This window comes from Nannobrachium achirus, assembly GCF_963921795.1.
Source record: "Nannobrachium achirus genome assembly, chromosome: 20".
In the NCBI taxonomy this organism is placed as follows: Eukaryota; Metazoa; Chordata; class Actinopteri; order Myctophiformes; family Myctophidae; genus Nannobrachium; species Nannobrachium achirus.
The window spans coordinates 18,728,969-18,873,147 of NC_137827.1; the positions used below are offsets into that span (position 1 = coordinate 18,728,969).

A 144,179-nucleotide genomic window follows, 5' to 3' on the forward strand; every position below is an offset into this window, starting at 1 on the left:
TACAGGGTCTAAGTGGTGAATGCAGTCATGCAGCTCATGTTAAAATATTATTCAATCATCATTATTAATAGTCCGCCTCCATTATGTCCTATTATGGTGATTTATTATTCCATTTTCTTCTGGTGCTTGAGCATGGCAAACATGCACGGTGAAAACCATCAGTGTTCATTTAAATGGAACCAAATGGACCGTGAGAGGGTCCGTCTGGTTCCATTTGTTAGCCCCAGGATTTTACTCTCTGTGCAAACGAACAGTGGTGCTAAAAGCACTCACATTTTTTTAATTAAGTAGAAGAATCAACACTGCAATGCAGAAATACTCTGTTAAAGTAGTCGTTGTGCAGAATGTCCCAATTCTCACACACACACACACACACACACACACACACACACACACACACACACACACACACACACACACACACACACACACACACACACACACACACACACACACACACACACACACACACACACACACACACACACACACACACACACACCTTTTGAAAATAGTCGCCCTACAAGCTCACAATGCGTCGCATCACAACACATTGTGAGCTTGTAGATCGGCTGTAACTAGAGTTTTCAAATAATTGTAGCGGAGTAAAAGTAAAAATGTTGCCTCTGAGATGTAGTGGAGCAGAAGTAAAAGTATTGGAAATTGAAAATACTCAAGTAAAGTACAAAACACCTCGGGCGCCCACTGGCCTACTGGTCCAGGCGCATATACCACTTAGGCATTGCCACATAGGTATGGATGCCTGGTGGCGGCGCCGGTTCGATTCCCGATACGGACGACCTTTGCCTCATGTCACTCCCCGTCTCTCCCCCCCTTTCCTGTCAGTCTACTGTCCTATCAATAAAGGCACAAAAGCCCCAAAAAACACATCTATAAAGTACAAAACACCTCAAACTTGTGCTTAAAGTGTTAGTTCACCTATTTTTGACATAAAGCTGTGTGAAATACTTGCCATTAAAACAGTGGTTAAAAATGTATTGATTGATTACCAGAGTCCTGTGGTCAGAGTTCTGGTCAGTTTCTAATGAATATTAAGTAGTTCCAATGGGATGGGGGCCATTTGGCGTGGCCCAATCATTGAAAATAGATTAATCCACAAAACTAGCCTCATTTGTATTGTTGGCCTATTTCTACCATTTAGAGCGAGGTTTCGTTCTGATCAGCTGACTGAATAGCACCTTGTTTTGGGGAAATACGTTGCAGCGGCGTAGTGATACTGGACACAAAAAATAGTACCATGTGACAGAGGTGTCAAAGTTGAACGAAAGTTGGTCTATTTGGTAGAAATATGTCAACAATACAAATGACGCTAGTTTTGTGGATTCATCTATTTTGAATGATTGGGCCATGAGCCCCTGCCAAATCACCGGAACTACTTTATATTCATCTAAAACTGACCAGAACTCTGACCACAGGACTCTGGTAATGAATTAATACATTTGTAACCACTATTTTAATGGCAAGTATTTCACACAGCTTTATGTCAAAAATAGGTGAACTAACCTTCGTTACATTCCACCACTGCAAACCAAACGTTTCTCCCTTTTGTCATTTCTGTCTCTTTCTCCTCACCCTGTAAGGGAACTCTGGAGTCATTCAAGCTTAAATGGCAAACCCCAATGAATGGAGCCTTTTTTTCTCCCTGTGATAAATGAGATCCCAAATTCCCCCTGAGGAAATACTGTACATGGCATGGCCAATTTGTGACTGCATGCATGTACTGTAGCGTGACACACAGGCACGCACGCAAGCATGCGCGTCGCACGCAGGGGCGTCACAAGGGGTAGGAAAGTGGGACTGAGTTACCAGGGCCCATGGTGGAGGAGGGGCCCTAGTAACTTAAGCTATTGAAAAATAGCAGATATACAAGCTCACAGCGCGGCACCGAGAGCCGCGCTGCGAGCTTGTAGATCTTGATTTTTGAAAAGTTGTGAAAATGTGCACACATCTTTGAATATATGTATTTTTTAAGTGAACATTTGTAACTCAAATGTTGCTTCTGGGGGGCTCCCTGGAACTAAATATTTTGAGATGGGGGTCCGTGGCCAAATACATATCATCTTGGGGGTCCTTGACATCTGTTTCTTGCACACATTTTCACGATTTTTCAAAAATAGCAGATATACAAGCTCGCAGCCGCGCTGTGAGCTTGTATATCTGCTATTTTTCAATAGTTAACATTCATGGGGGGCCCGCAGTGAATCCTTGTACCCAGGGCCCAGAATTTGGTGTGACGCCCCTGGTCGCACGCACACATTTTCTTCTTCTTTTTTTTTTACAGAACCAGCTAACCAGTTATTGTTAACCACTTACTCCCTATAGATGGATGAGCGGAGCGCCTCAGGGCTCTATACTAGTGTGTTTTCTGTTTGTCTGTTATTGCGTGAAAAGCTTCCGCCGTAAATAGCCGGGCGACCCGTTGTGAGCTCTTCGATCTGCTATTTTGTGCGAAAGCTTTCGCCACAATATGGATGTTTTTTTTTCTTCAGAATTCTCACCTACTCCAAATCAGCTAGAGCAGGGGTCTTCAACAGGGGGTCCAGGACCCCCAGGGGGTCCTCAGAGTTACTACAGGGGGGTCACCAAATTCTTGTGTGATAGGATAATTATTTTCAACTAGAAAGACTGTTCCTTCGAAACAGTGTGGGCTCGCTTCCAACCCAAAACAATAATAGTAAAAGTGTCAAGTTCCCAGGCAATGCTCTCTTTCATTTTACTGACGTAAAATGGTAATGCAAATACAATGTAGACAAGCAGTGTTATTACATGAACTTAAAGGACCAGGTCACCTTTGGGACAACCAGATCTTATTTTATTGTTGTGTGGGGACACGATCAACACAATGTTGAGTTATTTTTTGTGTTCAATCTGTGTTTTTAGATATTTTAGTATTTCAGTATGCTACAACTGGTCATATGATGCATTTTGCATCATATGATGCATGAGATGATGCAATATCATGCTACAAAGCATCATATGACCAGTTGTAGCATGCTGAAATACTAAAATATCTAAAAACACAGATTGAACACAAGAAATTACAGGATTGTGTTGATCGTGTCCCACACAACAATAAAATAAGATCTGGTTGTTGTCCCAGAGGTGACCTGGTCCTTTAACGGTATGGGGGGGGGGGGGGGGGGGTACGTTTTAGCATGAAAATATCCACCTGTTTCCGCGAGAATTTACTGTAGCATTATGTGTGGGACACATCCGGAGAACAGCAGACATACAACCTCACACCACCTGCACAATGCACGATGGGACGTTGGAAACGTGTGGATACTACCATGTTAAGTGCCAAGCAGGAGGCACATGCTCAGCAAGGTTTACTTAACTTACCGAATAAAATTTATTCTCATTTTCTGAAAATAGCACATCTACAAGCTCATAACGTGTCACATTGTATGTCAGATGCACAGTGTGTGGTTACTGTATGTTTTGTATTAATACAATCTGCAGGAGATACTACTATGATAGATAAATAAAGAAATAATTAAGATAACAATAAAAACAATGTGGACGGGTAAACAAACAAGTTCGAGACCAGTAGCATGTTGAGAACTGAAGTTATGGCTCTTTAAAGCCCGGCCATTTGGGAATTTGCAATGCTCCCCCTGGAAACAGCTCAGGGACCCACCAGAGGTCCCCGAACCACACTTTGGCAACCAGCCATGGACCCCCTGGAAACCTTTCAGGGACCCTCGGGGGTAACCGAACCACACTTTGGGAACCAGCAATGGACCCTCAAGGACCTCCAGGTTTCCCTATGTTTTGTATTAATTCTAAAATCTGCAAAGTAACAAGTAACTGAAGCAGTCAAATACTGTAATTGTAGTGGAGTATAAGTAACAAAAATGGAAAGTAAGATATGATGAAAACATAATAAAAATGGTGTCATTCTTTAGTGCTGAATTGTGCCGTAAATTTTATAATTTGTGCTGCTATCATTATTGAGATATTCTACACGACACCACTGTTCTGCTGCTATCTTCTACAATGAAATACTGCTGCACCGGCAATCAGTATACTGCTGCTAAATCTGCTAATTCATAACCATATAAATATTTATATATATAAATATATATAAAAGCACAATTGATGATTTCAACTGCACAAATTAGAGCACATCCAGCACAAAAAATGTAGACCATTTTTCCCGATTTGTAGCCAAACAATTGGGGTGCAAGCCTAAGCAAAACTATAACTTAGAATAATCCCTTATTCTTTTTAAGTAAAATTTCTAAAACACTACAAAACATGTCTCAAAGACAAATACAAGCAAACGTCTCCACAGTAACAGTTGTTTGTGTGTGTGTGTGTGTGTGTGTGTGTGTGTGTGTGTGTGTGCGTGCGTGCGTGCGTGCGTGCGTGCGTGCGTGTGCGTGCACATTGTAGATCAACTTCATAGCAGTATTAAGTGGTCCATCTATGTTTTTTTATTAATAATAAAATCTGCAAAATAACAAGTAACTGAAGCTGTCAAATGCTGTATTTATAGTAGAGTATATGTAACAAAAATGGAAAGTAGAATAAAAGTACCTCAAAATTGTACTGTAGGTACAAGTACTTGTATATACTTGAGTAAATGTACTTGGTTACTTTGCAGCACCACTAGCCTTACATTAAGACGTCTCTGCCGAGACTTTCGCATTGTCACTGCAGGGCCGACTTATGTAAGGCTACATCACCACAGAACAGCCAATGACAGCCAAGCCTTTAATCACAGCTGTGTCAATCAGTAGAGTGTAGAGGGACATTTATTTATAGTTTTAACTATAACTATAGTTTTATACATCACACAGCTTAGACATTTGGATCAAATCAGACAGCAGACCTGTGTGAACACATTGATATGAATAGCATATCTGAAGTGTGAATATTGCAGCCACAGCGACTTAATATAAACATGGGTCCCTTTCCCCTGTCTCACTCTCTCCCCACTCACTAAACCCATTGAAAATGCATTGGGTGCTTAAAGTTAAACATTTTTATTTTTTTATAATTAAACTACAAAACATTTCAAAACCAAAAGTACAAGCACACGTGTCCTCAGTAAGCTGAACACATAAAAATTTGAATGGTGTTTAAAGGTGTAAGCGTTTAGGAGATGAATCGCGCCAAAGTTTTGAGGAGATACTGACTGACTGACTGACTGACTGACTGACTGACTATAAATAATGAAGATAACATACGTGTGCTCGCCTTCCAGGCGAGCCCACAATTAAAAACTTTAAACCTCGCATCCCTATTAGCCAAAAATAGTAGATCTACAAGCAGATCTAATAGCAGATCTACAAGCTCTCAACGTCTCGCGCTGTAAGGCGTTGAGCGCTTGTAGATCGGCTATTTTCAGCTAATAGGTTTGGTGTAGAGGTAAAAGAGAGCAGATCAAGTACACAGTGAAAGGACAAGTTTAATAGGCTATCGATAACGCATTTATACAATATGTAGAAAGGGTCCCTGTTTCATCTCTCTCTCAGTCGAGGGGTCCTTGGCCTGAAAACGTTGAAGACCCCTGAGCTAGAGACCTCAGCTAGAAACACTGTCCGTGGTTGCTGAAAGGGAGACGAAAATAGCAGATCTACAAGCTTACAATGCATCAAAAGGTGACGTGGTTTGTATTTTTGGACAAATGTTCAATCGACATGTTATGCATGATGTCGTCCCCCTTCCAGCACCATGGACAGCGTTTCTGGCTGAGATCTTTGCTCCACCATGCCTCAAAAGGACGCTCTGCATTCGAGTGCTTCTCAAACTTTTAAAAATGTCAAATACCCCCAGCTTGGTATGCATTAGGACCACAGAACGCCCATAAACTCTGAGAGTGTACAAATGGAAACAAATGGACCTCTGAGGGTCCATTTGGTTCCTAACTATCAACAGTTTAGCTAGGAACACCCCCCCCCCCCCCCTCAGTGATTCTATTTTTGCCACTAATGAGTACACAAACACAGAGAGCTAGCCCTATATGACCATTACAGGTCTGTAACTCTGAGAGTGTACAGATGGAACCAAATGGACCCGTTATGGGGGTCCTTGAAAATAATAATACATTTGATACGGCTGTCCTAGTGGACTCCTAATGTGCCATAGTGTCACACATATTCTGAAGACAGCCTGGACACTGACATTCAGTAATTGGGTCTTAGGATCAAAATAAGAACATTATAATAACGGTGTGTAAAAACTATAGAATTTGCCACGGACAAGGACGAGTCTTGCCACAGACACAGTTGTCTGTGTACGGACATACTGATCACCCCTGCCCCTCAAGGACCCCTGTGGGTCCCCCCCCCCCCCCCCCAGACCCCACTTTGAGAGCACCACCACCACTAGGGCTGTCACAATTATTACATAATCGTCTACAATTATTTGACATAATCGCAAATAGTTTGTCATAATCGTCATAATCGTGAATGTTGGAAAAATGTTCAGACATTTACAATCATTTTCAGAAATAGTGGAAATAGCAGATCTACAAGCTCACAACGCGTCGCATCACAACGCGTTGTGAACTTGTAGATCGGCTATTTCCACTATCAATGTTATTTTTTAAGTAGAAAGTTGTCAAATATGTCAGTAATTTCTTTGTATATTTAGGTTATGTGTCACATCTGCCATGTGCAACTTCAAAGCCTAAAGCCAAACAGAAATGTAATTATCAACGATAAAAACACAATTAAATCGTTAATCGCAATTATTTGAGTGACAATTAATCGTCATGTAAAATGTCATATCGTGACAGCCCTAACCACCACACAGTTACAGACAAGCCCTCCAGTCTGGGATAAAGGCCATTTTCATTGCAGTTTGTGTAGGAGTGTTTTCTTCAGGGGGGGAAAAAACTAAAACATCAACCCCCCCACCCCCCCAAAACAGCAGATCAGCAGATCTACGAGCACACAACGCCTCGCACCGCGAGGCGTTGCGTGCTTGTAGATCGGCTGTTTTCACTATTTTAAAATCATTTCTAAAATGATGACTGCAAAAAGAACGCGGGTTTGGACGTACAAGGTTTCCACCCGACAACAACGAAATGCTGCATTGGAGGGAAGCTGATGAGACCACACACCTGGTTGAGCGGCATGCCGATTAAGGCCAGCGTTGGCTCCCCGTCCCCGGTGCCACTGCTGCTGCTGCAGCACATTTCTACAATAGACCTTTTAGTGAACTGCCTAGCTAGCACAAACCACCCTCAGCCAATAATATCCAATGTTTAGTACCATCACTGTGTTCGTAAATATGTATATTGCAACACGGTGTCAGCTTATACCAGGGGTGCCCAAAACGTAGATCGTGATCTACCAGTAGATCACCAAGGGTGTGCAGGTAGACCACATGACATGCCTCTAAAAATATATAATTAAAATATAAAAAGAATGTGTCAATATGACATCCAGAAGTGCCTGTCAGCTCCCTTCATGGCTTCTAAAGTAGTCAAACCTCCAATGCAATACTTTGTTCAAGAGTCAGTAGCATTACAAAGAACCCCACAACCTACCACTTCCATACAGAATGGGATGAAGACATTTCCCCCAGTATTTCCCATTTATTTCCCTCTTACAAGTGTGTTTGTCTAAAATGTAACGCCAGTGCTGCAATTCCAAAGCCTCCCTCAGGCCCTCAGCTAACACCTTTTGAATGGGTAGATCATGTTGAGCTAGTCATTTTAAAAGTATATCTCACGTCAAAAAAGTGCACCCCATAAATATTTTTTTTAATCCGAGGCACCCCTACATTATGATTTTCACTCCCAGCACCTTATATTTATAGCATATCGTCATTGTCGGGTGGAAACCTTGTATGTCCAAAACCGTTTGTTTTGTATTTATCATCTATAAAATGTACTAAACTAGTGAAAACAGCAGATCTACAAGCACACAACACCTCGTGATGTGTGCTTGTAGATCGGCTGTTTTCACTAGTTTTGTGCGACAGTCTTGTATGATGAAGCAAGGCTTTGCTTTGCCAAAAGACGTACACATTTGAAACTTGGAGATACGAGGTTTCTGCCCGACGGTGACGATATTTTAGTGATTATGTTGCAAGGAAAACGTTGAGATAATAGCCATTTTGGTTAGAACTGACTGAAAATAACTGTACTTTTTGTTTAAAATGATACTAAATATTTTTTCAAGTGTCCAAATAAATTCCAAATATTATCAAATCATCTCGCGGCACCCCTGGACTGCCGTCGCGGCACCCCAGGGTGCCCCGTCACCCACTTTGAAAACCCCTGGCTTATACTGTATCTGTCTATTTCCATTATTATTTGCCAGTGCTAGAGGCTTAAAGGAGTAGATTCCGGATGGATCACAACGTGACGCGTTGTGAGCTTGTAGATCTGCTATTTTTTGGCAAATGTTCCGCCCCCAGGATAATGGATTTTCATTATCGTGATAATAATATCGTAAATAGCGATTTCTTTTGTCACAATAATCGAAATTTTCATATGGTCCCATCCCTACAACACACTTCCTCTCCGCTCTGCATCCACCAGCAGCATGTACTGTAGGTAGGTAGAGTAGTAGGATGCATTTGCCCATCCCCCCATGCATGCATGCATGGATTGCATGCACGACTGGAAATGCTATACTACACACCAGTGGTGTAGAGTAACTGAGTACGTTTACTTAAAGGGGAAGACCACCCATTTTCAATATTGAAATATGTCATTAATATAACTTAGAAGAGTTGTGTGGAAATAGAAAAAAAGTCCCCCCCCCTTCTGTGTTGCCTAGAACTGGAGGATTGATTTTGGGGTTTGTATTGTAAAGTACAATGTGTGATGTCATCAAGTTGTACTTTACAATACAAACCCCAAAATCAATCCTCCAGTTCTAGGCAACACAGAAGAGGGGGAACTTTTTTTCTATTTCCACATAACTCCTCTAAGGTATATTAATGACATAGTTCAATATTGAAAATGGGTGGTCTTCCCCTTTAAGTACTGTACTTAAATACAATTTTGAGGTATTTGTACCTTATTTGAGTATTTTAAATTTTCAGTAATTTTCCGGACGTAAATATTGTACTTTTACTCCACTATATTTATTTGAAAACTTTAGTTACTAGTTATTTTGCAGATATACAGTATTATTATATTATAAAACATACATGAATCCACTTTAGCCCTAGCCCTATTTTATACCTAGGCTATTTGAAAACAGCCGATCTACAAGCTCACAACACGATGAGCGACGCCTTGTGAGCTTGTAGATCTGCTATTTTCAAGCATTTTGTACTTTCACTTTTGGTACTTTAAGTATTTTGATGCCAATACTTTTGCACTTTCACTCAAGTACATTTTGAATTTCCGGACTTTCACTTGTAAGGGTGCCCTCACACCAAAATACCTAAGAGAGTGGAATCCGCGTTCCACCAATGCATTTCAATGAGTGTGAAGCGGTTTCATGCCAGCAGAGGATTTCTGCAAAAAACGCTCCCTTATCATTGAAATGCATTTGGTGGAACACGGATTCCACTCTCATAGGTATTTTGGTGTGAGGGCACCCTAAGGGTGCCGGTGCCCACACACCAAAATACCTAGAGTGGAATCCGCCAATGCATTTCAATGAGAATGGAGCGTTTTTTTGCAGAAATTCTCCACTGTCATGAAACCGCTCCATTCTCATTGAAATGCATTGGCGGATTCCACTCTAGGTATTTTGGTGTGAGGGCACCCTAACAGAGCATTTCTACACCACAGCATTGATACTTTTACTTACAAAGAAAATTTGAGTACTTTTCCCACCACTGCACGTATATAGTCACTGACCTGCTACCAGCAGTGTGTCCCCGGTCTCGCAGGCTGGCTCCGAAGGGGGCCGACATGTCATGTTATATCCTACATACCATCGACAAGGTGACAGACACACCGACGGAGAGACAGACACACAGGCAGACAGAAAGGCATCGCAGACAGACAGACAGACAGAGGATCTGTAAGCTGCTTTAAGGGGGTCAACCCCGCTGTAATCTGCATTACAGACTGAATTATTAAGCAGGCCGCTCACAGCCAGGCAGCCACACAGCAGTATACTCATGAGGATGTGTTGTTGCTCACTCTCAGCCTAAACACCGCACACAACTGGCACCACAGCAAGCCTGCTCGGCTGGTATAGCCCAGTGGTTCTCAACCTTTTCAAGCTGTGACCCCCCAAAATAAATATAATTTAACTGGGAACCCCCCACCCTGATAAGCACTAAGAAATGAGGCTTTACATTTTATATAACATGGTTCTATTGTGAAAATAGCAGATCTACATGCTCACAACCAGGCGTTGTGAGTGCCTCGCAAATTAATTAATGTAATTAATTAATCAAAATTATATTTTTAATCGTGTATAAATATTTGAAAAGCCTTTATTTTAAATTAAAACGCATTTTGGTATACGAGTGAATCAATGAGTGAGTTTTGTTGTCTGTTGAGTGGCGCGATTAAAAGCGTGATTAAAAGGCGTAATTCTTTTAATTGTGTTCTTTTTCTGTAATTAATTAATCAATCAATCCCATATTTAACCATTCAACACAAATCCTCTCTTCTGTGCATCCCTGGCAAAAAACGCTTTCAGATGGGCGTCCACGGCTAAAAGCATATCAATTTGGGGGTCCTCGACATTAAAAGGTTTGAGAACCACTGCTGCCAGGGTCCATTTGGATCCTCTGGTGGTCCCCGGACCCCCACATTGAGAACCAGGGTACTATACTGCAGGGGTTCCCATACATTTTTGTCTCAGGGCACCCCATGAATATTTGTTTTCATCCGAGGCACCCCTACATTAAATCGTCGTTGTTGGGTGGAAACCTTGTATGTCCAAAACCTTCTATTTTTGAGTTATGCAATGCGAGGCGGTGTGTGCTTATAGATCTGCTTATAGATCTGCTATCTGCTATTTTCACTACTCGTGTGACACTTTTGTATGATGAAGTAGGGCTTTTATTTTTACCAAAATACATACACATTTGAAACTTATATACAAGGTTTTTGCCTGACAGCGACGATATTGATCATTTTCACTCCCAGCACCTTATATTTATAGCATATTTTAGCGATTATGTTGTGAGGAAAACATTGAGATAACAGCCATTTTACTTAGAACTGACTGAAAATAACTTTGTACTTCAAGTTTAAAATGATACTAAATATTTTGTGTCCAAATAAATTCAAAATATTATCAAATTACCTCGCGGCACCCCTGGACTGCCATCACGGATGGCACCCCAGGGTGCCCCGGCCGTCACCCACTTTGAAAACCCCTGCTATACTGCATACTGGGAACCAACCATGACGGGGGATGACGAGTGATGGACGTCCGATCGGCTGCAAGGGAGCGAGGGGAACGGCGTCAGCCACTTCAGTCGCATCTGGGAACGATCATCCCTGCTTAATCCTCAGTATCTGTCAGAGGAGGATACGATAAGCATATGAAATGGTGGCACACGTATATAAAGCACATGTTTTAATCTCATTGGGTAAATGTCAAGACCAGGCCTTCAGGGTGTGGCGCCGGATGAAACTCGAAATGAGTCCTCCTGTCTGTCTGTCCGTCTACACCAGTGTTTCTCAACCTTTTCAGGCCACAACCCCCAAAATAATCATATTTTAACTGGGGACCCCCCCACCCTGACAAGCTCCAAGAGTTACATTTTGTATAACACGGTTGTGAAAATAGCAGATCTACCTGCTCACAACGCCTCGCTTTATTTCTGCCTCTAATGTTTGACAATTTGGCCAATGTTTAACTTGTCATTTTAGAGGTATTAAACAGTCCTTAAATTGTCACTTTAGAAATGTGCAGATACCCTCTATACACTTAAACTTTATGTTGTTTTGTTTAATGTTTGAGTGAGAAAACAATGTTGCACATTAAGTTAATCATCTGGGGACCCCCCAAAATAATTTGGGGTCCCGACCCACAGGTTGAGAACCACTGGTCTACACCACTGATTCTCAAAGTGGGGTCTCTCGGGTTCCTTGAGGAGGGGTTCTAAATTAACCCTTAGGGCCGAGGCATCCTCCACTTTTAGAGCCCAGTTGAAATCGGTTCGGCTCTGTCCAAATTACAATATGACATCATTCAGAGGTTCGGGGTTCACATGCTACTTAAAGCAGATTTTTGGGTGTATTCTTTTCCTTTATAGTATAGTGTATAGTAAGTGAATGGGCCCCACACTTTTACCCCCATAAAATAAATTGCTCAATGCTGACAGGCGGTCAGCAGGTTATTCATGACTGTATGTATATAGGCCTAGACAATATTTTAGGCCAATAAAAAAACTATATACCAAATCTCATACGTACCCCATGTCCCACCTCAGGGGCAGCCGGACTATAAATCCTTCTTTTGAGTGGTCTATTGTAATATTGTAATTTGTAATAGGCCTATTTTGAGATATGGATTTTTTTCCCCATGAGCTGTATGCCATAAAAAAAGCTTTTGAATATTGCACTGCTTGCACAATGAATCTAGAATATATGAAAGTTTAATTTTTAATTATTTGAATTATATTACAGAAGAAAATGAACGTTTACACAATATTCAAATGTTTTGACATGGCTCTGTACATCTCTCTCTCTCTCTCTCTCTCACACACACACACACACACACACACACACACACACACACAAATTATCTTTGCTATTAAATGTTTTCAAATCTAATATATGTTCTAATATCACACGACTCAAAGTTGGCACCGTGTCCAACTCCCACCCGCTCCGCCCCCTTTAGTGTAGTGTGGACTGAACAGTCAACAAACCATTACACATTAAACATATAACATGCTTATATGAGCTTTAGCTTACATCTAAAAGATTTATGGAAAAAAAAATGTTTTCTTACTGTGAATTGCTTTGCTTTTTCTTTGTCATTCTTACACTGTGTTATTGTATGTTTACACATCGCCAATGCTTACACGTGGACGCTAACATGTGCTTTATCTGCTGATGTTGTTGCCAAGCTGCTGAGCTCAGCTGCTGTGATTGGTGTTGGTCTGTCTGTAGCAGCATCAGCTGTGTAGCTCGCTTTTGTGATTGGGGGACTGTGATTGGTGTAGCAGTGTCAGCTGAGCTGTGCAGTTTGCTTTGATTGGTGTACTTTGGGGACATAGAAATTATCTACTGATTATATCCATGATTATATCAAATGGGCTCTTAAAACATGTAACTCTCTAAAAAGTATTGTTTTTTTTACTTAAGTAAAAGTATCAATACTGCAATGTAGATGTACTCCATTACAAGTAAAGGTTCAGAATTAAATATGTACTTAAAGTACCAAAACTAAAAGTACAAAATGTTTGAAAATAGCAGATCTACAAGCTCACAACGTGAGCTTGTAGATCGGCTATTTTCAAATAGCCAAGGTATAAAATAGGGCTAGTGGGTTAATGTGTGTTTCATAATATTATACTCTACACCTGCAAAGTAACTAGTAACTAAAGTTTTCAAATAAATTTAGTGGAGTAAAAGTACAATATTTCAATCCGAGATGTAGTGGAGTAGAAGTAAAGTACAAATACCGCAACATTGTACTTAAGTAAATGTACTTAGTTACTTTCCGCCACTGACAGATAGTAATCATTTTAACCACATCATCCTTATTGGCTATTAAGAAATAGCAGACATAAAAGCTCACTTTGTGCCGCATAGCGAGCTTGATGTAGTCTACATCTGCTATTTTTTTAAATATTATTTGAAAAGTTTGGATTTTTTTTTTGCATAAATAACCTCATCTGGGGGTCCCTGGTACAAAACCTTTTCAGATACCTTTTCATATATTTGGTTCGCGGCCAAATATATATCAATTGTAGCCGGGGACCCAGTCACTAAAATGGGAGGGGACATGTGATTTTCTGCCATACTTTTTATTTCTGTTTTATCTATTAGTTTGGTCATAAGGTCCACAGAATGAGAGGCCTGCTCTGCCGGAAACATCGCGAAAAAAAGTTATGGCCATTTGTATATACAAATGGCCATAACTTTTTTTCTAAAAAGTACGGCAGAAAATCACATGTCCTACCCTATTCCTTGAGCTTTTGGGTCCCCGGCTATTGGGGGTCCTTGGCATGAAAAGGTTTGAGAACCACTGTGCTACAGTATGTGGGCACAGACACAAGCTCCACAGAACACCAACACCAACAGGAAGTTCCATCTTCCCAGCGGTGTAAGTAGTCGGGGGATATCTTAAAAAGTCCTGGAATAAATAAATGTGTTTGTAAAGGTGTCTAGTAACACATCCCACAAAGACTGAAATTCAACGTGAAATTGGGGTGAAGGCGGCTCCTACAAAACTGTGAAAAGTGATGACTCATCACTAAACCATAGTGTTCTCTTTTTTAGCTCAAGGAATGTTTTTTTTTTCTTCTTTTTTTGCAAAGTAAATGATTGCAATGGATTCAGAATCATGAAAAACCCCTAGTTTGACCCCTCACATGCTACTTAAAGCATATTTATTTTGGTGTGTTTTATCCTGTGTAGTTAATTTAATGGGACCCCAACTTTCAGCAGCTGGTGAAGACATTTTTTGGTATTAGTCAGGATATGACACTATTTCTGAAGATATCCCCCGACTAAAGGCAGTGGTTCTCAAAGGGGCCTTTTCCACCGGCAAAGAACCGGTTCCAGAACCAGTGCCGGTTCAACTTTCTTGGAACCTTGTTTTTTTGTTTGTGTCAAGGACCCCCAAATTGAGGTGTGTGTGTGTGTGTGTGTGTGTGTGTGTGTGTGTGTGTGTGTGTGTGTGTGTGTGTGTGTGTAAAATGTTTTGTGCCAGGGACACCCGGAAGATATTTTCGATATTCTTTAAAAAAATGTTAAAACATTTTGAATATACATCTGGTCTGGAGGTATATATACGTCTCTCACCAAGGTAATAAATCCCATCACAAAACGTATAATCATAAGTCTGTAGCTCAAAAGACCAAAAGTCAAATTGAACAAAATATCTTTAATAGATATAAACATTTTTTTTTCTTCTTTTTTTTGTACACATTACATCTCAAAGGAAACAGAAACACATGCCGTCACACTCACACATGTCGAGAAATGAAGGTGTTATGCGTAAGGCTTATTTTATACGCTCCATCGTACGAGGGGAGTATAGCTTGTAGATCTTTTTTTTTTCTTCTTTTTTTGGCAAGCGACACCTTAGTACTACTAGAGTATAAAGTAGGCATAACGGGCTGGGGGGTTGGGGCATGCTGTGTGCTCATATTTTGTCTGGAGTTTGAGCCTGCGACTCACTTTTTACTCATGTCATCATGATCCTCCCCCCCTGCCTTGTCTTGTCTGTCTGTCTCCCCTGGTGATGTCTGATGTAAAAACAGTAAAGCTAGGGTCCTTGTCCACAGAAAACATTTTGGAGTACGCTCAAGTAGTTCTTTCATAAATGAATGCCCTACTTGATCACACTACAGCGTCGCACAAACGCATCAAAAGTTGCAGATCCGCAAGCTCGAAACGCAGCGCAAAGCGACGCGCTTTGAGATTGTCGATCTGCTACTTTTGCTACTTTTGAATTTGAATCCTAAAAAGCAGGGGTGTCGCACCAAATTCTGGGCCCTGGGTACAAGGATTCACTGCGGGGCCCCCATGAATGTTCTTCATAGGGGGAGGGGGTTATTACGCATTATTTTGTGCTTTAACTATTGAAAAATAGCAGATGTACAAGCTCACAGTGCGGCACCGAGTGCCGCGCTGCGAGCTTGTAGATCTGCCATTTTTGAAAAATCGTGAAAGTCTTTGAATATTTAAAATCCTTCTGATGTTTTTATGTCAGTGGTGCTCTAATTTTTTCATGTGAAGGACCCCCAAAATCATATGTATTAGGCCACGGACCCCCATCTCAAAATATTTCGTTCCAGGGACCCCCCAGAAGCAAGATTTGAGTTACAAATGTTCGCTTAAAAAATACAAGTATTTAAAGATTTGCAAACATTTTCACGACAAGCTCGCAGCGCGGCTGTGAGCTTGTATATTTTCAATAGCTAAAGTATAAAATAATTAAGGCCCCCTCCACCTTGGGCCCTAGTAACTCAGTCCCACTTTTCCCCCCATTGTGACACCCCTGGTTTTGGACAGGAGGTTCCTACCCGACAGAGACCAGAGGGCCCCATCTTACCCCTTATGACCAAACTTTCGTAGGCATTTTTGAGTGGTGCCTGCCGCTCCAACATTTGACTGTGTGTGTACAGTATGTCTGTCCTGTAAATCTGTCCGTATGAGTACAGCAACACCAGCTGCAGCCACCCAGAGGTCAAACTGGGTTTGATTGTCTTTTTTACCATTTAGAAAAACATTTAAGAAAAGTTAAAATAGATCAACACGTTGTAAGCTTGTAGATCGGTTATTTGAACAATTTTAAAATGTTTTTCAAAATAGAAAAATTAAAAGCCTAAAAGGTTTATGCATAAGGGGTAAGGCAGTAGGGATAGGGCCCTAGGAGAGCACTTTAACCACGATACGGATACTCTGTGCTGGTAAGAAGAAAAAAAAAAGGCTTTCTGTGGACATGGACCTCTTATACTTTCGCCACACGATCGGCAACACATGTTGAACAGAGCCGATCTGCAAGCCTACACGTCGTCACGGATGCTGCGCGTCGTGGGCTTGTAGATTGGCAACACAGTATGTTCGCCACGCGACAGCGTCGTGTGACGACGCACAGGTCAGGCCTAAAAAAAAAATCTAAACTGAACTGCATGAAGAATAGCCAAGTCTTAAAAACAAAAAGGAAAATATAAAATGAAGAAGGTGCAAACTCAGATGAGCATCATCAGACGTCTCTCTCTTATATATATATACAGGTTGTACAGTATCATCAGGGTATAAAAGGAAATAGTATTGAAGGTTTAAATATGGATCATATCTCATAATATTCCCGCCGTCTCTGATCTAAAAAAGGAAAGAAAAAAAAAAGGACTGGGCTTATAGGAGCAGACTTAAGCCTGATGTTTACTTTGTCGTTCGACGGTGCCGCCGCGACGCCACTAGTCGATCGACAAGTTCACAAGATGCGTGTGAGCTTGTTAGAGCGGCTATTTACGGCACGAGGCACCGTCATATGGCGGGCTATTAAGTTAAGCCTACACAATACGCAACTCTCGAGAGCTGTAATATCGGGGAAGTTTGTCAAAAATGTCTTTACGCATCGTCATATTATTGTATATAGTACCGATTCAACCTACAGGGAGCGTTAAGGGGTCACACGTCTCTGGTCTTTTACCATGCTATGGTTCACTGCAGTGGTTCTCAAAGTGGGGTTCGGGGACGCGCTGGGTTCCTTGAGCGAGCTCCAAATGGACCTCTACAGGGTTGCGACTCGGAGAGCGCACAAATGGAACCAAATTGACCCTTGTAGGCTTGTACGCTCTCAGAGATATGGGGTCCTTGAAATAAAATTAAAAAAAAGTTTGAGAACCGCTGCTACAGTACATGGATGAAGAGGGGACATTGGTTCCATGTATCGTTTTACATGTTGTCAACACTAGGTGGCACTGTCCAGTGAGTCAGTGCAGTTAGTTCTAGCAATGACAGGGACCACACTCATTTTACTCTCAGGACAAGAACACATAATTAGAATTGTTAAATTAATTTTAGAAGCTTTCTTTCTTTTCTTTTTTTCTTCCAGTCAAATCGGTTTCCAGTTACAGTGTCTCCACACACACAGCCATCCCCTCATACAGAAGACTGTATTTGACATTATGTATTTGGCATAATGGCATAATTACTTTTCTCTCTCCCATCCGCATAGTCGTCAAAAAAATACTCTGTAATAGAGTGTCCAGGTCATAGGTAACAAAATACACCTTAATTATATGTATATTTACAAAATAAACGTCAGAACCTTTTTTGACGGACCGTTGACAGCCTTTTATCATCATCATGGCACCTACATAGTATTCGTTTTCATAATTATATAATTCTCACCGGCTCGCGACCAATGTAGTCCTTTGTGAGTTTTACAGTATTTGCATTGGATACTGGCTCTAGACATTATACATCTTTGATACACAAAGTACAACTCTTTTTAATTTGAACAACACCTAGGCACTTTCACCTCACAGTTATAATAGTAAATTCTTTTTATCATTGTCTTTTCCAAGGCCCACAACGAGGCCGCCCGTGTTTACCCGTCTTCTCCGGGGTACAAATAAACATCTTCTGTACCCATTTACCCTACCCACACTGCTTCTCAACGTGGCCCGCGGGGGGGGCTACTGTCTGGCCCACACCAACCCCAGTAATAATGGTGGTATAAGAGCATCAACAACACTGGTATATCGTCGTTGTCGGGTGGAAATCTCGTATCTCCAAATGTGTACGTTCTTTCGCAAATCATACAAGGCCGTCACACAAAAAGGCCCTTGGGGAAAACTAATTGGGGAACCCTGACGTAGGGTCTGGGGGTGACCAAAATGGACTCTTATTAAGTTAAATTACCGCTGAGAATTGTACTGTCGATTGGGGGGGTTCGCAAAGATTAACAATAGTTCCATCTCAGACCCGTAAGGGTCCTCAGACCCGTAAGGGTCCCTTGTTTGGACCCCCTCGGACCAGACGCTGAGAAACAGTCCAGTATCTCCCATACTCTCCGTTGTGTCTCCAATCTGTTCATTAGTTCCAAAATAGATTGTTTTTTCTGATTGAAGGGGACAAAAAGGAAGCACATGGGAGGATATAACATATTCTTACCTCTGTTCCTATACAAAAAACTGTTCTGCTACAGCCAGGTGTCGTACCAAGACCTCTGTTATATATTTAAAGCAGTGGTTCCACAAACTTAAAAATGTTTTAATTCAAGCCATAACTCCGAGCGTGCCAAGTACACATGGTCCATTTGGTTCCACTTGTACACACGCAGAGTTACAGGGTCCATTTGGGACCCCTTCGCCTTTACCCCATTTTGAGCACCACCGATTTGATGTAAAGCAGTGGTTCCCAAACTCTTTATCTCAAGACCCAAAAGAGAGCTTAGACGTTTGCCTGGGACCCAAACTAGTGAAAACAGCAGATCTACAACTGAATGAATGAATGAGTTTATTTCGAAGATTAAAAAAAAAAAGAAAAAAGAAAAGAAGAGGAAAAACAAAACAAGAAAAATATAAAAAATGTCCGAAAAGGAGTAGGATGAAATGTAAAACTTACGAACCAAATTGACCCTTACAGGTCTGTAACTCAAGAGAGTCTACAAATGTACACAGATGAGTGTACACTCTCAGAGTTATGGTGGGTCCGTGGCCCTAATGCATCCGAAACCGGGAATCCTTGAAATAAAATACAAAAGTTTGAGAACCACTGGTTTAAGTAAAACCTAAAAAAACTTAAATCTTTCTGTCGGTCATGCAGAGACACCTTACTATCCATCAGAATGGACACAAAGGAGCATCAAATCTGAGCAAATCCCAAGGGAAGTGACCTCATGCTCATCACATCTTTCAGAACCACTTCTGTCCAAACTCTCTCTCTCGATTCCTCAGTTTCCATTCAACATCTTTTTTTCCCACAAAATATCCACTGTACATAAACAACAATCCCTCTGTGTCGTCAGAAGGATGGAGAGTTCGTCTTGGCGTCGGTGTTGAAGATACAAAGTCATGTGGTCCGCGTCAATGACCGCGTCTTCTTTTTCCCCACAGGCGGCTTGCCTTCTGCGCCGAGGCGGTTTATTTGCGACGGGTTTTGGGAGGGTGTCGTGTTATTATGTCGTCAGGCAGTGTCTAATGAGGACTCCCAACATCGAGACCCGGTCGCGTCGTCTGTGTTCTCCTGTCGGGAGGCGTTGTGGTCAGGTTCAAGGTTCAGGTCTCGGTTCATGTCTATGGCGTCCGAGAGCCACTCAGTTCATGTCGATGGTGTTGAAGACCCACTCGGTGAACTTCTTGAGTTTGGCCGAGGCGCTGTAGGACTCCTCCTGCAGCCGCTGGTTGTCCTCGCGCAGACTCTGCACCTGCACCTGCAGCGAGGTCTTTGCATCCTTCTCCTGGTGGAGACAAAACGCACACAAATAACGTTTGCTTTTTTATGTACCACACACGGATTAAAGCAAACATGTAATCTCACAACCAGGGCAGGAACATCCCTAACCTAATCAACAAATTCTTCCAATGGACTAAAATCTTGTTTTATTTGATGGCTCTCAAAAAAATGGACAACACCAAAGGCCATGCCCCTAAAATCACTAATTTCCAGGCCTGCTCACGACTGATGAAAGTCACAGATTGAGACTTTAACCTTTGTTTTTATGAAATAACCGAGACTTGGGTTATATGGAAGATGCAGTCTGACCACTTCAAATGCTCTAATCTTAAAACACATTGAGATTGTAGATAAGCTATTTTCGCTGCACAAATTTGACATAAAAAAAAAAAAACATACACAAAAACATGAAGACTGAGCAATGTCCACCTCTCAGCCTACCCCCTGGCCAGACTCTAGTTAAGTCGACTTTGAAGTAATCAAAGTTAACTGACTGAAGAAAAGACTTCTTCAGTCTGACCTTCTTGTATATTGGAACGGCGTGTCTCCCTCCTGAAGGCAGCCACCTGAACACTACTAAACACCAAAAAACAGCGCTTCTACAAGGTCCCAACACGTCGAGTTGTGACGCGCCGTGAGCTTGTACATTTGCTATTTCTTTTGTTGAAAAATAGCAGCTGTCTACTGGCTCTAGTCCCTGCTGACATACAATGGAATGAAGGTACAAAGGCAGGTCTTGGAAAGACCCCTCACCTTCTTCAAGTCATCTTGTAGCAGCTTCACCATGGACTCCAGTTGGCTCACCTTCCCCATCAGACTGGCAGGGCTCTCGCTGTGTAGAGGAACACACCAGAACACTGAACTAAAACAACATACCACATTAACACTTTGCCAGCCGAAATAGAATAGCTTGTTGTAGATTAGCCGTGAAATTTCTATTATTATATTATGATCTGAACCGCATTCATTTTACAAGACATTCAGCGCTATATCACGTGGTCTTCATCCCCCATTACCATACCGCAATCCCCGTTGTATACTCACCACAGTTCCCAGTGAAATTCTTCAATCTGCATTGGCTTAGAGTGGGGGTTTCGGCCGACGCATCTTATCCCCGTGCGTTTTGCGTGTGTGATCCGTTCACGTAAATGTCGGCTCAAATAATCCACGCATGACTCAAGAGTAGATATGAGCATTTTCGCTCGCATAGCCCCCAGCACTCCTGCTATACTAGCACTAACGTATAAACAGAAAATGGACGGCTTCTGGGAAGGAATGGACCTGACTTCACTTCTGCTTCATGTCAGACGAGCCATGCGCTATCGATGGACGAGTGGTGACTAGGGGAGGTTAGACGATCGCCGATTTTCGGATAAAAATCATTTATTTCGTTTTTAATGACCCAGTACGGTAAAAGACAGCGCGGCTGAGACTCCTTGCTCAGATGTCCGGTATATTCCGGTTTTAATATTAAAGGGCTCCCCGTGGCTTGCAAACCACTTGAACCCTAGATTCGCTATTCTGAGGGGAACATTAGACGAAAAAAATAGCTGATCTACATCTTGTACATGAGCTATTTTCGGCAAAGAAGTTTGGTGTAGAGGGGAAAAAAAGGGCAGGCCAAGAACCGAGCCAAACGTCAAGTTGACTACATGTACGTTTTGAGGGTAGGTGGTTAAATGTATGAAATTAATTAATTTAAACAACACTGATAATAATCTATGGAATGTATGAAAAAGTTTAATCTCAATGTTATACAATATGTAGTAGGGCCCCTCTCTCAGCTAAGGGGTCCTTGACCAGAAACACGCTGAAGATGTTAAGTGCCCCAAAGACACAGGATCTGCATTTTTGGGGGCATGCAGGACAAAAAGGGTGGATCTTAAATTACCTTTTTTAGATTTTCTTGAGTCTCACCCCCCAATTATGTTCCAATGTACAAAAAAATGCTTTGGTTAAAATTTGGTTGAATTTCAAGCATATTTAGAGGTAGCTCAATCAAGTCAAAGATTGTACATTTTATTGGTCAAAATCGAATTGCACTGCAGGCACATTTAAGTTATACATTACACATTATTCTTATACTAAGCACAGAAATTATATTTTTTAAGCTTACAAATCTAAACACAAATCTGATTACATGTTTGTCATATGTCAAACCAGAATTAATGTATTGTAGGAAATAGCAAAGCAAAGAATGACAATTGCTATTTTTCATTTAACGTGCACAATGACATGTCTTTATTGCACACTCTTCAATCATACTCACAACACACAACAAGTACACAGCCCCACTTCCTTGTTTACCCCCAAAAACCCCGAAAGTCACTGCAGTATAGCAATTCAGTAGTTACTGATCAATTAAAGTTTGTTTACGGCTATCGGGATACTTGTGCCGATGGTTCTGCACAATTTGCAGCAAGTATTGGAGTTGGGACTCATCTTTAGTAATGAGACCACAATATTCTTGTATTAGGTCAACCCCACGCTCTGCATGATCATTGACAACATTCATTGCCTTCACTACAGCCAGAGCTTCTTGGTAGTCTACCCTGGGCTCCCACTCATCGGGATCAACGTCAAGGAAGTCATCTGGGAGATCCATCATTTTGAAAAGCACTTCAATGTTCTTCCTTGCAATTGTTCCAAGGTCAACAGTAATTCTCAGTTCATGATCTTCATTTCCATCTTTCATGGCTCTCACCATCAGCCTCTTCGTTTGCGCGCTCACTTGACTGTCAAACAATGCAAGTCCGACAATCTCTGGAGCAAAATACCATAAGTGATTGGAACACTTTTGAGAAGCAGCTTTAGACACCTCAGCATTTATTGATGAATATTCCAGCAACGATTTTAACAGCTGCCAAGTAATTTAGTGGAGCGCTGACAGCAACAGGTGCCATCATCCATGCCTTCACATAATTGCAAACTGCAAAAATGCACAAATCCATGCATGCTTTTTCTTCCCTGAAGGTCAGTTTGAATTGGCCATGAAACATCCAGATCTTCATACAATAAATAACCTTTGCCATCCAACGGGCATGATGGGTAGCTCCTGGAGCTCTGAACCGGATACCTCGAGCAGCGAGGTATCCGGTTCATCAATAAATGCTGAGGTGTCTAAAGCTGCTTCTCAAAAGTTTTCCAATCACTTATGGTGAACAGGGGCATATGAAGAGAATTACTGTTGACCTTGGAACAATTGCAAGGAAGAACATTGAAGATTTTTTTCCAAGGTGCTTTGAGTGGGAGCCCAGGGAGGACTACCAAGAAGCTCTGGCTGTAGTGAAGGCGATGAATGTTGTTAATGATCATGCAGAGTGTGGGGTTGACCTAATACAAGAATATTGTGGTCTCATTACTAAAGATGAGTCCCAACTCCAATACTTGCTGCAAATTGTGCAGGACTATCGGCACAAGTATCCCGATAGCCGTAAACAAACTTTAATTGATCAGTAACTACTGAATTGCTATACTGCAGTGACTTTCGGGGGTTTTGGGGGTAAACAAGGAAGTGGGGCTGTGTACTTGTTGTGTGTTGTGAGTATGATTGAAGAGTGTGCAATAAAGACATGTCATTGTGCACGTTAAATGAAAAATTGCAAATTGTCATTCTTTGCTTTGCTATTACCTACAATACATTAATTCTGGTTTGACATATGACAAACATGTAATCAGATTTGTGTTTAGATTTGTAAGCTTAAAAAATATCATTTCTGTGCTTAGTATAAGAATAATGTGTAATGTATAACTTAAATGTGCCTGCAGTGCAATTCGATTTTGACCAATAAAATGTACAATCTTTGACTTGATTGAGCTACCTCTAAATATGCTTGAAATTCAACCAAATTTTAACCAAAGCAGTTTTTTGTACATTGGAACATAATTGGGGGGTGAGACTCAAGAAAATCAGAAAAAGGTAATTTAAGATCCACCCTAGACAACACGTTTCTCTGTGACCACTTTCTGCTGCGTTTACTTCCTTGTTACTCATCACTGCTGCTAGCTCAGCAACGCTAGCATGGATTAACATGGAGTCTTTTGTAATCGCGGATGGACCACGTCGCACACGCGGATCGTGCACGATCCATGCACCATTGTGCACGATGGACACGCACTCGCCCACGTTAAAAGGCAAGAAAACCGTGGCAGTAAAATGAGTTGAACTAAACCAAGGAATAGCACACGTCACCTGTGAGTCAAAGAGAGGTGACCTACCCAGGCGAGGGCTGTCTGTGGGGGGCCGTCTGGGGCTCGGCCTGCTGGGTGCAAGAGGAGGCAGAGGTGGAGGAGGAGGAGGGGGGGGCCGCGCTGTCAGCCCTGAGGTTCTCCTCCTCCTGGGCTGCTAGGATCACCAGTCTCTGCTCTGAACACACGGAGGACAAAACACTTACATTTAACACCACACAACCAATCAATACAATCTACAGTATTGTAAAAAAAAAAAGAAAAAGAAGAAAACGATAATCAATATTTTATCTAATTTGCAGATCTACAGCACAAAACATGCTTTTACATTTTTCGATTAATCAAAGTAGTTGATGGCATGATGTTGCAGCCCTATTTAGGCACAAGCCATAGGTGGAGTGAGGTAATGGAAGAACAATAGTGCCCTCTTCTGGTTATGATAAAGATGACAAACAATAATGTTCCTCAGTTGAACTGTTTGTCACATTAAAACACAGCAGGGGCGTCAATTGGTTATAATGGTTATTATGTTGTTAAATTACAGTAAAATAACTACAAATGCAAAATGTTACAAAATGGTCACTTTAACAAGGCATTATAATTATATTCTCCACACTTCTGCAGGTCAGTTGAACAGGTGCAATGCACTTGAACAACCGTTCCAGGCTGCCATATCCAGCCCAAGAAACCGTAGAAACAGGGAAAAAAATAAAATGTACGTCTTAAATGTATCATGCCTGTTGCTAAGGTATGGCAACATGACTGGTGTCTTGCACGTGCGCGAAGGCGCGCATGCAAGACACCAGTCATGTTGCCATACCTTAGCTTTTTCTGAACTGACCCTTACCCATATGGAGATACTTGTGATGCCAGGGGCAACCAAATCCCTTTTATGCCCATATATGGAGATATGGAGATCCTTGTGATGCCAGGGGAACCAAATCCCCTTTATGCCCATATATGGAGAATCCCTGATGTCCACATCTGTCACACTGTGACTCTGTGCCACATCACTGTGACTCAAGAGGTCAAGAGGTGACGGTTCTGATAGTAAACTACGACCTACGGTCGCAACTAATAAGTAGTGCAGGTAAATAACGTGGCTCTCATTTCCTGTACATTTTCCCGCCCCCAAAACCCAAACATGAATGAATGGATCAGGACCAGTGATCAATAAGGATCATTGACATCCTGCAGGTCCAGTGATGTTGGCGAGATCACAAAGAGTCTCAGTTAAACCAGGGGTTTTCAAAGTGGGTGCCGGGGCACCCCGGGGTGCCGTGACGGCAGTCCAGGGGTGCCGCGAGATAATTTGATAACATTTGGAATTTATTTGGACACATGAAAAAATATTTAGTATAATTTTAAACTTGAAGTACAACGTTATTTTCAGTCAGTTCTAACCAAAATGGCTATTATCTCAATGTTTTCCTCACAACATAATCACTCAAATATCGTCACTGTCGGGCAGAAACCTTGTATCTCCAAGTTTCAAATGTGTACGTCTTTTGGTAAAGCAAAGCCCTGCTTCATCATACAAGAAAACTAGTGAAAACTAGTGAAAACAGCCGATCTACAAGCACACAACGTCTCGCGATGCGAGGCGTTGTGTGCTTGTAGATCAGCTGTTTTCACTAGTTTAGTACATTTTATAGATGATAAATACAAAACGAACGGTTTTGGACATACAAGGTTTCCACCCGACAACGACGATATGCTATAAATATAAGGTGCTGGGAGTGAAAATTATAATGTAGGGTTGCCTCGGATTAAACAAATATTGATGGGGTGCCCTGAGACAAAAAAGTTAAACCAATCTTAGCGTCCCTATTCTGGGGACGAACATTCAGTGAAAATAGACGATCTACAACCATACAGATTTGATGCGGAGGAAACACTACTAGACCCTGGCCCAAGGCTGGACAATGTACAGTATAGATGTTATTTTAAAGACATGAAAATTAAAATGTGCTTTGCACTTGTTTGTGTATTTATGGTGGTTCCTTGGTGTATCTTTGTGTTGTACTTCTGCTTTAACCAGTGTTATTATTTAGAAAGACCGCCAGGTCGCATGTATAGAGTTGCGAGATAGTGTGTACCACTTTGCGTGACTTTTAGGCAAGATCTGTAGGGAGCAGTGTCCATTAATGTTGTCTGCAGAAAGCAACCTCATGGTGGCGCTAGAAGAGGGGAATGTAAGAAATCAGGGGCAGAGGTTGTGGTTTGCTAGCCAAGGAGTGTGTGTGCAAAGTTTGGCATGGGCAACGGTGCCGGAGATAAGAGTAGGGGCCAAAAGTGTGGTGTGACGTGACGTGACGTGACGGACGGACGGACGGACGGACGGACGGACGGACGGACGGACGGACGGACGGACGGACGGACGGACGGACGGACGGACGGACGGACGGACGGACGGACGGACGGACGGACGGACGGACGGACAGACAGACAGACAGACAGACAGACAGACAGACAGACAGACAGACAGACAGACAGACAGACAGACAGACAGACAGACAGACAGACAGACAGACAGACAGACAGCCGGTGGAGCTTTTCATAGTAACGCGACGGTTGTTTAGTGTTGCAATGGCAAATATTAATTTCATCTACAACTGATATGCCCAAAATAAGTATTGATTAAATGATCAATTATCGACCAGTTAAATTGATTAGTTCGGTTAACTGTTGCAGCAATACATGCATGCACCCATCACACGACTGTTTTGGTTCAGGTGCTGTTAGTTAGTATAGAGAGCCCAAAAAGCTAGCACCTTCAAACGTTACTATTCTGCAGCTGTCAACAACAGTGCATCCTTACTGTCGGGGGAAAAACCTCTTATCCCCATATTCTAACTCATTGTGTTTTTTCCTAAATTATGATCACACTACTACAGTGTCACACAAAACCATCAAAAGTAGAAGATCCGCAAGCTCGAAGCCTGGCGTGAAGCAACGCAACGCATTTCAAGCTTATCGATCTGCTACTTTTTTTTTTTTTTATCCTGAAAAGTAACAGTATTGGACATATGAGGTTTCCACCCGACAGTGACATAGTTCAAGAAAACCAAGAAGAAATACAAAAATAACAAACACAGAAAAACAGAGCGGTACAGGATCAATCAATCAATAAAACAGCGTGAACACAGACGGAGAGCTGAGGGATTATAAAAAATAAGACAGACAAGACTCGGCTTGCTCCATTTCTTCTGGACATATAACGAGCTGTTATTTTGGCATACACAGTAGAATCTAGCAACAGTTTGGCTGGGTTCACTGACTGAAGCCCCTTAGTGCTTTAGCGGATTCAGAACAATGCACAGGGATTGTTTTGTGGTTTAATTCTGGACAAACTCTATTGTTGTGTTGTGTGCATGACCTGCAGTGTGATTGTATTTAGTCAGTTTGTGTTTTCAGATATTTAACCACTTGAACCGCCAATACTAAATAAACTTGACCTTTCACTCTGTACTTAGTATGCTCTTTTTCCCCCTCTACACCAAAGCTCTTGCCGAAAATAGTCAATCTACAAGCTCACAGCGCCTCGCAGCGCGAGGCGTTGTGAGCTTGTAGATCTGCTATTTTTGGCTAAAGTTCTCAGAATATGGACACTAGGTTTCATGTGGTTAATATAAAAAAAAAGGAGAAAAAAAAATTTCTATCACTCAAAGATTTGGAGGACCCCCTGTAGAAACTCTGAGGACCCCCTAGGGGCCCTGGACCCCCTGTTGAAGACCCTTGTAGTAGACTAAACTCCCTGTCGCACTTAGAACAACGGACTCACTCGCTAGCTTTCGCCGTGGACTGAAGACTCACCTTTTCAGACTCCACTTAACCCTTAGCACTACTGGAAAAATCAATGTCCATACATGAAGCTAGTTAGCATTTGTTATTAAGTTTTTTAGAAACCTTTTTTTTTTCTTTACGGATTATAGTTTTTTCTTGATAGATATTCATTTGCATTTGTTATATTGCTGTTACTGACATTTAACCTTGTTTATTATTGTGATGTTTTATCTACTTATTGTAAGTCGCTTTGGATTAAATGCGTCTGCTAAATGCCAAAACTGTAAACTGTAAACTGTAAACTAACCTGTGTCTTGCTCAAGGACACTTCAATACTAAACTCTGGGGAAGCCCAGGATCGACTTGGAACCTTCAGTTTCCCAATGGTGCTGCAGTGGCTCAGGAGTCAAGAGTGGGTTCCCAGTTCGATCCTCATCCTGGCTCCCACCGAGTTAGTGTTAGTGCCATGGAATGGCAGCGCTCAACTAGACTAGGGTTAGGGGGGTTATGGGGGTTAGGGGGTTATGGTGGTACAGTACAGTGCTTACCCTCGAAGGCCTTGGCGGCATCCACCAGGTGAGCCCAGTCCAGTGGGCCGTCGGATCCGGTGCCGGGCAGGGGCATGAGACCCGGGTCCTGCAGCTGCTGCTGCCTCCTCCTCTCCTGCTCCAGCAAAGAGCTGTCTGGGGCCGACAGGTCTCCTGCATGGTGGACACACAACAATAGGGCTGTCACGATATGACATTTTACATGACAATTAATTGTCATGTAAAATATAATTGCGATTAACGATTTAATTGTGTTTTTGTTGATGACAATTACATTTCTGTTTGGCTTGTAGGCTTTGAAGTTGCACATGGCAGCTATGACACATAACCTATATATACAAAGAAATGAAGGACATATTTGACAACTTTACACTATAAAAAGAACATTGATATTGCGATGCGATCCGATCCATTTGTTACAAAAATACCGAAAGGCCAAAAGGGGAGGTAATTGTAATTTTCCCATTTCTTTTGTACATAGTGTTTGTATTTGTTGATGACATGTACATTGTTGTGTTAATTTTTGTATGCTATGTTGATAAATTGAATAGACCACAAAAGAAAAAGTCCTAGGACTTTTTTTTTGTTATTCTTTTAGCCTTAATGTCTACATTTCTGACTAATAAAGTATCCAATCAATCAATCAGTTAAGTATCGGGGCCTCTCTAGGATAACATCTATTGTGATAAAAACACTCATAATACTTGTATTGTGGAGATTTAAAGGAGGCATACAGACCAAAATAGGACCCCCCCTGAATGAGAATGTTTCCCCAGACCTTCTTACCTGGTTAGGTTGATATGCCTCAATTCTGCCCCTGTTCTGAGATCTGTAGAATAGTCCCCACTGCTAAAACGGGCGTATCACCTCTATCCAAAAGCGCACATTTCGGCCGCTTCAAAAGATTTTTTTTTTTTATGAATCGTCCAGACATGCTTCCTAGACATACCAGACACGCTGTTGTAGCCTGTGAAGGGTTAATAGCCTGTTTACCAGGGCTAAGGAAAGCAATGCTGCCTCGAGCTCTCGCGAGATTTCGCGAGACTTCCGCTCTAGCTCTCAGAGCTGAGGCAGGAAGTGGCCGTGCTCATTGCTTTGTTTACATCAATGCACGGAGCGTCTCGCTAAAACACTGTGTGTGGTGACTGTAGGAAGCATGTCTGGACGATTCCTAAAATATTTTTTTGTTTGGAAGCGGCCGAAATGTGCGCTTTTGGATAGAGGTGATACGCCCGTTTTAGCAGTGGGGACTATTCTACAGATCTCAGAAAGGGGCAGAAATGAGACATATCAACCGAACCAGGTAAGAACGTCTGTGGAAACATTCTCATTCAGGGGGGGTCCTATTTTGGTCTGTATGCCTCCTTTAAGTTTAGTCAAATCGTCCTCCGTCATGCACTGGGATCAATTCACCTTTTATTTGCCGAGCTGCATATCCAGTACCCTCATTGGTAAAACACGCTTAATAGTCTTTTTTCACTCTCTACCAAATCTCTTAGACAAAAAAAATTGCACAACGCTTCGCAACATGACGCGTCGTGAGCTTGTATATCTGCAATTTTGGGGCAAATGTTGCCCAGGATAATGTATTTTGGGTATATTTTATCTCCAAACTGGCTGCCTCGGTATACTCCCTGAGGGAGTGGAGAAAGTTGCTCGGGATAAGGAAATCCGGAGGTCTCAGTTGGAACTGTTACGATTGCGGATAAGCGGTTGAAGATGGATGGATGGATGGATTTGATTATCGCAATAATATCGTAAAAATCACAATTTCTTTGGTCACAGTAATCGTGATATGACATGTCCATATCGTCCCATCCCATCCCTATCTCTCAGACCTTGTCCAAAGCCATGTTCCCTCCCGCAACCTCAGGTCTGTAAATGAGAACCTTCTGAAGTTCACTCATAAGGCCAAGAAACGCACTTGGGGTGACAGGGCCTTCTCAGTTGCAGCCCCCACCCTCTGGAACCCACTCCCACCTCATATAAAAGAAGCCCCCACCCTTGCCGTGTTCTAAGCCTCCCTCAAAACCCACCTTTTCAGACTTGCTTTCCCAACCTAACTTTTCTCCACCCGGCTTTCAATTTTTATTTTTATTCCTTGTGTGAATGTTAATGTACATCTTAGATTTTATCCTTTTAACTTTGTCCTAATAAAGTTGTTTTTATTTTATTATGTTTGTAAAGCGACTTTGAGTACCTTGAAAAGCGCTATATAAGTTCGATGTATTATTATTATTATTATCCCCAGGTCTCTCACCCAGGGACTTGTGCGAGGGTCTGCGGCCGGGCCCCTTGCGGGCGGTGGGGGAGCGAGGCATGGTGGAGCAGCTGAACAGCAGGTCTCCGGGGGCCTGGTGGTCCCCCCGCGCCGCCATGCAGAAAGAGGGTTCCCTCTGGCCGCTGTAGATGCTCTCATCGGACAGCGTCCTCTGGATGGAGCGCCGGCTGGACGCTGATGTGGGGAACACAGGCTGTGTGGAGACCAGAGACAAGTTACTGAACCCATTTAGGCCTGGGATTATTGAATGCTTTAAAGGTGATACACCATGCATTTAAAAAGTATTTATGTCATATTGTTTATGTCCCAAAAACGTTTTTCAAAAGGTTTGAGGCTAAATTACCACTCCTGAATAGAGAGACTCTCTCATTTTCGAATGGCTCTCAGAGCATTTTCTGCTGCAGTACCACCTTTGGCCTGAACTGTGCCACCCCCCCCCCCCCCCCCCCCCAAAAACGGCCGTCGCTGACATCAGCGACGGCAGCAAATCTGGACAGCCTGTTTTGATGCTTTTAACATCCACCTTCCCAAAACCAGAGAAAGACACAATGGTCAGAAATGGGACTTTGTGAGGATAGAAGGTGCTGGTGGGACCACAAAAAAAGGTTTTAAAATAGGAAAAGTGAAATTTCATGGTGTATCACCTTTAACTATTGAAAAATAGCAGATCTACAAGCTACAGCGCTGCACCGAGTGCCGCGCTGCGAGCTTGTAGATCTGCTATTTTTGAAAAAGAACACGTGTATTTTTAAAGCGAACGTTTGTAACTCAAATTTTGCTTCTGGGTGGTCCCTGGAACTAAATATTTTGAGATGCGGGTCCGTGGCCAAATAAATATCATTTTGGGGGTCCTTCACATGAAAAGGTTTGAGAACCACTGACATAGTAGTCTCTCAAGAACAGACTAACTGAGCTCCAGTTAAGTGAAAAGGACCTTTTCTTTGACGATGGCTGGCCAGATTGCTGACATAGAAACATAGGTTTTTAAAAAAAACTTGGAAGGATTCACTTATCAGGTCAAAATTCAAATTTTCATGATTTTTCAAAAATAGCAGATCTACAAGCTCACAGCGCGGCACTCGGTGCCGCGCTGTGAGCTTGTATATCTACTATTTTTCAATAGTTAAAGCATAAAATAATAATACACAATAATGTGTACCCGTTCTAAATGGGTTAAAGACCAAAAAAACACCATCACCATGTGCAATCTATCATTTCATTGCTGTTGTGCAGAAACCTCTTGCCATCCACATAGACACAATGTGACATAGCTCTGTTTACACAATGCTGTACGCCCTCCAACTGTATATACAGTATGTTCCCAATTTTTATCCCAGTTTTTGAGCGGTGGTAGACCGCTCCATAGCATGGCTGTGTGTGTATCCGTGTATGTATCCGTGTATCCGTGTATGTATGTATGTATGTATGTATGTGTGTATGTAGCCTGAACTACCACTCAGTGACCAGAGAGGGTGCTCTTGAGTCTAGTCTGAGCATCAACTGCAATATTCTCTCTCTCTCTCGCTCGCACGCACGCACGCGCGCGCGCACACACACACACACACACACACACACACACACACACACACACACACACACACACACACACACACACACACACACACACACACACACACACACACACACACACACACACAACCACCGCTCAGTTCACACGGGTGTGATTTTTTATTATATTTTGACACTTGCTTTGGCAATGTAAACGTATGCTTTCTCATGCCAATAAAGCTCCTTTGAATCTAAATTGAGTACCTTGTCTTCCTTGGCAGTGGGTGGAGGGCTGTCCAGCGTGATGAGCTTCTTCAGGTCCTCCTCCAGGCTGGACTTGGGGGCCTGGCGCTGGGGGGACTGGGAGCCCCTCAGGTTGGCCCTGAGCTGGGGCTGCCCGCCCAGCAGACCATCACTCTGGTGACGCCTGGCGAGGAGAGAAAGAGGCAACAACTGCTATGTTAACACAACGTACGCCAAACCCGTTCAGTAACGAGACAAGGCCACTGGAGGTCGCTGTGCCAAAACTCAGTTGTCTTGTCCAGAGACGAGTAAAGGGTTAACATTGTTACGTGCATACTGCATGCATGCTGCGTGCCCTGTGAAAGACCCTGGTGCATATGTCATAACGCGACGCGCACAGAAGGAAAATGGAGCGTCTATGCTGCATTGACTCCTATTCTATGCTGAAACATAAAAACGGCTTTATCTCTGAATAAGGTGCAAAGAACGCCAGGGAAGCAGAGATCTGCTTGTTTTCACAGCGACACTATACCGCGATGGTCGGCCCCGGTTTGGATTTTAGTTTCGCGAGCATTTGTAAACAAACGGATCTTCTTCCTCAATCGTCAGTGGACTGGACACTCACGTGCACACACTCGAAGCTTCCGAGGCTCTTCAAAATAAAGCGTAAGTGAACGGCGGCACCAGCAACAGCTAGAAATGTTAGAAACCTTGGCGGCCGTTGTGTTAAGACAAGACTTAAGCACCCTACAGACGGAGCACGGTTGCCGCGTCCTAGTAGTTAATTTTCAATGAGAGGCGGGTGTTTATTTTGGCCTGCAGACACCCTCGCTCCATCTGAAGGGCCCATTAGTTTGATCTATGAAAACAAGCCCAAAAGAAGTGAACTAGGCCGCATGAGCATCCGATATTTGAAAATAGCTCATCTACAAACTCTCAACGCGTTGGGAGCTTGTAGATTTGCGATTTTCTAAAAATTAAAATAAAGAAAATAAAAAAAAAGGTAATCATTTGAATATTTTTTTAACATTGTAACTGCACAAATTCAGTAGGCCTACATGGCTCACAAAATACTTTGATGAAAACTGGTTTAAACAATATTAGAAAAGAAAAACGCACACATAAGTGTGACTGTAAGCAACTACACTTTATAAACGAGCCCCTGCCCCCGAAAACTTGACTGTAAGTGACTTTACAGAAAAACAAGCCCAAAGTGGCTTTATAAGTGGAAAATGTCAACACTGCATTGCAGTCAATACCACAGGGTGGCAGTGTTGTCCAACTTAAATACCAGTAAGTGCAGGAAGAGGTCAGTCTCTCTGCTGCTGCTCAATATTCATTCTGGCTCAATATTCATTCTGGCTCTTTCCTCCACTCTGTTCAAACATCAACACCTGACCCAGCAGGGAGCATTTTTATACAGAGTCACAACTCTTCTCACAACACCTGAGCCCAGCAGTAAGCATTTTTCTACATAGTCACAACTCTTCTCAAAACACCCAGCACAGCGGGACGCGCGGTTTAAACATTCACCAATGCTGTATGTTAAATAAAAGCCCTCACACTCAGTGGTGGAAGTTGCTTGCAGTACTTTTCTTTACAGATTCTTCAATACTAAAACGAATAACTACACTAAAACTATGTGGCAAATATTGTACTTTTTTACTCCACTAGCATCTGTGTAATTTTAGATTTATATCTGTAAACTGCAAAATAAGTTTTTTTCTGATAACTAAGGATTTAGAACATTGGTTTAGAACAGTGGTTTTCAAAAATAGCACATACATAAGCTTGTACATCTACGTTTTTTTATTTCTTTTTTAACACAAATATTCTCTTCAAGGGGGTCCCTCGCAAAACACATTTTCAGATGGGGGTCCGCAGCCAAATACATATAATTTTGGTGCTCCTTGGCACAAAAAGATTTTACTGATTTAGAAGGCTGATTTAGAAGGCAGCGCGGCACTCGCGAGCTTGTAGATCTGCTATTTTTGAAAAAGTCGTAAAGAATGTGTGCAAATCTTTGAATATATGTATTTTCAAAGCGAACGTTTGTAACTCAAATTTTGCTTCTGGGTGGTCCCTGGAACTAAATATGTTGAATGGGGGTCCGTGGCCAAATTGCTGACATATTAGAAACATAGTTTTTTAAAAAAAATCTTAGAAGGATTCAAAAGACACTTAGAGAATCGGGTCAAAATTCTAATTTTCAAGATTTTTCCAAAATAGCAGATCTACAAGCTCGCAGCGCGGCACTGTGAGCTTGTCTATCTGCTACTTTTCAATAGTTAAAGCATAAAATAATGATACACAATAATGTGTACCCGTTCTAAATGGGAAAACAAAGCGGTGCGCCCCCTCGTAGGGTTTCAAAGCGTCGCCCTCCCAGACCCCTCTCTCCTCTCTTGGCTGGTGACTTACTTGCGCGTGTTGCCAAAGTCCACGGAGTTGACGGTGCCGCCGGGCTTCCTCCAGCCTATCAGGAACTTGGAGGTGGCGCCCTGGCGCGGGTAGAAGCTCTTCTGTCCCCCCGGGGACAGTGAGCCCTGGGACGTCTGGGACGTGGTGGGGGAGGTGGCGGACGCCCCCGCGCCCACGGGCTCCTCCTGAGGCGAACTGGAGCTGCAGCACCCCTGCTGGTGACCCATGGGACTGCCGGAGTGACCCGAGCTCAGGGTGCTGGGGACAGGCATACATAGACAGGGCTTATTTACTTTCTGGGGCTATGCAATAAAAAAAAAAATCATACCTCAATACCTCAAAATCCAAATACCTACATTGCTATGATTGAATATGTCTATGGTTTCACACTTGTTATTCTATATTTTTAAATGTAGCAACAGTAAAAACAGCACATTATAGGTTAACAGTGCTCTTATTTTACATTCCACAGACCAGAAGACAGAGCACGCTGGCCATGTTCAGGTGTTTAGACAGATATCTCGTGTTGTGTTTTAAACGGTTGTGTCCCCTCTCAAATGAGCACTTGCCCGGTCGGGCAACCTGAATGCAAACAGTTTCATTTACCTGCCGGGGGCAGGTGCGCAAGCCTTAGTGTCAATGCCTGCATAGAGCAGTGTTTCTCAACCTTTTTTCTGCATGGGCCCACTTTTCATGTCCCAAGAATCCAGGGGCACACCAACATAATACGGGGGTGTAAATATCGTCGGGAAGAAACCTTGTATCTCCAAGTTTCAAATTTGTAAGTTTCTTCGCAAAGTAAAGCCCTGCTTCATCGTACGAGGCTGTCGCACAACAGTAGTGAAAACAGCAGATCTACAAGCACACAACGCCTCGCGGTGCGAGGCGTTGTGTGCTTGTAGATCGGCTGTTTTCACTAGTTTAAATCATTTTTAAAATGATAAATACAACCCCTTTTTTTTGGTGTGCCCCTTCTCAGGGGCACACCAAAGATCCCCAGGCACAGTGGTTGAGAAACACTGACACAGAGGGACGAACCAAGGTTAAAATGAAATGAGTAACGAAAACTAACAAAATAACCAAAACTAAAATTGAAAAATCTAATACAAATAAATGAAATAATCTGTAACTGAACTAAATCAAAACTAGAATACTGCATTGTGTGTTTACAAAACCAACTAAAAAACAAACCACTATTTACACTGCATGGAATCACCTCTATGTTTGTGTGCATACGAGTTCAACACGTGAATTCATAAATGAAAGATAAGACGACGTGTCCTGGGACTTTTTCCTTCAATTCTCAACTCTTCCAAACAATATTTTCCCACAGCTTGGACATGAAAGCCGCTACCTTCCCAAACAGCAAACACAGCAAAGAGCGTGTGTGTGTGTGTGTGTGTGTGTGTGTGTGCGCGCGTGTGTGTGTGTGTGTGTGTGTGTGTGTGTGTGTGTGTGTGTGTGTGTGTGTGTGTGTGTGTGCGTGTGTGTGTGTGTGCACGCCATAAACAGAGTTTCCAGTGTACAGGTTTGGAGCGTTATTTATTTCTGGCCCAGTGAAGTGGAGAAGGAGAAAGGCTGATTCTGCATTCCCACCAACTTCAAGAGTTGCTTCACACAGATGCATGCGCACACGCACGCACGCGCACGCACGCACGCACGCACGCACGCACGCACGCACGCACGCACGCACGCACGCACGCACGCACGCACGCACGCACGCACGCACGCACGCACGCACGCACGCACGCACGCACGCACACACGCACGCACATCTCTCCCCTTTCTAGAGTCCAAACCGCAGTGCTTCGGACTCTTCCCACCTGGGGAACGGGTGCGGGATATATGTGGACCACAATGCATCACTGTCCATTTAACGAAACATTGATACGCCAGCACAAAGTCCTTGGCTGCTATAAGCACCTGGAATCTAATAGAGCGGTGCTTCTGAAACTTTCTAATTCCATAGGAAAGAAAAACACATATAGTTCAAACGCTCTAATCTTAACTCTTTTACTGCTTCGGACGTTCCCGTTCGCCCCAATTTTCAACCCAGCTTGTTGCCAATACGGCTCGTTCTTTTTACCTTGTCTGATGACTGTAAGCTGACGAGGGGTCGTGCCGCCGTGTACAGTAAAAACATCTCCCGTGACGCTGCTCTCAAAAATCCACCGCACGTTAGCAATAATGGAGTCCCAAATCACTTCCTGGCTGTTTTCTGTGGATCTGATCTAGAAAATGCATTTCTATGCTCTGAATGGATGGCAAGCGAAGCGGCCCAATTCACATTCATTTTTTGCATAAGGCTGCCCTCTGCCGCCAGTTTGGCTAAAGTACACATATGAGCGTTGTATTGTAGAAAGAATTAGTTTGAAAATAATCAATAGATAATTTTCTATAACATCGCAAAGGTAAGCTGCTTTTTGCTGGCACCAGCCCCAATAAATAAATAATAAATCTGACATTAGAACTGTTAAAATAATAACCGAAAATAGCCTATTTACAAGCTCTCAAAGCGCTGCAGCTTGTAGACTGGCTGTTTTCGCTGCACAACATGCTTCCGTACAGGACATGCTGGCTTCTGTGGAATCAAAATGACTCAAATCAGTCGTGGCGACCGAGAACTTTGATGCCATGCGAAACAACGGTTGACGGGGTCTCTAACCTGGAGTGGGAGGCCGCGTCGCTGAGGGTGTAGGAGCCGCTGTCGGAGGCCCCCAGGGGGAAGACGGAGGAAGAGGGGCTCTTGGCCAGGCCCTCGCCGCCGCCGCCCCCCAGGGGGACCAGGGAGTCTGGCGCCCCCGGAGGAGGCGGGGAGGAGGTGTCCAAGGACCTGTGGTGGTGGTGGTGTTGGTGGTGGTGGTCCCCCGCCGGCTCGTCCTTATTGGCCCTGCTGAAGGCGCCGGTGGACGAGGCCGTGCTGCTCTGGGTGGCGGTGAAGGAGCTGGCGTCGATGCCGCTGTCGGCCGACGTGCCCTGCAGGGTAGAGGGTAGGAGGGTTATTATTGACCGCTTTAACAATTGAAAAATAGCAGATATACAAGCTCACAGCGCGGCACCGAGTGCCGCGCCGCGAGCTTGTAGATCTGCTATTTTTGAAAAATCACGATTTGTCTTGCAAGTCTTTGAATATATCTACTTAAAAGCGAACATTTGTAACTCAAATATCTACTTCTGGGTGGTCCCTGGAACAACATATTTTGAGATGGGGGTCCGTGGCCAAAAACCTGTAATTTTGGGGGTCCTTGACATGAAAAAGTTGGAGAAGCACTGATTCAGAGGAAGGATTTAGAAGTCGGGTCAAAGATCGGGTCAAAGATATTCAAAGACTTGCACTCGTTTTCACGACTTTTCAAAAATAGCAGATATACAAGCTCGCAGTGCGGCACTCGGTGCCGCGCTGTGAGCTTGTATATCTGCTATTTTTCTAAAGTTAAAGCATAAAATAGCGGTTAAAGTGGTTAAAATCTAACGCGACTCAGGCGCGTTCCAGGTATTTGAGAGTTAAGCCAGTTCGCCACCGCGCCGATTTCGGCCCGACTCGGCGGCGGAAGAGGTCTCTTTCCGAGCAGACGCTTGCCTTCGATATCGCCGTACCGACGGGTCGGAGAACCCACTGATGAAGAACTGAACATGTGCAGTCGTTTGCCGTCCTGGCTACACAGGGAGAGCGCTGTGCATTCCAAGGTCTAGAAGTCTTTTTTTAAATCATCATGATATGCGTTTAGTAAATCATGGTCACATCACATTAACTGATAATTTCATGAGAAAGAACTTCTGCACACCCAGTTTAAAAGCAGGAGCGTATAGGCGACAAACGGTAGATAAAATATATATACCGTATATACTGTACCCATACAGGCGCACAATGTCTGCTACTTCGTTCAAGAGAAGGCATTTAGTATAGGAGGAATGTTTTGGTCATGTAGACCTTCCTCAGTACATGTATACCTGAGCAGGGTACCAGCAAAACGTTGCTCCTATATACCTTCTCTTGAATGGGCAAGTGACAGATAATGTGCAGGTCTTATATTGTTGATTTCTTCAAAAGACATCATTTAATAAAATAATAAATTCCATAATTGATCCCTATTGGGAGCATGTCATTGTAGGTAAAAATGTTCAAAAAAAAAGGAAAAACAATTAAAAAAATTGCAAAGATCTACAAGCTCACAACATGTCGCAGCAAGTGTAAAAAATTATGAAGTGGTTAATCGACTTGTTGATATGGGGCTGTTAAGTATGACATCATTTTGTAGGCAGAGGAGAATTTCTGCCCCCAGTTTCCGTGAATCTTTTTACTATTTTTACTATTTACTCATTTTTCTTCTCTTTGTTGTTGAAAGGAAAGTGTTAGAATTATACTTTAGTCGTTATTTTTTAGTCGTCGTTTTTTGAAATAGCGAGGGACAGAAAATGCTCTGGGGGCAGATTCTCCTCTGCCTACAAAATGATGTCACGGCTTAAAAGCCCCTACTCTTTATTTTCATATTCACATTCACATACCAAAGGCAGAAGCACCAACCTGCTCATCGGGGGCAGTTAGCGGTTCAGCGTCCTGCTCAAGGACACATAAAGCTGCGTCCAAACCTGACGCTATTTCTTCTATTCCTGTCGCTTCTATGGCTTCACTTTGGTCGCGCAGGTCCACGTTGGTAAAAAAAGAGTTTTTTTCCAAACACCAAAATCATTTCCGTGTCTCCGGACAACAACGCTGATTGGCTGTCAGGACGCGATGGGTGGAGTGTGGGGGTGAAGCGAAGGTCGATTCAGTAGGATTTTTCCAAGTGGGGCGAAGATACCGAAGCGACCGTTCGCGCCGCCCCGTTCAGATCGTTCGCGCCGCGCCCGGTTCGCATCGTGCCTGGTCGCGGCGTTCTCTCGTCTTTGCATTGACTTTGTATTTAAACGCGCCGCTCGAACCATCCAGGTTTGCACCCAGTTAAGACAGTACATAGGGGGAGCCCGGGTACGAACCAGAAACCTTCTGATTCCCAAGCAGCCACACTACCGCCTGAGCCACTGCTAGATTAGTAGATTAAGAAGATAAAGGATAACAGCAGTCCTACCTGCAGGTATCCATTGAGCTCAGCGTCCAGTCGCACCCGGGAGCGCGAGCCCACCTCGTACCACTTGTCATCGCTGTGGGTGGAGCTAGAGGCGTTGCTGGACAGAGTGTTGCTGCTGGATTGGCTGGATGAATACGGCGCGTCCACCTATTGGAAGAGATTGACTGAATTACTTTATGAACAATGATGTTTTCAACTGGTCCGTGGAACACTGATGGTCCCTGGAGATACAAGCGTTGTGTGCTTGTAGATCGGCTGTTTTCACTAGTTTTGTGCGATGAAGCAGGGCTTTGCTTTACCAAAAGACGTACACATTTGAAACTTGGAGATACAAGGTTTCTGCCCGACAGTGATGATATTTTAGTGATTAGCTAAAATATTATCAAATTATCTTGCGGCACCCCTGGACTGCCGTCACGGCACCCCAGGGTGCCCCGTCACCCACTTTGAAAACCCCTGGCCAAGAAGAGACAAACATGGACAACTTGTGATCACATCATGGATCACTAGTTCACAGTTCACTCAATGACCTGGTGACTTAGATGACGCGTCAATGTCGTTGACAGCGGTTACTGGCAAGTAGGAGGACAAGAACTTCCGCAGAAAAAGGGAGTTTTAGAATTTTATTAAGAAGGGGAAGTCTACCGGAATGCCGTAGTCATCATTCATCAGGAAATATGACCATTTAATAGCATGTGTCTGCTCACTCATACGTAAGTTACAAATCAGTATTTCTGAAGGCTGGATGAAGTAAGAGAAATTCTCAAAAACACTCTGCTCACTAAAGCATAACATGTCAGTCCATTGACACTTGGTTGAGAAACAGTTAAGCAAATTTTTGTTTTTATAATAATCACACAGTGTTGGTTCAGCCTCAGGAGCAACATTTGCTGTCGATATATTTGTAGCTATGAAAGGTCTTTATTTCATAAAGTGAATGGTGTATCATTTACAATACCTTCATACACTGAAAACACAAAACCCAAGCCATAGCGAGGACCCAGTCCAACCCAGTGGTGCCCGGAGACTAAACTGATGAGGATGTAAAATAATCTATCTATAAATGCGAGAAGTCTCTGCGTGTGTGTTTGTAATCCGCGTATCTCGAGAACCGTTCGTCCCACCGGCTTCAGATTCGGCACGCGCACTCCCCGCCGCGGCACGGAGTGCAGTGCCGGGCCTCGACCCGACCCGACGCGCGGTTTTCCCTAACCGGCGCGAAACGTTCGGAATCTCCTTATGCGGGGCTGATTGTTGACATCAGGCTGTTCCGGAGGAAATCGGCGCAAAATCGGTCATTGTGACATCACTGCAGTGCCGGGCGCAAGCGCTGACTCATTGTGACATCACTGCAGTGCCGGGCCTTGCCTCGACAGATATCTCCGTATATGGGCATAAGACTGAGAACTCCATATATGGGCATATGGGCAGATACAGAGATCTCCATACAGTATATGGGCATATATAGACAGATATCTCCGTATATAGGAATAAAAGGGACACAGACCCTAGACCCGACAGATATCTCCGTATACTGAGAACTCCATATATGTGTCCCAATCTCACTGAGAGCCAGTCATCTCGGAAAGTACAGCTTTAGACAGGGACTGAAAATACCTTTTTTTTTTTTTTCACTAAAATGTGATAAAGCCACTAAAGCATTTCATAAATTTCAGGCTACATTTCACTTAAACGCCAGAGCTTAACTCTGCATGTAAATAAGACTTTTTTTAATTAATGTGAGAGATCGTCAGGTCATTTGCAGGTTAGAAATTTATTTAGAAATTGAATATCTCAAAAGTAGTATTTCAGCTTGGCATCATTCTATAAGCCATATCTTCAAAACTGTTGGGTCAATCTCCACAACCAATATATCATTTTGTAGCTATGATCACCAAAAAATGAAAATGAATAAAAATCCAATGACTGGCTCCCAGCCAAATTGGGACACATATGTGCATCTTGCCTCGACCCGACAGATATCTCCGTATATGGGCATAAGACTGAGAACTGAAATCGGTGCAAGCGCTGACTCTTTGTGAGATTTGTGACATCACCTCATAAAAGGCTCTGACATCACGTACGCCACATGAGTCAACAAAAAATCTCTGTGAGTGTGTATGTATGTATGTAATCCGCGTATCTCGAGAACCATTCGTCCCACCGGCACGCGCGTTCTCCATATATGGGAATAAAATGAATGCCCGTATGCGGAGCTGATGTCTGACATCAGAGTTTTCCGCAACCGGTACAGTGTGTGCAGAGATCTCCATATATGGGCATAAGTGGACAAAGACAAACAGATGGTCAAAACGGGTCCTATGACAACAGGTATATTGGGGTTTGCATTAAAGGGTGGGGACAAAGGCTAACAGAAGGCAAACAGATGGTCCAAACGGGTCCTATGACAACAGGTATATTGGGGTTTGCATTAAAGGGTGGGGACAAAGGCTAACAGATGGTCAAAACGGGTCCTATGACAACAGGTATATTGGGGTTTGCATTAAAGGGTGGGGCAGGCATAAAATGGACGCAAATAGACAGATATCTCCATATATGGGCATATGGGCATAAAATGGACCCAGAACTATATCTGCAGTGATCTCCATATATGGACATAAAATGGACACCGACAGACAGACAGATACAGATATCTCCATATATGGGGAACTGATGTCTGACATCAGAGTTTTCCGCAACCAGTACTGTGTGTGCAGAGATCTCCATATATGGGCATAAGGGATATGGGCATAAAATGAATCCCCGAATGCGGAGCTGATGTCTGACATCAGAGTTTTCCGCAACCGGTACTGTGTGTGCAGAGATCTCCATATATGGGCATAAGGGGACAATGGCAAACAGATGGTCAAAACGGGTCCTATGACAACAGGTATATTGGGGTTTGCATTAAAGGGTGGGGACAAAGGCTAACAGAAGGCAAACAGAGGGTCCAAACGGGTCCTATGACAACAGGTATATTGGGGTTTGCATTAAAGGGTGGGGACAAAGGCTAACAGATGGTCAAAACGGGTCCTACGACAACAGGTATATTGGGGTTTGCATTAAAGGGTGGGGCAGGCATAAAATGGACGCAAATAGACAGATATCTCCATATATGGGCATATGGGCATAAAATGGACCCAGAACTATATCTGCAGTGATCTCCATATATGGACATAAAATGGACGCCGACAGACAGACAGATACAGATATCTCCATATATGGGCATAAATGGACACAGGCAAACAGATGGTCAAAACGGGTCCTATGACAACAGGTATAATGTGGTTTGCATTAAAGGGCGGGGCATTCATTCTCTATTTACATCGTTCCCGAGTTGGCCAGGTCGCCGACTAGACGCTGGGCCGCCCGAAGGGCGGCCCAGCTTCTAGTAATAATAAATGCACAAGCAAACATAAAATGACTTGTCTTTTGGTTCTACTGGACCTCTTCTCCACTCCACTAACATTTTAGTCTAGTCTTTATTTGTTGGCGAAATTGTCAATATATTTAGTCTTAGTCATCATAGCTTAGTTTTTATTTCGTTTTCGTCAGAGGTAGTTGATGAACAAATCGACAAAATTAACACTGGTGTGAAATCCCATTGAGATAAAAGTAAGCAATTTACCCCGAGTGAGAGGACATTATGCTCTCATAATGTCCTGAGTGCGGGTGTTATCGGACGAGGCGCAGCCGAGTCCGATAACACCCGCACTCAGGACATTATGAGAGCATAATGTCCGACCCCGAGTGGTAAATAGCTTTTCTACCACTTTTTCCCGTATACATGAAAGAAAACACATAGTTGTAACTTGCAAGGATCTTAAGTTACAATCATTATTGCCTATAAAACTTCCGCGACGACAGCAAATAGTTCCACAAACAACATCTTCTACTCACCACCAGATGACGCCAACTCCATGCAGAGAAAGATGTCTAGCATACAGCTAAGCTAACGTCAGTTAGAAGGACCGTTCCGGCCGTAAATAGAGGCTGTTCGCTTCCAGAAAGGCATAGGTTCAGAGAAAAGGGGCTTTAAAGTTGGCGGATTGCATTGGATCCAAATAAATCGGCGACGATAGTACGCACGTTAGTAAACATAGGACCGCTGCGACCTTCATTTGTTGGTTGGGGGAAAGTCCCCGGATGTACACTGAGGCGCATTGATCTCGGACACACAACTTTGCGGCAGTGGTCCTCTCATAACCTCCGGAATTTAGCCAATCAGAATCCAGTATTTGAACACGTGACTCGAAAAAGTGGTAGAAGATCTCTTTTATGAGAGAGCCATGTTCAGGGCCAGGCTCGGAGCAGCACAAAACATTACAACCTACAAATTTACATTTACATAAAAAAAAAACTGTGAATTAAAATCATTTAAAAGTGCAACAGCAATATTATAGTAGATTATAAGCCTATCTTGATACACAGGCTCCATTACAAATTTTGTTTTGACACTATTATCATAACCTTGGAATAAAAAACGTTGTGGGAGAAGCTGTATAAGGCTATGTCACTGTCTTCTGTCCTCAACCTAACAACCATATTTAATGAATCAAAACGAGTGGCATTTTTGAGGCTGCAGTGAGGAAAGCTTGAATGAGACGCTAGCAAGCTGTGATGACATTACTGAAAATGTGTTGATTTGATGTTTACAACTCTGTGATTGGTGTCACCAGTCTGTCATAAAAAAAAAAAAAAAAAAAAAAAAGAAGCTGACAGGCAAACAGGCAGCATTGAATGTCTCAAAAATAAAAGCGCAGTGTTGGAAATTCTGTGAACTTCAGAATAGAGTTTGAAAAAGTTGTGAAAATGTGTGCAAATCTTTGAATATATGTATTTTCAAAGCGAACGTTTGTAACTCAAATTTTGCTTCTGGGGGTCCCTGGAACTAGATATTTTTAGATGGGTTAGCTGATAGATCCGTGGCCAAATACATATCATTTTGGGGGTCCTTCACATGAAAAAGTATGAGAACCACTGACATAGTAGTCTCTCAAGAACAGACTAACTGAGCTCCATTTAAATGAAAAGGACCCTTTCTTTGACGATGGCTAGCCAGATTGCTGACATAGAAACACAGATTTTAGAAGGATTGAAAAGACACTTATAGAATCGGGTCAAAATTCTAATTTTCACGAATTTTCAAAAATAGCAGATCTACAAGCTCGCAGTGCCGCGCTGTGAGCTTGTATATCTGCTATTTTTCAATAGTTAAATCATAAAATAATGAAGTGCAGTGTTGGAAATTCTGTGAACTTCAGAATAGAGCACACATCCCACGGCCCAACTCGGATTGGACTCGTCATGACCGTCTCGATCCTGACTCTCCCCAGTTGAGAAACTCTGCTTTAACCACATGAGCCCTGACATCCCTGTTCTCAGAGGGACATTCAGCAAAAAAGTAGCAGATCTACAAGCACAGCAACAGTATTGTCAGTTAAGACACAGGGGAAAAAGGAGCGGATCTGGTATAGAGCTCTACTGTAGGCCACTACGGTCATTTAACTGCTTAAATCCCATATGGTTGAGCAGAGTCCCTCATGGCTCTATACTAGTGTGTTTTCTGTTTATACAATATACGGATGCCTGGGTTTAAGTGGTTTAAGTATAAAGGCGTTTAAGTGCTTAAATCATGTACTGTATTACTTGTATTTTGGGAAACCCTAAAAGGCCTTCTACAACCTGTCCTCTTTACTATTTCAAGGCCACAGCAATAGTACACATCGGAAGCAAGTCCTTATTCTGTTTGTTAGTTTTTTTTATTCTGTGAATTTTAGCTGATAAATCTCATGGCTATGTACGGTACAAAAGCCTCACTGTTGTGTCGAGACCTTGTATATTCAAAAGTGTTTTATTTTTATACAGAGGTGCCATCTTTTTCTGTTCAAAATGAGTTGATAGCACAGCAAGTAAAAGTACCTCAACACTAAAAGTACAGTACTTAGGTAAATCTACTTGGTTACTTTACACCACTGCTCACACATCAGTGAGTAGCAGCAGGGTTGGGACTGCTGCGGATCCCAGCTAGCGGCCCAGTCCCTGGAGACCACTAGGGGCCCGCGCTAATCAAGCTGTCAGCTGTCAGCCGTGCAGCAACACAGAGGTTAGTTAGGCTGTTTGCGCTTTGTACTCCTGGCTCACCTTGGTGTTCTTGTTGGGGGACAGGTGGCCACTCTGCTCCTGCTGCTGCAGCCGAGGAACAACCGCCTTGGACAGCACCGCACAGTCTGTGCACACACACAAACGCACACACACGCCACAATGGAAGTCAAATAGCTGCAGTGGCCACGTGTGGAACAGCCTACCAGAGCATGTCGTTGATTCCATCGATGGACAATGGTCTTCTTCCAAGCGTTTAAACACAGAGTTTCATCTACTAAACAGCCTAAAAGGAGTGTCAATCCCTACTCTCCTTCAATACCGCTCTAAAAGAGCACCTACGGGTGGCGGGGACTGCCCCATAAGTCGAACTCCCGTTGGGTCGAACAGCGTCGGCAGGTTACATAATCACCCGCGAGCATCGGCAGGTTAGATAATCACTCGCGTCACGGTTACTGAGGTTAGGTTTAGGGTTAGGGTTAGGCATAGTTTTACTGAGGTTAGGATTAGGGTTTGGGTTAGAGTTTGGTGGTCGATCCAAAGGGTGTTCAACCTAATGACATGTTACCACGGGTGGCTGCAACTTGGAACTGGCACCTTTTATTAGAGCCATAGCCAACGCGATAATATCGTAAATCGCAATTTCTTTGGTCGCAATAACCGTGAAATCTTCATATCGTCCCATCCCTACTCAGTCAGTACCTGGGTTAGTCCGGTCGGCCGAGCCTCTCCCTGCGTCCCCGGGGTCCCCGGGTCTGGTGGTCCACGCCACGGCCGCTCCTCCCCCTCCTCCTCCTCCTCCCATGGACTTGGTGCCGTTGAGGAGGGCCTCGCTGAGAGCCAGCCGCTCAGACGACACCGGGGACTGCCGGTTGTTGTTGAAGCTGTTAGGTTGGGAGCAGAGGGAAGAGGCCATTAGTGTGCACTGTGTTGTCAAAGCGCTGCACTCAGGGAAAAGGGGGGTGTGGTTGTGTACAGGGGCGTCACAAGGGGTAGGAAAGTGGGACTGAGTTACTGGGGCCCAAGGTGGTGGAGGGGCCCTAATAACTTTATCTATTGAAAAATAGCAGATATACAAGCTCACAGCTGCGAGCTTGTAGATCTGCTATTTTTGAAAAGTTGTGAAAATGTGTGAAAATCTTTGAATATATGTATTTTTTAAGCGAACATTTCTAACTTAAATTTTGCTTCTGGGGGGTCCCTGGAACTAAATATTTTGAGATCGGGGTCCGTGGCCAAATACACATCATCTTGGGGGTCCTTGACATAGGTTTCTTGCACACATTTTCACGATTTTTCAAAAATAGCAGATCTACAAGCTCATGTGAGCTTGTATATCTGCTATTTTTCAATAGTTAACATTCATGGGGGGCCCGCAGTGAATCCTTGTACCCAGGGCCCAGAATTTGGTGTGACGCCCCTGGTTGTGTATATCCTTGCTGTCGGGCAGATATCTCTCATATCTCTATTATCCTTGTTGTCGGTTGGAAGGAAAAAAATAAATCGTTTTGTATTTATCATTTTACAAAGGATTTAGAAGAGTGAAAATAGCCAAGCACACAACGCCTTGTGTGTTGTAGATTTCACAATTTTGTGCGCCAGTCTTGTATGATGAAGCAGGGCTTTACTTTACGATAAAAACATACACACTTGAAACTTGGAGATACAAGGTTTCTGCCCGACAGTGACGATATTCTAACCTTCTTTTTTGTCGTTCACTTCCGCCGCATTTCCTTTTCCTCCTTTGTACATAATACTGTTTATATATTTATATACCATGTTGATGAATTGAATACATAGGACCGCGATGGCAACAAGTTCCCAGGACATTTTTGTGTGTTATCCTTTTAGCTTTAATGTCTGACTGAACCACGTGCCATTTACAATTCTGACTAATAAAGTATTCAATAAATCCAAAAAAGCTGAAAGAGCTCACCCATCAGGCATGGATTTCTGCCTCCACTGGTTGGAGGAGGCCACGGTAGCAGTGTCTGTGTAGGACAGCCCAGGGGAGGAGTTGGCGTTGTGTGGAGAGCGGCCCATCACAATGGAACAGGACAGAGCATAGTTCTCATTCCCTGGGGAGTACCTGGGGAGGTCAACAACACAATGGTGGTATTAACACATTTAGGGCCTAGAATTATTGAATGCTTTAACCAGTGAAAAATAGCAGATATACAAGCTCACAGCGCGGCACCGAGTGCCGCGCTGCGAGCATGTAGATCTGCTATTTTTGAAAAATCATGATCATGAAGTCTTTGAATATATCTATTTAAAAGCAAACATTTGTAACTCAAATATTTGCTTCTGGGGGGTCCCTGGAACAACATATTTTGAGATGGGGTCTGTGGCCAAATACCTGTAATTTTGGGGGTCCTTGAGATGAAAAAGTTTGAGAACCACTGATTTAGAAGAAGGATTTAGAAGTCGGGTCAAAGATCGGGTCAAAGATATTCAAAGACTTGCACACATTTTCAAGATTTTTCAAAAATAGCAGATCTACAAGCTCGCAGCGCTGTGAGCTTGTATATCTGCTATTTTTCTAAAGTTAAAGCATAAAAATAATGGTTAAAGTGGTTCAAATCTAACGCGACTCGGGCGTGTTCCAGGTATTTCAGAGTTAACACATTTTCGAGCAGAAAAACTGAGATTGATTCCGGATGAAGACCCAAATGCATGTGTGTCCCCATCCGGAATCAATGGGGGTAAATTTACTATATATATATATATTTTGTCTTGAATATTGAGCTCAAGTCTCCATGGCATGAGTAATCATGGAAAAAAGTCAATCAGGAAAAAAGTCATTTCGGGGGTGAACTACTCCTTTAAAGGTTGTCTTAAAGCAGGGGTCTTCAACGTTTTTAAGGCTAAGGACCCCTAGTGTACTGTATATGTATTTGGCCACGGACTCCCATCTGAAAACCATCTTGTGCCAGGGACCCTCAGAAAATGTAAAGATTATTACAAATTATCCAATTATCCTTTATTTGGTGGGGAGATTGCTCAAATATTTTCAAAAATAGCAGATGTACAAGCTTGCGGCGTGTCACTTCGTGCTGCACTGTGAGCTTGTACATCTGCCATTTCTGAATAGCCAACGTGTAAATGGATAAAATGGTTAAAATGATTATGATGCTATGTCAACTACTTTTGCTGGGGACCCCCTGGAAGCACCCCCCCCCAAGCACTCCTGGGGTCGGTGGTCCCCTGACCCCACTTTGAGGACCACTAGTGTATTCTCCTCTGCAGACCCAAGGTGTTTGGGTGTTTGGGGCCTGAGGGGTTGAGTGGAGGGATTTCAGTACTTGTTCTGCATTCTAGAGTGTCTGGGGCATGCAGGCGTGAAGGTGATGGATGGATGGTGCAGGGTCTATTTTGGAACAGATTATCATTAGACTCCTCCCATGCACTCCAATCACTGTCTGACCTGCTGCCTTCAGCCCCAAGCAGCAGGGGTCCACTTCAAACATTACATCATCGCTGGCGGCCAGAAACCTTGTATCTCCATTATTATTTCTACTTATTATGTTTTTCTTTTGAGTGGTGGGAAAACCGTCTCCAATGGTTGACTGCGTGTGTATGTAACTACCCGTAATTGCCGGACTATAAGCCGCGCCTTTTTTCCTATGTTTTGAAACCTGCGGCTTATACAACGGTGCGGCTTATATAGAGATTTTTACAGCTAACGGCCAGTTAGTTAGTTTTACAATGGTCTTTAACAAGGATTTACATATAGATTTTTACAGCTAACGGCCACCAGGGGCGCTCTAGCAGGAAGCAGGAAGGACCCCTGCGGCTTATAGTCAGGTGCGGCTTATATATGTAAACTTTTGTTTTTTGTTCTAAATTTAGCTGGTGCAGCTTATATTCAGGTGCGGCTTATAGTCCAGCAATTACGGTATGTATGTAGCATGAGCTGCAATACCGCTGGGTGACCAGTAGGCAGGCCTGGGTGACCAAGTGGCGCTGTTGAGCAGCCCAGGCGCACACACTCACACACATACACAATCAGGGTTCCCACACATTTTTACCAATTAATTTCCAAAACTTTTCCAGAATATTTAACCCGATTTCCAGGACTATATAACAATAATTCAGCTCAATAACGAGTCACTTACTCCTATCCGCAATTCCCAAAGACAGGTAGTGTATGCCAGTGGTTCTCAACCTTTTCAGGCCGTGACCCCCGAAATAATCATAATTTGAAGAGAGTTGAGGAATTTTGGATAACAGGGTTTTATTGTGAAAATAGCCAATCTACATGCTCACAACGCCGTTGTGAGCATGTAGATCGGCTATTTTCACAATTTCTGCCCTGGCCAATGTTTAATTTGTCATTTCAGAGGTATTAACAAAATCAATAACCAAAGACAATGCATAGATATCTTTTCCAGAACGCTTGATCAATTCGAAAAATGTTCCAGTACTGGAAAAATATTTTTCTAATTTCAAAATATTTCCAGGAATTTCATGACCGTGGGAACCCTGCACATTTTTAGTCCCCGCGGAGGGGGGGGGGTTACACTTCACTTTGATTTTTAATCAATGCCCTGCTTCGTCACGCTCGAGTAGAGTCACACCAACGTAGCGAACATAGCAGTCCTACAAGCTCACAAGACGTCACACCGTGATTTCCAGTGTCTGTGGGTTATATAAATGTTGAACCAATGAAAAGTACGAACTAAATGATAAATACATTGGCTCCATTCAAACACAGGTTTATAATTTTCCTGAAAAATAACAGTTTTGGACATAAGGTTTCCACCAGACAGTGATGATGATAAAAAAGAGAACACTCCTTCCTACACTGTGAGTGAAACGACTGAATTCAGGCAGATAGAACAAATCATAAAAAGCAATAAGTGTCAATCTTGTGTACACAAGACTGACATTATTGCATTTTATGATGGACTGTTTTGAATGGTAATGTGTTTATCCACTGTCTGTCATGCTCTCTCTGTCTTCTGCACGTCGTAGCCTGCACGTCTCACTGGGACAATAAAGTTCATCCAATCCAATCTAATGCAATGATTCTGAAAGTGGGGTCTTGTGTCAACTAGGGGGTTCCCAGCAAAAGTAGTTAAAGGTAGGGTAAGTGATTTCATTTATTTCAAATAATATGGTCTATGTTCTGAGAGTACTAGTTACTATAGAGTGTTTGGTCCATATTTGGACTTCAGCCTTATCTTCTGTGAGGACAAAAAGCAGTTTCTGACAGTTTCTTCAGTTGGCTTTTCCTCCAATCAGGATAGAGTGGGGCCTTCCTCCAATCATGGTCGAGTGGGGGCGGGCCTTATGCGCACCTCACTTGATCATGACTGGAGGAAGGAAACTTAAAGGAGGACTTTTCAACCGGTCTTCATATAATAGGTCCTCACTAATGTTCATGATAAAATAGCACCATTTCTTTCTACTCAGTCTGGCTTGAATTGTGGGCGGGTCAAATCCATCCACCAGTGACATCATCGTTTGACAGCTTTTTTTTTTTAAACAATATTTTTTGAAAAAAATATTTAGATTTTTATTATCGCGAGAACAATGGCTTCCACTTTAACATTGCAACTTTTCAGGAATAGAAAGCCTCCAGTTTCTATTAGCTTGGATTCCCCATTGATGATGTCACTGGTGGATGGATTTGACCCGCCCACAGCTCTCCTATGAGACCCAGACTGAGTATTTTTATCTTATCATGAACATTAGTGAGGACCTATTATATGAAGATAGGTTGAAAAGTGGTGAAGTCCTCCTTTAAGTGAAATCACTTACCCTACCTTTAACATAGCGTCCCGATCGTTTTAACCACTTTATCCTTTTATATGTTGGGTATTCAAAACATAACAGATATACAAGCTCACGGCACATCACTTCGTGCGGCACTGCGTGCTTGTAAATCTGCTATTTTTTGGAAAATATTTGAAAAAAACATAGAAATGTAAAAAATATATAATAATAATTTAAGAGTACCTTTTGGGGTTGAGGGGTCGCCCGTCGCTGGACACGCTGCGGGGCATGGCGGCAGACGCCCGCTCGCCGCTGAAGTCGGTCGCGGGCGGGGCCTTGATCAGCGTGCCCCCCATGCCGCCCGGGGCCCGCCCCTGGGGGCTGGAGGTGGTCCGCGGCCACTTGGCGTTGTTGTTGCTGCTGGCGGAGGAGCGGAAGGGGAACTTGAGCTCGTAGGGCATGCCCTCCTTGTGGTTCTTGTAGTCCACCAGGGGCATGTGGTAGATCTCTGAGCAGCCTCTGTGAGATGTGAGAGATTAGGAAAATCTTTTGTACCGGCTGCCCTTAACCCTTTCCAAGCCACGGGGAGCCCCTTAATGTTAAAACCGTAGTATATCGCACATCCCAGCAAGGAGTCTCAGCCGCGCCGTACTTTCCCGGACTTTGTCATTAAAACCGGAATAAATGATTTTGATCCGAAAATCGGCGATCGTCTAACCTTCCCTAGTCACCGCTCGTCCATCGGTGGCTCGTGGCTGCTCTGACATGAAACAGAAGTGACTCTCATGGCGTTTCCTTCTTCAGCCTTCCTTCCTCCCACCCACTTGTTGTTTGGACGTTAGCACTAGCAGAGCTGGAGTGCTAGGTGCTAGGTTATCCAAAGTGGACACATCGACTGTTCAGTCACTCCTGGACTATATGCATGGATCGTTATGCGCGCGGATCGCGCACGCGAAACGCACGGGAGATCGATGCTCGGCCAAAACCACCACTCTATCCCAACGGAGATCGAGAAAATCACGGTGAGGTCATGACCTGGGGGAAAAAAAAGAAAGAAAAAACAACGGCCAAGAAGGAGGGGCGGCGGGCTCATGTTTATAAACATAATATTATGTCTCAGATCACAATACAATAATAGAAATTTCACGGCTAATCTACCAACCACCATTCTATTTTGGCTGGCAAACTGTTAAGCTGTACAACGAGACACATAACGGATGCTTGAAAAGGTCTCCCTTCCTAACTTAGACTGACGAAACCATTGCTGAGAATCTTATTTAGATACAGGTTTCCCACACATCTTTACCAATTAATTTCCAAAACGTTTCCAGAATTTTCTCAACCTTTTCAGACAGTGACCCCTGAAATAATTATATATATTATATATGAACTGGGGACCCCGGCACGATGACGAGCACTAAGAGTTGAGGAATTTTGTATAAGACGGTTTTATTGTGAAAATAGCCGATCTACATGCTCACAACGCCTCGCAACGCGAGGCGTTGTGAGCATGCAGATCTGCTATTTTCACAATTTCTGCCTCTAATATTTGACAATTTGGCCAATGTTTAATTTGTCATTTCAGAGGTATTAACAAAATCAATAACCAAAGACAACGCATAGCCATTTTTTCCAGGACCTTCCTGGACCCTTGATCAATTCCATAACTTTTCCAGTACTGGAAAAAGGTTTTTCTAATTTAAAAATATTTCCAGGAATGTCATGACCGTGGGAACCCTGTAGATAACATGTTGTTCATCAGACAGATGATGGGATCACGACGTCCACTACCGTTACCTTCTCGGGGTGGAGTCCTCGTGCGGCGGGATGATGACCACCTTGACGGTGACGGAGGTGCGGAGCAGGTCGATCATCTGCTCGTGGGACAGCGAGGCCACCGACACCTTGCAGATCTCCACCAGCCTGCTGCCCTGCCGCAGGCCTGCCTGCCAGGCGTAGCCGTAGGGCTCCACCTCCGCCACGATGCCCTCGAAGTTGACGTGGAAGCCCAGCTGGCCCAGAGCGTTGCGCCGCAGCGTCATCTCCGTCGTCTGGCTGCCTTTGGTCAGCAGCTAGACACACACAGAGACAACCAGAAACGGAGCAATGGATTGATTAAAAAAAAAACATTTAGGCCTAGAATTATTATTTATTATTGCTTTGATTGTTGAAAAATAGCAGACATACAAGCTCATGAGTGCCGCGCTGCGAGCTTGTAGATCTACTGTTTTTGAAAAAAAAAATCATGATTTTGAATATATCCTTTTTAAAAGCGAACATTTGTAACACAAATATTTGCTTCTGGGGGTGGGGGGGTCCCTGGAACAACATATTTTGAGATGGGAGTCCGCAGGCCAAATACATGTCATTTTGGGGGTCCTTGACATGAAAAACCATTGATTTAGAAGAAGGATTTAGAAGATATAGAATCGGGTCAAAAATATTCAAAGACTTGTTCACGATTTTTCAATAGTTATTTTTTTTATAGTTAAAGCATAAAATAATGGTTAAAGTGGTTCAAACCTAACACGACACAGATTTGCGTTAAGTCAGTGGTTCTCAAACTTTGAGGCGGAACCACAACTTTCCAGAACCTGAACCAATTTTTGGGGTTCTGGTTTAGTTTCCATAGCTCACGGCCCCGGTTTCAGACAAGGTTCTGGGAACCTTTTTTTTAGGTCCTGCTCTTGATGTAGTACTAAACTTGAGTTCTGGGAATCTATTGACAGGTGCTTGTGATTGACGTGGGGTGACTAATCTTGAAAATAGATATTTAAATATTCTTAAAGCAAACATTTTTAACTCAACAATTTTGAACTATTTGTTCAATAGCTCTGTAACAAGGCAAGCAAACAAGTCTATATCTTTGTTCTGAGTGTCAGACAAAGTGATTAAGGCATTTTTAATGAAACAAGTGCTAAGTCTGCTCCTAAATATGCAAATTAGTGATGACCATTACAGAGAACGGTACCCAGTAAACACTAGCCGTCATTTAGCCCAATGGTTATGGTTAGCCCTCATTTGAACCGTCTATCGTCAGTCTGTCTATAGACCGATTGTAGCTGATTACATTTAATCCATTATTCCATACTTGTTGATTAAAAAAACAGCTTTAATATCCACACCTGGTTTTCAAATATTGGACTAAAGTAATTTTAAGAGCCAATTTCACTATATAGTCTAGTTTAGTTGTAGCCGTCATCTGAACGCTTCCATTTAACGATAGATCACCGTTCGTGTGTTAGACCATCTTTTTTTTTAAATACATTTTTATCAAGTTGTTCATTATCAGATGCTAACAGTATCTCATCCCGGTTCTACCTTAATAGTTGTAGTTTAATTGCATCCACTGAGCATTGCACATCTTTTAGGCATCTAAAAGACGTGCTGGCAATACCTTTGAAAAATTCTAAAAGTGTAATAAATAATGGCATAATATGCCGTGGTACTGCATGCTCATGACAGCATACTATTACTTCTCTGAGTTACATAATTAATTCGGACACCAACAGACAAACACACAAGACTGCAGCCACATCCCAACCCCCAGCATACGATAATGATTAAATAAAATCGTTTTATAGCTATCCATCAATATAAAGTTAGTTTGTGTTGTCAAACAAAATGCACCGACGTTAAACGAACAGCGGGAGGCGATATGTCAACTACTAATAGCTGCTGGACACACGTAAGTTACAACGTGTTGCCGTGGACCAGCGGTAGCGCGCAGGTCTCATTGTCAGAAGGTCCTGAGTTCGAACCCCGTCGACTCCCTGTGTCAAATAATAACAGTGCAAGAATCCATTACAAATACGATCAGCTGCGGTGGTTCAGGTAGCATACGGCTCTCAGAACAAAGGAATAGTGATTTTAAACCCTGCTGGCTGCTATCATTTTCACTACATTTTCACTACTTTCGGCGGCCGCTAGGGGCCGCTAAAGGCGTTTAAATGACGGTGATGTATAGCCGTTGAAAAAACTTTAAAATTTAAACTCGTCACAGACCGGATCTAGCTAGACGCCCGGTTACGGCGAAGACGTCATTTGAACGTGTTTTAACCCCCAAATTGCTTAGTGGGTATAGTACTCAAAGGGGACCACACACAGCACACACCTCTTATTACTTGTGCCAACAGTTTGCAAGTAGAGTCATGAGTGCTGTCTGTATGTGACAACAATTAGCCAATGAGGGAGCAGCGTTGGCACCAATTAGCCAATGAGGGAGCAGCGTTGGCACCAATTAGCCAATGAGGGAGCAGGGCCTTTGAACTCAACCTGCGTGTATGTAGCATCAATTAGCCAATGAGGGAGCAGTGTTGGCAACAGTTAGCCAATGAGGGAGCAGGGCTTTGAACTCAACCTGCGTGTATGTGGCACCAATTAGCCAATGAGGGAGCAGCGTTGGCAACAATTGGCACATGCAGACAGCCCTCATCAACCTACTTGTGTGCTCTGCTGGCGCACAAGTAGACCATATTTGGCTGTGAGTGCACAATATGTAAGTTGGCACCTCGACAGAGTGCAGTCTAGTTTTTTGAGCGGTGCCACCACTCCTACATCTGGCTTTGTCCGTTTGTACAAACTTCAGCTTAATGAAATGAAATCATAAAAAAATAAAAATGTAATAGCCCACTTCACACTGGGCTGCACTGGCTGCACTAAGCAGGCGGCCGTGCACAACCTGGCTGCATTTATCAGCCTATACAGACACATATTGGTGTGACCACATTGGGTTTTTTCTCCATTGTGCAGATGGAGGTTTTCATTGTTTACACTGAAAAGGTTCTCCAGTGTGGATACGCTGGTGTGTCTTCAGGTTAGTTGACTGACTGAAACTCTTGCCACACTGTTTACAATAGAAAGGTTTTTCCCCTGTGTGGATACACTGGTGTGTCTTAAGGTAAGTTAACTGACTGAAACCCTTGTCACACTGTTTACAGATGAAAGGTTTTTCTCCTGTGTGGATACGCAGGTGTCTCTTCAGCTTACCTAACTCACTAAAACCTTTGTCACACTCTTTACAGATGAAAGGTTTATTTCCAGTGTGGATACGCTGGTGTATCTTCAGATTACCCAAGTTGTTGAAATTCTTGTTACATAGTTTACAGTGGAAAGGTTTTTCTCCTGTGTGGATACGCTGGTGTGTCTTAAGGTGACCTAACTGACTGAAGCTCTTGTCACACTGTTTACAGATGAAAGGTTTTTCTCCAGTGTGGATACGCTGGTGTCTCCACACAGCTCACATAACTTACTGAAACTCTTGTCACACTGTTTACAGATATGAGTTTTCTTATAAGTCAGCTGATGTGTCTTGTCGTCTTCTTCTTCTGGTTGAGTTACAGTCTTGGTAAACATTTGATGACTGTAATATTTCGGTTCGTCTGTGTCTCCTTGTTCCTGGCTGGTTACAATACTGGTGATCTGCTGGAAGGATTCTGAGGGGATCTGTCCATTTATGGGCATTTGGCAGTAAAGGTCGTCAGAACAGCAAACCTTAGTCTGAGAAGATTGAGAGCACACTCCTTCCTGGAGTTGCGGTTCATCATCAAATCTGCATCTATACATGGACGGTGATAGGGACAGAGTTTTAGGTTCTGTTGGGTAATGGACAAATTATGTCTCCTCTTTCTGACTCCCTATGTTTTCTATCTCCTTCTCTCACAGCACTGAGTAAGAATACTGCATCCTCACCATCTGGTCTCTGTGGAATGAAGTTAATTAAAAAAGATATCTTCAACTCTTATAGCCTACATGCTGAGCAGAGCACTGGTCTGACCTCTCAACACAAACGGTTGCTGTGCATGCTTGACAACACCGATGTGCTCAGGCTGCCGTCCCTCCATATTTGGGCAAGAGTGATATCATCAATATGACATCACCACCATGATTGAAGAGCTCCACGTAGATGCCACGCCGTAATTAGATCTTGATGATCACATGACTATAGAGATTTGCATGATTTTTGGATAAAATCTCAAGGAATAATAGGAAAAAAATTGTTTTACATAAGTCGGCCTCCTGGTGGCGCTATAAAAGGCAGATATGAAAAATGCAGGGCAAAGGTTTTTCCTAGGGAGTGCACATACAAAGCTGTACACTGATCAGTGGAGTTATACCGTAGGTGAAAACACAAATCGGCCTGTTATAGCGCCAACATGAGGCTGATTTGAAGTTTTTAAGTGGCATTTATTTCTCGGCCTATTGGGAATGTGCATGCACAATTTCACCAAAATCGCACACTGCGTTCATGATTTCAGGCATTTTATTCAAAACGGACCAATCCTGCAAACTTTAGAAGACAGTTTTAGCCAATCAGGATGGAATATGGAAAATCGGACAGATCCATGTCGATCACAAGAGTGTAGAGATACTGTCTACTGATTTGCATGATTTTTGGACAAAATCTGTACGAGTACTGGCCAAAAGTTAGTTTAGCAAAAATCTGCCTGCTGGTGGCGCTTAAACAGGCCCATGCATAAAAATGCACTTTTCCCTGTACCCCCCTTCCGTCTCTGATCTCCATGAGTGGTTAACTAAGCGTTGCCGCTGTTATGCGCCGAGCCTGTATAGATGTCTCGCGTCCGCTGTCAACTTAACGTGACAACCCCCACTGTCAAGTCCCGCTCCGGGAACTCACGATCTCAGCGACATTAAAGGGCGTCGCCTTTACTAGCCTCAAATTATAACCGTCAAAAGAAGGAAACCACAGTTGTTTCGGAGATGCCTGTGTGATTATAAGCCACGGCTAAGCACGAAACACAGTGATTTGGTGAGACATGATATCATTACTCTGGTTTCAAAGTGATGCAGGTCATGGTGACAGGGGCGCCGCGTCACAAGGGGGGGAAAAGTGGGACTGAGTTACTAGGGCCCAAGGTGGAGTGGCCTTAAATATTTTATACTTTTTTTTTAGCTATTGAAAAATAGCAGATATACAAGCTCACAGCGCTGCACCGAGTGCCCCGCTGCGAGCTTGTAGATCTGCTCTTTCTGAAAAGTCGTGAAAATGTGTGCAAATCTTTGAACATACAGTATGTATTTTTTTAAGCGAACATTTGTAACTCAAATTTTGCTTCTGGGGGGTCCCTGGAACGAAATATTTTGAGATTGGGGGTCTGTGGCCAAATAAATATAATTTTGGGGGTCCTTCACATGAAAAATGTTTGAGCACCACTGACATAGAAACATAGGTTTTTTTTTTTTTAAACTAGAAGGATTTGAAATATTCAAAGACTGCTATTTTTCAATAGTTAAAGCACAAAATAATGCGTAACAATGCGTTCCAATGCTAAATGGGTTAAACCCCCCTCCCCTATGAAGAACATTAATGGGGCCCGCAGTGAATCCTTGTACCCAGGGCCCAGGATTAGGCGTGACACCCCTGCATGGTGATGTTAGAGCATAGGTATATCATTCTTCTGACAGAACACCTCATCTTGTTGACCGTAAACAGGGTTAAATGGCGAGCATAATATCGTCTCTGTCGGGCTGGAAACCTCGTATGTCCAAAAACACTACTTACTTTTCAAGAATCAAATTCAAAACCATCAAAAGTAGCAGATCCACAAGCGCATTTCGATCTTCTGGCAGATCTGCAACCTTTGCTGTTCTTGTGTGTAGTGTGTTCAAGTATGGCGTTAATTTACTGGAAACAAAAAGTATATGGAGATAAGAGGTTTCTGCCCGACAACAGCGGTATCCTGCTACCAGTGGTGGCACGTGTGTGTGTTTTTGTACTATCAGTGTGTGTGTGTGTGTGTGTGTGTGTGTGTGTGTGTGTGTGTGCGTGCCCTGGCTTTATTGTGGTCACACTGGGCAGGCATGCGTCACAGATGTAGCCTGATATGGCTGCTGCTGTGGTTAATTCCAGGGCTACTGTGCTAACTGCTGTTTACCCCTGCCTCCGTCTCCTTCAGACAGGTGGTGGTGGTGGAGGTGGTGGAGGTGGAGCAGGGACGGGGCTTAACTCTCTTAGTCATTTCATCAGAAAGTGTAGCTGAACACCCACCATTAAAGGATTTGGGATATACGCTCTCTGTCGGGGTTGAAACCTCATTATGTCCAAAACGTCGTACTTTTTCAGGATTCAAATTCAAAAACAGCAAAAGTAGCCTGGTATCGCTTCGCTTCCAATTTGGGCTTTTGATCCGGTCAGGAGCGGATAGCGTCCTACGTCATTGTGCAGTCAAAACGGACTATACTTTGGCCGGAAATAACAAACCAGAATCAGTGTTAACCCAAAACAATTCCCCGCACTTAATGACATAATTTTAGTACCTACCTATCCAAAAAAAACCTTGATGCGGCTTAGTTTTGCTTATTTTTTGAAAAGTTTGTTTGGTATGTCCATCTTTTAGTCCAACTCACAGCGACTGGCAAGACTACACTCCTCTAGCATTTAAATAGGGATTGGGGAAACAAACAAGGAACCAAAACCGGTCTAGACCGGATCAAACAACCTGTTTTGAGCACCGGGCTTTCCCCCCCGAGAAAGCCTGGTGACGCGAGGTTACAGCAAAAGTAGATCGACAAGCTCGAAATACGCCGCTTCAAGACGTGTATTTTTAAATATCAAATGTTTGAAAGATTTGTAACGATTATATATATTTATTTTTTACATAAATCTTCTCTTCTGAGGGTACCTGGAACAAAACATATTCAGATGGGGGTCTGCGGCCAAAACTGCGAAAATGTGTAACTAGCTGTTCTACGGGTATACAGTATAGGCAAATCTACAGAGTGGCAATCAGAACTGCAACACCGACACTACGCTCCATGGATTTGTCTCTATAGCAGTGGTTCTCAACCTGGGGGTCGGGACATCCAAGGGGGCCCCCAAATTATTTTGGGGGGTCCCCAGATGATTAATTTAAAGTGAGACAAACCAACATAAAATGTAAGTGTATAGAGGGTATCTACACATTTCTAAAGTGACAATTTAAGGAGTTTTTAATACCTCTAAAATGACAAATTAAACATTGGCCAAATTGTCAAATATTAGAGGCAGAAATTGTGAAAATAGCAGATCTACTGTACATGCCGAGGCATTGTGAGCATGTAGATCGCCCATTTTCACAATAAACCATGTTATAAAAATGTAATGCTTCAACTCTTAGTGCTCGTCAGGCAGGGGTGGTACCCAGTTAAAATATGATTATTGTGTGGGTCGCGGCCTGAAACGTTGAGAACCAATTGTCTGTAGTGTACGTCAGAAACCTCGCACACACACACTGACCTCCAGTCTCTTGACCACCTCGCCAAAGTCCTCCGTGTTGTTGTTGATGGAGCGCAGCGACACGCTCTCGCCGCGCTCGTAGTAGATCTTCATGGAGGCGGGGCTTCCCGACGACCAGCCTATCACGTCGCGCGTGGCGGTGTTGAACACCACGGCCTTGGCCTCCTGGTCCAGCAGCACCATGAAGTCGTTGCTGATGGCCAGGAGACACTCCCGCTCCGCCCCCGCCACCTGGTCCTCCGCATGTACCTGTGTGTAAACAGTCGTTACTGATGGTCACCTGGTCCTCCGCATGCTCCTGTGGCTAAATAGGAGGTCGTTACTGCCACCTGGTCCTCTGCATGCTCCTGTGTGTAAACAGGAAGTTGTTACTGAAGGCTAGGAGACACTCCCGCTCCGCCCCCACCACCTGGTCCTCTGCATGCACCTGACGCCACAGTGGTGCAAGCAGTACTCTAAGTATGTTATTTTAAAACATATAAAAGATTACAATAAACATTGGTGAAAAGAAAAGGACAGTCCTTTCCACCACTGACCTGCCAGGTGACCGCTCCCAGGCTGCGTAGCTCCGCCCCACTGTAGGGCCGCACCCTCTCCCGCCGCTTGTGGGCCAATGAGATGAAGGGAAACTTGCCTAAGGAGGATGGGACCATGTGAAAATGTCATGTAAAAATTACTGGGGCAGAACATAATAATAATTTACCATATTATTGCGATAATCAAAATATGCTTAATATGCTTATCACAAGCTTAAAGGGATATTTCACTTTCAAAACAGTTTTGGTAATGTTATCGCCTAATCAGGCTTTTGTGAGACAGATTTTTTTTTTTTTTTTTTTTTTAAGGCCATCTCACATATTAGGAGGACAGTCACCAGCACCAAGGACAGGTGTTTTCGATTAATCTAACGTGGTTAAAATGGACTTTGGAGTTACTATTGGCTTGTATAGTCAGGGGGCGTGTCTGATAAAATGAATATCAAATATCTAAATCAGTGTCTCTCAAGTGTGGGTACGGGGTACACATACCCACATTTGAGAGACAGTTCGCGGGGGTACCGCAGGGGGTACGTGAGAAGAAACAGGTAAATGGAAATATGTATTTAGTGTTGTGGTCAATGATAAAACATTGCCAGACTTTTTGCTCATTTGTACATTGTTGATAATAGTTGATGTAAAACCAAATTACATCAACATGATTAGTAAAACTGTTACTGAATAGAAAGCAATGTTTATTTGCCATTATGCTGTTTTGTTTTGAACATCAAAACAGATTTCGAAACTGTACCACAGCGTTTCCCCAAAAAGTGGGTCGCAGACACATTTTTATGGGTCACAAGTGAAATTTCCTACATCTTGTTTTGAAATAATATTTCAAAAGACTTTCAAAAGTCCCCCTCACTTGCCCAAAAAAAGGAAACATTTTCATGAATTAAAAACGAATTCAAAGTTTAATATATTTCAAGTTTCAATAATTTCATAGATAAATAAATAAATAAATAAGCTTGTAAATCTGCTAATTTCACTAGTTTGGGTGACCAAATTCGTTTTTTGGGTCTCGAGCTAAAACGTTTGGGAACCACTGCTATATCAACTCATTTTCGCTTGGGACCCACTGAAACCCCCTCAAGGAAACCTTCCACTTTGAGATCCACTGTGATAAACGCTAACAAACAACAACTGTCCCATGTCTAATGCAGGGGTTCCCAAACATTTTTGTCGCAGGGCACCCCATAAATATGTTTTTAATCTGAGGCCCCCCGACATTATACATTTTCACTCCCAGCACCTTATAGCCTATTTATAGCATATCGTCGTTGTCGGGTGGAAACCTTGTATGTCCAAAACTGTTCGTTTTCGTTTATCATCTAAAAAATGTTCTAAACTAGTGAAAACAGCAGATCTACAAGTTGCGAGGCGTTGTGTGCTTGTAGATCGACTGTTTTCACTAGTTTTGTGCAACGGTCTTGTATGATGAAGCAGGGCTTTACTTTACCAAAAGACGTACACATTTGAAACTTGGAGATACGAGGTTTCTGCCCAACAGTGACGATATTTTAGTGATTATGTTGCAAGGAAAAGATAATAGCCATTTTGGTTAAAACTGACTGAAAATAACTTTGTACTTCAGGTTTGAAATGATACTAAATATTTTTTCCCAAATAAAGTGTCAAAATAAATTCCAAACATTACCAAATGATCTCGTGGCACCCCTGGACTGCCGTCACGGCACCCCAGGGTGCCCCCGTCACCCACTTTGAAAACCCCTTGGTCTAATGGTCTAAACTTGCCGGTGGGCTCCACGGGCGTGGTGGTGACGTGGCGCTCCGCCAGGTCCCTCAGGTACTCCTGGCGCGTGCGTGTGGCCATGGCGCCAAACTTGTCCGACTTGTGGGCGGCGTTCTCGGCGTTGATGACCTTGGCCAGCAGGAAGTCCCTGAAGACGGTGGACTTGGGGAAGGTCACGCCCTTGGGGATGGGAGGGCCGAAGGAGGGCACGTCCTGGGACCGCGTGACAGCCACACTGTAGAGAGAGAGAGAGAGAGACAGACAGAGAGACAGACAGACAGATAGAGATGGAGAAAGAGACAGACGCAGAGAGGAGGGTCACATTATGATCATTGATATGTAGATGATCATCATATTAAAATATATATATATATAAATGCATATTAGACACTTTCAACCGGTAGCCCTATTTCGAGGACGTACAGTATCATTATATTCGCAAATGTATTTACATTTAACTGATCTACAAGCTCACGACAACGTAACTGTACTACAACAGCTTGTAGGTCAGCTATTATTCTCTTATCATCCTATATAAATGAAGCAAAACTAACATTGGTCTTAGTCTATTTACTTTTCCTGGGGTCCAAACATTCACACTTTACAATCAAATTAAATCAAATCACAAGAGATCTGGTAGGAGGGGTTGTGTTTGACTTGTGTGTACATAAAAACATTCCCCCCTCCCACTCCCCTCTATGACAGGCATCAAACAGGTCGTTGTCTTTGATGGTAACGAGGTAAGCACAACCCCCTTTGAAGTTCAAAGGGAGCAATTAAGAGCTTTGTCTGAGCTCTCCCTCCCTCCACTGTTTCTGTTGATTTTCAAAAGTTAGACCCACCCCCTCCTTCGAGGCTCCGACTCTCATTGAGTTGGTTCTGCCTAAACCAGAGAAACTTGAGTGTCATATAATAACACCAGACCAAGAGAACCAGTCCGCTCAGAGAGTGGGCTGGAGCCAGGCAACCCCAAAATTACATGTATTTGGCCGCGGACCCCCATCTCAAAATGTTGTTCCATGGACCACCCAGAAGCAGAGGTTTGAGTTACAAAAGTGTGCTTTGAAAATTATATTTTCAAAGATTTGCAAAAAATTCATGATATTAAAAAAAGAAAAAAAAGCAGATCTACATGCTTGCAGCGCGCTTGTATATCTGCTATTTCTTTAATAGCTAAAGTATAAAAAATGTTTTTGTCTTTTCTAATTTTTTACTTCTTGTCTAGCTAAGTCCCGATTTCTATCCCTCCTTTAATAAGGACTCAGCCAGATGTGCCTCAGTGTGGCCAGTATAGAACTTTATTTTTGTCTTTTGTTTGTTTTTGAAATGTACCCCTATATACAAACTACAAAGAACTCTGATATTCTAGGAAATTGTATCTAATTCTATGAATGTGTATAATTAATTTTGAGCTATATGAGTCTGCATTTCGACTGCACTTGTGGTATAAGTTGGTCTGAAGTTAAGAACGCCCACACAGACATGGGAAGTTGTCTTTCCTGCGGACACTATAAAATAACACTTCCGGTGACTTCTGTATACAACGCTGATGAAGGCTTGACGCCGAAACGTTCGCTGATTGTTTGTTTGCTCAAACAATCATCTAGACAGATGCTACTGTAGGTTGATTGTTTACAGTAACCTGGTAGCCTAGTTACTTGAGGCACTACACTGCTCTCTCTCATTCTAAGTGTGTGATCATGTACATTGTTTATTATAAGTCGCTCCGGTTAACCCTGTAAGACCCAAACATAGAAATACTTGAGAAATACTTGAGTGTCTGCTAAATACAATTGTTATTGTAATTGTAAACTGTACACCAGGGGATAGGGCACCCTGGGGTGCCGTGATGCCAGTCCAGGGGTGCCACGAGATAATTTGATAATATTTGGAATTCATCAATATCACTACATCAATACCACTTCACTATGCTTAGTAAAACAGACCTGATTTGCACTGTACTTGAGTCAAAACAGTTTGAAAACCCCTGCTGTACACAGCAAATAATTTGACGATTACCGGTAAATCAGCTAGTTGACTATCGGTTGGCTTAAACCGTCTTACAGTTGAAAGACAGTCCTACTACATAGGGTACATACAGTATATATAACAACAGAAATGTATACGTAGTAAGACATTCTGTAAGAGACACCGTTATGTGTGCTCTTGTTGTCAGCACGCTCAGGCAGTGACGGGGAAAAACAGCTTCATCAGAGCACGATGAGCCTGAGGGAATAATGAAACGTATGGGTTTGTAACAGAAGAGTTTGTCCCCTCAGGTATTGTTCTGTGACCCGTTTCACTTGTGAGCATAAAGGAGGGCGTTAACTCTCAAATACCGGGAACGCGCCCGAGTCGCATTAGATTTGAACCACTTTAACCATTATTTTTATGCTTTAACTATTGAAAAATAGCAGATATACAAGCTTACAGCGCGCTGCGAGCTTGTAGATCTGCTATTTTTTTTTTTATCGTGAAAATGAGTGCAAGTCTTTGAATATCTTTGACCCGATCTTTGACCCGACTTCTAAATCCTTCCTCTAAATCATGCTGTTCTCAAACCTTTTCATGTCAAGGACCCCCAAAATTACAGGTATTTGGCCACGGACCCCCATCTCAAAACATGTTGTCCCAGGGACCACCCAGAAGTAAATATTTGAGTTACAAATGTTCGCTTTTAAGTAGATATATTCAAAGACTTGCAAAAAAAAATCATGATTTTTCAAAAATAGCAGATCTACAAGCTCGCAGCGCGGCACTCGGTGCCGTGCTGTGAGCTTGTATATCTGCTATTTTTCAATAGTGAAAGCATTCAATAATTCTATGGCCTAAATGGGTTAAGACTTCCTATGGGCTGGGCTCTCCTCCGGTTACCCTCCGCCTCGGTGGTTCCCGACTTGTGTGCACGATTCTGGAGGGGTCCCCAGATGACAGGAAAGTGGCAATTTAAGGGCTTTTTGAATTACATTTTCAAAGTAATCAACAAACTATACGAAAAAAAGAAGGTGGTCAAACATTGACCTAATATCAAATAACATAAGACATTTTTAAAATAGTCGATCTACAAGCTCACAACGCCTCGCAAACCCAATGCAACTGAGAATAATTAAGTTTTGGTAGTCATATACAGCCAACAAGTTGAGGAAATCGTAGATTGGTGCTGATGTCGGCCATACCAAGCACTGCTGGTATGGTCAGAGAATATTTCCGTATTTTAAAACAAAATGCCAGATGCCAGAGGGCATTTGCTTTAATATCTGAGATGATTAAGATTTTCTGGAAGATGCTATTGCTAGGCTGACCACTTCAAATACTGAAGTATAATCTTAAAATAACAATCAAAAATAGGCTACGGTTTCTACTGTGGCATGTGGTGCATGGCATGCTTTCAAAATAAGTCATGCTGACTTCTATGAAATCAGTGGTACGTGTAGTGACTCAGATCTTTAATCCAGGTAATCACCAACATTCTATTCTATTCGTCCGGCAGGCTTGAACGTCAACATTCATTCTCTGGAGACGGCGCGATTCTCAATCTACACAGTGCTAAAGCTGATGTGGGAACACCTCCACACTGACAGCCACGTGAGCGTCTAGAAGACGCGGGGGCTCGGGCCCCACCATGCTGGGCTGGGTTGATGTGACCACCATGACAGGCCTCCAATCCAGGCCATTAAATCACTTAGATCGGGAACGCATCCGTTGTCACACTAGATTTTAAACAACTTTAACCGTTAGTTTTATGCTTTAGCTATTGAAAAATAGCAGATACACAAGCTCACAGCGCGGCACCGAGTGCCACGCTGCAAGCTTGTAGATCTGCTATTTATTTTTAAAGTGAACATTTTGTAACTCCTTGACATGACACAGTTTGAGCACCACTGACATAGAAACATAGGTTTTTCAAAAAACCTAAGAAGGATGTAGAAGACACTTGTAGAATCGCATCAAAATATTCAAAGACGTGCACACATTTTCACAATTTTTCAAAAAATAGCAGATATACAAGCTCGCAGCGCGGCGCCGAGCTTGTATATCTGCTATTTTCTAATAGTTAAAGCATAAAATAATGCGTAATAATGTGCACCCGGTCTAAACGGGTTAAACCCATAACGCAGGCTGTGCATGCAGCCGTGACATTGTGACCCATGCCTGGTTCAACCAGGCGTATATGGATACATGTACGTTTGTCCAACCACAGCTGACACGCCAGCTCCCACACTGCTGCAAACCCAATGCCACGCTTTGCTACATCACATGGCAGGGAGGAGAGCCATGCTAGATTAAAAAAGGAAAAGAAAAAAAAAAAGAAAAAAACAGTGGTTCTCATTCATTTTCATGTCAAGTAACCCCAAATAGCTACGGTTATGGCTTGTTATGGCATATTACATCACAATAGTAGTGTTTACCAAGCAAGCTTCATAAGAGATGATTGTTTTGGTTAGATTAATAATTCTATAACTGTCCTCATGTTTTGTCTTTGTGATATGTTGTTTTTGTGTAGACTTGTTTTATTTTTTCTTGTTTTTTTCCCCGAATAGACCATTGAAGACAAATATCCCTTCGGGGACAATTATTATTAATATAGTGTAGTGGCAGGTAACATTTTCAAAATGTAATAAAGAATAGCAGATCCACAAGCTCATAACCTGTGGCATCGCATTCCATTTTGAGCTTTTAGACAGGGTTGTCAACATTGGACTGTCAGAATCCAGGAGATTTATTTTTGGGGGGTGCGCGGAACTCCCCAACCAGGGTCTGGGGGGTCCTCTCCCCAAAACGTATTAATAGATATATTTTCCTGTGTTCTGTTGAATTTTGTGCATGTTTGATACATTTATCAGGCTTACTTTACTAGCATGTGTACAATTTCAGCCTAATATGCCAAATGTAGGTGTACAGATCTAATGACAGAAGCAAAGTAAGACATCTTTAATGATGACGTCTCATCTGTAAGTCATTACTTAAGTGAATATCTATATGATCTTGCATGCATTGCCCCCACCCCTAAAGCGGGTCCTCCCCCAGAACATTTTTAACATAGTAGATTTAATCTCCTGTGTTCTGGTGAATTTTGTGCATGTTTGATACTTTTATCAGGCTTGCTTTACTAGCATGGGTACAATTTCAGCCTTAAAATGCCAAATGTATGTGTACAGATTTGATGACTGAAGCAAAAGGACATCTTTAATAATGATTTCTCATCTTTAAGTCATTACTTAAGTGAATATCTGTATGATCTTTCTTGCATGCATTGCCCCCACCCCTAAAGCGGGAGGTCTGGGGGTCCTCCCCCAGAAAAATTTTAACATAGTAGATGTCATTTCCTGTGTTCTGGTGAATTTTGGGAGTTTGATACAAAATCCAGGAGAAATCCAGGAGATTTGCCAATCCAGGAGACTCCCAGGAGAGGGGTTCAAAATCCAGGAGACTCCTGGGAAATCCAGGAGAGTTGACAAGCCTGCTTTTAGATCAGCTATTTTCAAACATTTTTTTGATGTGGTGTTGGTGTTTAAATCTATGATCCGAGTAGTCATTCTTAATAGGGATGTTCCTAGCGACTAATTTCACTGACGTGTACACGACCGTTTTGTAATCGAATACACGATTAATCTAAAATTAATTGTTATTTTTTTTTTTTATTGTAATTTCACACAGAAAATAGCCAAAACTGAGCACTTCGATCTATTAGGGCAAACCTCGTTTGAAAAAAGTATCAAGAGTATATAAAAGCCTTTTAAAATGTTATATAATATTGAAATCTTGCTCAAATTTATCAATTACGTCATTGCGTGAATCTGGGTCAGTAATCAGTCTCAGCTGGGTCGCTAGACAGCTGATGTCTGTCTGACTGGAGTCGCTATAGTAATGAGCAACAGCTTTGTTCAAAGTTAGCTACATAATGGTATTCCATACTCAGCCAATGTATGATTAAGCATTCTCCTTGGCTTGTTCTCACCTCAAAATATGGATTAATTCATGGACCGGATCACAGATGCAGCGTGCAGGCGAGTGATTCACATCCAGTATGTTTAAGATACACGTCGCTTAATTGCCATTAATTTACTTGCGCAGCGGACAGCCTGCCTGGTGTGTGGCTGCGTGTCAGCGCGACCACTGCAGCACGCAACAGTCAGTCACTCAGACTGTGACACAGACAGGCATGCTCCGCAAATCAACCAAGGGATTGCTTAATTTGCTTGTTAAAAAGTAACATTTTATTAAGACAAGACAGTAATATGGGCGCAGAGTTTAAATGTTTAATAAAGTTAATATCTCAATAATTAAAAATATATTTAATAGAATAATCGAATTGTATTTTCAAAACGAATAGTGGTTTTCAAACCGTGTACACGGATAACCGTGTACACGCGCACATCCCTAATTCTTAACACATTCTCTAAATTCTAATAGTGAAATTAATTAAACTAACCCTTCAGAGAGATGCCCCCCCTCAAGGACCCCTGGGGGTCCCCGGACCCCACTTTGAGAGCCACCGGCTATGAAACATCCTTATCTTCCTGATCAAAACTCCAGTTATGCAACGTGACCCTATGTGACTTTCGGGTTGTGGTTGAGAGCGGATCAGATTAGCATCTGACTGGCCCCAGGCATTCAAATTCTCCCCGTCTGCCTCAGTCTGACCTGGGCATTGTCCAAAAGCTCTCTGCAACTCAGCAGCGGGCAACAACAATCTATTAATAACTGGATGACTCAACAGATCACAACCTATACTTTGATAAGAAACACTAGAGCACTGGCGATATTCACTGGCATACAAGGCAACACATGCGTGACTGTACGTGCATGCGTGTATGTCCATGTGTGCTTGCATGTGTGACTGTGTATACGCGCACGTGTGTATGTCCGTGTGTGCTTAGCGATACAGCTGAATGCCCGGTGGCCTGGAATTCATTGATTGGTAAAGTCAGCTCAAATTGTCACCGGCTACTAGTGACAATTCACCCATTTCAAGTTCCAGCTAACAAGGAATGCATGCGTGGGCGCACACTCGCATTGTCAGGCATAACTCTAACCCTAACCACTAAACCTAATATTATAATATCTATATAATTGTCTGATCCTAATCTTTACCCAATTAATATCCTTTTTTAACCATAAAACATCCATTTATCTTGTGTAGGAAACAGGAACAGGATGTTGTCCTCACAATATCTATTTTGTATAATGCGCGCACACACACGCACACGCACACAAACACACGCACGCACACGCACACACACACACACACACACACACACACACACACACACACACACACACACACACACACACACACACACACGCACACACTCAAAACCCACCTGCTGACTTCACCACACAGTTCAAATAGTACCCTGAATATCCCAAAGTTCCTCGCAGTGGAAGTGTAAACGGTTCAGCTGGTATCTGGGCTGGAGCGCGTGTTCAGTGGTGTTTGGATCCAGCCGCCACGCAGCAGAGAGACACACGCCGCTCGCTCAATAAAACGCCGTCAATCGACATTCTCCAATCCTCTCTCTTCCAAATTCTCCAGCTCCCCCTCCCCTCCCCGTCCCCTCGCCCGTCTGTGAAACAAGCATCCAGGGAGGAGAGAACATAAGCGGGAGACCCTCCGGAGTGTAGCAGCAGCAGCAGCGCTGGCTGGGAGCTCCTGAATTAACATCCACCAAGATCCACGCGATCTGAACACAATGCAAGAAGAGTCTGAGAGAGTGTTGAGCGTCTACGCCAGGGCGGGGTTGTCGCCAGAGTCCGTCCTCATGGTTCTCATATCCCGTATAAGTTCTCCATTACATCCAGGGGAGAGTAAAAACCAGGAGAACCGGCATTTCTCCATTTTTTTCTCACCGTCCCATTATTTCCTCGAGTCTTTCTTGAGTGATATCACTGTCTCTGAAAAGACGCTTCAGGCAATTACTGTAAGTCAAGTTGAAGTAGGGCCAGACACAAAAGATGGTCTGGGGGAGAAGAGGGTCTCAAAATATATGGAGTCCAACTTTGGTGAGAGTTGTGGCAAATAGAGGTGCAACAGTTAATCCAACTAAGTGATTAAATCGAAGTCGCTTGTCACCCTGAGGCGTCTAACTAGTATATATATATTGATAAGTGATAATTTAATCAAAATAATTGATTGATAATCGATGTCAATAACTGTAGGTGGAAGGAAAAACAGATATTTAAAAATAGACAATCTACAAGCTCACACAACGTGTCAATCCATCTAGAAAAGCCATCAAAGGAATAATCATTACGAAAATAAATGGACAGCTGCAGCCCTGCGCGCTGCCTGTGACCCGACCGTTCCTGTGGAGGAATGCAAGGAGCTGTGACTGCCACTCGCCTGCTCTCCTCTCCACACTCCTACCCCCCCCCCCCCCCCCCCTTACTCGCTCGCTCCATCGCTCGCTGGCTTACATGCAGTGGTGGGAAGTACATTTACTCAAGTAGATGCACTTAAAGGGATATTCCACTTTCAACAGGGAAACACCTTATGGGCTTTTCCCTACATACACACCCATTGTAACTTCAAACTTCCTTTTAACCATGATAGATTCATTAAAAATATCCATTATTTTTCTGGTGACTCAAACTACCCTCCTAATACGTGAGCAGGCTGTGTTTTTTCGATAATGTTTTCGATATTATTTTTAATAATTATTTGAGAAAATGGAAAAAATGAAATACAAAAAACAGGTATTAAAAATAAATGAAAAAAGTTATCGGAAAAACACGGCCTGCTCACGTATTAGGAGGGCAATATGTGTCACCAGGAAAAAAAAAAAAAAAAAAAAAAAAAAATATATATATATATATATTTATTTTAATGAATCTATCATGGTTAAAATGAAGTTTGAAGTTACAATGGGTGTGTGTGGGGAGAGGCCCTGGGCATGGAGGGCCTGGTAACATTTACATCAAATATCTAAATATTGAATCAAGCAAATTAAAAACTGTTCAGGGTGTTCATAAAAGCCTGATTAGACGATAAAATGACCAAAAGTTTTTCTGAAAGTGAAATATCCCTTTAACACTTATGTTGCAATGATTTTTTCTCTTCAATGTCTCGCGTTGCCATGGTTACCATAGACTTCCATGTAATTGTGCAATTGTGTAAAAAGTGCACGCCCATGCCTAGATGATGCACCACGTGTGTAGATGCTGTTCACAGCTTTCAAACAAAAAAATCCGCTTGGAAATCCGTTCAGGCATTCATGATTTATGGGCCATTATGTTTTCTTCAGATGTAAACAAACATGGCTGCCATGTTTGAAAGAATGGGTTGGTATGGGGGTTAAACATGCAATTTCGCGATCGCGATCATGCCTAATACATTTCTGGAGGTCCAAAAAAAAAATTTGAAAAAAAAAATTTTTGATTTTTTTTTTTTTTTTTTTTTTTTCAAAAACGGCCCAAACTCGGGAAACTCGGGGTTGGCACAGCGTTGGTATCAATACAAACTCGGGAAACTCGGGGTTGGCACCAGATGTGTTAAGTACAATTTAGATATATATATATATATCTATATATTTTTTTACTTTACTAGAGCATTTCCAGTTTTTAGTGCTTCCACTCCACTATATTGTACTTTTTACCCCACTACAATTATATGAAAACCTTAGCTTCTGATACTTTAAGTACATTGTTTCCACCAATGCTTTTGTACTTTCACTCAAGTACATTTTGAATACCCGAACTTGTACTTGTAACAGGGTATTGATAATTTTACTCAAGTAAAAAGAATTGGAGTACTTCTTCCACCACTGCTCACGTGGCCGGGGCAAAGCGTTAGCGTAGTGTAGCGTTGATGTGCATGTTGCTAACCTCTTCAGACCACTGTGGCTCTCACTGCCCTGGGGCCACGCAAGAGGCACGGGGGGAGGAGTCCGTACCACGGAGTGTGTGTGTGTGTGTGTGTGAGAAGCATGAAAAGAGTGCGTTTAAAAGAATTAGTGTACACATGGAAGGTATTTGCATGTGTGTGTGTGTGCGCACGCGTGAGAGAGAAAGTCATTGTGCAGGAAGATAAAGGAGAGAGCTAGAGAGAAATAGAGCAAGTATGTGCACATGTGTGTGTGTAAGGCAAAGAGACAAGTGGTACGCATGGCATGCAAGTGTGTGTGTGTGTGTGTGTGTGTGTGTGTGTGTGTGTGTGTGTGTGTGTGCGCTTGCGTGCTTGTGTGGGTGTGTGCATATTACTACATCTTTGAGTGCCAATACATGTCCCCACAAGGTGAATGTGGACACCATTCAAAATAGAAAAGAAACTACAGTATAAAGTAGAATTACAGAAATAGTCATTGTTTCTGGTCTTCACAAGAAAAATAGTTGATAATAAAATAAAATAAAAATGATTTATAGGCTTAAAATTAGGAAAACTAGCCCTTACCCGTTCAAAGATATGAGCTCCAAAATGATGTGCAGTGTGTGGGTTATGGGATGTGCACTGTGCATACAGTATATGAGGGATGGAAAGTAACTTTAACTGGTGCTTGCATGATAATATGTAGGAGCATCAATGTAAGAAATGTCCGTTTCGTTTAATGGCTAACCCCAAACCCCCCCCCCCCCCCCCCCCCCCGCCCGCCCGCCCGCCCGCCCGCCCGCCTGCCCGCCTGCACACACACACACACTCCCCCCCCCCCCCGTGTGTGTGTGTGTGTGTGTGGGTTTGTGTGTGATTGTGCATGGCCTGAACAACAGCGCCCCTCCCTTAACATGTGTGGTCACAAAAGGTACTGTAGGCTAAATAGATATAGATACACCATAAAAATGCTATTATACAGCATACGATTTGTGAAAGTGACAAACGGGCTTCACAGTTATGTCAGGTGTGTTCATATGCTGATGGTGATGCGATTTCAGATCAATTGCTCCAGCCACCGAGGAGAAACGCTGTTTCATACAGACAGACAGACACTCACTCACTCACTCACTCAGACAGACATTCGCAAAATTATAGTATAGATGTCAGTTTAGGATTAGGGCCGATTTATACTCCACTTTTAGAGTGAATTTATTTAGGTTCGGCTCTGTCCAAACCTGCTATGACATCATTCAGGGGTTCAGGGGGGGACGGGTACCGCCATTAATTCGGCTGTTCGGTGCCACTGAGATTTTGTGACTCCCCGAACATAACTGAAATAAATTCGGCTCTAAAAGTGAATCGGCCCTTAGAGAGGTGCATGCCAGGGTCAAGTACCGAACATAGCCCTGTAGATTAGATTTTCCGCATCAGCGTTAAAAAAGACGACACATTTTTGGAAATGGCAATCAGAAAATTGCCCTTGCTAAAATGTTGATGTCCAGAAAAGTACAGTAATACAAAGTGTGTGTGTAGTTGGCAGTGTAAGTGTGAATTGCTATCAGTCAGACAGCCGCTGCAGGGCTGATCTCTACTCGCCCACCATAATCAAACAAATGTACGCAAACACACGTGCACGTACACGCGCACGCACGCACGCACACACAGCAGGAGGACACTCAACAGGCTTTTATCTAGTCTAGTGACCCATGCCTTGCAGTAAATGCAAGGCATCTATATCACTGCTGTCAGGGGCCGAAACCTCTTATCTCCATATAACGTTTTGTGTTTTTATTGTAAATGAACAACACCCTGCCACAGCGTCACACAAAAACGAAGCGACGCGTTTTGAGCTTGTAGATCTGCTAATTTTGCTGTTTTTGAATTTGAATCCTGAAAAGTAACACATTTTGGACATATGAGGTTTCCACCCGACAGTTGACCAGGGTCCCCCAGAGGTCAGTTGTTTCAGTGGGTACATTTTACAGTGGAAACAACGCTCCGGCTTTTTCTGTCATCCATTTGGCGCCTTTTTAACTCGTCTATTAAGTATTCAATCAATGAATCAATCAGTGGGTCAAGGTAAACCATGAACCTAGCATCTATCTAAATAAAATGATGTCTAAATCACCGAATCGAGAATATTTATATTCTGTACTGTATATTCTATATTCCGTATTTTCCCCTGCAACCTAATAATTACTAATGCGTCCAACCTCAACTATCCAGGGAATGTTCAAGTCTAAATTGTATATTCTGTATATCATTTGGCTGCTAATTATTTCCTACGTTCTACATTCTTTTCTTTTCTTTTTTATTTTTTTTTTATTTTTTTATTTTATTTATTGTATTATTCCCTATTCTGTGCATTTTCTTTTTGGCTGCAACATAAGAGATAATCCTACCTCATTAACCCAGGGAACTTGCAAATCTTAAATATATTAGATCCTAGTCTATGGAGCTATAGGGATAGAGATCTCCATATATGTGGACTTATAGATACATTTCTGGACAACTGCTGATCTGACAGACTTTCTATACAGCACGTCACTCTCTCCGGTCCTTAGCAATACACGCGACAAGTCTGAGGTGGATCGGTTGGACGGTTCTTGCTACACACAATAGTTAGGGAAAGTTAGCAGAATCTTTGGACCAATCTGCAAACTAAATGCTTAGCTTTTATGTGTTCATAAAGGTGTCTACTATCACCTCTGAATTTGTTCCAACCCAACTCCCCTGGGAAACTTTGTGGGAGCCAATCAAATTTGGGGTCCTATTGACTAGAGGAAAAGAATACAAAAAATAAACCTGCTTTAAGTAGCATGTGAGGGGTCAAACTAGGGTTTTTACATAATTCTAAATCCATTGCAAGCATTGCAGAAAAAACATTCTTCGGGCTAAAGACAGCCCCCACAAAACTGTGAAAAGTGATGACTCATCACTAAACCATGGCTTTGTTCCCAGATTGGTCAAAGATTGGGCTAATTTTCCCTAACTACAAGGGACAGACAGACTTCCCTTTCCCCATGGCTAGGGCTGTCACGATATGACATTTTACATGACGATTAATTGTCACTCAAAGATATTACACATAACCTAAATATACAAATACATTACTGAGATATTTGACAACTTACTTCTTAAAAAATAACATTGATAGTGGAAATAGCCGATCTACAAGCTCACAACGCGTCGCGATGCGACACGTTGTGAGCTTGTAGATCTGCTATTTCCACTATTTCTGACATTTTTCAACATTCACGATTATGACGATTATGACAAAATAATTGCGATAATGTCAAATAATCACGATTAGACGATTATGTAATAATTGTGACAGCCCTACCCATGGCAGCCCCACTGGGGGACGCGGTCACAACTTTGTGCCCCACTGACCTGTAGCAGGTGGTGTCGGAGCAGGGGTTGTGCACACGCACGATGATGAAGACGTGCTGGAAGTGTGAGCGGATGGTCTTGGGGGTGAAGGGGTGAGCGCCCGGCTCCTGGAACACGATGGTCACGATGTCGTTCCCGATGTGACGCTTCCTCAGCAGCTTGGTGGGTGACAAAACAATTACAATTACTTTCATTAAAGCTATACTGTGTAAGTTGCTCAACTAGTGGTCAGTAGCTCTATAGCAAACCGCGGTCGCGTCCGCGTCTTTCGGACCGGGCCTCACACCCCCACGTCTGCCTCCACCTCGCCGAGATCTATCTTTAGAGGGGTCCCTGGTTCCTGTGCGTTCAGGCATTCCGGAGAAACGGACTCCTTCACCCGAATATTGCTGTTGTTTTGTTGAGGCAAGCTACTTCCTGAGAAGTCAGCAAGATGCGCTGTGATTGGCCGGCAGTGTATAACCCTCGCTGTGATTGGCCGGTAGTGTATGATGACGTAATTTTTCCGCGAAAACCGGACCCCGGTCAGGATCATAGAAAACATATAAAGAGAAGGCTTTAGAAGCTGAAAATAACGGAGTGGGTGTTCTAAAACTTTAGCGATTTAACAGTTAGGACAATTTTAAGATTTGTTTTATAAAAAAAGTTACATGGTATAACTTTAACAAAGTGATTCTCGTTGCTTTCATTTCAAGGACCGCCAGTTTGATATGATATATTCATATGAACCATGGACATCCCGTTTGATAACATTTTTCTAAAATCTATGGGACCTGTTAAAACACTTTAAGTGCTTTTATTTCTTTAATTGTCCAATCGTGGAATGCCAGGATATTCCCCCATTTATTTTGAAGAGCTGTTAACCACCATCGGGTCCATTTTGTGTCACTTCACCAACCCGGATGTTTTCATCATATGGTCTAATTTTAACATGGAGGAGCGAACACAAACCGGAGCCGACCATTTCGAGCCTATATTGCAGTGGGAAAAAAGCGGTTCTCTGCGATCCAAGTGTTTTTTTGGAGATACAGTAAAGCTGTTTTTTTGCAGTACAAGGAATGGGACTCTATGAGGATGTTACGCTCCATGATGACATCATCGCCCAATTCAAACAGATCTATTTTCACCAGCGGGTCCCTATGACTGTGCGGTAATGTTATATACAGTAATATAAAACGTTATATGATTAGGGATGGGTATCGTTCACCTTTGAATCGATACGATACCTTTTTCTATACCTGGGAATCGATACGATACCCTTTTCGATACCATTTTCGATACTTTTTACTTTTACTTTTTACCGCTGCTGTGGTAGAGCAGAGTTGATGATGATGATCACACAGTGTGGCGGAGAGGAGAGTATAGACATTGGATAATCATCATACTCATTGTGGCTATTTTCCACAGTAACGAGTGTCGCCTACTAAAGCAGTCATTAAACTCTCAGTAGCCCAACTGTTACAGATGCGACCGGCCAGGGGTGCGTTCCAGAGTATCGAAACGAGGTATCGTTCGTTTTTACGTGAACCGATACCCGATAGTATCGACGTCATGCAATCGATACCATTAAAAGTATCGCAGACGATACCCATCCCTATATATGATATGAGTCCCGAATTTGTTCGGGATAGGCACTTAGGAGTGTTAACACATCGGGTGCCCACGAGGTGTCTACACGCCAATCTCTTTGATGTCTCTGGAGGCCCACGACGCGTTTGACGCGTTTTACAATAATCTATACTGTACTGTAGTTACTGTACATTGCTACCGCAATGAAGGCTCTACCACGGTGATCAAACGCCAACAATATGGGAAAAACACTACATTTCCCAAAATGCAGCGCGGTACACGTGACCAGGATGTGCAGTCTCCCTGCAGCCAATCACAAGCTTCTGTTCCTATCCTGCACTGCACTCTATCGTCCCCTCGCAGGCTCGCACGACTCGTATGTATAATACTAGTATTTTCCCAGTAACGGAGTCTCGGCGGAGATACACGTAACATGGCGGATTCTTCTCCTAGTCTAGCTTTTTCAATCACCATGTTCAATGCGCGGTCCTTTCTACCTACCGTGACACAAACGCTGTGGCCCAGGTTTGATAAAAAGATGTCCTGACTGAAAGAAAACTTTATCGTAAAAATAAACAGGACATCCGTGGATTACATTTACTCGTATCATGGATACTATTTTCCCAGTGACGCAGCGGAGGTAACGTAACATGGCGGATTCCTCTCCTGGTCTAGCTTTTTCAATCACCATGTTCAAAACGCGACCCTTTCTACCGCCCGTGATACACACGCTGTGGCCCAAGATTGGTAAAAAGCTGTCCTGACTGAAAGAAAAGATCATCGTGAAAATAAACTGGACATACTTGGATTACATTTACTCAACGTATTACGGATACTTTTTCCACGACGCGAAGGTACGTAAATGACGTGTTGCCATGGAGACGATGGGCCCCTGTGAGGGTAAACCCTGAATTAACGTGGGCATCCGATGTGTTAAAGGTAGTTCACCCCAAAAATTACTTATCTATTACACACTCCATGAAGGCTTGAATTTGTTCCTGAGCCAATCATTTAAGGCCCGGCAGAGTCTCCGGTAGGAGACTATAAGAGTCTCCTAGTGAGTCTTCTATCAATTAAATTATTGTTTCAGAAACGACTCCTTTAAGGGCATTTCACACCAAGCACTATAACGACAACAATAACTCTATTGTTCACCATTGTCTTTGTCATAGTGGTGTGAAGTGGATTCTGCCATGTACTCGAGTTGAACGATTAAAAAAGAAAAGAAAACGATATATTGTTATTATAGTGGCTTGGCGTGAACGGCCCTTTAATTTAACTCTGAGAAAGTACATACAGTACGGGCCCATAAACCGTCCATTTGGACACCCGGCAGACCCCGGACCCGTCGTTGAGAAACAGTGCATCGACAATAAAAAAATATGACAGCTAAAGCCACAACATGACAAGTCACACATTCCTTTCCGTGGCACATTCAAAGGCTTGTCATTTGACAAACAATGCGGCATTCAGCGAGACATTCTTCCCCATCGGCCACATCTCATCTCAAGAGATTCCTCTAACTTAATCTTAATCTTTAGTCTTGTGTTGCTGTTGGCACATGGCTGGCAGCCGAAACCAAAACACAATCTTTCATTTCCTGGTATGCCACATGTGTTGCTGTCAGGCAGAAATCTCTTATCTCCATATTTTGTCTTTTTTTTTTTATTACAGTATTATTATTATTATCCATTTATTTTTGAATTTTTTATCATTACTTGATCACACTACAGCGTCACACAAAAGCATCAAAAGTAGCAGATCCACAAGCGTTTCGAGCTTGTAGATCTGCCACTTTTGAATCCTGAAAAGTGACCTGGTTTGGACATATGAGGTTTCCCCCCCGACAGAGACGTTATATATAGCGCTAAAATTAAAAATACCACAGATGCTTTCCCAGCATTAATGGGTTAAATTACAAAATCTTTAGTCTGGTGTTGCTGTTGGCACACGGCTGGCGAGCGAAACCAAACCCAAACACATCAGTCTTTCATTTCCTGGCAGGCCACAAATATCGTCGTTGTCGGGTGGAAACCTTGTATGTCCAAAAGACGTTTTGCATTGATCATTTTAAAAATGATTTCAACTCGTGAAAATAGCCGATCTACAAGCACACAACGCCTCGCACCGCGAGGCGTTGTGTGCTTGTAGATCTGCCATTTTCACTCGTTTTGTGCGACGGTCTTGTATGATGATGAAGCAGGGCTTTACTTTACGAAAAAAAACGTACAAATGTAAACTTGGAGATACGAGGTTTCTGCCCGACAGTGACGATATGTTGGTTATTCCACAGAGCTGGTGATAGTCAGGTACCTGCTGTTTGTTGTTGGGTGTGTAGGGTAGCAGGGTGGACACGTGGAACATGATCTCATAGTCCTTGTATGCCGTGTACAGGGAGTGGGTGCCCGTCGAGTCAGCTGCAGGGGAGGGAAGACATAGCGACACAATGTTAGGAGCCGGGGAGCCACTGTGCCAAAATGAGAGAAGACCTGTGATGTCATGACATACTCCAAATTTTAGTTTTTCCTATTAATTTGGTCAATAAGGTACACAGAATGAGAGGCCTGCTCTGCCGGAAACACTGCGAAAAAAAGTTTCCCATTGACTTCACTATACTGGAAAAAAAAACACCAAAAAAAGTAGCATGTGAGGGGTCAAACTAAGGGTTCTTCATGATTCTGAATCCATTGCAAGCATTTGTTTTGCATGAAAAACATTCCTTGGGCTAGATTTCAGCCTCTCAAACCTGTGAAAAGTGATGAGTCATCACTTTTCACCGTTATTTTGGTCCGTTTTCTAGCCCAAGGAATGTTTTTCATGCAAAATTAATGCTTGCAATGGATTCAGAATCATCAAGAACCCCTAGTTTGACCCCTCACATGCTACTTAAAGCATATTTTTTTTGGTGTGTTTGTTTCCTGTATATTGAAGTCGATGGAGTGAATATACAAATGGCCATAACTTTCTTTCGCAGAGTTTCCGGCAGAGCAGGCCTCTCATTCTATGTACCTTAACTCATACCCTGCCAAAAAATATGTTTCTATGATAAAAACGTCTTTAAAACGTCTTTTTCACTATGGACCTCCCTGCCAGACGTCTTCTGAACGTCTTTTTTTTTAAAAATAATAAAAATAAAAAATAAAAAATTTTGAAAAAAAATGTTTTGAAAAAAAAAATTTTGGACCTCCAACAGTGTACTAGGCATGATCGCGATCGCGAAATTGCATGTTTAACCCCCATACCAACCCTATCTTTCAAACATGGCAGCCATGTTTGTTTACATTTGAAGAAAACATAAGGGCTCCTTTCTCCTGAATGCCTGAACGGATTTCCAAGCGGATTTTTTTGTTTGAAAGCTGTGAAAAGCATGCACATGCATAGTGCATGATCTGTGCACGAATGTGTGCACCAGTGTGCACACTATTTTTTTAACCCTTTGTTGGCGAACCGGCAATATAAGAGGTCATCCCACTTTAAATATGGCACCGACTGAGTTAATGACCAAATGAATAGAAAAAAATAAAATAAAAAGTATGTCATCATGACGTCACAAGTAAAACCCTATTCTTTGAGCTTTTGGGCATGTGGCTCTAGGAGCCGCAGTGCTGTAGGGTTGGAGGCGGTAACCGCCGTACCGCCGTACCGCGGTATACCGAGGTCTACCGCGGTGTCAGAGTGCTTACCGCGGTAAAAAGACAAAAAAAAAAGTCTATTTTTTATTGGAAAACAAGCGAGTTTTAAAACGGGGGAGAAGCGAGGACCGCATGCGCTCCATGCCGCTCTGCTCTGGGCCGTGTACCACACGTTGGAAGCCACATACGTCACTCAGTCACAGACCCTGCACACAGTGCACATGCAGGGCAGGAGAGTACGGAGCACAACTCTTATGACGGAGCAGCAAACTTTCTCTGTAATCCACTCGACACAAGGATGTTAATACATATCTTGTGTTGTGGCATATATTTTTTTATTCACACGGATTACTGGCGGAGCGCGGGCCGCGTGGACTAAAACCGAAAATCTAAAACCGAAAATGAAACTATTTTACTTTTTACACCGCGTCGCACGTTGTGCCCGTCCGGCGCGTCGGCGATTTTATAACCTTTTCTGTCAAGTCTTGTAACTAAAACCTGTATATAGCAGCACTCAATCACTGCGATTTGAGAGTTGAGACGTAACGTGAGTTTACAGAATCACTGTACACGATCTGACTACCCGTCCTCCTCTGGTTTGTTCACACAGCTGTTTGTGTCTGAAAAGCCCAAGTAGCTAGCCTACGTTACTATGGTAACCCGACAGTGCAGATCTAAAAGCTCAGAACGCGTCGCGGATGCTATGTGTTGTGAGCTTGTAGATCTGCTCCTTTGAAAGCCATACCCGCTGTGCTGTACGGAGAAGTATAACTCGGGCAGTCAGGCTGTGGAGCTATCTATATACTCTATGCTGTGGAGAGGCGACTTTTGGGAAGATGATTGCAATATTTTGGCTTATCGCCGAACCTTAATTAATAGATACGGGGGTGCGGTAATTACCGCAGTACCGACGGTAAATGGGAAGACGGTAATCGCGGTAACAAAATGTCCATACCGCCCCAGGCCTATGTAGTACCACTGTTATCAGTCTGTCTCTCTCTCTCTCTCTCAAATGTCAAGGAGACAGTAAAAACATCCGCACTCTGGTTTAAAGCCCCCAAAATGTATTTTATAGATATATTATTAGATATAGATATTTGCTGATGAAGACCTGTGTGTGTCGCCATTACAGCTGCTCAAAATGTTACTCATACAAGTACAGTACAGTATAGTAAAGTCGGACCTGAGGAAGACTAGCTTTTGTCGTGGCAAAAGCTAATGGGGATCCTAATAAACAATAAAACAGTATAGACCAGTGAAACAGAACAGTGCCTTCATTTGTGCAGCCTCTTTCACAAACTGCACATCACTGTATAGTAATTTACTACTGATAGCTAAAGACTGGACAGGTGTCCCATGTGTTTATTCATGCCACGGGTTCACGCCCTTAGGCGGTCTTACTGGCTATTAGACTGTCTTATCTTTCTTGGTACAGGATGCACTTTCCTCATAACCCAAACAACCATAAAACAGTGTGTACTGTGTATCAATGTGAGCCTGTATAAAATGACGGTAAAACAGCATTGATTTTCATCACTCAGCCTGTACGCCGAGACCTTTGTCCCACATGGCAGCAAGAGCAGGCTGGAAATCCGTTGTGTCACTCTGAGCCAAACTATTTACCTCTTTCATTATAGTTTCCGTGGCCATGGCTGGACTACAATACCATGAACCGCAAATGATATACTGCATCACGCCACCTTTTAGAAAAACATCCGAATTAACTGATATCATATGTTGGCTTTCATTTGGGTTTGTTTGTGGTCAACCCAGCACACAGCCTAAAATAAACCAGAAGTATTTGCATCTAGGGCTGGGCAACAACGCCTTTAAATTAATATCACGGTTATTTAAAACTGTCGCCTCCATTATGATTAATGAACCATTATAAAAAGCTCTAAACGCGCCGCTACGTAGAATAGTATAATTAAGTATTATAATACATTACAAATATTAAACAAATGAAAAGTATCAACAAGAGATTCTGCCTAAATAATTATGTTGGATTCATTGGTCTACAATTCTCTTTTTTCCGCCCCATTTACACCTGACAGCGAGGATGCGGGACGAGGTTAAAGGAAACATTTGACAGGAATCTTTGCAGGTCGAAGAAGAAGAACTATGAATGAACCAAGCCTAGCAGCAGGAAGTCCCAAGTGAACGTGCCGCAGAGTCAAGTGCTTTATGGGATTAAGGAAATTAGCGTGAAGGGCAAATATGCAGATTCTTAATGCAAATCCTCTCTGCTGTGACTGTGAGCTGTGAGGACATATTATATATTGTCTTTGTTGGGGGAAAACCTCATGCGTCCAAAACAAAGTCAAAAACAGCAAAGGCAGCAGATCTACAGTACAAGCTGGAAGTGAGGATACTGCATCTGCTACTTCTGATGCTTTTGTGTAACGCTGTAGTAAACAAAAAAAGCACACCAGGTTTGAACAGAGATAAGATGTATGTATGTATGTATGTAACGGAGCAGGCCTCATACTTCCTTCCATGCATGAGGAGTCCAAGCTGCTTCTTTTCACCTGACAGGGGGAAGTTTCCCCGGTTGGACGTAGCGTGTGGAAGGAACACGTTATTCCAACCAGTTCCTTTGCCCTCCATCAGGCGCCTCGGCTGGCCAGGAGGAGGCAGTATAGAAATCAGGATTACTGCAAGTTCTTTGTGAGGGTATCTACCCTAGGGGACACGGGGAGAACATGCAAACTCCACACAGAAAGGCCCTTTTGACAACCCCAGGACCTTCTAGTTGTGAGGCGACAGCTCTACCGACTGCGCCCCCGAGATAAGAGGTTTATGCCCGACTATGCACACTATTATGCCCGCAGGACTTGTGCAGTGAAACCTGTGCCAGCCCAATAAGTAAAGCACAGCTGGACGGCATGTTTCACTGTCTTCTCAGTGTCTCATGGCGCAGCATCCACATTGTGGGGAAAGCTTTAGCAGAAATAGCCACTGAATATACATAGTAACGCAGTCAGAAACAAGGTAACCTAGAGGTGGACATATATGCGAGCTGCATAGCTGTGTTTTAACCCGTGCTATGTTTTGGTGTTTTCAGCACCCTCTGGTGGGCGGATTTGGGGACAGAAACAGAAACACAAAGTGGGACAGAGGACCCCCGGGGGTCCTTGATTGGGTTCCAAGGGGTTCCCTGCAAAATGTCATCATATACTGTAGCACAGGGTTCCCCGATTAGTTTTCCCCAAGGGCCGCATTATGTCTAGGGTACAAAGCCGAGGGCCACAACATTGCAGGGGGGCGACGGTGATGTTCCCGCTACTCCTGCAACAGTTCAGATATCGTCGTTGTCGGGTGACAATGTTGTATGTCCAAAACCGTTCGTTTTGCATTTATCATTTTAAAAACGATTTAAACTAGTGAAAACAGCCGATCTACAAGCACACAACGCCTCGCGTTGTGTGCTTGTAGATCTGCTGTTTTCACTACTTTTGTGCGACGGCCTCGTATGATGAAGCAGGGCTTTACTTTGTGAAAGAATGTACACATTTTGAGATACGAGGTTTCCACCCAACAATGACGATATACTGGTGTTGTTGCTGCTCTTATACCACCATTATTACTGGGGTTGGTGGGGGCCAGACAGTATCACCTCGCGGGCCGCCTATTGGGGAACCCTGCTGTAGCATCACACATTGTGAGCCTCGCAGATGCGCTATTTTTGAAAAATATTGAAGAATCGTGCCAACACAAATGTTCTCCTGTGTGTGTAGATGTCGTGTGACTAATTACTCTTGGTGTCCAGCTGGGCGCGGTACTTGGTGAAACCCTTTAGTCGCACTTTGTCCCCCAGCAGCTGGAGGAACTCCTCCAGGGCCGGACCGGCCATCTCGTTGTTGTACATCTCCTCCTCGGTGCTCTGTCCCGCTCTGCAGTACATCACCCCCACCTTCACCTGGAAGCTCAGCTGCACACACACACACACACACACACACACACACACACACACACACACACACACACACACACACACACACACACACACACACACACACACACACACACACACACACACACACACACACACACACACACACACACACAGAGTGACTCATCAGGAAAAAAAAGAAAAAACTAAAACAAATACCGATCATCTTCTTAGCGATTATTCTATGGATTGATTTTTGGATTAGCTCTCACAACGCTTGGCAGAGTGGCACATTGTAAGCTTGTACATGCCGTATTTCCGGTGCGTAGGAGACATGCTGACTTCTATGGAATCCAAAAATAACTTTAATCCAGGCGTTTCATACGCCTTGTTCATCCAGTTTCATATGTATATAACATGTTATATACATGTACTGTAATTAGTGTCATGATGTTACTGTAATGCTTTGTTTTATACTACAATGTTATGTCACACTGTATTGTTATGTTATGTCATACTGTAATGTTTTATACTGTAATGTTGTGTTTTGTCATACTGTAATGTTAAAATGTTATATCATACTGTAATGTTATGTTTTATACTAAAATGTTATAATGTTATATCATACTGTAATGTTATGTTTTATACTAAAATGTTATAATGTTATATCATACTGTAATGTTATGTTTTATACTAAAATGTTATAATGTTATATCATACTGTAATGCTATGTTTTATACTAAAATGTTATAATGTTATGTCATACTGTAATGTTATAATGTTGTCTTTAGGGATGAACGTCCGCCTCCACCATGTCTCATATGCATATCGTCACTGTCGGGCAGAAACCTTGTATCTCCAAGTTTCAATTTTTTTTTCATGAATTAAAGCCCTGCTTCATCATACAGGACTGTCGTACAAGACTAATGAAAACAGCAGATCTACAAGCACACAACGCCTCGCGGGGTGCGAGGCGTTGTGTGCTTGTAGATCGGCTGTTTTCACTAGTTTAAATCGTTTTTAAAATGATAAATACAAAACAAACGGTTTTCCCGACAACGACGATATGTAGCCTATATATGTTGACGTGTTTCATTTTTGCAATTTTTTAAAATCTAAGGCAAGTCTAAATAGTCAAATTAGCTGGTACTACTGCGGTCGCTACTCGACCTTAGGGAGTGTTACTTGTAGTTACTATTGTTTAACGTGATAGATTTATCGTATCGTGGAGAATTTACATTCATCGTGAAAATTATAATGTTTTGTACCCCTTGTTCGTCCAGTTTCATCAGCTGCTCGGTGACCTTGGGCGTGTTGAGGGCCAGTCTGAGACAGGACACATCCAGCTCGGGGAGAAGGTACTCCAGCACCTCCTTGACGGGCAGACCCCGGGTGGTCCCGTGTTTAGCCGTGGAGGGCACACAGTCCTCCAGGATGGAGCCTCGCAGGGTGGTCAGCTGCATCGAAGACAACAGAAAAAGAAAAGAAAAAGAGAAGTGAGCAGTGGCGTCAGTTAGGGCCAGGGCAGGAATTTCATGGAGGCCATGAAGGCCATGGCCGTTGTTGCCCCTCTGTTTGGCCTTGTGCCCCTCAAACCAATGGCATGCCCTGAGGCCACAGTGGCTTCTCTTTCTTGTCAATATGTTGTAGTTTAGTTTAGTTTATTAGCACATCATATAAAACATATAACTTTACATATACATGGGAACAAAATACAGTGTGAGGAAAGGAAGAAGCCATCAGGCTTATTTGGAATCCTTCCCTTATTGGAAGACACCTGTGTCTCTTTCTTGTCATGTAGACTCCGGTGTCTTTTGTTGGCCTTCCTGCCCTGACATGTGGCCTTTGTGCCCTAAAAAATAGGACAACACCAAAGGCCAAATGGCCTTGCCCCTAAAATGACGAAATTCCAGGCCTGGTTAGGGCTGTCACAATTATTACATAATCGTCTAATCGCAATTATTTTACATAATGGCGATTATTTTTCATAATAGTCATAATCGTGAATGTTGAAGATGCTGAATGTTGAAGATGCTCACAACGCGACGCGTTGTGAGCTTGTAGATCGGCTATTTCCACTATCAATGTTATTTTTTAAGTAGAAAGTTGTCAAATATGTCCATAATTTCTTTGTATATTTAGGTTATGTCTCATATCTGCCATGTGCAACTTCAAAGCCTAAGAGCCAAAAAGGAATGTAATTGTCAAAGACAAAAACACAATTAAATCGTTAATCGCAATTATTTGAGTGACAATTAATCGTCATGTAAAATGTCATATCGTAAAAGCCCTAGCGTCAGTTCAGCAAAAGCTAAGGTATGGCAACATGACTGGTGTCTTGCACGCACGCCTTCACTACAGTCATGTTGCCATACCGTAGCAACAGGCATGCTGAATTTATTTTAAGAAGTACATTTTATTTTTTCCCCCCTGTAGCCAAGGTATGGCCGCGGCCATACCTTGCCATACCCAAATGACGCCTCTGAAAAGTGAGAGGAGAAAGAATGTGCCTCAGGAATCCCTGCTGTCCTTTGAACCGTCTTGTAGATGAAGCACACTGATATAAGAGGGTGAAACATGTCTGGACTGGACCAGAAACACAAAAACAAGCTGTGTTGTTTAGTTGAGAGTAATTCCATCTTCTAGTTTTTGGCCTTAAAGTACATCTCGGCTGATTTTAACTTCTACTCTTTATGTTATTTACCACATTATAGAAATACTTGCAAACTAAAACGCTTTTATTCAAATTTGTATTTGAGTAAAAGTACAAAAGTATTAGCATCAAAAATAGGACCACAAGTAAATGGATTTTTCAAAAATAGCAGATCTATAAGTTCTGCTATTTTCAAATAGTAAGTGGTTAAGGCATGTGTTTTTTAATAATCTGAATTGGCGAAGTAGATTTATATAAGAGCAATAGATTTAGAAAGTCCTTCAATGACAGAATAACAGAATCCCTTTTGTGCCCATATATGTATCTGACATCACTGTGATGTCACCTTTTTATGCCCATATATGGAGATCCTTGCTCTGAGCTGTGTGAGTGATGTCACAGTAATGTGTCAGGGGAACCACTGTGTCAAGCGTTACCCGTCCAGCTGGACACGGACAAGCTGTGACAGTTCTGATAGTAAACTGCGACCTACGGTCACAATAATAAAAAAGGGACAATACTAAACTAATTAAACTAAAAGTACCAAAATATTGTACTACAGCACAGTACTTGAGTAAATGTAGCTACTTTAGAACACTGTGGTAGGAGGGTGTGTTGTACACACACACACACACACACACACACACACACACACACACACACACACACACACACACACACACACACACACACACACACACACACACACACACACACACACACACAGAGCGCATTGTGCAGGTTTTCAGGGAGTCAACTCAATCACTAGTCTATCATACGCAGCTGGAACGGACGCACACTTTCTCTCCTGCCGGCCCCGGGCGATCGAGCCACTGACAATGAGACTGTGTTCTCCAGGTCTCCGTGTGTGTGTGTGTGTGTGTGTGTGTGTGTGTGTGTGTGTGTGTGTGTGTGTGTGTGTGTGTGTGTGTGTGTGTGTGTGTGTGTGTGTGTGTGGGGGTTGGTTTGAAGTGTGGAGGTTGAAACACATACACAAAGACAGACAGACACACATAGACACACACACAGTCCAACTTAACCACTTAAGCCCTATATAATTTATCATACAACAAAAAATAGCAAGAATAGCTGATCTATATCTACAAGCTCACAATGCGTCGCTTGTTGTGGGGTGGGGGGGGTTATAATAATGTATCATGAATAAAAGTTCCCTACAGTAGATGGTGGATCGACAGTGGGTTAACTTCACATGTCGTCTCTGTCGGGTGGAAACCTCCAATGTCCAAAACTGGCACGATTCAAATTCCCAGGTATCACTTTTAGTGCTTTTGTGTTAGTATGATATGATACAGGTAGGGGAGTTAATTAACTAAAAAAGAAAAAGAAAAGAAAAGAAAAGTTAAAATATCATCACTGTAGGGCAACATCCTTGTATCCCAAAGTTTAAAATTGCCCTGCTTCATCATACATGACTGTCGCACAAGACTAGTGAAAATAGCAGGTCTACAAGCACACAACGCGAGAGCCTAAATTGCACACATATGGTGGCACTGCAGTGCAGCAGTGCAACAGCAGCAGCGTTTAACACTTCAAACGGTCATGACTCCACTAGCTCTACTGGCTCAGAGCGGTGTACTAGAGAGACTACTGGATCAAAACTCGTTTTTTGAATGTTTTCCCAAAATAACGGCGAAAGGGTTAATCCATAAAGTCCGGGAAAGCATTATTACGCATTATTTTATGTTTTAACTATTAAAAAATAGCAGATATACAAGCTCACAGCGCGGCACCGAGTGCCGCGCTGCGAGCTTGTAGATCTGCTATTTTTGAAAAATCGTGAAACTTTGTTCAAGTCTTTGGATATTATGACACAATTCTAAATCCTTCTAGGGTTTTTTTGAAAAACCTATGTTTCTATGTTAGTGGTGCTCAAAGTTTTCTTGTATATGTGCTATTTTTTCAATAGTTAAAGCATTAAAAATGTCTAGGCCTAAATGGGTTAATGTGGTCGACTTCAAGAGGGAAATTAGCTACAACAAATAAACCCCAAGGACGCTCAAACCCCAAACCAAATCTGCTCCGTCGGGTGGAAACCTCATATGTCCAAGAAATAAATGAGAAAGGTAGCAGGTCGCCTCGACATGCGTTTCGAGATTGCAGTAGGGCATTCATATACAAAAAAAAAAGTTTAAATAAAGTTTTATCTGCCTCGATAGCAACTCAATGCAAAAATAACCAACCGACCTAATAAACAACCGTGGCAAAAGGGCAAAAGAGTTATGACGAGCTAGTTCCAAAGGGACGTAGAAGTGAGGAGCTGTGAGGTTGTGAGTGTGTGTGTGTGTGTGTGTGTGTGTGTGTGTGTGTGTGTGTGTGTGTGTGTGTGTGTGTGTGTGTGTGTGTGCGCGCGTGCGTGCGTGTGACAGTGACGCCCAGGGAGGCTGAGGGATGAAGTTTATTCACACAGTGCTGATGTGGTGAGACAGCCAAGGAGCCTCGGGGCTGCTTGCATAATCGCTGTGGGACAGAAAACCTTTTATCTCCGTATTAGAACTGTGTGTGTTTTTTTTTCTCTCGCACATTTGACGTTCTACTCCATCATCCTACGACGCCGCACAAAAGCATCAAAAGTAGCAGATCCACAAGCTCAAAAGGCGGCACGAAACAGCGCGGTCCGCGGGAGCCAGACAGACTGACAGAAGGACAACCATGCAGACAGATAGACAGCAGACAACCTCAAAGAAGCCACAGATTCACTGTATTCCAAGAGGACACGTCATTTTAAGCACTTGGAACCTACTATTCTTATATTAGCGAAAGAGACCTGAGCTGCCAAATGTCTGCCGTCGTTTCCTTCTACACCGAATCTCGTCGACAGAAATAGACGATCTACAAGCTCACAACGCGCTGTGAGCTTGTAGATTGGCATATTTCTGGCTAATGTACCCACCCACAATAGGGATGCTGGTGTTCAAGTGGTTAAAAAAACACACCATGAAATTAAGACATCTTTTCTCAAATGCTACCTCACATTTTCCTTCCAAACTGTCCTCGCTTTCCAAGAGTAAATGATAATGATTTCTTTCTTCTTCACCACATCAGGCCCAATGGATACAGGCTTCTTCAGACTAATGACTTGGTTGTGAGCAGAGAAATAATCCCACTGCATGTTTAAACGTATTTTGATATGATGGTATTACTAAGAGAAAGCACTGGAAAGCAGATCGTCTCATATAATATATTCATATTGTAACGGATGTTGCTCTCGTTAATGATAGTCAGTCACTCATATTTGATAAAGTTTGTTTCTGGTGAAACTTTAAATAATTCGGCAGCAGTAACATTAGCGTTTTCTTCATATCCATATGAGTCAAACCTCCAGGATCATTTGTTTATTTGTTCTTATTTGACGTGATATAAAAAAAAAAAAAAAAAACGATGGAAATTTCCGAATGGGCGGAAAAATGCAACCCAGCTAGGATGTGTAAATTACGTCAGACTTCTGAGCTCTATTGTGTGCTGGCTGTTTTCTCAGTTTCATAATATTGATATACATATTTTATTGACCTTTGTTCATTCAGGGAAGACCATTGAGTGCAAGCTCTCTTGTTCAAGGACGCACTGAGTACAATATGATCACAACATTAAAAAACAAAAAAAACAAAAAAAACAAACATAACATTTAAAGGTAAGGTAAGTGATTTCACTTAAGTTTCGGTTTCAGTTTTCATGTACAGTAGGTGACAGGTCGGGGGCCTTCCTCAATCATGATCAGCGGGCCTTAAGCTCACCAAGGCCCGCCCCCACTCAACCATGATTGGAGGAAAACCTGCCACCCAACAGTTTTGGCAACTGAAAATTATTTTTTCTCCTCACAGGAGACCTGCAGGCCAGCGGCCGGTCCAGTGACCAGGGCTCACCTCACTGGTCCTGAAGATGAGTCTGTAGTTGTACTGTTGTCCGTGGTCCTTGTCCTCCTCCATCTTCTCCCTGCGGAGGCTGACCGCCACCGGACCCAGAGCCTCGTCCACCCCAAAGTAGTTCCAGTGTTCTGGGGAAGGAGACACCATTAAAACCCTAACACCAAAGTAGTTCCAGTGTTCTGGGGAAGGAGACACCATTAAAACCCTAACCACAAAGTAGTTCCAGTGTTCTGGGGAAGGAGACACCATTAAAACCCTAACCCAAAGTAGTTCCAGTGTTCTGGGGAAGGAGACGCCATTAAAACCCTAACCCAAAGTAGTTCCAGTGTTCTGGGGAGGGAGACACCATTTTTAAAACCCTAACCCCAAGTAGTTCCAGTGTTCCAAAATAAATGCTTAGCCGGTTTTAAAGGGTCAAAGTACACAATAACGGGCACATCTCTAAACCAAATCGGATGGGTGCTGGATCCAAAAATACCTAGCTCCCATTAAAAGGATTTGTATTAATCTGCAAAAACAGCAATGTTCTGAGCCATCATCATTTTAAAACAATCATTTTAAAACAATCATGTTTAATGGGGGCTATTTTGGGTGCAGATTGTCCATTGTGTTGTGTATAGAAGTGTGTACAGTATAGTATAGGGCAAAACATAAATTAAAAGACCCTTTTTCCCATAGAGATTTACACAAATATTTATACTAATTATTTAAAGTCTGGAATCAAGCCATCCAGGATCCTGGCGAATCATGACCATAAAACCTTTGATTCTGTGAGAAATGAATGGCCGATTTAATTTCTTAGTGGCACCAGAAAACCACACCCACTGCTATGCCTATCAAACCTCCATGCATGTATTGACTAACAAGCACACACAAATAAAAGAAAGGCGTGAAGTCCATCTCTCACCCCATCTCTCACAAAACTGTCGCACAAAACTAGTGAAAATAGCAGATTAACAAGCACGCATCAACAATTGTGCTTGTAGATCGGCTATTTTCACTAGTTTAAATCAGTGTTTCTCAACCACTGTGCCTGGGGACCTTTGGTGTGCCCTTGAGAAGGGTCAGTGTGCCCCTTGAAACTGCTTGAAAGCCAGTATTGTATTGATCATTTTAAAAATGATTTAAACTAGTGAAAACAGCTGATCTACAAACACACAACGCCTTGCAGTGCGAGGTTTCCTCCCGACAGTGACGATATTTACACCCCCATAGTATGTTGGTGTGCCCATGGATTCTTGGGACATGAAAAGTGTGCCCATGCAGAAAAAAGGTTGAGAAACACTGGTTTAAATAATTTTCAAAATGCTAAATACAAAACGAACGGGTATGGACAATAGCACCCGACAACGACGATATACGGGTATATGGTTTCCAAACAAAGTCCATCTCTCACCCCTCAGGTAGAAGAACTTGCGGTAGTAGTAGGCCCCCAGGTCCACGTGCTCCACGATGTAGTGCTTGCCCTTGTCGCTGAGCGTGCTGGGGCCCTCCTTGGGGCCCTCCAGCACCGCCACCCCAGCGTTGGTGCAGTGGGAGCTGGCCGCAGTCGTCTCGTACGTGCTGCTCCCTCCTCCGCCACCGTCCCCGGAACTCAGGCTCCCTGAACTTCCCCCTAGGGATGGGACCATATGAAAATGTCATGTCTCGATTATTGTGACGAAAGGAATTTAGGATATTATCGCGATAATCAAAATATCCCCTCACATGCATTATCCTGGGGCGGAACATTTGCCAAATAATTGCTGATCTACATACAAGTTCACAACGCGTCGCCAACTCGTTGTTTTTTGGCAAAGAGATTTGGTAGACAGTGAAAAAAAGACTATCAAGTACGTTATTTCCAGATCTGTTTTACCAAATATAGAGGGTTTAAATGTACCGGATATGCAGCTCGACAAATAAAAGGTGAATTGATCCCAGTGCATGACGGAGGACAATTTTGTCTACCATGTACGGGAGGATCTCTTGTAACCCAGGGCGAAAAACTACAGTAAGTGACCGCGATAATCCATTCCATTGCAAGGCTTGTTTGAATGTGACCTTTGGTAGATGTCAATAACATTGAGGCATTGAGGGCTTATAAAATAATCTCGTCATCTCTCGTTAATGGTTCTGAATTGAGTTAACGCCCTACTTGATCATACTACAGCGTCAAGCCTCTATCATAGTCCAAGGTGAAGAGCTATCACCTCACCGTGTAGTTTTCTAGCCATCACCTAAAATGTATAACAAAGCCAAGGTGATAGCTAGAAAACTACACCACCGTGAGGTGATAACTCTTCACCTTGGACTATGATAGAGGCTTCAGACAGAAGCATCAAAAGTAGCGGATTGACAAGCTTGAAACACAGCGCGAAGCGAAGTGTTTTGAGCTTGAAGATCTGCTACTTTTGAATATGAATCCTGAGAAGTGAAAGTTTTGGGAACATAATGGCCATACCGCCAGCGCCGGCCGCCAGCCTGGGGGGCACCCCCGCCCCCCCTCCCCCGATCCTCTGCCTGCCCGTGCCGTCGGCGCCGATCTCGTTGCGGAAGCAGGGGCAGCTGAGCAGGATCTCGTTGCTCTGCTCCTCGCCGCCGCCCACCTCCAGGCCGGGGCTGTCCCTGGCGTTTAGCTCCTCCTGGATGGAGAAACATAGACCTTTACTGATGTGGAGTTTATTAATGTACATCGTCACTGTCGGGCAGAAACCTTGAATCTCCAAGTTTCAAATGTGTAGATTGTTTCTTACAGTAAAGCCCTGCTTCATCATAATTGTCGCACAAGACTAGTGAAAATAGCAGATCTACAAGCACGCAACGCCTCGCGGTGCGAGGCGTTGTGTGCTTGTTGATCGGCTATTTTCACTATTTTACTTATATTATTTTACTTATATTATATTATATTATATTTTACTTTTCGAATGATAAATGCAAAACGAAGGGTTTTGCACATAGGCCTACAAGGTTTTCACCCGACAGTGACGACATACAGTACTGTCTATGGTTTCCAAATGACAGGAACGAAATACAATCCCAGTACCGTTACGACATCAACATAATACGCTGATATCAATGCAATGTCAACAGCATTTATCAGTGCAGTAACCACTCCCCGACAGTGTTGCTGAGGAATGGAATACACTGATGGTATTACGATACAGTCTCAGCTCCAAGTACGTATGAGAGTCAGTTTCCACGCAGTAATGTTCTGGTGTTAAGCACCTTTTCCACTGCGAGGCAGAACCAGAACGTTCCAGAACCTGAACCCATTTTTTTGGTTCTGGTTTTGTTTCCATTGCACACGGCCCGGTTTCAGAAGGTTCTGGGAACTTTTGCTCTTGATGTATTTCTGGGAACCTATGGGCGGGGCCAGCAGCGCTGCTGCTCTTTTTTGGGACCTTCCCAGTTCTGGTAATATGAAAACGTAAGCAGAACTTGGTCCCGGAACTTCACAGGTTCTTTAAAGTTCTTGGTTCTGGAAAGTTCTGGTTCTGTGTTCTGATTCGGCCCTATAGTGGAGAAGGGGAGTCAGTCACCTGGCTGCCACCGGGGGAGCTGTAGGGCAGGCTGTGGGTGGAGGAGAGCGTGGACGTGGCCGAGGCTTCGGCGGCGGCCGACGCGCCTGTGATGGTGTTCTTCTTCCTGCCGGCAGCAGTCTGCCGCGACTGGATGACCTGCAAGGACCACCGATAATCAGGGGTTTTGGATTAAGTGAGATACAAGCGATAACATCGATATGTGATGTAATACCCCATTAAGACCTGGAATTGTTGTATACTTTAGCTATTGAAAAATAGCAGATCTACAAGCTCACAGCGCGGCACCGAGTGCCCCGCTGCGAGCTTGTAGATCTGCTATTTTTTGAAAAGTCGTGAAAATGTGTGCAAACCTTTGAATATATGTATTTTTAGAACGATCATTTGTTACTTAAATTTTGCTTCTGAGGGGTCCCTGGAATGTAATATTTTGAGATGGGGGTCCGTGGCCAAATGCATATCATTTTGGGGGTCCTTGACATGAAAGGGTTTCAGCACCACTGACATAGAAACAACAGACACACAACAGAAACCCAAAAGACTTTTCATAAAAATTTCATGATAAAAAAATAAATAAAAAAAAGTAGCAGATATACAAGCTCACAGCGTGGCACTCGGTGCCACGCTGTGAGCTTGTATATCTGCTATTTTTCAATAGTTAAAGCATAAAATACTGGTTAAAGTAATAATACGTAAATGGCATTTCCAGTTCTTAATGGAATAAACAAGCAAAGGGAACAAACCTCGTTGAGGTCGAACAGCATGCTCTGCACGTCGTAATGTGAGAAGCCCTTCTGGCAGCTCCAGGGCTTGAGGGGGGGGCACGCCTCCTCCGAGCGGCCGTCCTCGGCGTCCGAGCCCGCCCTGGGGGAGTCCGACTCGCCGCGCACGTGCCGGAGCTTCCGGAAGATGGACTCGCCCCCGGTCTCCGATTTCGAACGTCTCTTGGGCTTCTCTCGCTCTTTGGCCTTCGGAGGGGACGGCCCGTCGGGTACATCCTCCTGGGATATAAATAAGGTGAATTTATTTTTTTGATAGATTTATTTGTTTTACAAGGAATTGCGGTAAAACGATTCATTTTTGGTTTTGTGGCATTGAATATTGGAAGATGATATGAATAGAAATGATGTTCAAGTTGGACTTTCAGGCTTCGTAGACAACAATTGCACAGGGCAGATGATCAATAACTTAAATATACGTAAACAAATGACTGACAATGACCGGTAGCAATAATCGAAATAAATAACGTGCCAAAACAGACCAACCATTTAATAATTGTATATATAAAAAAAAAATGCCGATCTACAAGCTCACAGTGCATTGAGTGGCTAGTGTCACTAAGACAAACGGAAGCTATTCTGAAGAGTACGTGATCAGGTGATTAAGCATCTGTGTCATGTTAGCTTTTAGCATTGGCTATTCAAAAATATCAGATTTATAAGCTCACCGCGTGTCAAGAGGCTTGCATATCTGCTATTTTTGGACGTTACGTGTGTTGAAAGTGTGAGAACTACTGATTAAGACTAGGTCATTCGTAGAATCAGCCTCAGGCCTTTAAAGGACAACTTTTTTTTACAACAAGGGTTCTTTAGATTGTAAATAGAGAAAAGAAAAGATGAGTGTTAAAATGTTTTAATTGCAGTATAGAAACACTCTGTTACAAGTAAAAGTCAGGAATTAAAAATGTACTAAGTAAAAGTATAAAAGTATTGGTTTAAAAATGCAGTCAAAGTATCAAAGGTAAACGTACAAAATGTTTGAAAATAGCAGATCTACAAGCTCACAACATGAGCTTGTAGATGGGCTATTTTCAAATAGCCAAGGTATAAAATAGGGCTAAAGTGGATTAATGTATGTTTTATAATATTATAATTTATATCTGCAAAGTAACTTGTAACTAAAGTTGTCAAACAATTGTAGTGGAGTAAAAGTACAATATCTGGATCCAAGATGTAATGGAGTAGAAGTAAAAGTATTGGAAATTGGAAATACTCAAGTAAAGTTCAGATACCTCAAAACTGTACATAAGTAAGTGTACTTAGTTACTTTACACCACTGACAGGTATTAACCTGTAGGTGATTGTGACAGGTACTAACTTGTAGGTGATTGTGACAGGTACTAACATGTAGTAGGGCATTCACGAATAGTGATTTTTGAAGCGGTGAAAGCCGCTTCCAAGGTGTGGATTTGTCTGTCCCATGTCTGTCCCATGTCTGTCCCGTGCATGCAGAATTGAGGATTGGTCAAGCTTCACATGACAATTTGGCCCTCCAGACAAAATCATTAATTCATTCAGAATTCATGAAAATATAGAACTAGAGCACATAGAAAGTATAGATCTAGAAGATAGAATGTATAAATCTAGAACACAGATTTCATAGCTCTAGAACACATAGAATAAGAATTCACCGCTTCACTTCGAACCGAGGTTTGATTTTTAGTATTCGAATTATTCGACCTCAAAGTATTCGAATAGTCAAATATTCGACAGGACTGTCCAAACTGTCAAATATTAAACAAGCAAGAGGCGAACATTGTGAAAATAGCCAATCTACATTAGTGCTGCACGGTTAATCGTTTTCAAACCGAAATCGCGATTTGAAATCTCACGATTAGCGAATCGCAAAGGCCGTTCTGGTGATTTTCATTAATTTATTTAGAAAGTAGACTTCCCAAGCAATATGGAGACGTTTTAATTTTCGAAATCGCTTCATAATTAACTACGGTATGATCAAATCAAACTGTGGTGTCTTTAATTGCCTATAGCTGTGCATCCCCGCGCCGCACCGCGGATTAGCCGACAGAATTGTTGCTCCATTCTCAAGAGGAGGAGAGGCTGTCTGTCTAACAGCACGTAAAAGTTTATTTCCGTTCCAAAGGAGTACTCCAAAGCTACAGGTAGTGAATGTTCTTGTAATCATTATAAATATAACATCCTTCAATCCTTGTGCATAGATTAAAAGCTCCCGTTTGTCGTAAACTGAAAGCGAAAGTGAATGTGATGTTTTGGTACAGTCGTTGCTCCCCTCCTCCGTCCCCAGCAGCCAATCTACATTAGTGCTGCACGGTTAATCGTTTTCAAACCGAAATCGCGATTTGAAATCTCACGATTAGCGAATCGCAAAGGCCGTTTTGTTTATTTATTTAGAAAGTAGACTTCCCAAGCAATATGGAGACGTTTTAATTTTCGAAATCGCTTCATAATTAACTACGGTATGATCAAATCAAACTGTGGTGTCTTTAATTGCCTATAGCTGTGCATCCCCGCGCCGCACCGCGGATTAGCCGACAGAATTGTTGCTCCATTCTCAAGAGGAGGAGAGGCTGTCTGTCTAACAGCACGTAAAAGTTTATTTCCGTTCCAAAGGAGTACTCCAAAGCTACAGGTAGTGAATGTTCTTGTAATCATTATAAATATAACATCCTTCAATCCTTGTGCATAGATTAAAAGCTCCCGTTTGTCGTAAACTGAAAGCGAAAGTGAATGTGATGTTTTGGTACAGTAGTTGCTCCCCTCCTCCGTCCCCAGCACCAGGCTTGTCAACATTAGACAGTCAGAATTCAGGAGATTCTTTGGGGGTAGTTGAGGGGGGCTTGTAACTCCACAAACGGGGGTCTGGAGGTCCTCCCCCCGAAACTTAGTAGATGTATTCAGGAGCAAGGCAGGAGATGGGGTCAAAATTCAGGAGACTCCTGACGAATTCAGGAGTGTTGGCAAGCCTGCCCCAGCCACATGTGAAACTCTTGGGTGTGTGTCTTATGGTGCATTTTTTGCCTTGATGAAAGCAAGGCAGCGACATATGGTACTCCTTGACAATGAGAGGCATTATTACTGAGATTTTTCTGAATATAAAAAAACGTTTTATATTGCTAAAGCAAAATAAAAGGGTTCTTTTGGAAATTTAACTGAACTGAATCAAACCATTTGCATGATTGCCAATTAGCCTAGTTAGAAACAATCAATTTATTTTTAAATGTATTACACAATAAATATTCAACAGAAGCTAGACTTAAGGTAGTGAAGTGATTTTCTTTGGTTAAAATAATTTATTACCGGTATATCAACCTTTTTTTGTTTTTTTACCTACCTTAAAATAGATATATAAATATCGCGAATAAAATCGCAATCGCAATATTAGTCTGAAAAATCGCAATTAGATATTTTCCCAAAATCGTGCAGCCCTAATCTACATGCTCACAATATTTATCTGTGGAACCGAGTCACAGTACAATTCCAAGTGCTTGTCAGGGTGGGGGTCCCCAGTTCAAATATGTTTATTTTGGGTGTCACAGCCTAAAAAGGGTTGAGAACCCCTGGTATAGAGCATTAACAAATTCATCCACCAGGGCCATTGACAAAAAAATAAATAAATTAGAGAATATTCGACTTCGGTGAACAACGTCGAATAATGACTTTGATATTCGAATATTTGGTGAATACCCTAACCTGTAGGTCGGCGGCGGCTTGTTTGGTGGCAACGCTCAGCAGCTCCTCCAGCCTCTCGGGTGCGGGGCTCCTCTGGTCCTCCTTCTCGCCCTGGTAGCCCTTCAACATCTGGAAGAAGCTCTCGCCATGCGCCGCCGTACCGTGCTGGTCGATGGAGGAGGTGCTGCCGTACTCGCGGTGCAGCGGCGACCACTTGGTCCCCGCCCCGGCGGGGCCCCAGTCCTCGCCGCTGTCCCCGCTGCCCTCCAGCTCGCAGATGGTCATGTCGCTGTTGCTCCGCTGGCGGATGCGCCGCTGCCGCGGGTTCTTGTGCACGGGGCCCCGGTACTCCCCGGGCGCCAGGTAGCGGCTGTCAGGGCTGTAGTTGTTGGACTGGGCCTGGGTTTAAGGGGTGCAACGATTCAGCGATTAATCGCAATCGAATCGATTATTAAATGAGTTGCCAACTATTTTAGTAAAAATAGCAGATCTACAAGCTATTTTTTTTATAGTTGAAGCATAAAATAATGGTTAAAGTAATGATGAGTAATAATACTTAAAGGAGTAGTTCACCACTTTTCAACCTGTCTTCATATAATAGGTCCTCACTAATGTTCATGATAAAATAGCACAATTTTTTTCTATTCAGTCTGGGTCTCATAGGAGAGCTGTCAAATCCTTCCTACCGGTGACATCATCGTTTGACCAAAAAAAAAAGAAATTAAATAATATTTTTGAAAAAAAAAAAAGATTTTTATTATCACGAGAACAATGGCTTCCACTTTAACATTGCAACTTTTTCAGGAATAGAAAGCCTGCAGTTTTTATTAGCTTGCATTTCCCATTGATGATGTCACCGGTAGGAAGGATTTGACCCACCCACAGCTCTCCTATGAGACCCAAACTGAGTAGAAAAAAATTGTTTATCATGAACATTAGTGAGGACCTATTATATGAAGATAGGTTGAAAAGTGGTGGAGTGCCCCTTTAATCGATTATGAAAATATTGGTTAGTTGCAGGCTTGCAGCCCTACCTGGGACCTGTTCTTCAGGGAGTTGTGGATGTTCCTGAGCATGGACGAGTCCTGGGGGCTGAGCGTGTGGCCCAGCTTCACGTGGCCGGGTCCGCCGCCGGGCGCCGCCGCCGACGTCTCGGGGTCCAGCCTTGGATGCCACAGCAAGGCCCCTCCGAAGTCTTTCCTCGGGGGCCAGTCGGCCACGCGCGCCCGCACGCCCATCTTAGGGACTCCCGTACCTAGTCGCCGGTCATACGAGTAATTGCGATTAACGATTTAATTGTGATTTTTTTTACATTGAACGTTGGAACATATTGTGTGAATACAAAAGTTACTTCGGTTTGCCTTTGAGGGCTTTGTAATCAAACAATTCACAGGTCAGATACATGATAAATATCTTAAGTTTACAAAGACATTGCTGACATATTTAATAATTGTATACCGTACTTAAAAAAGATATATATTCAAATGGCGTGAATAGCTGATCTACAAGCTTACAACACGCGTTTTTAAAGCATTTTCAAAATTAGCAGATGTACAAGCGCCAGCTGCTGTTTTATTTTTTTTGTTATTTTTTATTTTTCAGGTTTTTTTTTTCAGACAAACATGACTAACAGACTTGGACCTACACAAAAGACAAAAGACATACGAGAAATTATACATACAGATAATAGACAAATAACGGGGGAGGAAAAAAAAGTATATATACATCTCAAGTGGTAAAAAGCTTCAAAAACAGAAAAAAGAGAAGGGGGGCACAAGGAACTCTCGCCCATGTCTCACCGCCCCCATGGGAAGAGAAAGAAAACTACTGTTATCCTCTACCCCCATCTGAACAGTGCGGCACGGGCCAGAATCCTGCAGTGCCTTATCATGCGTGTGCGTACATGGTGGTGGGATGTCGATCATATTATCATAACCAGACTTACATACAAGGATCATAAGCCAACCTAAATCAGTTGCCCCCTTCTAGAAAATCTAAGAAGGGGGACCATACTTCGAGAAACACCTCTGCCTTGTCTTGCATTTCATACTTAAGCCTCTCCAAGGGTAACAAAGACATTATTTGGGCCATCCACATATGTTCGTTTGGGATTTCATCAGTCTTCCATAACGTCAAAATGCATTTTTTGGCCAAAAACCTAAAAAAATCAAACAGCTTCCGATGTGAAGAGCTCATGGGTACATTTAGATCCACTCCTAAGAGGTATAGAATAGAAGATTTCCTCAGTTTTGACTTAAATATCTTTTCAATTGAAGCATGAATTGTTTGCCAAAAGGGTTTAATTTTGGAACAAAACCAGAACATGTGTGAATATGTGCCCAAAGTTAATTTACATTTATTACATAATGGCGAATACTCCTGGGACATTTTGTTTAAACAGACTGGAGTTAAAAACGTTTTGAAAATAAATTTATAGTTGTGTTCCACTACTCTAGCCGGAAGCGAAGATGGGTTTACTTTTGCACATATCATTGTCCATGTTTCTTGATCTATAGTTAGATTTAAGTCTAATTCCCATAGCCTTTTCAGAGGTTGGAAGGATGAAGTCACTCTACCATTAAGAATTTTATAGATCTTTGACGTAAATTTAGACATAGATTGATTGCTGAAAAACATTTTTTCTATTTCGTCTACTTGAAATCTAAATATGTTTTTCTTAATCAAGGATTGTAAAAGATGTCTCACCTGTAAGTACTGAAACAGGTTTGCAGAGGACAAACCATATTCTTCCTTTACCTCTGAAAAGGATTTCATATCTATGTCTCTGAATAGACAACCCAGATTGTTAACGCCTTTAATTGTCCACCTATGTAAACCTTTCTCACTTAAGCTTGCTGGTAAATCGGGATTATGAGAAATGGGTGAAAGTACAGATATATGCTTGTTAATTTTGCAGTATTTCTTACAATTTGGCCAAACTGATAAGATACTATTAATTACGAAGGATTTATTCGGCCCTGCCAGAGTCTTGTTTATAAATGGAATAGATTTTAGCGGAATTGGGTGACTGAATTGGGATTCTATTGGTTTCCAAAGAGAGTCTTCCGAATCATGAAACCATTCAGTCATTCGTTTAATTTGAGCCGACCAGTAGTATAACTCAAGATTAGGCAGAGCTAAACCTCCTTCTTTATATGGTTTACATAAAGTGGCCAAAGAGATTCGCACTTTTTTGTGGTTCCAGAGAAATTTAGAAATATCTGCATTTACATTTTTAAAGAATAATGCTGGAATGGGACAGGGTAATGACTGAAATAAGTAGTTTAATCTTGGTAATAAGTTCATTTTTACTACATTTATCCGACCTATAAGTGTTAGAGGTAAGTTGGTCCATACATCGATGTCCTCCTTGATTCTTTGCACAAGCGGTGTGTAGTTGCGGTTGAATAAGTTATCAAGTGTTGGAGAGATACACACACCAAGATAGGTAAAGCCTTCTTTTGTATGTTTAAAAGGAGACAGAGTGTTAAATCTGTCATCGTCGTTATGGTTAAGTGGACAAAGAATAGATTTTGATAAATTTATTTTATAGCCGGAAAGGGAGCCATATAAGTTAATTATGGATAGTAAATTTGGAATTGATTGGTCTAAATTAGATATAAATAGTAAGGTGTCATCGGCATATAAAGAAATCTTATGCTCCGAATTTCCGGCAACTATGCCTTTAATATTGTGATTCAGTCTAACTGATTGGGCAAATGATTCAGCGACGAGTGCATATAAAGAACCGGATAACGGACATCCTTGCCTAGTCCCTCTCGCCAGTTTAATTTTTTTTGAAAGAAAGCCATTTGTGAAAACTTGTGCTGTTGGAGAACTATATAATGTTTTTATGCAGTTTATGAACATGGGGCCGAGACCGAAATGTGCCAGGGAGGAGAGGAGAAAGCTCCAGTCCACGCGATCGAAGGCCTTGTCTCCATCAAGCGATATAATTGCGGATTCACCTCCACTCTTATTTACATAGTCAATTATATTTACCAGGCGGCGTATGTTGTCAGCACCATGGCGACCTTTAACAAAGCCTGTCTGGTCATTTTTTATCAGAGATGGAAGAACAAGGTCCAATCGCTTAGCTAAAAGCTTGGCGAGGATTTTATAGTCTGCATTAAGGAGTGAAATTGGCCTATAGGATGAACATTCATGCATATCTTTGTCTTTTTTTTTAATAAGTGTGATCGCTGCCTCTTTCATAGAACCTGGGATAATATTGCAGTCAGCAAATTCCTTTACCATAGGCATAAAAAGTGGCTGTAAATCAGACCAGAAATGTACATAGAATTCTACAGGGAGTCCGTCAAGGCCAGGACTTTTCCCAACAGACATTGCCTTAATGGTGTCATAGACTTCTTCAGATGAAAATGGGGTATTTAAAAGCAAGCGTTCTTCAAGAGTAACCTTGGGTAGGTTAGCAGCTTGTAGAAAAGAGTCAATATTTTCACTGGCTGGAGAAATATGTGCTTGATAAAGGTTATTAAAAAACGTAAAAAAAGCGTCATTAATCTCAATCGGGTCATATGAAATGACTTGATTATGTGTCCTAATTGCTTTGATCTCACGTTCTGCTTGTTCTTTTTTAAGTTGATATGACAGCAATTTTCCTATTTTATTATTAAATTCATAGTGTTTTTGTCTAGAAAATAGCAATAACTTTTTAGTGTCATTAACATATTCAAGTTCCAGCTTAGCTTTAGCAATTGAGAAGGCCTGCCGATTTTCATCTGAAGGGTTACATTTATTTATTGCATCCAAGTGTTTTACTTGGTTCTCTAGTATTGTTCTGGCCTTTTGGGACTCCTTTTTTTAAATGAAGCATATGAAATTATGTAGCCACGAAAAGTAGCTTTTGCTGCATCCCATAAGGTGGATGCGGTCACCCCTGAATGTTTGTTATCGTTATAGAAATCAATAATTATCTTCTTAAAATATGAGTCAAAATCAGTGTCATTTAACAATGAAGTATTAAACTTCCAGCTCTTAGCCTGGGGCTTGGGTTGGGTCAACTTAATGTCAAGAAAGATGGGAGCGTGATCCGAGATGATTATCTGTCCTATGTCACATTTTGATACTGAGTGGACCATACTACTTGGAATTAAAAAATAGTCTAATCTTGAGAAGGATTTATGTGGGTTTGAAAAAAAGGTATAATTTCTGGACATAGGATTGAGCTCTCTCCATGCATCTATGAGTCCAACTTCCTCACACAGCCCATTGAGGGCTATGGAGGATCTTGATCTCACCGCTGCAGGAGGTGCCTTATCAATAAGAGGGTTCATGAGAAGATTAAGATCTCCGGCAATTAAGCCCACACCTTTACAGTGATAGCTAAACAGTGTAACCATCTCAGCCATGAACTCAGGGCAATCCTCATTAGGTGCATATACATTCAACAGTGTTATATGCTGACCAAACAATGTACCAGCAATTAAAATGTATCTGCCCTCTGAGTCAAGTATTTGGGTTTCAAATATGAAGGGAGTTTGTTTATCAATAATAATAGCAACTCCTCTACTATTAGATCTGAATGAGGACGAATAAACCTGCCCAACCCAGCCCTGTCTAAGCTTTAAGTGTTCTATTGAGGTCATATGAGTTTCTTGTAATAAGGCAATAGAAGTTTTATGTTTTTTTAGATGTGTTAGAACTGTTCTGAGCTTGATGGGTTGGCCTAAGCCTCTAACATTCCAGGATGTAATATTTAGATTAGACATATTATGCTTGAAGTAAGGTTAACTAATATTCGCAGCTGGCTAGTAGGAGTATATCGGCTGTCAATGGAAAATTCAACATCCACCTGGGGTAACACACAGCTATAATGTTTACATTCAGATTGATAGCAATACCACTTGAAATCAAAGAAAATTAAATACAAGACACATTCGGGGTGGTGAGTAAAAGCAAACAAAAAACAAAACAAACACATAAACATTACACAGAACAAACATGCAGACATACATTCATTTATGGTGCCGAGTAGCACCATGAGAACACAAATCTCTAAGGGGCTACAGCTGCTGTTTTAACTCATACTAGTAGAGGAAAAAATAGGCCAGAAGTTGACCATACCCCTACCCGGGGTAGAACAAAACGCGACATAGTTTTTTCATATCTTTAGGATGTCCCTTTCATGAAATGGATTGTCCCGAGTTTTGCTTTTACTGCAAAAGTCATGAAATTGATCCATGAAGGGACTCACCACATAAGCAAAAAAACGCCTATCCTGAAAGATGGAGTTCCAAGTCAAACCTTTGTCATTTTCTACCTGCAGGTTGTTTTCACCTCATACTTGCACAGAAGGTCTACAGGTAGTGTCCTTACATCCCAGAACAATCAGAATGCAAAAATATGGTTCTGTTTTGAATCTGCTGCCTTTTATATAAGGACCTTCTATAGGCGGAAATGACATTCCTAAGGAAAATTCCCCTGTAATCCTTCTATAAGGGGTAGTACAAACTATGACAAAGTTTTTTCATAACTTTTACTTGTCCTCTTCATGAAATGGATGGTCAGTAGTTTTGCTTTTACTGCAAAAGTCATGAAATTGATCCATGAAGGGACTCACCACATAGGCAAAAAATACGCCTACCCTGAAAGATGGAGTTCCAAGTCAATCCTTTGTAATTTTCTATTGCTGGTTGTTTTTACCTCATTCTTGCACAGATGGTCTACAGGTAGCGTCCTTAAATCCCAAAATAATCAGAATGCAAAAAAGTGATTTACCAAGAAAGGGCAGAAATATCCCCACAAGTTAATCATACACCATTTCCACTTACTGGTAGGGAAGGAGCTGGAAACAAGGGCCTACTACAAACTTGATATCCCGGTATCAATAAGCTTTGGGATTATCAAGCTTGTTATTAAGCATAGCGGCCCATGACATCATGTTTAAATAATCAAGACAAGAGGCGATTAATACATTGTTACAGTACTATTCATAATATATAGCCATTTAACACTTACTGCACACTAATGAATGATTTTCTAAAGATATTAAATGACAATATTTTTTACTTTTGTCTATTCTCATCCTCATAGACAAACTCAGACTCACAACAACTGGCCAATGCAAAAAGATACCAGTTCTGTTCAGAATCTCACATCTCACATCTTCCCACAAAATATTATAAAGCGCTCAACAGTGGGCTCGATAAAAGCCCATGGGTCAATAAGCAGGATCGATAAGGTGCTCATTATCAATACAAATTAACAAACTCCATTCAGATTGTCAATAGGGAATACACCAACAACCAAAATAAACCAGAAGAATATGTCATAATATGCTTGTATTGTGAATCAGGAGTTTTTCTATATACCGTATGTGTGCCATTCTTACTGCATGCCAAATAATCAAACAGCAGCTTTTTCTCATTTTAATTTATTTCGTTTATTTCTTTTTCAATATTTTCATATCAACAACTAATTTGAGTGTGAGGGGGACTGACCAATCTCCCAAATTCAGACATAATTTTGTCAGGAGTTTGTTCGTGACGTAATCGGCTGTGTATCTATTGGTCAATGGCTGGTCAATGAATTAATTGAATTCAGTCTTACTATTTATGTTATGGTAATAAATATGGTATGATGGTATATATTATTATAATATAAACGGTAAGAAGGAATTCAGTTCCCAGTGGATTACAACCAAGGGCCACTACAATGCTCTACAGTCAAGGCTGGTCCACAAGGCACAAGCTGGTATAAAAGGATTGTGTCATTTCTTGTTTATTTTAGTTTACAGGCAATGTACTGTAAATACAGGAGCAATATTATGTACAACACAATCCCACAGAGAGACATTGAGGCACGTACTACTTTGACTGCAACAATCCTTATCATAGCAGTAGAGTTGGGTGAGGTCTCTTACTGCTTGGTGCAGGCTATTTTTTGAACAGGACAGGCTTTAGTGATGTATCCTTTAGCATCCAACCCTTCCCAACTGGATTCCACAAAAGGGGTTTGGGGACATGATTGTGGCACCATATACTGTACCAGTTTGGTACATAGCCTGTTGAACATTCAAAAATATCCTCAGTGGGAGGCAGGTGTGAGACTGGCATGTCTGTCGTTGATGCAAGAATACAACGGAGCTCATCAAGACTAGAACACACCTGGCCCTTTGCCTTCTTTTTTAGGCCATAGAGAGTGAGGGCCTACTATGTCAGTCAACAACTCCTTGGAATAGCTGCCATTTTCATGCATGCTGGTCATGGGATAGAAAACGATACATCCCAATGTCTGATATTACAAATACATTGGGAGTGGCTTTGTGTGAGAGTCTTCTAGCATGGCATGCATTGACTGGATGCAATGCAACAAGCAGCCTGTTCAGAATAAGCAAAAAGCTTTCAACAAGCTGGCGAAGCACATTCATGAACTTCAGGATCTGAGAATCTTTGGCTTACTGCATGCCAAATAATCAAACATTGGTCAGTCTCCCTTACACTGCTCAAAATAGTTGTTGATTGAAAAAGAAATAAATGAAAATGAGAAAAGGCTGCTGATTATTTGGCATTAAGAATGGCGCACAAAGTGTAGTGTATTCTACTGAATATAGGCTTACATATATAATGTACTGCATTTAAGTCTGAATACCATAGACTGCTTATAGAACAATATGTTTGCTGCTTTTGAGGTGAAGAGAATTAGGCCTTGGGATGGGTGCATCTCTCCACTCCGACATGTCTCCTTTCCGACATGTCTGCATTCCGACACTAACCCTATCTCTACCCCTAACACTAAACCTTAGGCCCATGGGAGTGTCGCCCAGACAATTGGACTCGAGTCATGATGACTCGACTTGACTCGGACTCGAGTCATATTTTTGACGACTTGCGACTTGATCGGACATAAGGACAAAAACTTGAGACTCGACTTGACTTGGAAGACAATGACTCCCGACTCGACTCGACTTGAGACACGCTGACTCGGACGACTTGCCGCTACGCCACTGAACGCCACGCTAGGTTCACACTTTTATTGATTGATTGATTTGATTGATTGAGACAGGCATGTAAGCAAGAGCACAAGCACGGAAGCAGACAAACACTATGATCAGACCGGGCACCAGACACACACAGCACGAATGGCTACTGCTGCCCCCGAGCCCTCCACTGCAGTTCTAAAAGTAGTGCAGTTTGCATATAAAAACTTCCACTCCGATGGTAAACAGAGTCAAACTTTATCCGCCACTTGAAGACTGCGCATGAAGACAAGTGAAACATAAGAAGATAACATTAGAACTAAGTGTGTGTGCGCGTGTGCATGTGTGTGTTGGTGATATACTGTCGGTCAATCGTGTTTTGAACATTAATAAGACAACAATGTCACTCACCACTGTCACGAACGTTGATCTGTGACTGCATAAATAATCCATTCATGGTAGCAAGCCTCCGTCTTCCAACACTTTCTCACTTTTCATAACATACATCCAGTCGTCAGCAGGGTTAAGAACTTCACTAAATAACTCCCACGCAAAAGCTTTATTCCTTTTCATTTAGCCTTTGACAAGTTTTCCACTCCACTGTTATTCTTGGGAGCTTTTCGCTGGAGCGTCAGGAGCCTGAAGAGGCATGCATCCACGCAACATGGCCCGTAATGTTACACTGACAAATGTGACCGACCAGAAATGTGTTGCCAGCCTGTGGTGGTTGCGTAGTCATTCTATAGTTTACGACGGGTTACGAAATTTGGTGTAACTTGGGGTTACTTGCGGTCATGAATGGGACCCCATGCCAGCAAAACAAATGATGCACGTGTCGTGGAGTAGGCAGCTAAATTTGTGCCTGATGAGAAATGACTCATCAGGCACAGTACTCAGGCACAGTACTATAGTACAAAACAAAGCATGCACGTTAAGATTATTGTGTCTTGTTTGTTTTTGTTTTTAAAGCAATAGGCCTGTAGCAGTTTTGTAGTCTATTTTTTTTTTCTTTTTTCAGAGGATATACCAGGGGTCTAAATTGACCCTTACAGGTCTGTACTGACAGTGTACAACCAAATCCATTTGGTTCTAGGGGAGAGAGCAGAGAGACCTCGGAATTTAAAAGTTTGAGAACCTCTGCCATGATAGATTATGGTCAGAGGGTAGGCTTGGTGTTAGGCTACTGTTTTTTTCCTACTGAATGTTAATTACCTAATAGTTATGGTCACAGAGGTATCATTTACTCAACTTGACAACCTTGTGACTTGACTTGACTTGACAACCTTGTGACTCGACTCGGCGCGACTCGACTCGACGCGACTTGAAATGACAACCTTGTTACTCGACTCGACGCGACTTGACATAACCTTTGACTCGACTCGACTTGACTTGCCCACAACAGAACAACTTGAGACTTGATTGAGACTTGGACCAAATGACTTGTGACTCGACTTGGACTCGGATCAGAGGGACTTGTACAATTGTCTGGTGTCGCCACTCCGACAATAAGAAGTCCATTTCGGAGTGGCGACATGTCGGAATGGAGAGAGCCTCCCCCTTGGGATGTAGGGACACTACCTGTAGACCATCTGTGCAATATGAGATGAAACAACCAGCAGGTAGAAAATGACAAAGGATTGACTTGGAACTCCATCTTTCAGGGTAAGCTTTTTTATGGTGAGTACCTTTATGGATCAATTTCATGACTTCTGCAGTAAAAGTAAAGCTACTGACCATCCATTTCATGAAGAGGACAAGTAAAAACACTGTCAGGGTTTGTACTACCCCTTATAGAAGATTATCTCCAGGATCACAGGGGATTTTTCCTTAGGGATGTCATTTCCGCCTATAGAAAGTCCTTATATTAAAGGCTGCAGATTCAAAACAGAACCATATTTTTGCATTCTGATTGTTCTGGGATGTAAGGACACTACTTGTAGACCATCTGTGCAAGTATGAGGTAAAAGCAACCTGCAGGTAGAAAATGACAAAGGATTGAATTGGAACCCCATCTTTCAGGGTAGGCGATTTTTGCCTACAGTATGTGGTGAGTCCCTTCATGGAACAATTTCATGACTTTGGCAGTAAAAGTAAAACTCGGGACAGTGCATTTCATGAAGGGGACATCCTAAAGATATGAAAAAACTATGTCGCGTTTTGTTCTACCCCTTATAGAAGATTATCACCAGACTTACAGGGGAACATTCCTTAGAAATGTAATTTCCGCCTATAGAAAGTCCTTATATAAAAGGCTGCAGATTCAAAACAGAACCATATTTTTGCATTCTGATTGTTCTGGGATGTAAGGACACTACCTGTGGACCATCTGTGCAAGTATGAGGTAAAAACAACCTGCAGGTAGAAAATGACAAAGTATTGACTTGGAACTCCATCTTTCAGGATAGGCGTTTTTTTGCCTATGTGATGAGTCCCTTCATGGATCAATTTCATGACTTTTGCAGTCAAAGTAAAACTTGGGACAATCCATTTCATGAAGGGGACATCCTAAAGATATGAAAAAACTATGTCGCGTTTTGTTCTACCCCGGGTAGGGGTACCTCAAAAACTAAGGCTCTTTTTTAGGATTTTTTCCTCCTCTATACCTCGCGATCCCCGTAGAGACCGTAGATTTCCCGCTGTACCGCGCTGCCATGCCCGTAGAGCCCGCAAAGTTTAATTAGCTTTAATCATTATGAAAGGATTAAAAGTATTAGCGCAGATTTTCGCTGATTCTGGCTCTTTAGGCCCGCCCCCCTAACTGTATCCGGTCATTTCCGGTCTGGACCGGATCCAGCTTTCCGTATCCAGTCTGAGCCTGGGCCATAGTCCCGCCTCCATTGGTTTACTGTGTAACAGAAGTGGAAGCTACTGGGCGATGGAACGCTCGTTTTTCAAACGGATTTTTGCGTTTGGAAACTTTGATCCAGTCTCTACACGCCTGGATTATGATCCCCGCACATATCGTGCGTTTTGTGCGCGAACGTGTCCACGTGTTACCATAGCGCACAGTTGGCTTTTTTCAATGCCTTTTCATGTAAACACTGGCTGATAAGCAGAGATACAGCGTGGCAACGGATATGTCTTTTTCAATGGGGTTTTTTGTATTCGAAAGCTTGTCACCGAGTCTACACGTCTACTAGATGAGTCGCGCACAGATTGTGCACGATGCGTGCGCGTGCCCACGTTAAAAGGTAAGGACAATTTGGCAGCTGCTTACTACAGCTATGTTTAAAATGGCAGAGAAAAAGTTAATAAATGGATAAAGTGGTTGAAATTATTGCGATGCTACAGCACATGAAGAACTTTAAAGGGATATTTCACTTAAAAAAAAAAACCTTTTGGTCTTTTTATCATCTAATCAGGCTTTTGGAAACACCCAGGACAGTTTTTGAATAGACCGTTTGTCAGCCTTCTGATTGGTCCCTGAGACTCCCTGACTGGCCAACCAGAAAAAAACATTCACTTTTTGCTATCGGGGGTGGAGTTTGTGCAGTGGAGAATGTTGCTTCAGCCTTTCAAAAACTGTCCGCAGTGCGCGACACGGAGATCGGCCGGTACGGTGATAGCGACGGCAAGCGTCAAGCGATCTCGCTCATCATAACGAATAAGCTTCAACAAACTAGTTCACATGTACCTTATCAATGGTCTAAGAGTCACGATTGGGTACATATAATTTAAATGGGCAGAATTACGAAAAGCCAGCCTATTATGTGAGGAGAAACATTCTCTCTGTCCTCTTCCTAGTACCCAAGATGCAATGCGCTTCTCTTTCTATCTCTGATCCAGAGGATTAAACTAATTAAAACATTTATTTTTCGGGGGAAAACTACTGTTTTGCTATGTAATTACTGTACCTTTTTCTTCCCTTTTTATTAATATCACGTAGATGTGTTTTTTGTGGTACTTTATATAGCTGTAATGAGGCTATGAAGGGAAAAAAAATCGCATCCACTACCACTATAAAAGAATCTGCAAAGAGGATTCTGTCCCACTGGGATTAAACAAATTAAAACATATATTTTCGGGTAAATCCCCTGTTTTGCAATGTAACTACTGTACCTTTGTCTTCCCTTTTTATTAATATCACCTAGGTGTTTTTCCTTTGGTACTTTATATAGCTGTAATGAGGCTATGAAGGGGAAAAAAATCCCATCCACTTCCACTATAAAAACAATCTGCCCAGGGTTAATGTCCCATCATAGTAACAGGGCAGAATGGGGCGGGATTTGCAAAAGGGTTTATTGCTTGATTCACCCTCTGCATACGTGAGCAGCAGGCCATGTTTTATTTTCTTTGGTTTATTATTTTTAAATAATAATAATAAATAAATAAATAACGATTAAAAATAAATGAAAAGAATTATTGGAAAAAACATGGCCTGCTCACGTATTCTGAGGGTGTCAGGAGTCACCAGAATAAAGGACGGGTATTTTCATTGAATCTATCACGGTTAAATATCAAAGAAATACTGAATCAAGCAATTCAAATATCAAATAAATACTGAATCAAGCAATTCAAAAACTGTCCTGTGTGTTCCTAAAAGCCTGATTAGACAATAAAATGATCAAAGATTTTTTTTTTAAAGCACTGAATTAGTCCAAAGCAAAAAAATAATTTGCTTTAAGTAGCAAATGAGGGGTCAAACTAAACTCTAGCGGCTGATAACACCAATTTAGCTGTGTCTCAGAAAGGGTTATCATACTAAAATATAATCTACAGATATAGAGCTTTTCAAAAATGCATGGTACTGTAACCTTTGCCACCTTTGGGATACCGACATCTCATACGGCCCATGGACTAAATTACTTAGTGAGTGATATAGTGACGGGCAGGGGCGTCACACCAAATTCTGGGCCCTGGGTACAAGGATTCACTGCGGGCCCCCCATGAATGTTAACTATTGAAAAATAGCAGATATACAAGCTCGCAGCGCGGCACTAGATCTGCTATTTTTGAAAAATTGAAAAAAATGTGTGCAAGAAACCTATGTTTCCATGTCAGTGGTGCTCAAACTTTTTCATGTCAAGGACCTCCAAGATGATATGTATTTGGCCACAGAACCCCATCTCAAAACATTTAGTTCCAGGGACCCCCCACCCCCAGAAGCAGAATTTTAGTTACAAATGTCCGCTTAAAAAATACTATTCAAAGATTTGCACACAATTTCACGACTTTTAAAAAATAGCAGATCTACAAGCTCGCAGCGCGGCACTCGGTGCCGCGCTGTGAGCTTGTATATCTGCTATTTTTCAATAGCTAAAGTTGCTAGGGCCCCTCCACCTTGGGCCCTGGTAACTCAGTCCCACTTTCCTCCCCCTTGTGACACCCCTGGTGACGGGTCCTAACCTGGAGCCCCAGAGGGATGGACATTCTCCGGGACCCCCGCCCCTCCTCCGTTGACCATGCGGAGGTGGCGGCTGGTGTAGAACTCGTCGGTGGCGGGCACCGAGCCGCCCACGGTGCGCTCCATGGGCAGGTGCTTCAGACTGGTCATGGGTGGCACTCAGCAGCAGGCAGGCATGGCCGCCTCTGTGGCGGGGGCACGCCTTTCCCTGGTCTCATGAGCAGCTGGGACCCTCAGGAGAAAAGGGGGTAGACGGGTGGGGGGGGTGGGGGGTCACAGGAGAGGGGACAGGCAGGGGACGCGGTGCGAGGCCACCTCTTCAGTCCTCAAAGCTTGCATCCGTTTGGCGGATCCGCGGTGGCATTCAGCTTTCTCTTCGGAATCTCTCTTCCAAATGTGAAACAAACCTGGGAAAAACAGATAAAAAGAGAATGTTAGATAGTAAAACTCAACGATGTTTTAAACGAGAATTCTGCATTCTGTCGAGGTGCCAACTTGCGCCTCGTGCACAAGTACTTGTGCGCCAGCAGAGCGCGCCATGAGGTGCGCTCACCAATGGCATCACCAGGAATGCTGGTCTCTCATTGGCTGTAAAAGATGACATTGCCTGAAATGCTGGTCCCTGATTGGGCTACAGGCTTAAACACACACGGCTACATATCTAGCTACCTACATACGCAGCCAAACGCAGTACTGCGTGCTCTTAATAAAGCAGTGTTTCCCCAAATGTTTGTGAAATCCTTGGGGTTTCTATAAATGAGCAGACGCAGGAACGATACCAGTAGTACTGATTGTCAGAGTCTTTATCTGTCTGTGTCCCTTTAATGCCCATATGAGAAGATTTCTGTTTCTCTGCGTTAGACATGCCAAAATCTGGCCGGTTGTTTTGAGCTCATGGATTTTTCACTATTTTTGAAATAGGACCTATTGCAGTGTTTCTCAACCAATGTGCCTGGGGACCTTTGGTGTGCCCCTGAGAAGGGTCAAGTGTGCCCCTTGAAACTGCTTGAAAGCCAGTATTGTATTTATCATTTTAAAAATGATTTAAACTAGCCGATCTACAAGCAGCCCAACCACAACCGCGAGGCGTTGTGTGCTTGTAGATCGGCCGTTTTCACTACTGTTGTGCGACAGCCTTGTATGGTGAAGCAGGGCTTTACTTTGCGAAGAAACTTACAAATTTGAAACTTTGAGATACAAGGTTTCTTCCCGACAGTGACGATATTTACACCCCCGTATTATGTTGGTGTGCCCATGGATTCTTGGGACATGAAAAGTGTGCCCATGCAGAAAAAAGGTTGAGAAACACTGACCTATTGAATCGAGAGCTGCAAAAGTGTGGGAACCAATGTTCTACAGCCTACCGGTACTCAACTTTCCCTGATTAGACGATAAGACAAAGTGTGGAAACAGTCAAGTGAACTCAGAACAAACCAACGGTCTTCAATAATCCAGCCATTGGAAAAAAGAGCCTTTGTCATTCTAAACCTAGGCTACCTGACACTTACTTCCTCCTCCTGACGTATGTACACTCCGTCGCACCACGGTGTCCCGCACCCAAAATAGACAACCTACAAGATCACAGCCCGCTGACTCATGGTGCCATTGTGAGCTTGAAGGTCTGCTGTCTGCGGCACGCGACACCGTCGTGCGACGCAGTATAAATTAGGCTTAAACGAGGGCCCTGTTACCTCCACAAGTCTAATTTACAACTCTCTATTTCATTCCCAGAGGTATACATGTAAGCAAGTAGGGTTAATCAAAATAATCAATTATTTAAAAAAAAATACACTAATTGATAATGGATTATTTAATAAAATCTATTAATGATCATCCCCTTTTTTGGGCATGTCATTAATATAGGACTGCACTGCACTGCTATTGGATATGCGTGACATCTACAGTATTCCGATTGATTCCGATTGAGCACTGGTTCTCAAAATGGCGCCCAGGGGATAATATTTTTAGTTTTTACATTTGAAGCCAGTTGAGTTAATATCAGGTTTGATTTGCATTCTCTCAGAGTTAAATAAACAAAAGTACAAAGTTCAAAACGCATCGCTTCACGCCACATTTCGAGCTTGTAGATCTGCCACGTTTGAGTCACACAACCCAAAAAATAAACTCAAAAAGTTAAAATATGTAGATAAGAGGTTTCTCGCCCGACAGCGACGACATGAAACCGTGGGTCCTTGAAATTAAATAGATTGAGAATCACCTGCACAACAGAACTGGGACGGGAGTGTTTTTCCCTGATGACTTCCTCTGACTCAGTGAAAGGTCACTGACACGTTCAATTTCAAGATAAGACCGCCTGCTTTTCAAACCAATTTCAGCATAAGCATCAAGGGGAAACATGCCGCCCCCCCTTCCCCCCAAAACTTAATTTCCGCCTTATTAAACCTGAGCCCAACGATACCTTTGCCACTAATCACTTCCAATTCCCCACCGAGTCAACATTCTGTAAAGTGGATTTTTGCTGGAAATGTAATGAACCTATTCAGGGGAACTTTTATGCAATGATGGAGCCCAAATAGGGGCGACAAGAGAGTAGGGATGGGACGATATGAAAATGTCATATCACGATATATTGTGACAAAAGAAATCGCGATAATCAAAATCCATTATCCTGGGGCGGAACATATGCCAAAAAATTGCCGATCTACAAGCTCACAACGCGTCGCGTGATAAGAGTGAAAAAGAAAAGACTGTATCAAGTACGTATATTAGAAGTATCTTTTACCAATTATATAGGGTTTAAATGGTACCGGATATGCAGATCGGCAAATAAAAGGTGAATTGATCCCAGTGCATGACAGGGGGACAATGTCACGATAAATTAAGTCTCCAGGATACGATTATCGTGTTTTTTATCGCGATAAACGATAATATCGCTTATCGTCCCATCCCAACAAGAGAGAAATCACAAGGTTTGGATCTATGAATAAATCTCCGTCCCGTTCTAGTTGGCAGAGAGCTCTGAGGGTTTCGTGCCATCGCCAAGTTAGCACTGGGCTTGTGACCCATCTGATGTCGCCTCGCGCGTGGCTGCATCGCTGACGAGAGGGTGGCGAGGTGGGGGGGGGGGGGGGGGGGGGGGGGGGGGTTTACTGGATCAAACGTCCCGAGCTGCACATCAGCAAAGGGAGCGGCGGGGAGAAAGCAAACAGAATCCAGAGCTGCAGATCGTTGTTGTCTGGCAAAAACCTTGTATCTCCTATTTTGTTTTTTGGCTTTTTCTGCCTTTATCGAGTAACTAACCTGCCGACGCTACTCGGAACAACGGACCGGCGGAACAATGAGCGGACCCCCTTGGATTCAGCAATCAGGAAAATGGGGTACTGAAGCCCAAAAAGTTTGAGAACCACTGCCCTAGAGCATGTCCGTATTTCAATGTTTTATATATCGTTGCTGTCGTCGCCCTACTTGATCATCCTATAGCGTCACACAAAAGCACGTTTTTGAATTTGAATCCAGAAAAGTACGAGTTTTGGACATATGAGGTTTCCACAGGACAGAGAGACCATATATTTTCTTGTAGATCTGCTATTTTTGAGCGGTGGTAGACCGCTCCATAGCATGGCCGTGTGTGTGTGTCTGTAGCCTGTACATGTCATGTTTTGCCATAGCATTGTGTGTGTGTCTGTAGCCTGTACACCCTAGACTTAAATCCTAGACTGAAAACGTTATGCAAGCACGACCACCGCACACTTCACAGTGGGTGTGATTTTTAACATATTCTTGTAAACATTCCAAAAGTGAAAGTCTTTAACACATTCCCCGCCATTTTAACATACCTTCGTACTCTACGGTGCCTCTGGTCTCCATAGACTTCCATGTAATTCATAGTGCACGGATCATGCACACCCATGCCTAGATAATGCACCACGTGTGTCCACATTGCTCACAGCTTTCAAACAAAAAAATCCGAATGGAAATCCGTTCAGGCATTCATGAGATAGAAGCCATTATGTTTTCCTAAAATGTAAACAAAGATGGCTGCCATGTTTGATAGATGGGGTTGCTATGGGGGTTAAACATGCAATTTCGCGATTTCTATCATGCCTACTACATTTTTTGGGGTCAGAAAAAAAATTTGAATTTCTTTTTTTTTCAAAATGGCGGAAATTCTCGCAGGCATCGGGCCTGGCAGGGAAAGACATTGAAATAATCTCGGGACTATCGGGCCTGGCATGCAATGAGTTAATAAAGACACTGGATCCATAGGAACTTCAGTTTTTTTTGTCCCATTTTCCAGAAGGAAAGGAATATATATATATATCAGTTTTTTTGGACATACAAGGTTTCCAGCGCGACAGCGGCGGCGGAGGAGGCGGCATCAATAAAGCCGGGGAGGCCTTTGAAAGTTAGCGGTTAGAAGTGGGTGATGTGTCTCTGCCTGGCAGATCGGGCCAATTTGGCAGAGGAGTCACTGTGGGAGATTAAGGCTTCTCTCTCAGTCAGTCAGCCCCTGCCTCGGCTCTGGAGCTGTGATCACATTAGCCACTGGCTGTCAAGAGAGCTGAGGCGCTTGGAGGAACTACTCTGATGTTCCGACTTTTACTTTTAACCCGTTTACAACCGCAACGCATTATTATTACGCATTATCACTTTATTAACCGTTATTTTATGCTTTATTAACCGTTATTTTATGCTTTAACTATTAGAAAAATAGCAGATATACAAGCTCACAGCTTGTTGCTATTTTTGAAAGATCGTGAACAAAGCTTTTTCTGAAAAACGTATGTTTCTATGTCAGTGGTTCCCCAACTTTTTCATGTCAACGACCCCCAAAATTATAGGAATTTGGCCGCCGACCCCCCATCTCAAAATAGGTTGTTCTAGGGGACCCGCCAAAATGATATATAAGATTTGCACACATTTTCATGATCTACAAGACCTACAAGCTCATATTGCGGCACTCGGTGCCGCGCTATGAGCTTGCATACAAGTATAAAATAATTCCCGGTCTTAATAGGTTAAGTAAAAGTAGCAATGCCACACTGTAGAAACCGTTGCTGTCAGGGCAGAAACCTCCTATCTCCATACTCCAGCTTTTTGTGTTGTTTTTTTTTCTTTCTTCCGTGAATTAACGTCCTAACTTGATCACACTACAGCGGCAAAAGTAGCAGATCCACAAGCTCAAAATGCGGCACGAAGCGTGGCGTTTCGCACTTGTAGATCTGCTACTTTTGATGCTTTTGAATTTGAACCCTGAAAAAAAAAGGTAATGGTTTTGGACATTATGAGGTTTGCACCCAACAGAGACGATATCTCTTTCTCGTCACACCTCGCACACAGAGCTCTCTGTACATTTTGTATTCATCCAAATTTGTTAACAAATATTAAGTCTTATCCACATGCTCACTGTAATCCGAGACAGTGTCAGAAGAACTCCTATACCAGTAAGACGCCTAAGGGGGACAAGCGCCATGTCTTGGCCATCTGCCAGTGATGTATATCGGACCAGTTACCCATAGTATATGGAGACCCATGGTACCCATATATGGAGATCCATGTACTGTATATGGAGTTATGCTGTGAGAGCCCAAACATGCTTACATGTCTGTCCTGATGAAGGTCGCAATGACCAAAACTTGATCATTCAAAACCTGAAAAGAAAAGCTACGTTTCGTCTTTTTTGCAAGTTCCCTACAGTGTGCGTGCAGGTCCCCTCCTTTGATTCCATTATCAGAGATCCCTTTATAACTCATTTGCCGCAATGCCCGTAGCGCCCGTAAATATTCCGCTGTACGGCCCTGCCATGCCCGTAAATCCCGCAAATGTGCTTTTAAATTATGTAATGCTAAATTACACTCTTCCCCAGCCCCTGATAAAGTTTGAGCCTTCTGTCATATAGGGAACCCAAAATATCACACATCAAAGTTAGTGTGTTTGAAAACAAGAGTGTAATAAATGTATAAATCTCAATAAAAGTGTCTAATTCTCCCCATAACCTACAGTGAAGGTACAGTGAAGGCATATCGCACATACGCTGCAGCCTCCAGCACACAGAATGCGTCTTTTTTTTTTTTTTTTTTCAGGCGTGCATCCCCTCACTCCAACATGCATGCCATTCACACACACCCCCATTCCAACACCAATGCCCTTGCCCTACTATGGAAGTGTTGCCAGAAGTCAATCTGAATGACAGCATGTCAGAAGCCCCCCAAGCGGAGGCTAGCCTATAGCAACAACTAACAGTTCAGCTCGATGAGACCGTTCTTCATAAATCAAACAAAATCCTGTGACATTTTCACTTCAAAAGCCATAATCTGCTATGGGCCTACACAAGACAGCTTCAAAGTTCAAAGTCTCCACAACAAACTATTGTCCAGATTTGCAGCCAACAACCAAAATAAACCATCACAAACACAATAGATAACACATCTAAACCTCACCTCACGTCAGCGGGGGTCCCCTCGACCGATCCCGATCATAAGGCACTGCTCGCGGGAGAGAGTAGATGTCCCAGGTCCCTGTGGACCCCGACTCCCCCCGTGCCCTGGTCAAGCGACCAATGTCCTCTGTGTCGTGTCCGGAGGCTGACCACAAACTCCTCCATTCTCCATTCGCGTCGGTAAAACTTATAAGACATCCTCGTCGTCAAGCGTTAGCCTTGTCTTCTCCGTGTCTGCTCCAGCTGTCCGAAACAAGTGGATCCCACCGGGAATAGTGTAGTAAGAAAAGCAATTGCGACTAATGTTTTGTTTTCATCCATTCCATTCCTAAAGTTGTCCTTCCCCACACACAGCATGTCGGCTTACGTGCATGCAAGCGCAATCACGCACGCACACAACGCATGTGCATGTGGGTGCACATGCGTGCAGCAGACTGAAAAGAAAGTGAATTTCGATCCATCGCGCGCCTGCATCTCCCCATGTGATGTGATCAGCATGTTCGATCAGCTGTCTTGCGGATACCCAAGCTTGTACAAGTTCCTGTCCCCCCCGAGCCCCCTGTGATTGGCTGAACCGGAGGTAGGGAGCGCTCCATTGTAGTCACTTGGACCGCGCAGAGGACCTGATCACTATTCACTGCACACTGTGCACAGTGAGTAACGTGATCCCAAACGATTCAATTCGGTGGAGCTTTATTGGCATGAGAAAACGCAAAGTACAAAAGAACTGTTTGCTGGGTTCTCGCCAAAGCAAGTGTCACAAATAAAATAAAAACAGTTGAAAATGGGTAACATATAGGTCTAGATACAGTTGGAGGGGGTATCATTCCCCCCTGCTTTTACTACTTAGCAATATATATATATTTATATATATATATATATATAGATCTGCTATTATGTACATGTGTGTGTGTATAGCCTACAGTATAGTGTGTGTGTGTGTGTGTGTGTGTGTGTGTGTGTGTGTGTGTGTGTGTGTGTGTGTGTGTGTGTGTGTGTGTGTGTGTGTGTGTGTCCTTTTAGTAGACCTTGTACCAGTGAACTGTACCGTCATGAAACTGTACCTTTTCCTATGCAATATTCTAATAAAGTCTTCAATCAATCAATCAATCAATCAATCAATCAAATGTGTGTGTGTGTGTGTGTGTGTGTGTGTGTGTGTGTGTGTGTGTGTGTGTGTGTGTGTGTGTGTGTGTGTGTGCGTGTGTGTGAGGAGGTACTGCAGAGTAGACCATCGTGGGCCCGTCGGAGTCCAATATAAAAAGCGTATTTCTCTTTGTGTGAAGTAAGACGCCCTAAGGGCAAGAGGTGACCTATTACAGCACTATTACACAATTCCAGTTATACACAATTACACTTATTACACTCATCTGATAAGGCCTGAGGTCATAAAGACAGATATCAAGTGACTTATCTGCTTGACAATAGACCATTCACAAAAACCTAAATAACTCCATTTCATTTGATTTTCAAGCTCGGAAAATCAAAAAACAAGGGTTTTGAAATGGCTATAACTATAGAATGGTACATCGTAAATACAACATTATATTTTTGGGTGAAACTAGAGTTTGTCCTCTTTCATTTTCATTACTGTATGACATTGTCATGCAAAAACAGAATTTAGGAAAAATGTAAATATAAAAAAAAAATATCACACTCGTGTGAACTGAGCGGTGGTGTGTGTGTGTGTGTGTGTGTGTGTGTGTGTGTGTGTGTGTGTGTGTGTGTGTGTGTGTGTGTGTGTGTGTGTGTGTGTGCCCCCTGTGTGTGTGTGTGTGTGTGTGTGTGTGTGTGTGTGTGTGTGTGTGTGTGTGTGTGCCCCCTGTGTGTGTTTGTGTGTGAGTGTGCCTGGCCTATGCCTGGCCTATCCTGAACAACAGCGCCCCTCCCTTAACATGTGTGGTCAGAAAAGGTTACTGCAGGCTACATATCCGGAGACAGACAGACAGACAGACAGACAGACAGACAAACAGACAGACAGACCCACACACACGGCCACGTATAGGAGCGTTGTGACCACCGCTCAAATATCCATTATACAAAATGGCAGAAAAGCCTTACAGTACAATGTTAAAATGGCAGCAAATGAGTTAATAATAACAATCCAAATCTACAAATCAACTTTGACCAAAGCTGTCAAATACTGTTTGAGTAGAGTAGAAAGTATCACCACAAAAAAAAAGAAGTGTCAATCCTCAAGTAAAGTGAGAAACGCCTCAAATTTGTACTGAAGTAACAGTACTCGAGTAAATGTACTTACTTACCCAAACAGCGATGCCAGGCTGTGGCCGACTGTGATCACATTAGCCAGTGGCTGTCAGCACTGTGACGGACCCACGGCACACAGTCACACAGTCAGCCACCAACCATTCACACAGTCAGACTCACATTACTGTCAACTACCCACACACACACACACACACACACACACACACACACACACACACACACACACACACACACACACACACACACACACACACACACACACACACACACACACACACACACACACACACAGAGCCAGTGGGGATTAGCAGACATCCTTCCACACACCAAGGGAGATTCATTTACCTGCACAAAACTGCACCGCTGAGTCATTGCTGTCAGGCGGAGACCTCCTATCTCCATTATTTTATTATTATTTTATATTAATTGTGGGCTCGCTGAAAGGCGAGACCAGTATGTTATACCAAATCTTTATCCACAACTTTCCAACATCCCATAATGCATTGCGCAGAAGTTGTGTGGAGCTTCCGGCGCCGCAGCCGAGTGTGAATCTACAAGCTCACAACGGTTGCATCTGCGACGCGACGCGAGCGTATGTCTGCTGTTAACCGGAAGTGTGGTGCAAAACAATTCTCCAGTAAATTCCCGCAGAAAGTGGTGGATAGGTCAAGTTTATTCTTACCGCGAAAGAATTACCGACAGTACAAAGGCACGGCCCTTGGCCAATGAGGAGCAGCGTTATAGGTGACATCATCACCAACAAGTGCGACCATATATAAATAACAACACGTTGGCTCGAGACAGTACAGAGGCAATGATTGAGCATCGTTCTTGGTCAGTTTGTTCTCCCACATCTTTATATAGTAAGGTTGTTCTCGTCAAAACCGTCCGACCGTATGGGCCCATACATGGTGTTCCATGCGAGCCCACACTGTTTCGTAGGAAAAGTATTTCTAGTTATCAGTGTGGTTGCCTGGAGGGCAACACACTATTGTTCTAGTGTAGCTTACTTTTTTTTGTGGATCAACTTTTAGCCAATTAGGAAGCAGCATTCTCGGTGACATCACCATTATAGAGTAAGTCCATTGAGTTCAACGTGGGAGTGGTGCTAGCTTGAGGATAAGTTAAGCTTCACATGACAATTTCTTTTTAGTTTGTGTTGCTGCTGTTAGTCATGGCTGCCAGTTCCCACCTGATGTTGTGTGGGAGATGTGACCACTCCAGTCCGTACTGAATAACCGCTAGCTTGCATAGCGTCTTCAGGCTAGGACTTAAGTCTAAGATGTACAGGTCAGGTTTGCAGATGTTCATCAGGTAAGCAGGTTTGTCACATCCTCCAAAGAGAATGATACGATTTCCCACCATGCAACAGCACATCATATGCATCCCACCGGGGCCATTTCCTCTAGGCTTAAGCTTCTTCCAGGAGAAGGTCTCTGGGTTGAATTTCCACAGATCATTTAAGGCATAAGATTTGTAGCCACCAAATACGTACAGCTCTCCGTTGTAGGTAGCGGCTGGATGACCATAGCGTCCTTCTGGAAGAAGCTGTACAGAAGGAGTCCTCAGCCAGCAGTTGGTCTCAGTGTCAAACACTCTGATGATGTTGTTTAAAGGAGCCCCGCCCCCAAATACAAACATCTTTGTCCCGATGATGGTGGCAGAGTGACATGACGAAGCAGGAGGTGGGGTGCCACTAGTGATAATTAAAGACCAGAGCATTGTGGTGGTGTCCAACTTGTACACGTCGTTATGGTATCGAGCCTCACCGCTGTATCCGCCATGAACATACATGACCTTCTCCAGGACACAGGTTGAGTGGCCAGCCCTCGCCTCTGGAACCGTTCCAGAAACCTTGGGCCTGAGCCATCTGTGGGCATCGATATCAAACGCATGAAGCACGTTGCAGTGTTCCTTTTTGTCACAATTATAACCTCCCCAGATGTAGATGATATATTCTATCAACACAGCTTTTGTGTGGCATAGATTGGAAACTTCGGATTCTGCTCTTCCAGTTGTCAACTTTCTCCAGCGTAAAGACACAGTGTTGAAGACATGAAAATCAAGTTGTTTCTTGTCATCGATCACTCCAAATGAATAGACCTCGTCTCCTACAGTAACATCAGCTTGACTGCGTCCTATAGGTGCTCCGTTTAAATGCAGCGTCCAGTAGAACATTCCTCGCAAGATATCCCCCAAGGATTAGACCTGATCATTGAAATGTTGCTGTGTGCCCTACCGCTTATATTGGTTCAGTGGCACAAACCTCACACAGAGTTGGACCAATCCACAAAGCTGATGGGTTGGCTGACACATCAATGAATTCCATGCATGTTGATGCCCCTAATATGGTCATGCACTGGGATCAATTTACCTTTTATTCGGCAAGCTGCATATCCGGAACCAATTGGTAAAACGTACTTAAAGTGTAGGCACCATGAAATTTGCCTTGTAAAACTGTTGACACATGTCTCTAAAGGTCCCCCTAAGTATTTTTTACATATATTTGAGTCATATTAGTTTCAAAATACATAGTTACATTTGAGGTTTATAAATTAATAAGACCAACTGCGGCCATTTTGGGAAATAACTTCGGAAATAAAGTTGTCGCGTGAAAATGACGAAAGCAAGAGAATCTCTCTTGCCCTCCTGTCTCGGTGAAATGCAAGCTGGACACGCCCATTTCTAAAAATTGTTGGGCCCTACTCAAGTACAGTATCTGAGTAAATGTAGCCTACTTAGTTACCGACTGCAGGCGAGCCAATTAGAAGAAGAGCTGGTCGCGGCTATCTCCGCCTCAAAGTACATAAATACTTGAGTAAATGTAGGCTACTTAGTTACTTTACACTCGACTCACTAGCAGGCTGCACGTAGATGCGAGCGGGCGAGTGGCTCTCATCCACTCACAATGATGACAAGCCTCGGTCAAAGTGCTTGGTTTAGTACTTGAGTAAATGTTGGCTACTTAGTTACTTTACACACGAGTCACGAGTGTAGATGCGAGCCTAGATGCGAGCGCAAGCCTCGGTCAAAGTGCTTGTTTTAATGTTTTATTTTAAATCTATCTTCTAATTATTATTAACTTATCCTCACAAATAGTCGCCCTGTCCGGCTGTCCCCTATTTATCTTATTTTGTCATGATGATTTGTCCCAGGAACGGCCCGGGAAAGAAAAGCTCCATAAAAATCACCGAGTCACAATGGCTTGTTCATCCCACACATGAACCTCTCATCGCGGCATGAACAGCGAACAGCAGCCGCTATCCACAAAGCCTGGAGCGAAGTCAAGACCCGCCCCTCACGACTGTAGAAAGTCTTTGACTCGTGCGAGCTGTGCTTCAGCATGAATACAGCGAAATCAGTCAGGACAATTACAAAACATGACACAACGTGTGATAGCATACATATCGTTGGTCATCGTCGCTGACAAAGTTATGTATTTACTGTATTATTAGGGTATATATATCGTAATTCCCACGGCCAATTCTCCACCGACTTCCATTGGGTCACGTGACCAACATTCCTCAAGTGACACGCTGTTTCTGCTCGTCACTTTCCGAGGTGGCTGGGCGGTGCCTCGGGAGTTGAGACCTCCTTCTTCTGACAGCTCTGAATATTAACCCTTTCAGGGTATAGTTGCATTGGCAAATATTTTCACAATTATATCACAATTATTTGGAGACAAAGTAGAGCTCATTCTGTTACCCTTCCTTTAAAGGGGAAGACCACCCATTTTCAATATGTCATTAATATACCTTAGAGGAGTTGTGTGGAAATAAAAAAAAAGTTCCCCCTCTTCTGTGTTGCCTAGAACTGGAGGATTGATTTTGGGGTTTGTATTGCAAATCACAACTTGATGACATCACACATTGTACTTTACAATACAAACCCCAAAATCAATCCTCCAGTTCTAGGCAACACAGAAGGGGGGGGAACCTTTTTTTTTATTTCCACACAACTCCTCTAAGGTATATTAATGACATAGTTCAATATTGAAAATGGGTGGTCTTCCCTTTTAACTCATTTGCTGCCCTCTCCCGAGTTTCCAGAGTTTCCTGAGTTGGCAGCCATTTTGGACCTCCAAAAATGTAGTAGGCATGATCGCAATCGCAAAATTGTGTTTAACCCCCATACCAACCACATCTTTCAAACATGGCAGCCATGTTTGTTTACATTTGAAGAAAACATAATGGCTTCTATTCATGAATGCCTGAACGGATTTCCAAGCTGACTCCTTTCCAAGTGAAGGAGCAGCGGTTCTACTCCAAGTCTCTCTCAGGTGATTGAACTTCTCACCATATCTCTAAGGGAGATACCAGCCACCCTTCTGAGAAAACTCATTTCGGCCGCTTGTACCCGAGACCTTATACTTTCGGTCATGACCCACACTTCATGACCATAGGTGAGAGTGGGAACGAAGATTGCTCGGAAGACAGAGAGCTTTGCCTTATGGCTCAACTCTTTTTTCTTCACCACAGTACGATTTAGCGACTGCAAAACCGCTCCTGCTGCTCCGATTCTCCGGCTGATCTCCTTCTCCGTCTTTCCCTTTCTCTCACTTGTGAACAAGACCCCGAGATACTTAAACTCCTTCACCTGGGGTAAAGTCTCATTCCCAACTTGGACTGCACAATCCATCGGTTCCCTGCTGAGAACCATGGCCTCAGATTTAGAGATGCTGATCCTCATTCCGGCCGCTGTACACTCGGCTGCGAACCGATCCAGTGAGAGCTGAAGGTCTTGGACCGATGGTGCCATCGGGACCAAGTCATCCGCAAAAAGCAGTGACGCAACCTTTAGCTCACCAAGCCTTATACCTTCTCCACCACCACTTCGCCTCGAAATCCTGTCTAAGCTTCTGTACCTTGCACAATAGATTGAATGTCCTCTCTCATGATCAGACAACCAGAAAAAGGATCATGGGGTCACACAAATGATTAGGCTTCATCCTTCAAGAAGTGTGAACACCATTATAAAATGACAATTTACAACTTAGGCATTTAGCAGACACTCTTATGTATTCCAGAGCGACTTACACAAGTGGAACATCGGAACAAGCGGAGTAAGCCTTGTACTTATAGAACATGCCTATATAATATTTAGGGTCTGAATAGTCAGCAAGTTTCATGGCCTTACGATTTTTGACATATGTATTTTATGCAAGTGACAATTTTTTGGCCAGCATAGTAGGGATGGGACGATTTGAAAATTTCATGTCACGTTTATTGTGACCAAAGAAATTGCGATTTACGATATTATCGTGATAATCAAAATATCCCCAACATCCATTATCCTGGGGCGTAACATTTGCCAAAGAAATAGCAGATCTACAAGCTCACAACGCATGGCAACCAGTGTGAGCTTGTAGATTGGCTATTTTTTGGCAAAGATATTTGATAGAGAGTGATTCAAGTAGGTATATTATAAGTAGGTACCGGATATGCAGCTCGGCAAATAAAGGTGAATTGATCCCAGTGCATGACGGAGGATCATTTCACGATAACCTTATCGCGATAAACGATAATACCGATTATCGTCCCATCCCCAGAGGATAGGCCCTCAAGACGATAGGCTCACCAGAATCAGTGCAGGTTCACCCTCAGAGGAGGTACATAGGTATACTCCATAGCCAGCAGCTAAAAGAGTTCAAATCAATCTGAGGCAAAGAAGAAAGAGTACTGAATGAGGTCCAATTCGCTCGGGTGCCGCTATAAGAGAGTATGATTTTTATATGACCCTCGTTTGCAAATGCAGGATTCCTATAACATTTTTATTCAGAAACAGCTGTTTCTCCAGATAACAACAACAGCTGCCCAAGGGAGGCATTTCTAGCCCTGCATGGGATAAACTAGTATATATAAGTTTACAAGGTGACACAGGTTTTTATTTATCGTCTCCAATAAATTCCTTGTCTTGCGAGTCAAGTCGAGGATGTTTTTGCTTTAATGTCATATTTAAGGAGTGTGGGGGAGGGGGTGTTTGATTAGGTCAGTGGTTCTCAAACTTGGTGTTGGGACCCCCCATTTTGTGAGGTCCCCAGATGATTAGCTTAATGTAATTTATTTTCCTCACTCAACTGTAAACAAACCTACATACAGTATAAGTGTATACAGGGTATCTGCACATTTATAAAGTGACATTTTAAGGACTTTCAAGACCGTTTTAATACCAAAAGGCCAAACTGTCAAATATTAAGTAAGCAAGGCGAGGCGAACATTGTGAAAATAGCCGATCTACATGCCCACAACGCCTCGCAGCGCGAGGCGTTGTGAGCATGTAGATCTGCTATTTTCACAATATTTATCTGTGGAACAGAGTCACATTAAATGTAATACCTACAATTCCAAGTGCTTGTTAGGGTGAGGGTCCCCAGTTCAAATATGTTTATTTTGGGGGTCACGGCCTAAAAAAAAGGTTTGAGAACCCCTGGATTAGGTCAATGAGAGCCACACCTGCCAACCCCGACAGGGGTGTGTGTTTCTTTTTTCCTCTCTTCCTTCCTTCCTTCTTTTCACATGTATGTGTCAGACATGTGGAGGCAGCTCCAGCATGTTGACTAAGGAGGATTCACTTCCTGAAAATGAGTCTCTAACCCGGAGGGCCTGTCAGGAGAGGCACAGAGGATGCCGCGAGGTGATGTTACACGGCACGCCTGGGCCACACACTCAAAGAGGAGACAAAACCCATTATTGTGTGGCGTGTGGGGCGGCAATTAGGCTTAACCACAGTGGTGGAAAAATTATACTCACATTACTTAACTAGCCAAAAAGTATCGATACTGTAATATAGAAATACTCTGTTACAAGTAAAGGTCCGGAATTCTAAATATACTTGGGTAAAATGTCATCACTATCTGGCCAAAACCTCTTAACTTTATTTCTGAGGTTTTTGATTTTTTTGGGCATAAATCAGGGCTATTGAAAACCCTTTACAGCTGAGTGTTGGTTAAAATAATATTGAGCCAATGGAAAGTAGTAAAAAGTGATTGGGACAAAACCTCCTAACTCCACACTTTCTGCCAAACGCCAGCTAACTCCACCCGATTGGCCCTCTCTTGTTTTCATAAATATGTGCTATTGAACACCCTTTACGTCTGTGTGTTGGTTAAAATAGTATTGAACCAATGAAAAAACCTCCTAACTCCACTTGAGCTCATTTTCCCGAAAATGAACATTTTGAGTTACATTTGTGTGTGTGTATGCTTGCATACAGGGTGTGTGTGATGCGTCAGTGCAGTAGTACTGTGTAGAAGTGCTTGTAGTTAGTGCATGTTGCATGCTGCTCCTGCTTGCTACTCTCTGCTTTCAGCTACTGCCACCGGCTAGCCCTCCTCGCGGGGGGTGAAAAGAGGAGCCGAGTGCGTAAGCCTCCTCCTGCCGGTACACAGCCTCTCCACCGCCAAGACTCCTGCAGTGCCTCCTCGTGGCCACACACGGATACGTGTCCTTGCGGGCACTAAACCAAACTGCAGGGGATCGGGGAGCAGCAGTGGGCCCCATAGGTGAGGTGCGCAGGCCCACCGGTGTGTGGATACGCCCTGGCGCCTTGCCAACCACTGTCCCAGCTATGGGTAAATAGCAGGGGGGCGGGGGGGGCTCATAGCCATGGTAGGCAACCCACCTAGGAGAAGGACACTCTGAAGTAAAACCAGGACTGTGAGTAGTTGCGCCCCACAGTCCTTAACCAGCATTGTAAAGCCAACCATGGAGAACAAAGTCATCCCAAATCCTATACTTCCAGCGGCGGGAGTCCGCAGGAGCATCGCAGCGGATGGTGGTGCTGGTCCTCCTCCCGGAGGACATCATGACGACAGGTCCCCAAACCCGCGAGGGAGGGTCCTGTCCGATCACAGCACCACATCCAATGCACTCATGCGCTGTCGGAGACCATTCGTAATGGGAACCTTCAACGCATGTACAGTGAGAGAAGAAGCTAGATTGGTGGAGCTAGCACACTGTGCTGAGGAACGGGGGGTGGAGATCCTGGGAATCCAGGAACACAGACGAGTGCACACAGATGACCGGATCGTTTACCGCAGAGTGGAGAGATGCACGTTCATCACTGCATCTGCGTGGCGAAACGAGGCCCAGGCTGCAACAGGGGGCGTAGGGCTAATGCTGGGTTCTCGAGCGCGCAAGGCTCTCCGGCGGGTTTACCATCACACCGATAGGATCCTTATCGCAGAGTTCTCGAGCAACCCAGTAACAACAGTCATGGTCGTGTACTCGCCCACTAACGTGGCACCACCTGAGGAGGTGGAAAGGTTCTATGAGGACCTCTCAACAGCGGTCCGAGGCGTCCCAGCGCACAACTTCCTGGCAATCCTGGGTGACTTCAATGCACGGATTGGACCAGAGGACGCCCCCTTCCCATACCACGACTCTACCAACCGCAACGGGACATACCTCACTGCCCTTCTCATGGAACACCAGCTCCTGGCAGCAAACACCATGTTCAGGAAAAGAACAGGGAAGAGATGGACCTTCCAGGACCGAGCCTCGGGTATGCAACGCCAGTTGGACTATATCCTACACTCTAAGAAAGAATTCTGTGACCGAGTAAATAGCACTATTAGAAAAAGTTATATTTACTCAATAAAATCACTGAATATCATGTATGTGATTGTTTGAGTAGGTCACACCAAACAAAATGAGTAAAAATCCAACTGTTCTTTTTGAGTTAGATGTACATATATTATTTGAGTTAATTTCATGAGAATAAATTAGTATTTGACCAACTGATTTTATTCATGAATTATACTCAATTTGTTTTGGTAATTTTCCTTCATAATATTTGAGTATGGAGTACTTATATGGATCAATTTAAAAAGACCCTTAATTATTATTCATTCCAACTTAATAATCTTTCATCTCTCACAACAACTTAAACAATTGAGTAGATATGACTAAGATTCAAAATTGTACACAAGGGTTCATGGGAAAGTTCTACTGGAACATTCTGTCAACAAACAGCAGCAGCACACATCTTCTTCAACAAGAAACCTGGAGAGTGTTTGCAAATATTGGTAAGTAGATTTACTGTATCTTTGTGCATATAGGCTACACAAATGTATTGGGTATAACTTATGTTCTTTACAAAGGTTTGCAGCTAGTTAAGGTTACAGTGAGAGGAATGTGCAAGCCCTCTAGTCATTGTGACTTTTTGCATTTATTACAAGCTATGCACAGCTGCATACAATGGTGTGTACAATGAAGATAAAATGCACAGGTATAGGCCTACATTATTATCTACATGTCTTCTTTTTTACTCTCTTCCCCTCATCTCTGTCTTCCAGGTTAGTGCAAAGTTCAGGATGATCACCACACTGAATCTTGAGCCAAAATGTATGGCAATGTTGGACTTCTATACCCCCAAACTACTGTCCATGTTCCAGTCCAAGAAGGGCAGTTTGGGCACAAATGAGTATTGTACTTCAGGTATGAAACTTTCAATTACTCTAACTGCTTTAATTATATTTCACCTGGCTAATGACAATAATTACTATATTAATTTATGCTAAACTCATCTTTATCCCCTGCAACTCTCTCTCTCCTGATTATTCATTTCTAAATGTATGTCTTAATAGCTACTAAGGACAGTCTCCCAGCTTCCGTTGCTAAAACTGGGTTGTGGAAACAATTGTATTGCCAAAGTTTATGTTAGTTATGAAAGTGCAGTCATACTTTTTCTTTATTGTTCAAATAATTATTTTTCTATTCTGCAGAGAGGAATCCCCAATCAACGAACACGAGAGGTCATCATCCGATGTCTCATCGACCATCTGGAAGAAGATAGTGTCAAGATCAAGGACTTTCAAGTTAGTAAAATAAATGTTTTGACGTTTTAATGTCATCGTGGATGAGACCATCACATGCAAAGGAACAGCATAGTGATGTCCAGAGAATGAGGTTGTGACATTGGCTGAATGGCTGTTGCATCCGTTGCATGTCTGGTCGAACTGATTCAAGATTATGCCCAGGGCTGCATGTGTGGAGACAGCTAGGATTGCTCAATGTGTGTCTGTGTGTCTTGTAACATTTAGCCTGAAAGTGAGCTCTAAACAATTATCTTCACAATGTGTGCAGGAAGGAAGCTGCTGGTGCACCTGTCAGAGTAGAAGAGAAGTTGACAGAGGAGGTGATGATGAAGATGAGCGGCTGTGGCTCAGGAAGTAGAGTGGGGTGGCCAATGATCCGTGGGTCGGCGGTTCACATCCCAGCTACTCCTGTCTACATGTCGAAGTGTCCTTGGGCAAGACACTGAACCCTGCGTTGCCTCCAATGGTGTTAGCTTGTCAGTTGCCACCATTGGTGTGTGAATGTGGGAAGTGAGGACGCTGGCGTTGACTGTTCGCCGCTTCACCTCCCAATGTATGAATGAATGGACCATTGTAAGCGCTTTGAGTTCGCAACTTGCTTAGAAAAGCGCTATAAAAATGCAATTCATTATCATTATGAAGATCTACCTGCTGCAGAACCAAGAGGACTCAATGAATGAACCTACTGATGTAGGTATTGTGATTAAGGGCATCACTGCCCTCAACAATCTTGGGGGTCTGCTGCTATCTGTTGGGACTGTTCTATGCCTTTAATCTGAGATACCCCAAGAACCTCAGATATGGTCTTGAGATGTTCCAAAAAGTACTAGTTGAGTTGGATCCTGGACACCTTTCAGCCAAAGTTCAGAGACTGAAAAAATGTCTGCTTGCCGACTACTGTTCAGCAAGATGCTCTCAGAAAGTGGGTATAACCTACTGAAAGTGGATTTATTGTCAAAACAGCATTTTTGCAATGGTATTTGTTGCTGATAGTAATTAGTTAATGTAAAGTGTTTGTTTCTGGTGCATTCGAGTCATAATGCAAACAGGTCAGTTTAGCATATAGACATTACACGTGTGCATAGTCAATATGTTTAAATGTTGAGCTACTGTAAATGCTTATTTATTATTTCATATTCCAAGTTGTGATTTTCTTTCATGCCAAATGGCCTCTGACTGTCTTTAATGTATTTTGTGGTTATGACTTACTGTTCATTTGATGGGCTCATTGTTCTTATGGTGCATAATGTTTGACAGACTGCTTACTTACAGTATGCACAGTTCAATTAGAGGTACTTATATACAGTATTGTGAACACACACTGCTCTTTAGTAAACAGAATTTTAAAAGTGTCAGGGATACCCCTTTCCTGATCATTATCTTTAAACATATTGTTTTTGCAGGCATTGTTGCATGTCATTTACATACTAAAGTATGTTGAATGTTCATACTTGACGTGGTGTTACACTGGTCAAAATTAGTTGATTAAAAACATAATTATCTGCATAATTATTTCATGTGTATTCATTTGACATCATGTACTCCTGGAGTAAAAGGTAAAGTAAATGAAAGGGGTAAATGGTACTATATGAATTAAATCAATAAAAGTAAATGAATAAAGTAAATGTGACATATTTGTTTTGTTAAATCATACTCTAATATTCAATTAGATCTACTTAATATTTCAATGTATTTACTTGTAGTCTTTTGTGGCATTGACTGAATAATTTAATTATATCTACTCAATTTCTTTAGGTCATTGTACTCAATTTTAGTTGTTAATAAGTACGTAAAAGTTTTGGTTACTTTTACTCAAATTAATTGAGTATCATCTACCTGATTTCATAACAGTAATATTTACTCAATATTTTTGAGTGTAAAAATGTTTCACCAATAAAATTGAGTAGAGCCTAGTTTTTGTTTTTAGAGTGTAGTGAGGCAAAAGTGGAGGAATTCCATCCTGAACGCTGAGCCATACAGCACGTTCAGCTCTGTGGGCTCTGATCACCGAGTGGTTTCCATGAGGGTGCGACTGAGCCTCAGGGTCCCCAAACCAAGCCCCAAGATCCGGCATGACTGGAAGGCATTCACAGCCGATCCTGGCCTTCAAACCAGGTATGCGGAGGTGGTCAGGAAACGCTTTCGGCAGCTGGACAAGGAAGAGGAGCCCAGCAGCGAATATGGGAGATTCGTTGCTGCGAATGAGGAGGCAACCAGATTGTGCGTGCCCGTGCTGAACAGAGCAAGAACCTCACTTCGGTCTAGACATCCAGAGGTTGTAGCAGCACGGGGGAGGGTGGAGGAAGCGCGACTCAACTTTGAGCGTGAACCAAACGTGGAGAGAAGTAGGTCACTGAATGAAGCCAAACAGCTTCTGTTCAGCACCTATGACACCATCAAAGGGGAGGAACTGATGGAGAGTGTGCGGAGAGTGCAGGCAGCGCAGGGTGAAAAACAGTATGGGGAGGCATGGAGGGTAATCAATGAGATGACTGGACGGAAGAGGGCTAAGGAGGGCCAGGTTGAGGGACACAGCCCTGAGGAGAGGGTGGCGACCTGGTTCAGTCACTTCCAGAGCCTGTTGGGCACATCAGCAGAAGATGAAGAGGAGGAAAATATACCAGCATTCCTCCAGGGCCTGAATATCGATGATGGTCCCTTCACAGCCAGTGAGCTCGCCAGGGCAAAATCCACAGTGAGAGAGGGAAAAAGTGCTGGGCCGGATGGCATACCCCCAGAGGTCTTGAAGAACTGCGATCTCGATGACCTCATCCTAGAGTTTTGCAACGTTGCTCTACTGCACAACAAGCAGCCTGAAAAATGGTCTCTATCGAACATCATCCCGGTGCCAAAATCTGGAGACCTCTCAATGCCAGACAACTACCGAGGCATCAGCCTAACATGTATCACTGCCAAGGTCTTCAACCGAATGATCCTGAACAGGATACGGCGTGCCATCGACCCTCACCTGAGGGAGAACCAAAATGGTTTTCGAGAGGAGAGAACTACCGTAGCCCAGATCTTGGCATTAAGGAGATTGATAGAGGAGGTGAAAAAGGATAACCTGACAGCTGTTCTGTGCTTTATCGACTTCAAAAAGGCATTTGATTCGATCCACAGAGGCAAGATGGTGAAGATCCTTGAGGCCTACGATGTCCCTCCTAACATACTCCGGGCTATTGAGACCATGTATGCAGGAACAAGGGCCAAGGTGGTGACTCCAGACGGCAACAGTGAGGAGTTTGACATCCGTGCTGGTGTAATGCAGGGGGACACCCTAGCCCCCTTCCTCTTCATCATTGTCCTAGATTACGCGCTCAGGAAAGCCATCGGTGGACGAGAGCAGGATCTTGGCTTCACATTAACACCAAGGAGGTCGAGACGACATCCCAAAGTAGTCCTGACGGACCTGGACTATGCGGACGACATCAGCCTGCTCTCCGACAACATGACACAAGCACAGGAACTCCTGAACAGAGTGGAGTTAGAGTGTACCAAGGTTGGCCTTAGGCTAAATGCCAAGAAAACTGAGGTTATCACATATAACTTACCGGAACACCCACCTCTGACAACAACAGGAGGCGCTGTGTTGAAGGAAGTCAAGGACTTCAAGTACCTGGGCGCATGGGTCAACTCAACAGAGAAAGATCTTCAAGTGAGGAAGGCACTTGCATGGAGGGCCTTGAACGGCATGAACAGTGTATGGAACTCCAACCTCCCCCGACAAATCAAACTCAGCTTCTTCTTTGCAACGGTAGAGTCTGTTCTCCTCTATGGCAGTGAATGCTGGACCCTGAAGCCAACCCTGCAGAAGTCTCTAGATGGGTGCTACACCAGAATGTTGCGTGCAGTACTTAACATCAGCAAGAGTGCACATGTTACCAACAAGAGCCTGTATGAGGGAATACCAAGGGTTAGCGAAAAAATTGCTGCCAGAAGAATGAGACTAGCAGGACACTGCCAAAGACATCAGGAGCTTCCTGCCAGCAAACTGGTGCTGTGGGAACCAACACATGGGCACCGGTCACGAGGACGTCCCACAATAACATACGTGGATGTACTCAAGAAAGACGTAGGAGCACAAAGCACCAACGAGCTGGCCAGATGTATGGAGAACCGGGATGACTGGAAGCGACGATGGAAGGCTCGTCTGAGGACGACCTAGAGAGAGAGTTAGGAGGTTTCAGCCCGACAGCAGAGATATGAAAGTGTTGGCATCAAAATGTACTGTACTTACAAGTATCAAAAGTAAAAGTACAACATGTTTGAAAATGGCAGATCTGCAAGCTCACAACGCGTTGCGACCGTGGCTATAAAACAAGGCTAAAGCACTGCTTAACCAAAATTAGTCTGTGTGCACAGCCATCAGAGTATCACTTGCCAAACCGTGTTACACAGGTGAATGAGTCACCTTATGGACGCGTTTATGGCCAGCACCCAGGCAGCAAGGAGGCACGCTCTGATACTGAAGCCACCGTGTGGTAGGGCTGTCAAAATTTGCCAAAAATGGCATTCAAATATTCCCTTCAAAATCCACCGTTGATTCGAATAAATTTGAATATTCGAAAATATCGAATAATTCGAAGCATTCGCACTTCGAAGCTGTTTATTCTAGACAGTCGCTTCTATCGCTTTTTTTTTTTTTTTTACTGTGTGCAGGTCCGCGTTGGTCAGGGACGTGCAAAGAATGTTAAGAGAGGCAGGGGCTGACATTTCTAAAAGGGCCTTTTGGTGGACAATTCTCTGTTAAAAGGGCAGGGGCTCAAGCCCCGTTTGATGTATGTGTGCACGTGCCTGCGTTAGAGCAGAATCGGATCGTCGTTGCAAAGCGTCACTCACAGCAGCTGTGATTGAGTTGAGTTGGAACAGCCACGACATGAAATGAGCAATTATAATCACACCAATGGATTATGTTTTGGTTTGAACCAAATTAGGTAGTCTACAAGAGCAGTGTGAGTGACGGAGGGAGTTTTACCGTTACCGTGGCTGCGTGCGGGGAGATTGACTCGGTGAGAGAAGAAATCCATGCTTTTTTATAGTGTTTTCGGTGGAGAAGTCTCGTTGTTGTATGCCTTCCCGTCACTACCAAATGAGTCGCCCGTTTCAGCTTGACTCGTTAATCATTCTGAATCAACGTGAGCCAGTTTAAAAGCACTGTGTGTGCACTGTCTGCGAGGCGGACGAGTGCATCTCTCCACTCCGACATGTGACGGCCACTGACAGTGTGAAGGGAAAGTGAAGCAGCTGGAGGTTTATTCTTCGCTGTATGACGGTGTCGCTAAACAGGCACCCTTAATGTACAAGCCCACAACGTATTGGATCAGCGACGTATTGTGGACTTGTAGATCAGCCCACTTTTGCAGCAGCGAATGGAGACTTCTGCCTTGCGAGACCAGCCACCTTTTAACGCTCCATGCGCCCAGAATCTCGCGAGAAGTGCGGTAGATTTGTTTTAATTAAATATAAATTAATTCGAAGCTCAATTTTTTACTTTAGAATATTCTTTTATTGTTAACATTCGAACGAATCTTCGAATATCGAATATTCTTTCACACCCCTACCGTGTGGAGGACAGACTTCAGTCTAAGATGGATGACTTGTGATTAAGAACGTGACCGTGAGCCCAGCTTTAAGGTAGCTCTCCACCAAAGAGACTACTACAGGTTACTACAGTTGCTTCATTTTGTGTGTGTGTGTGTGTGTGTGTGTGTGTGTGTGTGTGTGTGTGTGTGTGTGTGTGTGTGTGTGTGTGTGTGTGTGTGTGTGTGTGTGTGTGTGTGTGTGTGCGTGTGTGTGCGTGCGCGCGCCGACAGGGGGTGTTGTCTGTTTCCTCTGTAAAGACCTTTCAGACTGATTAAAGAGCTATAAATAAGTTGGAACCTAGATTTAAATGGGAACTCCGGATATATAATTGCACTGGCTTAACTTGGCTTCAGAGAAAAGTGCACCATCAAAATATGTTCACAATATAGGACCACAATGTAGACAAGTCCCCAGGACCCTTTTGTGTTGTCCTTTTAGCTTTTAATCTCTTACTTACTTTGAATGACTTTTTCTGCCTTTATTGATAGGGGATAGTGGAGATAGACAGGAAAGGGAGAGAGAGAAGGGGAGTGACACGCATCGTCAGGAACAGGATTTGAACCCGCGACACGCTGTCAAGCCTATATGTGGTATGCGCCTGGACCGCTAGGCCATCAGGCACTCAGGCTGTTTACATTTCTGACTAAAGTATTGAATCAATCAATCAATTCCAAAGTAAAAGTACTCAGAACTGACAATAGCCCATATACAAGTTCACATTCACATTGTGCGCGTGTAGACCAGTAGATAGCTGAAGTATATCGTCGTTGTCGGGTGGAAACCTTGTAGGCCTATGTCCAAAACCGTTCGTTTTCATAATTTAAAAAAAATGAACTAAACTAGTGAAAACAGCTGATGCTGTGCTTGTAGATCTGCTGTTTTCACTACTTTTGTGTAAAATTTAAAAAAAAAACATTAACAAAATCTTCTCTTCTGATGGTCAGGGGTCATCGGCATGCTGGCTTGTGGTGGACCTTTCTGTCGCAATACTATCTTTGCCATGGACATGCAAATGAAGCGGAGAATAATATTACCAGAAACACAAAAAGCGGTAGCCCTGAATGACCATAACAGGTCTGTAACTCTGAGAGTGGACTAGTGGACCCCCTTGTGTGTCGCCGTACATCAGTGTCTCATGCATATAGAAAACATGGACTGACATTCAGTAATGGGGACTTGATCAAAATAAGAAAAGAAAAAAATCTCGAATTTGCCTACAGACAAGGACAAGTCTTGCAACGGACATATTGATGGACATAAAACATTTTCAGACTAGAAGCAGTGCTCTTCCGAGCACAGGTCTCCACCAGGCCACACAAATCAGCCTGTTATAGCGCCACCATGAGGCTGATTTAAAAAATGTGGGGCAGAGGTTCTGAATTAGCATCCAGGGAGTGTGTGTGCTCAGTTTGGCAGCGATCGGGCCAACGGCGCCGGAGATTAGCTGGTAACAACCAGGCCACACAAATCGGCCTGTTATAGCGCCACCATGAGGCTGATTTGAAAAATGTGGGGCAGAGGTTCTAGATTGGCATCCAGGGAGTGTGTGTGCTCAGTTTGGCAGCGATCGGGCCAACGGTGACTGAGATTAGCTGCTCACAAACTGCGAGGACGCACGGACGCACGCACGCACGGACGGACGGACGGACGCACGGACGGACGGACGGACGGACGGACGGACGGACGGACGGACGGACGGACGGAGGGGAAAACATACTCTCCCTCAGCCTTCGGCTGGTGGAGACAATAAGAACTGAACAGTACTCGACTAGATGTATTTAGATACTTCCCACTGCTGAGGTCCACTAGGGGTGGAGTGGTCTGAAGTAAAAGACACCCCCCTAGCCAAAACAGAGCAGAGGGGCTGAATGTTGTCAGCAGCCTAGCTGAGGAGGACAAGTGTTCCCAAAGTCCTGGACAAAGAGAGCAGAGACACTGGCCGACAAGCTGCTAATTACTGCTGGCTTAAATGGCGGCTGAGGAGCCGCTTGGACAAGACACTCAGCAGCAGGGGCGTCACACTAGGGGGGAGTGGGACTGAGTTACTAGGGCCCAAGGTGGAGGGGCCTTAATTATTTTATACTTTAGCTATCGTGCCGCACTGTGAGCTTGTATATCTGCTATTTTTGAAAAGATGTGAAAATGTGTGCAAATCTTTGAATATAATATGTATTTTTTAAGCGAAAAACTAAACTAAAAGTTTGCTTCTGGGTTTCCCTGGAATTAAATATTTTGAGATGGGGGTCCGTGGCCAAATACATATAATTTTGGGGGTCCTTCACATAAAAAGGTTTGAGCACCACTGACATAGAAACATAGTTTTTTTTTTAAACTTAGGGATTTAGAAGACATTTATAGAATCGTGTCAAAAATATTCAAAGACCTGCACACATTTTCACGATTTTTCAAAAATAGCAGATCTAGAAGCTCGCAGCCGCACTGTGAGCTTGTATATCTGCTATTTTTCAATGGTTAAAGCACAAAAGAATGCGTTCCCACAGTGAATCCTTGTACCCAGGGCCCAGAATTTGGTGTGACACCCCTGCTCAGCAGCTTCTAAAAAAAGAAAAAGAAAAGAGGCATCATTCCATCTCTCCCGTCCCGGCGGGGTCTCCCCATCATCTCCTCATCTCTCCCTGCCCTCTATAAAAAGGGCTGACTCTGCACTGCAGACAGACACAAAGTCCCCTCTGTCCTAGCATTGGCCGGGCCGGGGGAAGACTGGGGGCCCCCTCGTTTACAGCAACAGCAGCAAGCAAGCACAGTGCAGGCTTTGATAATTGCCCCGGCCCCGGGAATCTCGCTTATATAGGCCTGTTGTGTGTGTGTAAGACCTGCCAAGGGGAACCTTAATGAATCAAAGGCACACAGGGGGAGAGGAGAGGGGCGGAGGGAGGAGGAGAGGTGCGGTATGGACACAGAGATGAAGGAAAAGCAACAGAAAACATCTCTGGAGAGAGAAAGATAAAGTGGCAGGAATAAAGAATGAGCCATTTGACCATAATGTGGGTGATCTGATGATGAACATGGGGTGAGAAGGATATTGGACAGACTCAGAGGAATGAACGGCTCAAGCCTCAGTTATACCCGGTTGCACACTGGTGTTGCCTGCCGTAGCCATAGCAGATCTACAAGCTCACAACGCATCACGAATGTGACGCGTTGTGAGCTTCTAGATCTGCTATTTACTGAGACGACACCGGCACATGACTGTGTATGAATCAGGCTTCTGCCGGACAGAAGGAACAGATGAAGCTGCGGTGGTAACTGGCCTAGGATAACAAGAACGGGAAATGTTCTGCATTGTCATTTTTATTGTTGACATGCAAGTGTGTGCATGTGAATCAGCACAGGCCTCTCTGCCAGTCGCCCTATGATAATCCAGTGGTTCTCAACCTCTGTCGAGCTACCGGACCACAAGTATATTCTGAGTAAATCCTCAAGGTCCACACCACCCCTCAACCCAACAACAACAACAATATATAGTCTCTTCCGGTTGACCAAATTCAAACTGAAAAATAAAAAATAAAATAGAACAAGTAGCAGATAAACAAGCTCTGCTACTTTTGTGTGAAGCTGTAGTATGATGTGGGGCGTTAATTTACAAAAATATGTTTCTGCCACGTCAGCAACGATACAATTACTACCCGCCTGCCCCCTGTACAACATGAGAGCCTTCAGACGCTGGCCTCTTGGACATACAGGACCAAGGACGAGGTGCATGTCCACAGAGACTCCACACTAGGGATGGGACGATACGCGATATTATCGTTTATCGTGATAAAAAACACACACGATAATCGTATCGTGGAGATTACATTTATCGTGAAATCGTCCTCTGTCATGCACTGGGATCAATTCACCTTTTATTTATTATACATTTCTTTCACTCTCTAACAATTGTCTTTGCCACAAAATAGCCGATCTACAAGCTGAAAGTAAAGATGTATTTAACCAATTAAGGGCTGTTTATCGTCACTGTCGGGCAGAAACCTTGTATCTCCAAGTTTCAAGCTTGTAGATCTGCTATTTATTTTTTTTGGCAAATGTTCCGCCCCAGGATAATGGATGTTGGGGATATTTTGATCATCGCGATAATATCGTAAATCGCGATTTATTTGGTCACAATAATCTTGATATGAAATTTTCATTTCGTCCCATACCTACACTCCACGCTGAGCTGGACATACACGATACACGAAAGAAAGAACCAACAGGTTGAGAAACGGTTGCTGTAAATGCACTGACTCACACTGCTGTAAGATCCCCTATGGCCTCATCTCACACTTAAACTGCACCTGGTAAGCAATGTGACATAACTGGGGCACAATGAGATCTGTCACAGCGAAACGGCGGAATGTGTGCGTGTGTGTGTGTGTGTGTGTGTGTGTGTGTGTGTGTGTGTGTGAGAGGGGTGGGGAGGCGGGGGAGGGTGACCTTGCATCAACAGCAGCAGCTAAAACCAGGAACCAGACTGTATGCAGCCAAAATGTAAAATAAACGCCCCCGCGGGGTGAGCCAGCTAGCTGGGTCAACGGGGTCACGCATGGGTCAGGGACAGAGTTACAGCTCTGAAGAAACATTGCATAAGCGCAGGAAACTCTACCAGCACTGGTCTTTATTCTGTCCTGTGACCTGTAGGCCCGCTGCTCCGTTATTACATGATTTGAGATCGTCATAGTTATTTTTTGGCATAAAAACGTCAGAATAGTTTCCGTGCATCTGTACATTTGTATCTGTTGAGAAAGAGTGGAAATGATACGATCTAAGAGAGAGAGGTGACGTGAGGTCTCGGTCTTGACAACTCCAGTGCAATGGTGAAAGCAGCACTCCAACCGCCTAAAACATCGCGCACACACATGCGCGCGCGCACTTGACATTTCACTCTGTACTTGGTCTGCTCTTTTTTACCTCTACAGCAAACCTATTTGCCAGAAATAGCCGATCTGCTATTTTTGGCTAAAGTTCTCAGAATAGGCATGCAAGGATTCAAGTTGTTAATTTAAAATAATTATCCTACTGTATCACACAAAGATTTGGCGGCCCCCCTGTGGTGACTCTGAGGACCCCCCTAGGGGTCCCGCCCGGACCCCCTGTTGAAGACCCCTGAACTATCTTATATTTACAATTGAGCAAAAGCCGCATCCCACTTCCAAGCCCATTCACGCCCACTTTGCATCCACTTCAATTCAACTTCAACTCAACGGTAGGGAGAATGTAGGGAATAATACCGCCCATAACTCTATCATTGGCCCCCCGTTGCCATGGTGACCGCCGTCCATTGGCTCGTATTCCCAGCTATGGGACCGGCGGATCCAATTTCAACCGAGGGGGCGTAGCCAGAACACACACACACACACACACACACACACACACACACACACACACACACACACACACACACACACACACACACACACACACACACACACACACACACACACACACACACACAAAAATAGCTAATAGTTAGCTCACAACTTTCCACTTTTCTCTTTCACCTCAATCGCAGTAACATCCGTATACACCACTTGGCTAGGACTGATCACGTGGCACACGGAGTTCTTAACCGGAAGTGCGTCCGGCGGTCAAATATGTCCGACCGGAAACGTGCGCTGCGCCACAATAGTTCCGCCACAATAGTTCCGCCACAATAGTTCCGCCACAATAGTTCCCCCCCCAAATTTTTTTTT

General features: G+C 43.1%; 1 protein-coding gene across 1 annotated transcript; it reads right to left on the reverse strand.

Annotated features, from left to right (window-relative positions):
- Positions 1–19,862: 19,862 nt before the first annotated feature.
- Positions 19,863–114,679, reverse strand: LOC308305582 (signal-induced proliferation-associated 1-like protein 1; the record flags this gene model as incomplete). Its single annotated transcript, XM_080750395.1, has 29 exons — positions 114,460–114,679; positions 101,207–101,427; positions 100,194–100,571; positions 96,489–96,746; positions 95,746–95,883; positions 94,668–94,848; positions 93,621–93,839; positions 92,222–92,352; positions 86,956–87,144; positions 85,552–85,726; positions 80,477–80,580; positions 76,595–76,752; positions 63,396–63,628; positions 61,642–61,739; positions 61,106–61,354; positions 53,668–53,942; positions 52,114–52,389; positions 48,086–48,238; positions 46,852–47,033; positions 46,192–46,277; positions 40,048–40,194; positions 37,644–37,954; positions 34,979–35,236; positions 32,579–32,741; positions 30,785–30,998; positions 28,525–28,677; positions 24,221–24,368; positions 20,756–20,834; positions 19,863–20,006 (listed from the first exon to the last, which is right to left on the reverse strand). Exons 1-29 carry the CDS (start codon positions 114,605–114,607, stop codon positions 19,863–19,865), a joined length of 5,469 nt encoding a protein of 1,822 aa, XP_080606521.1. The 5' UTR covers positions 114,608–114,679.
- Between the last annotated feature and the right edge of the window lie 29,500 nt (positions 114,680–144,179).